The following is a 144,179-nucleotide window of genomic DNA, read 5'->3' as shown; positions in this document are numbered from 1 at the left end:
GGAACAACTCACCAAGGGGAAGGTTGGATGATTGAAAAGCTTCAAGTATGGTTCCATTTTTATTTCATTTTCCTTGGAGTGAATTCCATTACTCCAAGCACAACATATCTCACTTGACATTCTAGATTCGAGAATCCCACGGATGAGGCGATGGGTGGATCTCATGTCCATACATGCACGTTCATCTTCTATGAGTTTCACACCAGTCTTATTTTGATGGTTGCACATGCAACTCATTATGATGGAAGATTATCCAGAGCTCATGCTTCCTGATGGCGAGTGATGGGGTGCCATAGGAAAAAAAATCATTTTGATCATTTTTTGATTTTTTAGTTTTACTTTTTTTTTTTATATATGTGAGACTAACTATCGATTTTTACATGCAGACGTTGGACCCATTCGACCATTGGGTTCATCTTATCTTCAACATGATAGAGACCCACAACAGGCACCGATTGGAGTACATGTTACTGTAGGGGGACGAGATGTATTGCAGGATCTTAACGTGGCTGAGTATCTTGTAGAGGTCGAGTGATATATTGAGGGATAAACCTAGGGTATAGTTGAGACTAGGGTCAGGCAGATCCCTATCAGACTGCAACGTCATACTATTGGTGTACCTGTCCATATTAGTTGGCTATTGTTCAATATGGCTTGTGCAGTTGCTTGATATCATGAGCATCATTGGGATTAGACTACGAGGAGGCTATATAGCCATATTTTGACTGCATGTATATTTTTGATATGACAAGCCATGTGGCCATATGTGCCATTGGTGTTTCTTATGCGTTCTATTATCTCGTTCAATCTATGTGATATGAATTTAATTTAATTTACATATGTCGAAAATGTCTATCTAAAACATGATTTGTGAATGCATATATAAATGTATTTAGACTTCTAAGAATGTGTTGATATTGTATATAATCAAAAAGTGTTTTCTATAGGTGAACCCTTAAGAGAATATGAAGCATAGTTTGACTTCTAACTAAATAAACATTAGTCAACTGTAGTACTGCAAGTTGTGAGTCAAGTCTGATAACTATATGGAAGATACCATGAGAAATAACATCATACAATAGTTCGATCACTACACTATACTCAATGATATTATTGGTAAAGTGACCAATACAAGTCCCTTATAAACTCACTAACTCGCCACTTGATGCATATATAGCCCATGTTGCGAAGGAAATGTTCCAAGTACTATGACTAATTCCATCAGCGTAACCAACATATGGTTGAAGGGATTCCAACATTTCCAAAGCAAATGTAATTAGGATTAACAAAAGTTGTAGGAAACTCCGAAGGAAACACACTACAAACACACTGAACACAGTTATATACAACATGCACATAGTGAACTACGCAAACATAACTTAAGCACAGTATTTTTTAAGGTACAACCCATTTCTAGGTTGCACTAATGGAACTCCATCGAAGTCAATCAACTCATAGTCCCCTTTAGCAACAACACATTTAAAAATGTATGGGCCTAGCCACACTGGCTCGAACTTCCCAGATCCTAACTTATCATAATCTTGGTCATACAACAGGACAAATTCACCTTCCTAGAAGGAAAGAGGCTTGATATTCTTGTTGTATTGTGTCTTAAAGTGTTCCTTATGGGCCTCATTAGCCATCACATTAGGTTTCATCTAAGTGTCTCAGATGCAAGATACACTCTTCTTCTACGGAACTGGAAGGGAGGAGTTTGATAGAAAGTTTCAAGGATGAAATTTCACACTCAATAGGAAGGATTACTTCTAGACCATACACCAATTGAAAATGTGTGAATTTGTTAGTAGTTTGAACAGAGGTTTGATATGCCGACAAGGTTGCATAAAGGATAAGATGCCAATCTGATTTTTGGATCCCTATGATGGCCTAAAGCATTGTTTTCAAAACTTTGTTTATTGCCTCACCTTCCACATTTACATAAGTGTAGTAGGGAGTTAAGCTCTCATGGTGGAGGCCCAACTTGGAAATGAGTTCAGACATCATGTGATTATAGAAATGTTTCCCATGGTTTGTAACTATATCCTATGGTACACCAAACCTTGCGATGCCATGATTGAAGAGAACGCGAGTAGTTATTTCACCATTGTTATTGTATGAAGGAATCATCTTGTCCCACTTGGTAAAGTAGTCTATAGCCATAATGATGTAGCCATGCACCCCACTCTAGTGAGGTTTACATGTCATAAATTCAATGCCCCATTTCACGAAAGGTTCAAGGATGATAATAGCGGGTAAAGGAGCTGGTAGAGCACATGTTTTACGATTGTATATCTGGCAAATATGACACTTTTGGACCATGAGGATGCAGTTGCAAAATATAGTAGGCCAAAAGTAGCCAACGCACAAAATATTTTGTGTGGTGGCGTAACCAAACATATGTCCACCACATTCCCCAACATGGCATTCATTTACAAATTTCTCAGCCTCCACATGGGTGAGGCACCTTCGAAAATTTGTATCGATACCACAACATTAAAGACTGTCGCTAATGATAATATTGTTTTTAACTTGATATCGGATAAGTTGCTAGTCAGAGCGAGAGGTATCGGGAGGGAAAGTATGGGCCTGTAAATATATGATTATGTCTCCATAGCATGGGTTAGATGGATCTATCAGGAACAATGAATCATCTAGAATATCATTGTCAGACATCGTTTCAGTTTCGGTAGTGGGAAGGTCACATATTAGTTTGGAAAAGACTAAGGATTTATTGGACTTGGATTTGATGAACTACAATTCAAACTACTGGAAAATGACTATCTATTTGGATTACTTCCCCCCCCAAGCAATTGTTGTGAGAAAATGTATTTCATGGGGTTTCAATCGAAAAAAACCACAATGTGGCGAGTTCATCTAGGAGGGACTATGTCTCCGGGCCTTGGGGTCAAGATGTTGTAGGCCACTGCATTAAGTGCTGTCAATAATGGTGATGTACACAAGAGATGATGTTGCGATCATACAAGGAAAAATTTGCAGATCCTAACTTATCATAATCTCGGTCATACAACAGGACAAATTCAGCTTATTAGAAGGAAAGAGGATTGATATTATTGTTGTATTGGGTCTTAAAGTGTTCCTTATGGGCCTCATTAGCCATCACATTAGGTTTCATCTAAGCGTGTCAGATGCAAGATACACTGTTCTTCTACGAAAGTGGAAGGGAGGATTTTGATAGAAAGTTTCAAGGATGAAATTTCACACTCAATAGGAAGGATTACTTCTAGGCCATACACCAATTGAAAATGTGTGAATTTGTTAGTAGTATGAACAGAGGTTTGATATGCCCACAAGTTTGCATAAAGGATAAGATGCCAATCTGATTTTTGGATCCCTATGATGGCCTAAAGCATTGTTTTCAAAACTTTGTTTATTGCCTCAATTTTCACATTTACATAAGGGTAGTAGGGAGTTAAGCTCTCATGGTGGAGGCCCAACATTAGAGATATAAAATTTTGGTACTATTTTTCTAGTATTAGAGATATAACATTTTGGTACTATTTTGGTTCTTTATTTACTATTATGCTTTAATTTTTTTTTTAATAATAAATATCAGTTAAATAATACAAAAATCATACTATATTAGATTTAACTTTTTGACAAATAACATATTTGATTATTTCTTAATGAACTCAAGAAATATTAATTTTTTCACATATCACGAGATAATCACTAAAATTAAAGTTTTCATATTTCTCCTAGCTAATATTACATTATGTTTACAATGCTGAAGACATGTCTATTTTAAATAATTTACTTATAAATACATAAAAATAGATATTTATTTTACATGATTTAAATAGGAAAGAAAAATGCATCACCAAGTTTATTAGAAAGTCCAACAAATACCTCTTAATCACCACCACATTATTTATCATTTAATTCTTACACATAATATATTTATTAATTCAAATTTTATTTTTAATTGCCATGGAAAAGATAAGTAAAAAAAATTCCATTATCCATGATGAAAAAATTAAAACCTCTCATGCATCCTTGTAATCCCATTTGTTTCTCTTATGGTCAATAAAAATATGTAATCAACATTATAATGCATAAGACCTCCTTTTAGTTTACATAATGTTGCAAGAACTGGAACTTAAATATAGTAAACATGACTTTACATCTCATGTCAAGAATTTAATCATACATATTAATACACAGTTTTTTCATTGTTAAAGTCCTCATAGGTTATCACTACATGATTTATATTGATTTTGAAATAAACTTGAAGGAAAAACATGTGAATTAATTAATAACCCAATAAGTATCTAAATCTAGAATAAATCTTCAATGTTGTTTCCAAATCCCCTATTTTCTCATTTTGGTTATATTCTTCTCATTTTCCTATTTGAGAAGGATTGTCACCTTGAATCCTTATTATCATAGATATTATACACCATGCTTTAAACTACATTTATATTTATGGAGCTATGTTGCATAGTCAAAATAAGGGAGTTTATTTTACTATATTGAAAACTTTGGCGATGGTTGTAGTAGGCCTTTTAGTACACATATATAACACAAATATGATTTTCCTTCTCCATTTTCTATCACTTTGTGAGTTATTTTAGATTGATACTCACAATGTCATTTGAGAAAGGAGATAATATGAGTATATTTAGATTAATATCTTAATAAAATATAGTTATAAATTGATAACTTATGCTTACAATTACAATATTTTGATCCATCCTGATGTCCCTCCAAAGCCTATAGAGTAAATCTAATGTAAATTATATTTGAACACATCAAACAAATATGTCAAAAGTTTAATTTTTAAATTATAAATTATACAGTTGGAATACTTTGTTTTAAGTGTAAAAATGTTTCCACTACAAAAAAAACATGTAAAAATGGTTGTGAGTCTTTCCAATTATATAAAATGAAAACAAGACGAATAAAAAATAATATAATTAGCAAAATAAAAAGAATAAAAACACACAACAATAGTATAAATGATGAAATAACACAAGTACATATCACTCTCTATTGTCATCACCTTTATTATCTTCCTCAATTGGCATGATACCACTGTTGTCCTCAAAAATATGTTTTGATCTAGGGTCATGTCTTAATACGAACCACCAATCCCTATCCAACACATTAAAAAACCACTTGGTTGCGGTGTTTTGGGAAAACACAAGGCTCCCTAGCTTCATGCCAAATCTTTCTAGAGTTGATAGATATCATCCCACTATCACGATCCTCATTTACATTATTACGATCAAAGGTGTCCCACCACTTGCACCTAAAAATAACACATTGGAATGAAGAGAAGTCCACTTGAATGATCTCTTATATCTTTCCGATGTAACCTAAGGTCCTTTGTATTAAGTTTTTATTGTGGTGGCTAGCACGACTAGATTGGTCAAACTTGATTTTCACTTCACAATCTTGTGTCATGCATCCATCATCAACATACTCCATTTGAAAATCATGTCCATATGCCCACATATATGGGAACAAATGCACTTATAAAAAAGTGAAAAAATTACACTATCACGTGTCTAATAACCCGAACATAATTAAAATATAAGATATAGATGTTACAATTCAAAGGTGCATTATGAAGTTAAACATGATTAAAAAGAGATTATCACCGAGTTCTTGCACCAAATCCCCAAGTTTATCGTATCCTATTCAGCACGTGGGTAATGACTAGATGCAACGTATTTCTCTCTGACTTGATCAACAACCCAACTCCTAGGGCATGTAAATGACATATTTTCTTTTAAATGATTAGGATAAGGCACACTTCTACCATTCAACCATTTGAATTATTTCTTGTCACTTTCCCTTTTCCTCCTCTTCTGATCATATAATGCGACCCATGATTGTATCGCTTCCATATTATAAAGAATGAATTTGTTGATGGATTCAATTTCTGAATTCGTTGATGAAATCAAACCAACATATATAGCACGTATGAGATCAAAATATGAATTAATATGAAGTTCAGTGTGAATAGTTAATGTGTAGAAAATTGACAAATGATAAATCACTTACTCTTTATCATGTGTTAGGTTCCTATAATACTATTGTATCCCCCTTATTGTTATTGTTGTGCCCGTGTAGCCCCCATATTGTTATTGTTATGCCCTTACATTATTATTGTTATGTAGGCTCTGATTATATTGTGACCTATTAGACTCCTATATATACACATGAGGTCTTTTCATTTGTATCATTCAAGAATTGTTCATTTATGTAATGTAAAGGAGGTTTCCCCTAAAAGATGATAATTTTAAGTCACTGATCTACCTTTTTGTGAGATGGTTGCATAACATTTGGTGTCAGAGCTTTGAATTCTAAGGTTTCACTTCTTCAAATAGGTCATCTTGGAATTTTCACTATAACGTTTTTCTATGAGGCTTCAAAAATGAAATTTTTTATCACGTGGAGACAAAATCTTGTTGAACCTCATGTAAACATTTCAGCGCTAGGTTTGCTATATGTTTGGAGATATGATCTGAGGAAGCTAGCATTTTTGCGAGCTACAAAATTATGTCTCAGACAAGTGGCCTAGGGAAAATCGTCATAACTTTTGTTTCATGAATTAGATTTGAATTCTATAAAAAGTGGATGAAATTGTACAGACTGTAGTTTTTCGTGTATCCATCTCAGGGCTGAAGTTTGAAACAGTGTCACGTGGCATTCCATACAACTTCTCTTTACTGAACTTGTCCATAATCAAGTCATCGTGGGATATTTGGCATAACGCTTTATTGGAGAATTCAATTAATCAAACTTGTGGGGTTGGAAAGAAGAATCAGAGAGATCCCACAAGATGAAAGTTCAAAACTTGGAGATAAAAAACTACAGAGTTACATTCGTTTCAAGATTGAGCTCCTAAAAAATAAGGAAAATGTGTGTACTTAAAAAAAAAAAAAAATGCACAACTTTTGTTTGAGGAATGAGTTTGAAGTGATTCCAAGGGCATATTGAAGCATATATATTAGTATTTGGTTCTAAAATTCCTCCTAGGAAAAATAATTCTACACCAATTAAGCCCTTAGAAAGCTCTACTATAACACATGAAGGGTAAGAATTGCAGCATGATATATCAAAATTACGAGACCAAGTGTAACAAATTTTTCTCTCACAAAGAGAAACCAAAGATGAACTGAAAGGTGAAATGGATTGTTTAAAAGGAGACATGGATGGTTTAAAAGTAGACATGGAATGTTGGAAGGAAGGTTTAAAAGAAGACACAGAAGGTTTGAAGGAAGGTTTGACAAAGTTTTTGCAAGAAATGCTTCCCAGTGGTGACAACGTAATCCATGAAAATTATGAGAAGGACAAAAGGAATATGAATTATGATTTTAGAGACTCCAATATGGGGTTTAATAACCAACACATTCCAAGGATAGATATGAGGAAGTTTGGTGGCAAGGATCCAATAACATGGAAACTACAGATGGAGCAATATTTTGATCTACAGGATGTGTAACCCTCACAGAAGGTGCATATCGCATATTTATATTTAGAACACAATCAATTTGAATCGTATAGATGGATTTTTTCTCGTAAAACACTTGTCACCTGATCAATTTTTATAGAGGAAATGATAGCACATTATGAATATGGAAAGAGCAATGCCTTCTTTAGAGAATTGATAAATCTCAAACAAAAGGGTTCAATGGTGGAGCACATTAAAGACTTTCAAAAATTGAATATTAGGGTAACTGGTATTTCATAGGAAAATAGGATTAATGTCTCCATAGGGACTTTAAAATATAACATCCAACATGAGGTTCCCCTATGGGAACCTGATTCATTGGAGAAGGAATTTAGGGTGGCAAGAAAAGTTGACATCAAAATTATAGAAATAAGGAAGTCTACCACCCACAATTATAAAGATGGAAGTGCTAGTATTCCACAACCTACAAGGTGGACACCACGAAAATTGGAGGAAAAAAGAGAAAAAGGGTTTTATTATAGTTGTGATAGAAAATACACTAAAGGTCATATGTGTGCTGAGAAGAAATTATTCTACATAGATTGTGAAGAGAGGAAGAAAAGGAACAATAAACATCAAAAGAGGAGGATATACACCAAGAGCCAACCCTAGAGAAAGAAGAAATGAATCCGACCATATCTTGTAATGTATTGGTAGGAATTACCACTCCCCAAACTCTCAAGACATAATGATATATCAACAAGAAAAAGGTAATAATGGTGATTGGTTTGGGTGGTGCACATAATTGTATTCATTGTAAGATAGCCAAGGAATTGAATTGACTTCTATATCCAACACCAGACTGTCAAGTGATGGTTGAAAATGGAGGAACTATAAATTGTTCTGAAACATTCCATAATATCAGGTTAACCATGGGGGAATATTTATTGAATAGTCCAATGATTCCATTCCAATGGGTGGTGTTGATGTTGTACTAGGAGTTCAATGGTTACAATCTTTGGGGACAATAACTTTCAATTTTCAAGAACTTCTCTTGAATTTTTTTTGGGAAGGAAAGGAAGTTGAATTAAGGGGTATTGCAGGGAAACCAGGAAATATAATAAACTCTAATGGCATGAAAAATATTATGAAGAAATAGAAATATGGCGTAATGGCACAATTATGCTCATTAAGGGTTCATACATCGAAATTGCCTATTTCTCCAGATCTCTAAAAAGCCTTAGGAAATCATTCCAAGGTGTCTGAGACTCTCGAAGGCCTCCCACCTTTTTTTGATCATGATCATTTGATTCACTTGATTCCAAGAAGTGTTCCTCTAAACATTAGGCCTTACAGATATCCTTATGCCCTAAAGAGTAAAATTGAATGTGTAGTTGCAGAAATTATAGAGGCTGGTATAATTGAACCTAGTCAAAGTTCTTTCTCTTCTCTAGTAGTATTGGTGCACAAGAAGGATGGATCATGGCGTATGTGTCCAGATTATAGGGAGCTCAATAAGCTCACTATCAGAGATAAATTTCCCATTCCTATCATTGATGAATTTTTGGATGAATTACATGGAGTAATTTACTTCACCAAGCTGGGTCTTCATTGAGGATATCATCAAATTAGAAGGAAGACTGAAGACATTCTGAAAACAACATTCAGAATTCACGAGCTTCATTATGAATTTTTGGTCATGTCTTTTTGCCTTACTAATGCACCTTCCAAATTTCAAGGTTTTATTAATTCCATTTTCAAACCCTTCCTTAGAAAATTGTGCTAGTATTTTTTGATGATATACTAATCTACGACAAGTATTAAAAGGATCATGTTCAACATGTTGATAGGGTGCTCAAACTATTGGAGGAGAAACAATTATATGAAAAAACCTCCAAATGTTTCTTTGGAGTACAAGAGGTGGAATATTTGGGTGATATTGTATCTCATGAGGGTGTTAAGGTAGACCCTAAAAACATTAAATCCATTAAGGATGGAAAATCCCCACAACCATAAAGCATCTTCGAGGATTTCTTGGGTTGATAGGGTATTATCTCAATTTTGTTAAGAATTATGGGATAATAGCAACACCTCTAACATCGTTACTTAAGAAAGATACATTTTGTTGGACTCGAGAAGCAATGAAGACCTTTGAATATCCTAAGGAAGGAATGTGCCAAGCACCAACCTTAGCTATGCTGGACTTCAAAAAACTTTTATTATGGAATGTGAGGCTTCCGGAAATGGAATTGGTGTTGTTTTAATGCAAGAAGGAAGACCCATTGATTTTTAAAGTCGTCCAATCAAAGGAAAGTATTTAAAGAAACCTATTTATGAGAAGGAAATGTTGGCAATGCTACATGCACTAAAGCAATGGAAATTTTACCTAATGGGAACACACTTCAAGGTAAAAACTTATCATGATAGTCCTAAATACTTTTTGGAACAAATATTATCTTTAGAATGTATACTTTCTTGTAGATTCACAAGCTCATGTAATTTACTAAAGCACACAACAAGAATCTACTCCTACTTTCAACCAGCGGAAGGCAATATATCGATGAAAAAAATATGAACAAGAAGAAGATAAATCAAGGGCACATCAAACAAGATGCATATGGGGAAATCCACTACCCAAAACCCCACTATCTATATTACATATATATCAGATAAATAAGTGAAGATACAAAGCTTGTTCTCACTATAACAATTCTACACAAGTATTCTGAACTCTCTTAGCTCACAAGAAAGCTCTTAGACAACACTTAGCCAATTCTGTAGATCTCCAAGCCCCTTATCTCTTCCATTATTCCTAGGATGAATAGCCCATTTTTAAAGGGAATTCATGTTTCAAAAGTTGTGCAATCCAAGCATAGGTCCTTCTCTAATTCCATGCATGATATTTACAACTTAGTAAATCACACAACTAATAGTACACAGTCCCTGCACTCGAGTCTCAACTAGGACTTTATCAGAATCGACATGCATGAGTTTCTAATGATGGAATATTTAGTTAACTAGAGTGACACTTGTGGATGCACTAGTGCACCAAATGACTATTAACTCTCTATTAGTTCCACAAACAATTTGGAACTAATTTAATTGAACATAACTCAGTAATCTGAGTTATCTAATTACAACTCACAATTAAACTCATACTGGACGCCTAAAACTTAGGGAGAACATATACATGACTTTGGAAAGACTTCCAACTTGAAATTCCTAAGCTAATTAAGTTAATTAAACTTAGTTAACTATTTACAAGTTGCTATGAGAATAGAATTCAATTTTAATTCACATTTTAAATTCGAGGACAAATTTAAGCTGTAATTTCTTGTTTCCATTTCTCAACACTCCCTCTCAACAAGAAAGGTATTATCAACTAGCCTAATCCTGTCTTTGTGAAACTCGAATTTACATATTGACAATGCCTTTGTAAAAATTCCAGCATCTTGCTCCTCCATGGGAATGTACTCTAACAACATCATCCACCTTAATACGCAATCTTCGATATGATATCAGATATCAACATGCTTGGACCGATCATGAAAAACTAGATTTTTACAGAGTTTGATACAACTTTGATTATTTAAGTAAATCACAGTTGGATCCATCTGCTGACCAAAAAAACCAACTGTAATCTTCCTCATTTAGATGACCTCACATGTTTCTTGACTCACAACCATGTATTCTGCCTCTACCGAACTAAGTGCAATTGATTTCTATTTCCTGTTGTACCAAGAAACTACCGTTGATCTAATACTAAAGATCCCTCTTGATGTGCTCTTATGGTTTGGTGGACTCCATTTTTCCTTCTATACCATAAAACATATTGAGAAGTTCCCCTAAGGTATCTCAACACATGCTTTGTTGCCTTGCAATACAGCTTGGTAGGCCAAGCCATCACTTGACTAAGCTAGTTAACTACATAGCACATATCTAGTTGTGTGTTCACCAAGTACATGAGTGAACCCACAAGCGTCTTGTAAACAGTAGCTTCAACTACTTCCCCCTAACATAGCATCCTCCTTCCTCCAAGTACCTGCTAGAGTAGTCTCCATGAGTTTTCTTCTCTCCATGCAGAATCTCCTGAGTATTTCATTGGCATATGTGCCCTAAGACACAAACAACTCCCATCTCCCTACCATACCTCCATGCCATGAAAGTAATGCATGAGCCACATGTCCTTCATCTCAAACTCTCTTGCAAGGTCCTCCTTGCAATACTTGATCAGCTGATCGCTACCTGTGATTATGAGATCATCAACATAAAGTACAATGATCAACAATTTAGCTTCCACCACTATGTGGTACAAGTTTGCATCTACTTTACTCTTTGTGAAGCCCAACCTGGTGAAGTAGCTATCTATCCTGGTGTACCAAGCATAGGGTCCTTGCTTTTTCCCATACAACACTCTCTTGAGCCAACACACATTTGACTGATGGTCAAAGGTCTCAAAACCTTCAGGATACTCTATGTACACCTCTTCCTCAATCATACCATTAAGTAAGGCTATCTTCACATCCATCTGATGTATCTTCCAACGCATCTATGTTGTGCCAATATAGATCTGATTGACGAGTACCTTGCAACAGGAGCAAAGGTCTCATCATAGTCAATACCCTTTACCCGTGAAATACCATGGGCCACAAATCTAGCCTTATGCTTCCCTGAACTACCATCTAAAGCTTTATTTACCTTGTAAAGCCAATGGGAGCTCACCACTAACTTGTTCTATGCTCTTGGGACCACATCCCAAAAATTGTTAAGAACTATGAAGTGATACTCCTCCACCATGGCATCAACCCAAACTGGTTGCTGCATTGCTTCCTTAAAGGAAGATGGCTCTGTCACAACACATTCGCCCATAAGAGCCATGTATCTAGTGTACCTATTAGGTGACCTCCTCTACCTATGCTGAGAAGTGTGTGCTCCCACATTCTCCCATCCATCATGCAACAATCTGTCAGCTTCTCTCGTGCGCTTTCTTCCCTCTCTGGAAGACTCTGCTTGAGTGGATGTCTTCAATCTCGAACCCTCTGCATGTGGCTGATCCACATCAATATGAGGCTCCTCAACCTTATGAGAAAAAATCTCCTCATCCACATGTAGCTCAATCTCCTTCTCAAGGGAAACTCACATGGCCTTCTCCTCATAGAATCTAAAATCCCTGTGAACCACTGTCATCCTACTAGTCAGCAAGTACACCTGAGAGTTATGAGGTGTATCATTGTACCCCACAAATATCCCCAATTCTGTTGTTGGCTCAAGCTTCTTCCATGCATCTTTGGTCACATGGAAATATACTGATGGCCCAAAAATCCTAAAGTGACCAACATCTGGCCTCTTACTAAAATAAGCCTCCTCTAGTGTCTTCATCTCAAGTATCCAATGTGGGCTACAGTTCTGAACATAAACCATTGTGTTGCATGCCTCAACCCACAAGTGTAGTGGTAGGCCCTGATCATGCAACATTTCCCTCGCTGCCCCTACTATGCTTTTGTTCTTCCTCTCGGCCACCCCATTTTGCTGAGAGTTATGGGGTTTTGTCAACTCTCGTTTAATCCCTTTCGCTGCACAAAAGTTCTTAAACTCATTTGAGACATACTCACCACCATTATCCTTCTATAGAGATTTAACATTTTTACCAAAATCTTCCTCAACCAATGATTTAAATTCACAAAACTTTGTGAAATTTTGATCCTTCTTTCTGGATGAAAAATATCCTGCATTTACGATAAAAGTCATCAACAAATATAACATAATACCCGTGTTTGGTCGTGGATGTTGTCGAGAATGGTCCACACAAATCTGAATGGACTCGCTCTAGAATAGCCTCTCCTCGACAAATTTTTTCCTAAAAGGAAGCCTTGGTGTATTTTCCCAAAGTATACCCCTTGCATGTATCATCTTTCTCTAGTGTACCTTTGGGAAAACCGGTGGAGATCTGCAGCATGATCTTCAAAGCCCCATGATGCAAGTGACCCAATTACCTGTGCCATAACTCGCCAACATCTCAGCTCTACACCATCTTTTTTTTCATGCTCAAAGAAGAAAAATCCTCTACTTCCATCTTATAGAGATTCTTCACTCGAATCCCTTTCTTCTTTACTTGACCCATGGCTATGTGTCGAAGGAATGCCTTTCCTTTTGAGAAGATCACATCATAGCCTCTATTCTAAAGCATGGAAACAAATACGAAGTTCTTCTTCAGCCTGGGCACATACATAACATTCTTCAAGGTGAGTGGAGCCCCATGCTACCTCTAAAAATTAACGATGCCCAATCGAGTAGCACTGTACCTCCCGTCGCCACCCGTCTCGATATGCATCTGGAGATCTTTCTCCTCCAAGTCACTGAATAATTCCTTCTTGCCAGTCATGTGGAATGAAGCTCCACTGTCTAAGTACCATACACTTCCCATCATTGATGAAACCATGCATGCAATGAGGGAAAATTCAAATTCAAATTGAGATGCCCAAGCCTCACCCATTGCTCCTCCTGAAGATTTCTTCTTAGACTTCTTGAGTGGATAATTTGTAGCAAAATGGCCTAGCTCATGACAATGAAAGCACTTAACTTTAACCATTTATATCTTCTTACCTCAATGGAAAGAATCTTATTTGGATGGGAAGCCTTCCCTTTCCCCTTCTTTGCCTTAATTGCTAATTCATAGTTCTCTTCATCATCAATATTTGATGAAGAGCTATCCTTGGTGTTTCTCCTGATCTCCTCCTGCATCAAATCTGACCATAGTCATTCCCAATCTGGTAGCTTCTCCCGACCACTGATAGAGTCCTCATAACTATGCCAACTCTTTGGGAGTCCCAGAAGAGAAAGATTCACCATATCATCCTCAACAACTGTGATTCCAAAACTTCCAAGTTCATCATGACATTGAGTGAACTTGGTTAAGTATTTTGGAATAGTCTCACTTTTCTCCATTTTTATTTTTCAAAGTTTGTCCTTCAGTGCCAATTTCCTTTGGTAATTATTGTTTTGATACAAGTCCATCAATTCTTTCCACATATCATATGGATTTTCCTCACCATGGAGACTCGAGACAATGTGGTTTGTAACTTCCTAAAGGATTATCCGCCTCGCCTTTGCCACATACTTCTTCCATCCAGCCAGATTCTGTGCATTTGATGTTGTTGGCTTAGGAATGTCTTGACCATTGAATTCCTTCAAGCCATTATCCTCTAGCACAACCTCCATTATGTCCCTCCAAGATATATAATTCAAGCTGCCTTCCAAGGCATACTCAAGCCACAAACCATAGAACACCATCTGAAGTATGTATTGCAAATTCGAATTTCACCTGTAACCCAAACTTGAAACTTTGAAATATCCTCTAGTATATTTAATTCGTCTTTGATACCATGTAGAATTTCCTGTAGATTCACATGCTCATGCAATTTACTAAAGCACAAGACAAGAATCTACTTCTACTTTCAACCAGCGGAAGCCAATAAATCAATGAAAACAGTATGAACAAGAAGAAAATAAACCAATGGCGTATAACACAAGATGTATCTAGGGAAAGACATTGCTCAAAACCCTACTATCTGTATTGCATATATAAAAAATACGAGTGAAGATACAAAGCTTGTTCTCACCAGAACAATTCCACACAAGTATTCTCAACTCTCTCAGCTCACAAGCAAGATCTTGGCCAACACTTAGCCAATTATGTTGGTCTCCAAACCCCTAATATCTTGCATAATTCCTATAATGAATAACCAATATTTAAATGGAATTCATGCTTCCAAATATGCACAATCTAAACATAGGTCCTTCTTTGATTGTATGCATGATATTTAGAACTCACTAAATCACACAACTCATAATGCAATGTCCCTGCACTCTAGTCTCAACTGGGTCTTTCTTAGAATCGACATAAATGAGTTTCTAATGAGGGAATCTTCAGTTAACTAGACTGACACTTGTGGATTCCCTAGTGCCCCAACTCACTGTTAACTCTTTATTAGTTCCACAAACAGTTTGGAACTAATTTAATTGAACATAACTCAGTAAACTAAGTTATCTAATTACAACTCACAACTAAACTCATACTAGGCCCCTAAAACTTAGGGAGAACAATACGTGACTTCAAAAATACTTCCAACTCGAAATTCCTAAGCTAATTAAGTTAATTAAAATTAATTCACTATTTACAAATTGCTACGAGAATAGAATTAAATTTTAATTCACAGTTTAAATTCAAGGACAAATTTAAACTGGAATTTCTTGTTTCCATTTCTCAACACAAAAGAGTAGCAAAAATGGGCGATAAAGATGTTGGATTATGACTTTCATATCGTTACAGTTGTTGCAGATGCACTGTCAAGAAAGGATGAGGATGTGGAAGCATTTCTTTGTGCCATTTCTATTATCCAACCTGAGTGGAAAACTAAAGCAAGGGATAAATGAAAGAATGATGAAGAGGTGTGGTCACTCATTCAAAATTTGTAGAAAGATCCTAATACATCTAATACATTTAGCCAGAAAAATGCTTCATTATGGTACAAACGTTGCTTATATATTTGTAATAATTCCCAACTCAAGCAAAAGATTCTTTTGGAATTACATACCTGATCAGGTGCTCAAAATTATGCTCAAAATCAAATTCATCAGAGTGGTGTGGAACCTAAACGACAACATAGTTCTCATCATCCTGAATCCAGTGCAACTCATTTCACACGAACCAAACACAGTATGGTCCCAGAAACACGTTTTGTTCACTTTGTAAAATAGGAAAATTTTCAAAAAAAAAGGACAGCCCAGTCAACAATCCATATTGATGATGTAGCATTGACTGGGTAGGTTATGTGGTAGTTGATTGGTCAAGGTTCTCTCAACAAATCAAATCATGACAAGTGGCACCTTTTTGTTGGTTAGAAATGGTGTGTTTTTATTGGTTGGGAAAATGTCAAATCATGGGCTGACACGTGGCCCATCCACATGCTGCCACATGGTAGCCCAGGAGGCTACTAAAAGTTGGTTCAATGACTGAGCCACAGGCCACAGGATTCGAAACTGGCACCTCCCAACACACAATGTAGACCCTTCCCACACTGCCTACTCATTGTTTCTTAACCATAGTGGGAGGCACATTTATTTAAAGCTTCTATGGTATTCGTTTGGGGGATGGGGACCGTGGTTAACCCCTGACCCCCGTCCATGGACCATCATTAGGGGCTAACCGCAACCCCAAAAAAACCATCGCTGATTAACCAAAACCGTGACCACCCGATGTGAACAAGTATGATGGAGGTGGAGTGGGGGGGGCGACTGGTAGGGACAGGCTGTTAGCCTTAGTCCCTGGGCACATGGCCTTCCCACGTGGCCATAATTTTTTGAAGTTAAACTTTGAATGGATTTTTAATGATCTGACAATTTCTTCCAATATTTGGCAAAATTGTCGCTCCATTAAAGCACTTGGTGGGCGAAATTGTAGGATGATGCCAGATTTTGGGGAAAATGTAGAGCGAATAGTGGGAAAACTAGGAGAGGTCATAACTTCTCCAATTTTCGACCAAACTTGATGCAAAAAGAGGCTAGGTAGTCATTTTTTGGTATTATGGACTCATTAGAGTAGGTTTGAGAAGAATTTGAACATTGTAAACACATCTTTTTACACATTTGAGCATAATAGAGAGGCCCAAGCCATTGGAAGCTGGACCAAGGAGACATAGCCCAGGAGGGGTGAACTCCTTCATCACGTTCCTATTGTAATGTTTTTTTGGTGATGTTCTATACATTTTTATGCTTTTATTCAGTCTCTTATTTATGTTAAAATTTCTCATAAAATTAACATAAAAACTCATTTTTCACTTTCAAAACTCATGAATCCTTAAGCATTTCAATATCATTTTGTTTCTAATCTGAGGAGGATCTTAGCACAACAAACTAGTATTCTTAATCAGATCATTCTTGCTATTAGAGCAGTAGGTTTTCTTTGTGTGAGAAAGATATAACTTTTTGCAAGTTTATGTCATGCTTACAAGGTTAAAACTTAAAAGACGAGAAGGGAAGCTGGTTGAAAGCCCTAAAGTTTGGTCAAGGGGAAGAAGGGCAAGGTTGCCACAATCTCCAACACCAGTTCATCCTCAAGTTGAAGTTGAGACTCCAGAGAGCATGTCTCATGAAGGATAACCTACAAACATGACAGAAGATGAGAAGGTCTTCACAAAGGATTTCTTTGATATGATAGAGATGGTGAAGGTCCTTTATGAGGAGAGGAATACTAGGCTGCAAGGTGAAAGTTCCAAACCTCCCAAAGGAGAAGGTTCTTAAAGAGGAGGTAATGGAATTGGAGACAAACCTCCACCCTCTCCACCATATTCATTATCTTCTTCTTCACAAGCATCTTCACCCTCTTCCACTAACACAACCCTTGCTCATACTCATCAACATACCTCAAAAGGAACTGGTAAATCACCCTTTTTAAAACTTGACATTAAGTTTGAGCTGCCCATGTATAATGGTGAAGTCAATGTAGATAAGCTTGATAATTGGATTCGTCAGTTGGAGGTCTATTGCAGAATTCAAAACCTTCAAGAGGATGACAAAAAGATTTAGTTAGCTTCCTTGAGAATGGAGTGTGCAACACTAGTATGGTGGGAATCAAAGACACAAGAGGAGATAAAAAAAACATAGTAAGATCTCAACTTATTGCTGCAATCAAAAGAGAATTCTACCCTCTAGCTTATATGCAGAAATCCATCATGAATTGACATAACCTTAGAAAGCTTAAAGGTCAAAATGTGCAAGATTACACCAAAGAATTTAGAAAAAGGTCTTTAATGTTAGGTGTACATTTGCAATCACAAGACATGTTGCTGAAGTACATAGTGGGTTTACAAATTTACCTTATGTATACTATCTTAATGTTTAAACCCAATAATCTAGATGATGTGTGTGTCCAAGCCACTCATCTTGAGGAAAGAGGGAAAAACACTCAAGAAGAAGGTAGTAAAAATCCATTTAAGAGTAAAGGAAAAGGAAAGGGTTTCAAAGGGAAGGGAAAGAAAATGAATCTATCAATAACGAAGGAGAGAAATTAGCATGAAAAAATTGTTCCAAAGATGGTCATAATGAAGCTCATTGTTGGAAGCTTCATCCTGAAATGAAACCAAAAAAATTCAACAAGGGAAAACAAAAGACAATAGCAACCACTCAACAGAATTTGGGATACGATTCGAGTGATGAAACTAAAATTACAGCCATGGGAATAAAAGGAAAAGAACCCATTGCTAGCACTAGTTCTTCAAATTCAAAAAATGAAACACTAAAAGAAAAGAGGAGGATAGAACTTTTTCACATAAGGGTGATCTCAAAACATAGCAAGATTGATACACTTTTCGATAGTGGCTCTGAAGCCAATCTTATCTCTGAAAACATTGTCAAAAGTTTAAAATTGGAAACCATTCCACATCATAAAACATATCCACTTGGATGGGTGTGTGGCAATGCACAATTGTAGGTTACTAGAAAGTGTAAACTAAAATTAGCCATTACTGCAAATTTCATAGATGAAGTGGAGCTTGATGTTGTGTAGTCAGACATATGTGGCATAGTTTTGGGCATCCCATACCTCTATGACAGAAAATCTATCTTCCATAGAAATGAAAACAAATACCATTTGTTCAAACATGGAGTAGAATATACTACGAGAGCTCATAGCAATAAACTAAATCTTTCACTTGTTAATGCAGGGCAGATGAGAAGACTAGTGAATTCAAGCGAGAAGTTTGTGCTTCTAATGATCAAGCCCAAGAATGATGTTGATAATGAAGCTTTTAAAGGATGTGATTCAAAATTGAAATCTGAATTGGTTGATGTAGTTAACCAATATGATGAGATGTTTCAGAAACTAAAGGGATTACCTCCTAAGAGAGAAATCTACATGAGATACAGTTGCTACAAGATTTTCCTCTTCCACACATCGGCATGTACATGGTGTCAGTGATGAAAAGTGCAGAAATTAAGAATCAAATTCAAGAGTTGTTGGATAAAGGGATCATCAGGCCATCTTCCTTTCCATGTGTTTCACATATTTTCTTAGTGCCAAAGAAAGATGGAGCATGGCACATGTGTGTGGACTTCCATGCATTGAACAAAATTATGGTAAAGAATCGTTACCCATTGCCTAGAATAGATGATATACTTGATCAATTGAAAGATGCAAAGTATTTTAGTAAGTTGAACTTAAGGAGTGGCTACCATCAAATTAGAATAGCTGAAAGAGACATTTGGAAGACAACATTCAAAACAAAACAAATTTTGTTTGAATGGCTAGTTATTCCTTTTGGTTTATGTAATGCTCCTGCTAAATTCGTTCATGTGGTGAATGATGTATTGAGGACATTTATTGATGTGTTTGTTATAGTCTTCTTAGATGACATCTTAATTTTCAGTAAATCTCATGATGAACATGTCATGCATGTAAGGAAAGTACTTGATATCTTGAAGAAAGAATAGTTGTATGTTAAGATGTCAAAGTGTGACTTTGGAAAAATTTCTTTAGTTTACTCGGGTCATACTGTTGGAGGAGGTGAGTTGAAAATACATCCGTCCATGGTTGATGTCATTTTGTATTGGCCAAGGCCCAAGAAAATTTTTTGAGGTAAGAAGTTTTTTGGGAGTAACCCAATATTGGAGGAAATTGATTGCTAACTTTTCTTCTATAATAACTCCTTTCCATGCATTGACAAGTGTGAAAAAGGTTTTTTCAGTGGGGAGGCAAACAACAAAAGGCCTTTGATACATTGAAGGAAAACATTAGTTTAGCTACAGTGCTTGCACTTCCAGACTTGAGACAATCATTTGAGATTCAAATTAATGCTTGTGACTATGCCATGGGTGAAGTCCTCATGCAATATAGTAAGCCTATTTGTTTTCATTCGGAAACTTTTAATGGTGCAATGATTAACTTTCCTACGTATGACAAGGAATTGTATGCATTAGTGAAAAGTGTGAAAAATTGGAAACACTACTAGATGGCTACGGAAACAATAATTCAAAATGGTCATCAACCATTGCAATACTTGCAATCTCAATCAAAGTTGCAGCAATCAAGGCACTTCCGATGGATGGGTTTTATTCAACAATTCCACTTGCTAATCAGGTATAAGAAAGGTATCTACAATAAATTTGTTGATATGCTTTCTAGGCCTATTGTTAGTGCAGATACTTTACTTAGGCATAATTATATTTTTCATTAAATTTATATTGAGAAATATGCATTAGACAATGACTTTCAAGATGTATATGCAAGATTGAGTCACGGTAAGAAAGTAGAGGAATTGGATTATCATTTGCATGATAACTTGTTGCAGCATCTTGGCAAGATTTGTATTCCATAGGGAGAAAGAGTTAACATCATAAGAGAGGCACATACTTTTCTTACTGCTAGTCATTTCAGTGTAAGTAAGATAGTGGCACATCTACAGAGGTATTGTTATTGGCCTCGTATGCTTGAAAGTGTGTCATGTTTTATTAAAGGATGTTCATTATGTGCAATTTGTAAGCCTAGCAATAGGAGGTTAGGATTGTACACACCACTTCCCGTTCCTTCATGACCATGGGAGAGTGCTTCTATGGATTTTGTAGGAGGTCTTCCATTGTCAAAAAGAGGTCATGATTATTTGTATGTAGTTGTGGATAGTTTCAGAAAAAATGTGTATTTTGATGCCATCTAAAAAGCAAGTTACATTTGAAAAAATTGCTCAGTCATTCTTTCAAAATGTAAGGGTGCATTTTGGATTTCCCACATCCATTGTTAGTGATCGAGATTCTCTCTTTGTTGGGAATTTTTGGTCAAGATTGCGGGGATTCCTGGACACGAAAGTGAAAAAGAGTACAACTTTTTATCCACAAATAGATGATCAAACAGAGGTGGTGAACAAAACAATGATACATCTTCTTCGTGGGTATTGCGGCATGCATCCTAAGTTGTGGGGTGAACATTTGCACTATATTTAATATGCTTACAATAGAGCCAAGCATTCTTCAACTCAAACATCGCCATTTGAGGCATGTTTGGGATACTTGCGTAAATTTCCTTTGGATTTCACTTTTGGAAAATATGTTGCTATTGATCATCATAGCGACATAGACAAAGCAAGAAAGTTCATTGAAAAAATCCAATTGGTACACCAAAAAGTTCAAGAACACCTTGAAAAGAGCCAAGGCAAGTACAAAGCAAGGCATGACAAGCATCATGTAGATCACAAGTTCCAAGTCGGTGATGAAGTTTGTCTTCACATTAGCAAATAAAGGCTACAAGGAGAAGGTAAAAAGCTAAACCAATTAGATATGGTCCATTTAGAATTTTGGGAAAGATTGGTAACAATGCCTTCAGGTTGGATTTGCTTTCATATATGAAAATTTATGTTGTTGTTAATGTTGAGAATTTAAGGTTGTATGAGCCTCCTTTGATTGAATATCAAGGACAGAATATTCAAATTCCATCTATTAAATACTTTTCTCCAGAATTCCTTGATGAGCTTCAACAAGACACTATAATTGACAGAAGAACAAGGACATCAAAAAGGGGAAGTGTCAATTATCTTTGAGTGGGAATCAAGGAAACATATAATTAAAAATACAAATGGATAGAGATTGGAAAGGTGAGGGAACTGTACCCTCACTTGCTAAACAACTAAACATGAACTTTTGGGGTCCAAAAGGCTTCTAGTGGGGAGGAATGATCAAGTGCTCAAAATTATTCTCTAAAATCAAAGTCTTCATAATGGTGTGGAACCCAAATGAATGGGGAGAACTTGTCATCCTGAATCCGGTGCAACTCGTTTCATGCGAAACGAACACCGTATGCTCCCAGAAATGCGTTCTGTTCACTTTGTCAAACCAACGAATTTTCAAAAAAATGGATAGCCCAGTCAGCAGTCCATACTGTTGAGGTGGCGCTGATTGGGTAGGTTATGTGGTAGTTGATTGGTCAAGGTTCTCTTAGCTAATGAAATCATGCCAAGTGGCACCATTTTATTGGTTATAATTGGTTTCTTTTTATTGCTTGGGACAACAGACAACCACGAGCTGACACATGGCCCAAGCTGGAGGCCGCCACATGGCAGCTCATGAGGGCACTAAAAGGATGTTCAACAACCAAGCCGGAGGCCACATGATTCGAAACTGGAACCTCCCAACACACAACACAGAGCCTTACCACACCTCCTACCCATTGGTTCTTAACCATAGTGGGAGGCACATTTATTTAGATATTATATGGTATTTTTTTGGCGGATAGGGACCATGGTTAACCCCTGATCCTGGTCCATGGACCATGGTTAGGGGATAACCACAACCCCAAAAAAATTGCCGCCAATTGTAGAAATTTCGAATAATTTAACACATATTCAACAGAGATTATCTTGATCATGTACTATTACGGAATACATACACAATGCATAAGCTCTTCTACGTTGATCATCAATATAGTAGCATCAATAACAATAAAACATCAAGAGCATTCACACATTAACACAGTATGTAACCCGGGGAAAGCATCTCGCTAAAAACCCCAACTATCTATATATTAATGATTGATAACATGTAACATTACAAAGTACAATGCTTATCACAAGCAATCCAGTACCAGCTCCACCTGTTACACACAATACAGCTCAGATCTGATCTCCAAATCTATTCCACTGCTTGGCTGCCTCCACTGCTCAATACCTACTCAAGAACTGATGAGAATGGCTTGCCAAACTCATATTTCACCTCAAAATAATCACTCACACTTTTTTGGACGTGAGAAAAGGCTACAATACTGGGAAAATACGTGAGAAAACTCATTGGCATACTCAATCCCTTGATTGTGCAAGATCTGGTGCACAACTATAGTCACAGCTTATAACAATCAGATTCTCTACCACCTGTCCCTGTTGAACTGAACATGCACTGACATGCAACTGAGTTAACTGATGTATTCATTAGTTGCATCATGAGTTAATAATAAGTTTAACAACTCATCATTAGTCTATTTGCAGTTAGACTAATTACAACTAGTTTAACCAAGTCAAACTGAACACAACTCCATCAACTCCACAATCAACTCCACCAAACTCAACTGATTGAGTTCTAACTGAAGTCATGCATGCAACAACTCAACTGACTCATAAGAAAAGCGTATTTCCTTCTGACAGCTGCATGTGCCACCTCTGTAGCTCAAACTGAAGTGCTCCAAGAGAATAAGATCAAGTTTATAGTCCAAATATTATTATGAGACAATAATATTTGACTTTTTTGTTTTTGACAGCAGTCTAAAAATAGACTTTGATCACTCACACTGTGATCACTCACACTTTGATCAAAAATAGAAGTCCATCTATTTTTCCAAACTTTACCAATAATCCATAAACAACAACCTGCAATCCATAGACATGATCCATATGTCTAAAAATAGACATAGTCTAAAAATAGACTTGCGCCAAAAATAGCCTGCGGGCCCACTTAGTGAAGGCGACTCTTTTCAATAAGCTCCATCATCTTGTTGCAATCTCAACACTCCCTCTCGAAAAGATATGGATTATCAGCAACCCCTATCCTGCCTCGGTGGTACTCGAATTTGCTCCTGGTGAGAGCCTTCGTCAGAATATCAGCATCCTGATCCTCCGTTGGAATGTACGAAAGTAACATGATCCTTCGTTGCACACAATCTCTGATATGATGGTACCTGATGTCAATATGTTTAGATCTATCATGAAATACAGGATTAGCCGAGAGTTTAATGCAACTCTGGTTATCACAGTAAATCACAGTAGGATCCAAATGAGAACCGAACAAACCAACCAGGATCTTCCTCATCCATATAGCCTCGCATGCAGCTAAACTTGCTGCCATATACTCGGCCTCCACTGAACTGAGTGCCACGGATCTCTGCTTCCTGCTGTACCAAGAAACTGCTGTCGATCCAATACTGAAGACCCCTCCTGATGTGCTCTTTCTGTCCGTTGGGCTCCCTGCCCAATCTGCATCCGTGAAGCCACATAGCTTCACCTCATCCTCCTGTCTGTACCACAAACCATATCCTAATGTGCCTCTCAAGTAGCGCAATACATGCTTGCCCGCCTTCTAGAAGATCTTGGTAGGCTTAACCATAGCTTGTGACAGCTGGTTAACTACATAGCATATATCAGGTCGTGTATTGACCAAATACATCAGCGACCCCACCAATTGTCGATAAATAGTGGCATCCACTTCTTTTCCTGGAAGTGGCATCCTCCTTCCTCCAACCTCCAGGAAGAGGAGTATCAACAGGCTTGCAGCCATGCATGTTGAACTTCTCCAGTATCTCCTGAGCATACTTGCCCTGAGAAACAAATAGTCCACCACTGCACTGCCATATTTCCAATCCTAGGAAATAGTGAAGGAGGCCCAAGTCCTTCATCTCAAACTCTGTAGCAAGGTCCTTCTTGCATGACAGTATCAAAAGCTCATCACCCATTAGAATCAAATCATCAACATATAGTACAATGATAAGCAACTTACCCTCCACCACAATCTGGTATAGGTTAGGATCTGCCTCGCTCTTGGAGAATCCAAGTCCTGTGAAATACCTGTCTATCCGTGTGTACCAAGCACGTGGTGCTTGCTTCAACCCATACAACGCTCTCTTGAGCCTCCACACATGCGACTCGCTGCTAAAGACCTCAAAGCCTTCGGGTTGCTCAATGTACACCTCCTCCTCAATGACTCCGTTAAGGAACGCAGTCTTCACATCCATCTGATGAATGTGCCATCCTATCTGCGCTGAGAGAGAAAGAATCGTCCGTATGGAAGAATACCTTGCGACAGGTGCAAAGGTATCCTCATAATCGATCCCCTCAATCTGTGAAAAGCCTCGGGCAACAAATCTTACCTTGTACTTATCCACACTGCCGTCAGCTTCCTGCTTAACTTTGTAGATCCATCTCGAACCCACCACTGATTTCCCTTCCGGTCTAGGAACAATCTCCCATGCACTGTTTCTGACAATAGAATCATACTCTTCCACCATGGCATCTACCCATGCGGGATCCTCCACAGCTTCCTCGAAAGAGGATGGCTCAGTCACAACACACTTGCTCATAAGAGCCATGTATCCAGTGTACCGATCAGGTGACTGTCTCTGTCTTCGTTGGGCTGTAGGTGGTCCTACAACTTTCTCTGCATCTTGAGCCAGTCGCTCAGCTTCTGTCAAGCCCTTTCACCCTCTGATGGTTGGCGTTGCATGAGTGGACTCGTCCACTCCATGAACCTCGTCCTGTGGCTGATCCATGTCCTGAAGCTCATCCTTAGGAACTAATAGCTCCTCATCTGCATACAAGTGTAGCTCCCTCTCAAGCGAACACTTCATGGCTTTCTCCTCCTGAAATTTTATATCCCGTCGCACAACAGTTTTACCACTGTCTGGCAAATACACACGATAGTTGTGGGGCGTATCAGTGTACCCCACAAATATCCCAACCTCTGCGGTTGGCTCCAACTTCTTCCTGGCATCCTTCGTCACATGCATGTAAACGTTAGCACCAAAAATCCTCAAATGAGAAAGATCAGGCTTCTTACTAGAATAAGCCTCCTCGGGTGTACTCATGCCAAGTATCCCATGAGGACAACGGTTCTGCACATAAACTGCTGTATTGCATGCTTCTGCCCACAAGTGAAGGGGTAGGCCCTGATCATGCAACATTGCCCATGCAGCACCCATGATCATTCTGTTCTTCTGCTCAGCTACCCCGTTCTGCTGTGGGTTATGGGGAGCTATGAGCTCTCTACGAATCGCTTCTGCCTTGCAGAAATCCTTGAACTTGTCCGATATGTATTCACCACCATTATCGCTCCTAAGAGCCTTCACCTTCTTCCCCGACTCCTTCTCGACCAGTGCTTTGAATTCACAGAACTTTGAATATGTCTCACTCTTCTTCTGCATGAAGAAGATCCAGCACTTACGAGAGAAATCATCAACAAAAATCACATAATACCTGTGTTTTGCTGTCGAAGAAACTGAGAAAGGTCCACACACGTCTGTGTGAATTCTCTCAAGGATCGTCGTGGCGCGACTATCCTTCTCGTGAAAGGTGGCTTTCACAAACTTCCCCAAAGTACACCCCTTGCACTGATCTAACTGTGCAAGTGTGCCTTTAGGAAGCCCTATAGTGATCTGTTGCAGTATCTTTAAGGTTCCATGGTGAAGGTGACCCAATCTCCTGTGCCACAACTCGACATCATCCCAGCTCACCAATCCTTCTGCCTTGCCCGCCATTGCTGCACATCCATCTACATGCAACTGATAAAGGTTCCTCACTCGAACCCCTATCTTCCGAGTCTCACCAGTTGTCTTGCTGCACAGGAAAGCCTTTCCCTCGCTGAAAACAACATCATACCCCTTGTCTTCTAACATCGCCACTGAGATAAGATTCTTCTTCAATCCTGGAACATGCATGACTTCCTTCAATACGAAGGGTTTACCAGACTCCCTCTCAAAGGAAATGGTACTGATACCGGTCGCACTATATCTACCATCATCACCCATCTCGATGTGCACTCCAAGATCTTTGTCCTCCAGATCAAAGAAAAAATCTCTATCTCCCGTCATGTGAAAAGACGCACCACTGTCCAAGAACCACACTGATCCCATCACACTTGAAACCAAGCATGCGATCAATGAAAAATCAAGCTCAAATTATGAGGCTAGAGCCTCTCCTGCTGAAGACCCAGCAGCCTGCTTGTTCTTCTTCTTCTGCGGACAATTAGTGGCATAGTGTCCATGCTGGTGACAGTGAAAAAACTTCACCTTGGACATATCCTGCTTCTTGCCTTTCGCACTGGAATGAGAAGCTTTCTTGTTCTTCCCCTTCTTTGCTTTGGCAGCCAAAGCGCAATTCTCTTCATCAGATACCTTTGATGAAGATCCATTCTCACCTTTATTGTTTCTGAGTTTATCCTTGAGTGCCAGGTCGCTCTTGCTTTGGAATAACATTTGCAATCCATTGAAATACATTTCAACAACATTGCTGCAAAATCGAATTCCACCAGCAACCAACTCAACCGCCTCGGATCTAAGATTCGTGAGAACACAATATTTCTCGTACAGAGATTGACTGTATGGGCATTCATCGAATATCTCACCTTCCAAAGGAAGGATGAATCCAGAGGCTACCTGGCCCGATTACAGACTCTGCCTGAAGAAATAGAATGTAGAAACTTCCTGAATAGTAGATCTGATGATCAACAACTCCGATACCATGTAGAAATTTTTTCTACAATTATCTAGCTCGCTCTGATACCATGTAGAAATTTTGAATAATTTAACACATATTCAACAGAGATTATCCTGATCATGTACTATTGCGGAATACATACACAATACATAAGCTCCTCTACGTTGATCATCAATATAGCAGCATCAATAACAATAAAACATCAAGAGCATTCACACATTAACATAGTATGTAACCCGGGGAAAGCATCTCGCTAGAAACCCAAACTATCTATATATTAATGATTGAGAACATGTAACATTACAAAGCACAATGCTTATCACAAGAAATCTAGTACCAGCTCCACCTATTACTCATAATACAGCGCAGATCTGATCTCCAAATCTATTCCACTGCTTGCCTGCCTCCACTGCTCAATACCTGCTCAAGAACTGATGAGAATTGCTTGCCAAACTCGTATTTCACCTCAAAATAATCACTCACACTTTTTTGGACGTGAGCAAAGGCTACAATACTAGGAAAATACATGAAAAAACTCATTGGCATACTCAATCCCTTGATTGTGCAAGATCTGGTGCACAACTATAGTCACAACTGATTGCAATCTGATTCTCTACCACCTGTCCCTGTTGAACTGAACATGCACTGACATGCAACTGAGTTAACTGATGTATTCATTAGTTGCATAATGAGTTAATAATTAGTTTAACAACTCATCATTAGTCTATTTGCAGTTAGACTAATTACAACTAGTTTAACCAAGTCAAACTGAACACAACTCCATCAACTCCACAATCAACTCCACCAAACTCAACTGATTGAGTTCTAACTGAAGTCATGCATGCAACAACTCAACTGACTCATAAGAAAAGCATATTTCCTTCTGACAGCTGCATGTTCCACCTCTGTAGCTCAAACTGAAGTGCTCCAAGAGAATAAGATCAAGTTTATAGTCCAAATATTATTATGAGACAATAATATTTGACTTTTCTATTTTTGACAGCCAGTCTAAAAATAGACTTTGATCACTCACACTGTGATCACTCACACTTTGATCAAAAATAGAAGTCCATCTATTTTTCCCAACTTGACCAATCATCCATAAACAACAACCTGGAATCCATACACATGATCCATATGTCTAAAAATAGACATAGTCTAAAAATAGACTTGCGCCAAAAATAGCCCGCGGGCCCACTTAGTGAAGGTGACTCTTTTCACTAAGCTCCTTCATCTTGTTGCAATCTCAACACCAATTAACCAAAATCATGACTACCCCATGTGAACAAGTATGACAGAGGTGGAGTGGTGGGCCCGACTAGTGGGCGCAGGTCGTTTGCCTTAGCCCTTGGGCACGGGGCCCCCCCACGTGGCCAGAATTTTTAGAAGTTAAGAATTAGAGGAATTTTTAATGATCTAATAATTTCACCTAGTTTTCAGCGAAATTTTCACTTGGTTAGAGTACTTGGTGGGAGAAATTGAAGGATGATGCCAGATTTTGGTGAAAATGTAGAGTAAATGGTGGGAATACTAAGAGAGGTCATAACTTCTTCAGTTTTCAACCAAATTGGATGTAGAAAGAGGATAGGTAGCCATTTTTGGACATTCTGGACTCATTGGAGTAGGTTTTGAGAAGCATTTGAGCATTGTAAACACATATTTTCACACATTTGAGCATAATAGAGAGGCCCAAGCCATTGGAAGCTAGACTAAGGAGACACAACACAGGAGGGGTGAACTCCTTCATCATGTTCCTATTGTGATGTTTGTTTTGGTGATGTTCTGTACATTTTTATGCTTCTATTCAATCTCTTATTTATGTTAAAATTGTTGATAAAATTAACATAAAAACTCATTTTTTACTTGCAAAACTCATGAATCCTTAAGCACATGAATAGCATTTTGTTTCTAATCTGAGGAGGATATTAGCACAACAAACTAATATTCTTAATCAAATCAACACCTCTCCCTTAGGAGGGCACTCATTATTTCTAAAAACTTATCATAGGGTCAAGAAGGATTTTTTTTGGATGACATTAAAGTTGATATTCAAAAGTTTGTGGCAGAATGTTTGGTTTGCCAACAAAATAAATTTGAGACAATTTAGACCCTGCCCGGGTCTATTACAACATTTATCCCTTCCAATTCAGTGTTGGGAGGAGGTCTCAATGGATTTTATCGCAAATTTATCCAAGTGTGAAGGAAAAAGTGTCATCATGGTGGTAGTTGATAGAGTTACCAAGTGTGCACACTTTTGTGCATTATCTCATTCTTTTAAAATGAGTGCACTTGCTACTTAATTTATGGAAACAATTCAAAATATTCATGGAAATCCAAATATTATAGTAAGTGACGGAGATCCCATTCACACTAGAAACTTTTTTATGGAATTATTTTCTTGTCTTAGTCCTAAATTAGCTCATATCTCATCTTATCATCCTTAATCTGATGGGAAAAATGAGATAGTGAACAAATGTTTGGAAGGACATCTTTGTTTCTTTGTAGCTAATAAACAAAAATAATAGGTCAAATGGTTACCTCTATTTCAATGGTGGTATAACACTTCCTTCCATACTACAGCAAAAATGACCCCATTTATGGCACTTTATGTATATCATCCACCATCCATCACATCATCTTTAAGAGAATATTCTAAGGTTCAAGCCATGGAATATCACATCGAGCATCAACAACAAGTTCTCCAACTCTTAAAGGATAACCTCAATTTGGTGGAGAATCAAATGAAACAACAGGAAGATCAACATCTCAGTGAAATAAGTTTTAATGAAGGTGACTGGGTATTTTTACAGATACAACCATACAAACAAATGTCTTTCAAGTAAGCTAAGAAGGATAGTAAATTATCACCCAATTACTATGGTCCTTACAAGGTATTGCAAAAGATTAGTACTATGGCATACAAATTGGAGCTGCCTCCGTCTTCGCGAGTACACCCAATTTTCCATTTTTCATACTTAAATAAGGTTATCGGTGACAAGATTCCAGCTCAAGCAGTATTTCTAGAAATTGACGAAGAAGGAAAAATCATATTTGAACTTGAAGAAGTCACGGAAACAAGAATCCAACGGCTACGTAATCGATCAATTTCAGACTATCATATTAAGTGGAAGAACTTACCTGCTGAAGATTCCACATGGGAGGATGAGAATTTTATATAAAGGCATCCAAAACTACTCAAGCATTGAGGACAACACTTTTTTGAAGTGATCTCCTTCCTGATTTTTGAATGCATGGTATATGCATGTGATTCCTTGGTTATGTTGTTTTATTGGCATGGATATTTTCCTAGATTGACAGTGGTTTTAGCCTTGCCTTGCTATTTCCTAGGTAACCATGGTGTTTTGGGTTTTTCTGCTTGTTTTTCTAATTGGTGCTCAAGTTCTAGATGGCTATGGATTGGAACAAACACTCTAGAAGCCTTGAAATAATTTAGGTTTAGTTACTAGTTCTTAGAGTCGTAGGTTGGGACAAATTCTCTAGAGCCCTTGTTGGGTTGAATTACTAGTCCCTAGTGCCACTGTGGTTGGAACAAACACTCTAGAGCCATGGAATATTATGGGTTTAGTTACTAGTTATTGGAGCCTTGGATAACTTGGGTAGAGACCAATCTGGTTGATATTAGTGATTTCTAGATAGTAGAGGTATAATCATTATGGTTGAGAGTTGAGGTGGTTTGGCCTCTAAGCCCAAGTTGTCTTGGTCTCGATTTATTCCATGAGATCCCACATTCAGGCTTCGAATATGGTATGGGGGTGATTGGTTGAAAAAGAGATTTGGTTCAACCCAATCTATTATGGGGTGGTACGTGGAATTCCTTGACTTGGTTGGCATTTTCATATGTTAATAAGAGTTGTTTCCCTTCTATTATTTATGAATACCTACACTAGTTATGATGTTGATGTTATGGTTGAATTACCATGGTTTCTATGCTGGTTATTTGTTGGTTATATGCTCGCTATATGATGTAATATATCTATGGTTCTTGACATGTTTTGAGAAGTTATTGATTGGTTGATGAATGCATGGACTAACAAGTGCTATTGTAGCTAGTTAGAGAGGGCATAGAGCCTTCTTGGTGATTCTTAGATGAATATTATCAATTTATGATCAGATATGCATTCATGACCTGTATCTTACATGTTTTCCATATGTTTAACAAAATGTATCTTATGAATTAGGTAGTCTAGGTCAAGTCCATGCATCAAGTTTGAATGTTTGGAACTGTCATCATTTTAATTATAATCATGGAAAGTTACAAGAAATTCTAGGCAGTGGTCTAGTGGTTATCCAAGAAAAGTGGATCAGATCTCAGACTCATTGGCACTAAACTGGGGATTTTAGGTTATAACCACATGGAAGTAGGCTTATGCATGTAGTTGAGGCCCAAGAACCGCACTCTTTCCTTAGTGTGCATGCAATTTGGGTGTTAGGTGAGATAAAAAGGTTCCAGCTCAGGGATTGATCACCTGGGGTGGTTTTTCAACTCTTGAATGATCTGTAGTCCCTGTAGGAAATCGGTAAGTATTCAATTGTAGGCCCCACTTCCTTAACTACAACTTGGATGTAGGGTTATGTCATAGTGACACTCATTTCATGTTTACCCTAGTGAGATTGTGAATTTGGGTAAATGTGGGAGGAGGCATTAAAGGGTTGTATCAAAGATTCTAGGTTCAAACACTTGGCTTAGATGTGGTAGATGTGATTGTTATGCATGCATATTAGTTGTTGATATGGTTGCTATGCATGCATTGTGATGGCCATTGTTGTAGTCTTGTGTCATCATGTTGATGTTGAGATGATTGACATTCTGATTTCACTATGTGTATACATATTGAGCTAATTTGGATTGATTGTGCAGATGAGATATGCTCCCTTGAACTTGACACTCAGGTATGATTTTGATTATGTCTATATTTGGTTTATCTAACAGGTATGTTTGTACGAAGTAGAATATTAGAGATGATGAGAAAAATGGTGGATTACAATTCATGTTACTCTCCTTATAGGTCAGTTGAGTAATAAGGAGATAAGTACTCTCCTAGTATATCAGATACACTTGGTAGCTTGCAGGAAAGGATCATAAGTTGCAAGGTAGATAATGACAGGATAACTGAGTGACAAGAAATACTTGCTACTCAGGAAAAGAAATTAGAGGTCAATGTGGTGATCCTTTAGAGCTCATTGGATTTATAGAGATAGGGACAACGAAGAATAAGTTATGGAAAGGAGGAAAGGACTAATGGGGCATATGGTAGTAGGTCTCTATAATTATACATGTTGGATAGGGATGACACAATTATAGGTGGAAAATGGTTGGACACACTTTATAGGAGAGGTAGTGCTTATGGGTTCTATTTTGGTCATGATTCAAAGAGACATCATTGTCATCACCACCATCATCCTTATAGGAGGAGTGAGAAGTAGTACTTTCCAGATGAGTTCAAGAAAGCCAAGCCACCTATATTTGTTGGAGACATGAAGAAAATGAAACATGTAAAAGCATGGATATTTGGGATGAAGAAGTTCTTCGAATTACATCATTAGATGGAGAATATGAAAGTCAGGATAACTATTTTCAGAATCAAAGGAAAATAATATATTTGGTGGGAAGACATGAAGCATATCAAAGGCATCAAGATAGAGAAGTTGAGTTGGCATGAGTTTAAAAGGATCTTAAGAAAGAAGTACTTGTCAAAGAGATATTACGATGGAAAGGCTAAGGAGTTCTGTGAGCTTAATATGGGTTCTATGATAGATGAAGAGTATACAACGAAGTTTCTGGAGTTGTTGAGGTATGTGCCATATCTAAAGGATGAGAAGACAAAGGCCTAAAGGTTAATTAGTGGACTACCATTAGCATTTAAATATTATATTGAGTGTGGTGAGCCTTGATCATTGGAGGAAGTCATTGGGAAGTTAAAGCATTGTTATGGGAAGTTTAAGCATAATTATGAGCCTTTGTGTGATTGGAAATGTATTGGAAAGACTAAAGGAAAGTTGTTTAAAAAGTGAGAAATACCAGATGATGTAGGTGATAAGGAGAATGTAGCACCTTATAAGAATTTCAATGAAGTTGACAAAGGACATGGGTTTCATTCTGAGGAGTAAAACAAAGGAGATGAAAAGAAGCTTTTTCAGTGCTAGACTTGTGTTGGAGAGCATCGCAAGAGAGATTTTTTACAATATCAGGGTGGAGAACATCTGATTTAAAGTGCTCAGGAGGCATAGATAGTTAGAGATGTTGGATAGATTATTCCTCATATTTATGCAGTAGTGGATAATAGGCAGATTGATCATCAAGCATCCATTATTGATATGGAAGGTAAGATTTGTGATCAATTGTTTTCTATTTTGATTGACTCTAGATCTAACTATAGTTATATAAGACCTAACCTAGTGGATAACTGTTGTCTGAATAAAGAAGTGCATGCAAAATATTTGTTGGTGTAGTTGGCTACAAGGACCAAGAGAAGAGTTCATCATTGGTTGAGAGCTTGTGCATTTGAACTTAATGGTATTCTGACATCAATGAGAATGGTTAGATCTATGTAGAAATTGTAGTTGTAGAAAGGGATGTGTATTGTTTGTAGTTCATATTTCTAGTGATAAAGGGAAGGATGCTCAAGATGATGAAGTTTTGAAAAGGTATCCAAATTATTAGCAGTTTTAGGATGTGTTTCCTGCAAATATTTTGGAGTTACCTCCTCATAGAGAGGTGGAATTTCTATTGATTTGGTACTAGGAGTAGCACCAACATCAAAGGCACCTTACAAAATGAGTACTCTAGAGTTGGTGGAATTGAAGTTGCGACTTAAGGAAATTCTTGATAAGCGATACATAAGGCCAAGTGTGTCATCTTGAGGTGCACCCATGTTTTTTTTGAATAAGAAGGATGGTACTTTTAGGTTGTGCGTTGATTACATACAATTGGAAAAGGTAACTATCAAGAACATGTATCCTTTGCCATGGATTAATTACTTATTTGATTAGTTGAAGGGAGCACTAATGTTATCAAAGATTGATTTGAGATCAGGATATCATTAGGTGTGCATCAAAGAAAAAGACATTTACAAGACTGCATTCCATACCAGGTATGGGAATTATGAGTTCATAGTGGTTCCTTTTGGTCTTACTAATGCTCCAACTACTTTCATGTGTTTAATGAAAAATGCGTTGCATCCTTATCTGGACAAGTTTGTGATATTGTTTATTGATGATATATTGATATATTCTAAGAATGAGGAAGAGCATGCAGAGAACCTGGCAGGAGTATTAATATTTTTGAGAGCGCATGAGTTATGTCACAAGCTTAGCGAGTGCATTTTATTTTAGACTGAAATTCATTACTTGGGACATGTTGTTTCCAAGGAAGGTATAGTAGTGGACCCAAAAAATATTAAATATATCATGGAGTAGCCAAATCCTAAGAATCTGGATGAGGTTATATCATTTATGGGAATAGCAAGTTACTACAAGAGGTTCATTAGGAACTTATAATGAACTATATCCTATTACATCTTTGTAGCAAAATGGAAATAAGTTTGACTAGACTGAGGAATATGTAGCTAGTTTTGAGAAGTTGAAGCATTTGATTACAAATGCTTTCATCTTGAAGATCGTAAATCCTCATAAGGAGTTTGTGGTATGTACAAATTCTTGCAGGAGAGGACTTGGTGGAGTCTTGATGCAGGAAGGACAAGTGTTATGCTATGAGCCAAGGAAGTTGAAAGATCATGAGAAAAACTATGTGACTCATGATATTGAGTTGAAAGCTATAATTCATGCCTTAAAGATGTGGAAGAATTATCTTCTTGGTATGAAGCTTATTATGATGAGTGATCATAGTGGGAAAAGGTACCTGTTTGACCAGCCCAATCTAAATGGAAAGCAAGCTAGAGGGTTGGCTACTCAGTATGTTTGAATTTGAGATCAGATACATCAAGTGCAAGGAGAACAAGGTTGCAAATGGTCTTTGTAGGAGAGTGCACATGAATCATATTGCAGCAGTAAGTTCTTTTGGGACATTTTTGCAGGAGCGGATCTAGTAGGTAGGGCAAAATGATGACAGGTATCAGTAACTAAAGCAGAGAGTACAAAAACATGGTGAAGGTGATAGGGATGAGGAGTATCACCTCACAACAAATGGCTTGGTTAGATTCAGGAACATTATTGATGTGTCAAATAACAGTGAGCTTGAGAAAACTATCTTGAGGGAGTTTCATTTTAAGCCATATTCAGGTCACCCGGGATATTAAAAGACTTTTACAATAGTTAAGAAGTTCTATCATTGGAAAAATCTAAAGAGAGAAGTGGTTGAGTTTTTTTCTAGATGTTTGGATTGTTAGCAGGTACAAGAAGAGAGTAAGCACACAACCAGTTTGTAACAACCGATTCTAATTATAGAGTGGAAATGGGAGGTCATTTCCATGGAATTCATTACAGGTTTGACCAGGACATCTAGACAAAATTATTCCATCATGGTTTTGGTTGATAGGTTAAGTAAGATGGCTCACTTCATTGCAGTTAATTATACTAATTCATCTAGTGAGGTAACTTAGATCTTCATAAGGGAGATAATGAGATTTCATGGTGTCATTAAGAAGATTATATCAGATAGAGATGCCAAGTTAACTTCTAGTTTCTGGAAGGTGTTGTTTGCAGGTTTCGGGACAGAGTTAGCGTTTAGAAAAAATTATCATCCACAGATAGATGGACAGACAGAGAGGGTTAATAGTATTCTTGAGGACATGTTGAGGATGTATGTCATGCATCAAAAAAATAAGTGGGAGGAGTATCTTCTACTAGTAGAATTTTCATATAATAATGGGTATCAAGAGTCGTTGAGGGTGAGTCCATTTGAGTCACTTTATGGGAAGACTTATAACACTCCCACAACTAGAGTGATCCAGTGAAGAGGGTACTGTTTGGACCAAATATTTTTGGAGAGATGGAACAGGAAATGCAGGTTATCAAAAGGAATCTAAAGGAAGCACAAGATAAGTATAAGAGTTATGTGGATAAACATAGGTAATTTAAGGAGTTTGAGGTTGGGGAGAATGTGTACTTATGCATCAAGCCCAAGAGGAGCTCTTTGAGGATTGGATCATGTGCCAAGATGGCACCTCGATATTGTGGTGCTTTTGAGATCCTTGATAGGATTGGACCAGTGGAATACCAACCTCCACTATCACCAACAGTAAAAGTCCATGATGTTTTCCACGTTTCATTGCTTTAGAGGTATCTCCGGGATGTTGATCATGTGATTGATTGGTCTATATTGCAAGTGGAACTAGAGGTAGAATTCTAGCCAGAACCTTAGTGCAGTTTGCAACATAAACAACTCATGCTCTCGAACTGAGCAATCGAGCAAGTTAAAGTGCAATGGAAGCACTTGAGGTCAGATGAAGCTACATGGGAGATGGATGATCAGATGTGGGCTTTGCATCCTTCTTTATTTTCTAGTTGTGTAGATGTATTTTCTTTATGTGTTATGGTTTATGTTTATTCATATGTGTATTGTATATATTGCAATGAGTTGTGTTATAAAGCTCCAATAAGTAGTTTTTTTAAATACTACATCAAGTTGTGTTATAAAGTTCCAATAAGGAATATGGTGTTCATGTTTTTAGCAATTTGGAATGAAGTAAATGTTTCATCGAGCTATGTTATACATCTCCATGGGAAACACATTTTATTGGTTATAAGCATCATTGAACACCGAGGATGGTATTCCCCCAAGGGGGATGGGTTTGTAACAATCCCTGGTTGATTTTATATGTAAATAAAATAATATCAAGGTCATGGTACACGTATTCCATGTAGAATGTTGGGTGAAAGATTATAGTGGGAATCATTGGTGGATTAATAATGGCTATGGAAATTGGAAAAGGAAAAGAGGCAATAATTGGAATTTATTTATGAAAGAAGGAGAAGAGACATTAATTTTGATGCAAGGGAAATTAGTGTTAAAATGAAGGAAAATGAAGAAAAGAGAGGCGTCAATGATAAAAAGGCTTTAGAGAATCATTTCATAGCTTTTGGCTAGTTTTAGCTTTTTTAAAGTTTTGTGGTAGAGGTCTAGCTCATTCTCTCACACTCTCACACTCATTTTCCTGCAAACTTAGAGAATTCTTGCACCACATTGGCATTCACTTGGATTTGGAGAAAGAAGACAAAGGAAAGTAGGGAGTGCAAGGAAACAATTGGATCAATAGTTACAACTAGATTGCTTTGTAGGTAGCATGTTGCATGTCTGATTTCCTTGCTAATTTTTGGATGCATGGTATATGCATGTGATTCATTGGTTATGTGTTGTCATTGGAATGGATATTTTCTTGGATTCAAAGAGGTTTCAACCTTTCCTTGTCATTTCGTAGATAGCCATGGTGTTGTGGGCCTTTCGAATATTTTTTAGATTGGTGCTCAGGTTCTGGTGTGGGTTGGAACAAATGCTCTAGAAACCCTACAAAAATTTGGGTTGAGTTACTATTTCCTGGAGCCATAGGTTGGGACAAGCACTATGGATCCCCTGGTGGGTTAACTTACTAGTTCCTCGAGCCATGGTTGGAACCAACACTCTAGAGACCTGGAATGATTTGGGTTGAGTTAATAGTTCCTAAAGCCATGGACAACTTGGGTAGAGACCAATCTGGCCGATGTTAGTGATCTCCGAACCACAGAGGTGGAATCACCATGGTTTAAGGATGAGGTGGTTTGGCCTCTGAAAGCCTTGGTTTGTTTTTCCTTGGTTTATTCCATGATATATCACAATCATGATTAGAATATGGCACATGGGTGATTGTCTTAAAGAGAGATTTGGTTCAACCCAATATATGCCGGGTGGTATGTGGAAGTCCCTAACTTGGTTATCATTTTCATATGTGAATAAGAGCTAATTTTATACTGTGATTTATGAAAAATTACACTGATTATGATGTTGTTATTATGGTTGAATTACCATGGTTTCTATGTTGGTTATTTGTTGGTTATATGATGTAATCTATCTATGGCTCTTGACATTTTTGATAAGTTATTGATTGGTTTATGAATGCATGGATTAACAAGTGCTATTGAGACTAGCTAGAGAGGGCATAGAGGCTTCTTGGTGATTTGTAGATGGAGACTATAAGTTTATGATCATAGATGCATTCATGACGTGTAGCTTGCATTTTTTCCATATACTTAAAGAAACATATAGTATCGATTATACAGTCTAGGTAAAGTTTGTGCTTCAAGTTTGAATATTTTGCATTGTCATCATGTTAATTATGATTCCAAAAGGTTACAGATAGTTCTAGGCAGTGTTCTGGAGGCTAGCCTAAAAACATTGTTCATATCTTGGAACTTTTGGCACTGAATTGGGGATTTTAGGTCATAACCACATGGAGGTAGGCTTGTGCATGTGTTTGGGGAATCATAATCGAACTCCTGCCTTTTTGTGCATGCATTTGAGGTGCTAGGGTATGGAGAAAATGTTCCATCTTAGGGATTGATCACCTGGAGTGGTTGTTCATCTCCTGACCGATCTAAAACCCCTGTGGGATGTCAATAAGTGTTTAGTTGTAGGCCTCACTTCCTTAACTAGAACATGGAGGTTGGGTCATGCCACAGTGACAATCATCTCATGTTTACCCTAACAAGCTTTTGAATTTTGGTAAATGTTAGAGGAGGCATTACATACGGTACCTGTCATGCCCACATTTCGGACATATCTCTGTCTACATATTCTCCTCTATATAGAATACAATCATTTAGACATGGATGATACAATATGTACTCAACACCCAACATTTTCAACAACTAATTTTCCTCTTTGTAACCACCGAGTAAGACATTATCACTCGAAAGAACCTTATCTCTGAATAAACTACATTTGGTGGAAAACATAATTGTACAATGTCAATATTTAACGTTCATAAAATTGACCATTTGCAATATTTAAAGTGTTATGTGGTCTGTATTCAAATCTGATGGCTATGGTTGGATAGTCAATTCCCAATTTAAAAAATTTAAAGTGATATTGGGGATTACTATAAACATTTAATTGTTTGGTTAATTAATAATAAAAAATTACAATAATAAAAGTAATAAAAATCAATTTTAGATCTTAGGGTTTTGTGATCCATATTGTAAACAAGAATGTCAAAAAATTATAAAAATCAATTTTAGATCTTAGGCTTTTGTGATCCATATTGTAAACAAGAACTTCTTTCAGATTTACCACATCATTATTATTTTTTCAACGTTTCAAACGAGCTAATGTGGTTCATCCTCAGGACGAAGCTTATATTTTGATTTTGTTATTAACTTGTGAATATGATTTTTTACAATACCATGAGCCAATACCATGGCTTATCAATACCACATGCCACAAAACAATAACATATTTCACAACTAAAATATTTTATAATAATATCACAATATTCTTAACCATGGATATTCACCCCCAAATTACCATGGATATCATTAACATGTAAAAACTAGGCTCTATTTCAATACCATCGCTTATCAATACCACATACCAAAAAAAACATGACTTATTTCACAATCAAAATATTTTAAAACATTATGAAAATATTATTAACCATTGATATTCACCCCCACTTTACCATGGATATTATTAACCTATAAATAGGCTTTGTTACAATACCATGGGCCAATGCCATGGCTTATCAATACCACATGCCCAAAAAACATAACTTATTTCACAATCAAAATATTTTATAACAATATGACAAGATTCTTAATCATGGATATTCACCCTCACTTTTCCATTGATATTATGAACTTGTGAATAAGCTTTTGTTATAATAGCATGAGGCTAATACCAAGACTTATCAATACCACATGCTAAAAATATCAATTTATTTCACAATCAGAATATATTTTAACAATATGACAACATTTTCACCCCTACTTTACCATGGATATTATTAACTTGTAAATAGGCTTTGTTACAATACCATGGGCCAATACCATGGCTTCTCAATACCACATGCCCAAAAGTCATAACATATATCACAATAAAAAAAATTATTTTAATTTAATTCTATAGCATTTTTTAAATTGAGGCTAAAAGGAAGAAGGTTATCATTACTTTTGAGATATATCTAAACTCTTTATCCTCACCACTACTAAAAATATTCCCATAGAAATTAAATTAAGGTTTTAATAAAATTAAAAATGAGAATACTTTTATATTTAAATATGTGAAATTTATATAATATAAATAGTGTTAGTAAGAACCAACATAGATTCATCTTAACTAAGCATCCAAGGGATGACAAAAAGAAAAGTGAAGGGGAGAGAGCGTGGAGGGGGGCAGGCAAAGGGAGGGAGATAGTGACCAATTTTGTAAAGAGAGAGAGAGAGAGAATGGAGAGATGGAGAGAGGTTGAGGGAGAGAGGAGAGGAGGGAAAAAAGAGATAGGGAGAGAAGGGGAAGAGAGAAAGAGGGAGACACATAGATGGAGGGGGGAGAGAGAAGGGAAGAGAAAGGGAGATAGTGATAGAGTTGGAGAGAGAGAGAGAGAGATGGGGGGGAGATAGAGGGAGATGGGAGATAAATGGGGACAGAGGGTGGGGGAGGGGCAGACAGAGGGAGGGAGATAGTGACCAATTTTGGAAAGAGAGAGAGAGAGAGAGAGAGAGAATGGAGAGATGGAGAGAGGTTGAGGGAGAGAGGAGAGGAGGGGAAAAAGAGATAGGGAGAGAAGGGGAAGAGAGAAAGAGGGAGACACATAGATTGAGGGTGGAGAGAGAAGGGAAGAGAAAGGGAGATAGTGATAGAGTTGGAGAGAGAGAGAGAGAGAGATGGGGGGAGATAGAGGGAGATGGGAGATAAATGGGGAGAGAGGGATCAAGAGAGAGAGAGAGAGAGAGAGAGAGAGAGAGAGAGAGAGAGATATGGAGAGAGTGTGTGCATGTTTGGGGGTGAAATAGAGAGAGTGAATAAGGAAGAGACACATAAATACAAAAATAGATATTATATTGTATTATATAACCAGCCTAGATCCATCTTAACCCCAGATCTATCAAGTGCTTAGAGGGATAAAATGTCTCAAGGCGCACACCTTTCCTCAAGTTTTACACTAAAAAAAGAGGTTTTTACCTCGAGATATTGGATCCCTCTCAGTGCTTGATAGATCCGGGGTTAAGATGGATCTAGGTTAGTTATATTTATTTGAGGTGTTTATTAGGAAAATAATACTTGGATATTTTGTATAATTTTAGAAAAATTACATGTATTTGATGTATGGTTTTGTATAAATTATAAATATATATTTTTCATGAAATTTATTTTTTCACATCAATACCAAAGCATGGAGTGTTTAACATAGGGTTTAAGGGGTGGCACAATGTTCTTGTAGGATTCAAGGTAATGTCTTGAAACCTCAACAATCTTTCATACAAAACACACAACAGTGTGCCTACCGAGTTTCAAACCCCATATTTGTTGGCATTATGATTCAAGTGTTGTCCTTGATGGCAACTCACTCAGAGGTTGGTACAGGTGCTCAGAGACTGGTACAGGTGATGACAACTTAACTAGTGGACAGATCTCAGTACAGCAGGACAAGAAAGAGATATACGCAGGTTCAGCAAGGAGAATCAGCGTGTACACGCAGGTTGGCTTCAGTAAAAGTGCGTACATGTGAAAACGTACCTTTGGTCAGTGGCAGTTAGTCCTTGGAAGTTGTGCCTATGGTTTTGGACCATGGCGTCTCGACGGACGTGTTGATCCCTAGTTTTGAGGTTGATGGTATTGTGTTACTATGGTTTTGGCTTTTGGTATTGAGCAAGGCCTAAGGCTATATAATGAGAAGATCACTAGGCCAAAGAATGTAAGTGTGAGTGATGAAGATTTGAGAAAGTGTGTGATCCAAGTGCTGGTTATGGGTTGGTGATCTAAACCAAGGTTTCACCCATGTGGAGGATGATGAATGATGGAACGAGATCTCAAGGGTTGGAATGATTATCTTCATATGGTTTGACTCTGGATAGACTAGATCTACTGACGCATGTTTGTTATTATGATCTGGGTATGTTTTGATGTCTGATATAGCTACAGAGTTTTAAGGTTGAATTTATAGATCTGTACGCGAGTTGGTTTTGGTAAAAGAGCGTATACACGCAGGTTGGGGTCATCCAAGTAGCGTATACAATGTGAAGTATGATATTTGAATATGGAGCTGGATCTGGTTGTTGCTATGATTGTCTGGTTATTGTTGACAGGGTTACAGTGATTCAGAATTGAGTGTTTCAGTGATTGATGATGCAGGTTGTACTACAATGATGATTGTCTTATGGATCTAGTATGAAAATGTATGAAACATGGTCCCGAGTAGATCGTAGGCCGGCACCTACGTACTGGTAAACATATCAGCCAGTACAAGAGCCAGGGGGTTGTAGCTCCCTTCCACTAGCAGCTGGAAAACGAGTAAAGAAGCATTCTGTAGGTAGGCACCTACGTACTAGTAAATGGATCGGCTAGTACAAGAGCTAAGAGGGTTGTAGCCCTCTGCAGGTTGTAGCCTGCGTGCTGGTAAAGGACTGCACCAGTACATTGTAAAAGAAGTTCTCATTAAAGAAGAAAGAGACAAATTGCAGCAGGTGGTTTTCACCCACATTGGGTTTCCACCTTATATCATGGTGTTCATGTGTGTGGCATTTGTGTGATGATCTGTTCTGTTATACTGCACCTGTTTACTGTTAATATGCTTAATAATGTTCTGATGCATTTACTGAAGATAAGATTAACTAAATCATAAGATCTCTGGATATACGCTAGTTGCATTAGACACAGTCGCGTATACACGCGGGTTCACTTAACTGAAGTCGCGTATATGTTTCTGAGTATGAAATTGAAAAGTTTTATCTGATCTGATAATACTGATTCACCCCCCCTCTCAGTATTATTTCCAACAATTGGGATCAGAGCAGGTCCTTCAGAGAAGCTTGATCGCTTGAAGGAGATTCGTAGAACAATGGGGAAGAAAGCACGTCAGAAGAAGAAGACAGCTCAAAAGAACAATGACAACCTGTCGTTGTGTGGAAGCAAGTATTCAGATCCAGAAGCACCTCAGATTGAAGATAGACAAGCAAATGAAGCGTCAGATCAAATCATAGATCAACAAGATCTACCTAGCAAAAGGGAGAATACCCTCAAAGAAGAAATCATCAGATTAGAAGAACATTTGGAATGTGCCTCCAGAGTTCGAGAAATGCTGCTAGCACTGAATAAAGAGCAAGAAAACGAGATCCTCAAACTAAGGCATCAGTTGGATGAAGGAAGGAAAGCTGAAGAGACCTTGAAGAAGCAATGTCTTGAAAAAGAAGAACAACATCAAGTTGAGGTAAATATCTTGAAAAGCAAATTAGAAGAAAAGGATAAGCTTTTACGATTTCAAGATAGCTCTAAAGTCTTGGATGATATTCTTAGTAGTCAAAGATCTCCTGCTATCAAGACTGGTCTTGGTTTTCATGAATATGTTGAAGGTGAATCTAGTTCACAAGGTGAGGCAAGAAACTCTAATGAGAAATCTGAAATGCCCAAAAAGGAACAACCAAGGAAAGAAATTCCTCAAGGAAGATTCTCTACTCCTAACTATGGACGTGATAGACGATTATTTCCTCCACTGAATAATGTTGAATGTTATGTATGTCATAATCTTGGACATGTTGCAGCCATATGTAGAAGAAGACGGTTTCAAGACCATCATGCAGAAAGATCATCACATTCAAGATACTTTAATGGATATTGCTTTTCTTGCAATATGTTTGGCCACAAAGCTGCTGATTGCTACAAGAGGAATATGAAACATGTAAGATGCTATGCATGTAACAAGTTTGGACATAAAGCAAGAGATTGCAGGAACAAAGCTCATGATAAGAAGAAATCATCAACATGCGTGAAGATATGGAAGAAGAAGGAAGTTCAGTCAGAAAGATGTGGCACAGCACAGGGTACTCAGCACAGCACAGACATAACAGACTCAGGGGGAGCTGAAGGTATAGAACTTCAGTGTTCTGATTCTCATACGCAAGTTTCATGAAGACAAGTCGCGTATATACGCGAGTTACAGGCTGCAAAGTCGCGTATATGGAGAAAGGGCAACAGAACAGACCCAGGTTCAGTCATGGTTGGCTCAGGCTCAGGGGGAGCAGAACAGACTCAGGAAATGGTTCAGACATGGTTGGCTTACACTCAGGGGGAGAATATTCTTCGAATAATGCATTGTTGGCATTATGGTTAGAAGGTGTTGATAAAGTCTATGAAGCTAAATGATACATCTTACTGTTTAGGAATGGTATTGCAGGCTGATGGTACAGATCATGATGCTGTTGGTGGCTTTCATAAGTCTTGGTCTAGATATTTCATCACTATGTCATGTATCTCTTTTATGATGTCAAGGTCATGTAACGGCCTATGTTGGTTTCCCCACTATACCTGGGATGAATGATGAAATGTTCATGTATTATCATGTATCTTCACATGGTTAGGTGGATGAGTCAATATTGGTATATCCCCACTAGGTTGGGTGATGAATGTATGTTGAGTCTTTTGGTGATAGGAAGGTCTTCTATGATGTATAAGTCTTTGTTCTTCTTGAAGAACATCTTTTGCAGATCTTGCCTACAGTCAAGGGGAGCATGAACAGCACAATTCAGCAAGAGCAGGATGGATAGATTGGTACACTTTGGCATACACAAAGGGGGAGCACATTTGGAGATTTCAGCATGTACTCAGGGGGAGTATGGACAGCAGTATGGACAGCAGAAGGTATACCAAGGAAGAGAATATCTTGGTCCACCCTTTGCCCTTGATGTCAAAGGGGGAGAGTGACTTGGTGTGGTGGTTGCCATCAAGTCCAAAGGGGGAGATTGTTGGCATTATGATTCAAGTGTTGTCCTTGATGGCAACTCACTCAGAGGTTGGTACAGGTGCTCAGAGACTGGTACAGGTGATGACAACTTAACTAGTGGACAGATCTCAGTACAGCAGGACAAGAAAGAGATATACGCAGGTTCAGCAAGGAGAATCAGCGTGTACACGCAGGTTGGCTTCAGTAAAAGCCCGTACATGTGAAAACGTACCTTTGGTCAGTGGCAGTTAGTCCTTGGAAGTTGTGCCTATGGTTTTGGACCATGGCGTCTCGACGGACGTGTTGATCCCTAGTTTTGAGGTTGATGGTATTGTGTTACTATGGTTTTGGCTCTTGGTATTGAGCAAGGCCTAAGGCTATATAATGAGAAGATCACTAGGCCAAAGAATGTAAGTGTGAGTGATGAAGATCTGAGAAAGTGTGTGATCCAAGTGCTGGTTATGGGTTGGTGATCTAAACCAAGGTTTCACCCATGTGGAGGATGATGAATGATGGAACGAGATCTCAAGGGTTGGAATGATTATCTTCATATGGTTTGACTCTGGATAGACTAGATCTACTGACGCATGTTTCTTATTATGATCTGGGTATGTTTTGATGTCTGATATAGCTACAGAGTTTTAAGGTTGAATTTATAGATCTGTACGCGAGTTGGTTTTGGTAAAAGAGCGTATACACGCAGGTTGGGGTCATCCAAGTAGCGTATACAATGTGAAGTATGATATTTGAATATGGAGCTGGATCTGGTTGTTGCTATGATTGTCTGGTTATTGTTGACAGGGTTACAATGATTCAGAATTGAGTGTTTCAGTGATTGATGATGCAGGTTGTACTACAATGATGATTGTCTTATGGATCTAGTATGAAAATGTATGAAACATGGTCCCGAGTAGATCGTAGGCCGGCACCTACGTACTGGTAAACATATCAGCCAGTACAAGAGCCAGGGGGTTGTAGCTCCCTTCCACTAGCAGCTGGAAAACGAGTAAAGAAGCATTCTGTAGGTAGGCACCTACGTACTAGTAAATGGATCGGCTAGTACAAGAGCTAAGAGGGTTGTAGCCTGCGTGCTGGTAAAGGACTGCACCAGTACATTGTAAAAGAAGTTCTCATTAAAGAAGAAAGAGACAAATTGCAGCAGGTGGTTTTCACCCACATTGGGTTTCCACCTTATATCATGGTGTTCATGTGTGTGGCATTTGTGTGATGATCTGTTCTGTTATACTGCACCTGTTTACTGTTAATATGCTTAATAATGTTCTGATGCATTTACTGAAGATAAGATTAACTAAATCATAAGATCTCTGGATATACGCTAGTTGCATTAGACACAGTCGCGTATACACGCGGGTTCACTTAACTGAAGTCGCGTATATGTTTCTGAGTATGAAATTGAAAAGTTTTATCTGATCTGATAATACTGATTCACCCCCCCTCTCAGTATTATTTCCAACAATATTCACATCCAACAAGTTGTGTGCACACCTAGGGGTTCACATGCCTATTATGAGGAATCCCAACCATCACATAGCCATCATGGAAGCCCAATGTTGACATATGGTACCAAGAAGACAAATAATTATCATAATTTTTATGACATAAAACCATCTTTAGAAACTAAGAAAATATTCTTTTAGTTGCATGTATTCCTACGTAGATTATGTCTAATAACTTAGGTGGTGGAAAATGTCATAATTTTTTGTTCCAATAAGAAAAAGACATCATTTTTGTATTAATATTAATGCAAAGATGTAATTTACATAATCTAACATATACTAAATTTTCTTTACATGAATGACATGATATTGTAATATGTTCAACATTTAATGTTCGGGAAATATCAAAATCCCCATAGGATTCAAAATAATTTCATAAGAGTCTAGTACTGCTATGTTCATAATGTATGTTCAAACTAGATAAACAACATGGTATCGAAGTTAAAAACTAGTATCCTAATATCAATGGATATGACCCCAATAATAAAAAATGTAGATATGCATGAAAAGTTAAGTCTTCAACTAAAGGAAATGTGTCCTCTAGTAATTACTCAACATTTCTCCTTGTAGGTATTCTTCATAATGTATTTGACCCAGCTATAAGGCCTCCCATTTTGGATAATCTCTCAATATTTTAATGTAATTCCCTATGAATGTGATCAAAGGGTATAAGGTTCTAACCAACTCCATAACTCTAATATTCAATTGATATAGTAAGGAACTGTTCAAGTATAACTTTTTAGACAATCTATAACAACTTTTGAATCCCCTATCACTTTTAAGTTTAGATTGTTGAAGTGACATAATTAAAATGACTAACATAAACGACTAATTTGTACTATTGTATTACTTGTTAAGTAGTCATATTTGTGTTACTATACTAAATTAGTCATTCAAGTTAGTCATTTTTAGTTGTATTACTTATTAGTTAGTCGTATATTTTAACCCGAGACTAAATTAGTCATTTTTGCTAATCATTTTTAGTTAATCACTTAATATTGCTCATTTTTTGTAGTATTTCAGTTGGAAAAGCTATGGTGACTAACTTTTTTAGTCACCTAGTCACTAATTTCATCATTTTCTACTAGTGAAAGGTAATGAAAATATAGTAAAAAGGATGTGAAAATATCGTCATTTTCATGACTCAACATACCTAATTATAAAGGAGCTAGACTACATCTATATAATTGTGCAGATAATTATCTTACATAATTGTCCCATTGTTTTATGCTTAGGATAGAACATCCTAAGGGAATGAATGAGGCTACAATTGACCACCTTTTTCAAGATATCCATTTGAAGATGAAAGGAAATTAATATTGGAGTTTGTAGTCTAGAAAATTCCATAATGTTTTCCAAGAATGACTAAGGAACCTAGAGTATGGATTAGATATAATAGAGACAGTGAGGCCAAAATGTACCTAGTTGAGGTTAAAAATAGATAGGTGGTTTACTACCTAGTGAATTCCTTAGCTCAGATAATGAAAACAAATATTTTAGAGGAAAAAAACACAACGATAAAGATAATTTTATGACATTGGGTGGTCATAGGAGGGTCACTGACAAAATCAATAGAGATGGATTCCCATGGGAATGTATGAATGAGAAATGGCTAGGAGAGTCTAATCTTTCCATTAGGGTGTCTAGAAGTACCACAACTAGTGTATCTACATAAAATAATTAAATTTCTTATTCATGGTAAATCAAAAGAAATAGAGTTGTAAATAATATAGAATTTTATTTATTGCAAAGTGCCCCCCATAAGAAGATGCATGGCCCTCCTTGATGGGAGGAAGTATGCCATTATTAGTCAACACACAAAGCTACTAAAATTTATATAACCATCCATCTTTTATGTGGGAATCTAAAAAAGATGTTTGGTATACCTCTATGACGTACTAGAAGGTATGTCCTATGGGACAAAAACATAGATCCAAAGAATATTGTTGCTTCCAATGACCATCTGTAGGAACATTAATATTGACTATTGAAGAGCCACAAATTGGAGAATGATTAGTTAGATTAACTATTTGGTTGGGGCAACCCTTCTTATGTTTGATTAAAAGAAGAAATTGTTTATTTTAAGATACCATTTAGATTCATTATTTGTTTGTGTGTTCAAGAAACTCAAAGAATGATGATCAATGCGAAAGATCTTTTCCTAGCCTAATATATAATGATGTGATTCTTTGAGAGTATGGATGAGAGTGTATAAATCCTTATTGCAATAAGTATATCAATATTGGGTATCACATAAATTTTTGAAATGAGAAGAAAAAAATGACCATAATGCTTGAGGATGTGTTGAGAATGCATGAAGATGATGGAGCTTAGTGGAAAGGAGTCTCCTTCACTAAGTGGGCCTGTAGGCAAATTATGGCGCAAAGTCTATTTTTAGACTATGTCTATTTTTAGACATATGGATCATGGTCTATGAATTGCAGAATGTTGTTTATGGATGATTGGTTATGTTGGGAAAAATAGACGGACTTCTATTTTCTGGTTCACAACAGAAGTGATCAAATTCTATTTTTAGACTGCCAGGTTAAAAATAGAAAAGTAAAATATTATTGTCTCATAATAATATTTAGACTATAAACTTTATCTTATTCTCTTGGAGCACTTTAGTTTGAGTTACAGATGTGGCACATGCAGCTGTCAGAAGGAAATATGCTTTTCTCATGAGTCAGTTGAGCTATTGAATGCAGGACATCAGTTAGAACTCATGCATGTGAGTTTTGTGGAGTTGGATGTGGAGTTGATGGAGTTGTGTTCAGTTTGACTTTGTTAAACTTGTTGTAATTAGTCTAACTGCAAATAGACTAGTGTTGAGTGATGTGAATTAATTGATTAAATTAATTCACTAATTATTAACTCATAATGAAACTGAAGAATACATCAGTTAACTCAGTGCATGTACAGTTCAGTGGAGACAAGTGTTAGAGGTTGAGATTGCTATCAATTGTGACTATAGTTGTGCATGAGGTCTTGCACAAGCAATGTATTGAGTATGGCAATGAGTATTGCATAGTATATGCCCAGTAGAATAGCATGTGCTCACGTGATTTCCAGTGTGAGTGATTCTCAGCAGGTATTGTGTGGTGGAGGCAAGCAAAGCAGCGGAGGAGATTTGAACCAGTGACTTGTTCGGAGCTGAGCTAGTTTTGTGTGTAACAGGTGGAGATGGTATTGAGTACTTGTGAGGAGTATTGTACTATGTAATGTTACATGTTCTCAATCATTAATATATAGATAGTGTGGGGTTTTCAACTGCAAGCTTTCCTCGGGATACATATTGTGTTAATGTGTGCATGTTATTGATGTTTCATTGTTTTTGATGCTGCTAAATTGTTGATCAACGTAGAGGAGCTTATGTATTGTGCATGTATTCCGCAATAGTGCATGATCAGGATAATCTCTATTGAATATGTGTTTATTATTCAAAATTTCTACATGGTATCAGAGTTGTTGATCATCAGATCTACTATTTAGGAAGTGTTTACATCTTATTTCCTCAGGCAGAGTCTGTAATCGGGCCAGGTAGCCTCTGGATTCATCCTTCCATTGGAAGGTAAGATATTCAGTAAAAGCCCATACAGTCAATCTCTGTACAAGAAATAATTTGTTCTCACGAATATTAGATCGGAGGCGGTTGAGTTTGGAGCTGGTGGAATTCGAATTTACAGCAGTGTTTTCTTGGTGTCAACGTTGCAATGTCTTTCAACGGATTGCGATTGGAGTATGCTCTTGAGGGCAGCTCGAAATATATTGCATGGAAGGATAGGATGGAGGCAGTGTTGGATGATAATGGGCTGAAGGATTTCATAGAGGCTGATGTCCCAAAGCCTACTGATGCTGCGCAGGTTGATGCTTGGCAAAAGAATACAACAAAGTGTCGATGGATTCTATTGGAGGGCGTGAAGGATCACATTGTGTCTGGCCTGCATGGAAAGGCTTCTCCATACTTGATGTGGAAAGTGTTAACAGATCTATTCCAAAGCAAGAGCGATCAGAGGAAGCTGGCGCTCAAGGATAAACTTAGAAACATCAAATGTGAGAAGGGAGACAGTATGCCCAAGTATCTCATGAAGTTCACTCAGTGCAGGGATGAGCTGGGAAGTGTGGGGGTGACTGTCGATGATGAGGACTTGGTGAGCTTTGCTCTCCTTGGTCTTTCAAAGAGTTTGCATTCCTATCAAGACTCTGTCAATGGTCAGGAGAAATTGCCAAGATGGGAGAGACTTTGGTCAGATCTTATGCAGGAGGAGATCAGGCAGAATACCAGGGACGAATCTTAATCAAAGGGACCTGATGAAGAAAATTGTGCTTTGGCTACCAAAGCAAAGAAGGGGAAGAGCAAGAAAGCTTCTCAATTTGGTGCAAAAGGCAAGAAGCAGGACATGTCGAAGGTGAAGTGTTTTCACTGTCACCAGCACGGACATTATGCCATTAATTGTCTGCAGAAGAAGAAGAACAAGCAAGTTGTTGGATCTACAACAGGAGAGGCTCTAGCCGCATAGTTTGAGTTTGATTTTTCATTGATCGCATGCTTGGTTTAAAGTGTGATGGGATCGGTCTGGTTCTTGGACAATGGTGCGTCTTTTCACATGACAGGAGATCGAGATTTGTTTTCTGATTTGGAGGACAAAGATCTTGGAGTGGACATCGAGATGGGCGATGAAGGTAGATACAGTGCGACCGGTATCAGTACCATTTCCTTTGAGAGGGAGTCTGGTAAACCCTTCGTATTGAAGGAAGTGATGCATGTTCCAGGATTGAAGAAGAATCTTATCTTTGTGGCGATGTTAGAAGACAAGGGATATGATGTTGTTTTCAACGAGGGAAAGGATTTCCTATGCAGCAAGACAACTGGAGAAACCTGGAAGATAGAGGTGTGAGTGAGGAACCTTTATCAGTTGCATGTAGATGGATGCGCAACAATGGCATGCAAGGCAGCAGGATTGGTGAGCTGGGATGATGGCGAGTTATGGCAGAGGAGATTGGGTCACCTTCACCATGGAGCCTTGAAGATACTGTAGCAGATCACTAGGGGGCTTCCTAAAGGCACTCTTGCACAGTCAGATCAGTGCAAGGGGTGTACTTTGGGAAAGTTTGTGAGAGCCACCTTTCACGAGAAGGATAGTTGCGCGATGACGATCCTTGAGAGAATTCACACAGACGTGTGTGGACCTTTCTCAGTAGCTTCGATAGCAAAGAACAGGTATTATGTGATCTTTGTTGATGATTTCTCTCGTAAGTGTTGGATCTTCTTCATGCAGAAGAAGAGTGAGACATACTCAAAGTTCTGTGAGTTCAAGGCACTGGTTGAGAAGGAGTCGGGGAAGAAGGTGAAGGATCTTAGGAGTGATAATGGTGGTGAATACATCTCTGGCGAGTTCAAAGACTTTTGCAAAGCAGAAGGGATTCAAAGAGAGCTCATAGCTCCCCATAACCCACAGCAGGACGGGGTTGCTTAGTGGAAGAACAGAATGATTGTGGGTGTTGCATGGGTGATGTTGCATGATCAAGGCCTACCCCTTCACTTGTGGGCTGAAGCATGCAATACAACAATTTATGTGCGGAACCGTTGTCCGCACAGGATACTTGGCATGAGTACACCTGAGGAGGCTTATTCTGGTAAGAAGCCTGATCTTTCTCATTTGAGGATTTTTGGTGCTAATGTTTACATGCATGTGATGAAAGATACCAGGAAGACGTCGGAGCCGACCGCAGAGGTTGGGATATTTGTGGGGTACACTGATACACCCCACAACTATCATGTGTATTTTCGAGACAGTGGCAAGACTGTTGTGTGATGGGATATAAAATTTCAGGAGGAGAAAGCCATTAAGTGTTCGCTTGAGAGGGAGCTACACTTGCATGTTGATGAGGAGCTATTAGTTCCTAAAGATGAGCTTCAAGACGTGGATCAACCATAGGATGAGGTTCATGGAGTGGAAGAGACCACTCATGCAGTGCCAACCATCAGAGGGTGAAAGCGCTTGACAGATGCTGAGCGACTGGCTCAAGATGCAGAGAAAGTTGTAGGACCACCTACAGCCCAACACAGACAGAGATAGTCACCTGATCAATACACTAGATACATGGCTCTTGTGAGCAAATGTGTTGTAACTAAGCCATCCTCTTTCGAGGAAGTTGTGGAGGATCTCGCATGGGTAGACGCCATGGTGGAAGAGTATGATTAGATTGTCAGAAACATTGCATGGGAGATTGTTCCTAGACTGAAAGGGAAATCAGTGGTGGGTTCGAGATGGATCTACAAAGTTAAGAAGGCAGCTGATGGGAGTGTGGAGAATTATAAGGCAAGAATTTTTGCCCGAGGCTTCTCACAAATAGAGGGGATCGATTATGAGGAGACCTTTGCACCTGTCACAAGGTATTCTTCCATATGGATGATTCTTTCTCTCTCAGTGTAGATGGGGTGGCACATTCATCAAATGGATGTGAAGACTGCGTTCCTCAATGGAGTCATTGAGGAGGAGGTGTACATTGAGCAGCTCGAAGGTTTTGAGATCTTCAGCAGCGAGTCGCATGTGTGCAGGTTCAAGAGAGCTTTCTATGGGTTGAAGCAATCACCATGTGCTTGGTACACATGGATAGACAGTTATTTCACCGGACTTAGATTCTCCAAGAGTGAGGTGGATCCTAACCTATACCAGATTGTGGTGGAGGGTAAGTTGCTTATCATTGTACTTTATGTAGATGATTTGATTCTAACGGGTGATGAGCTGTTGATACTTTCATGCAAGGACGATCTTGCTAAGGAGTTTGAGATGAAGGACTTGGGCCTCCTTCATTATTTCCTGGGATTGGAAATTTGGCAGCACAGTGATGGATTATTTGTTTCTTAGGGTAAGTATGCTTGGGAGATAGTGGAGAAGTTCAACATGCATGGCTGCAAGCCTGTTGATACTCCTCTTCCTGAAGGTTGGAGGAAGGAGGATGCCACTTCGGCAAAAGAAGTGGATGCCACTGTTTATCAATAGTTTGTGGGGTCACTTATGTATCTAGTCAATACACGACCTGATATATGCTATGTTGTTAACCAGCTTTCACAAGCTATGGTTAAGCCTACCAAGCTCTTTTGGAAGGCGGGCAATAATGTATTGCGTTATTTAAGAGGCACATCGGGTTATGGATTGTGGTACAGATAGGAGGATGAGGTGAAGCTATGTGGATTCATGGATGCAGATTGGGCAGGGAGCCCAACGGACAGAAAGAGAACATCAGGAGCGGTATTCAGTATCGGTTCGACAGGAGTTTCTTGGTACAACAGGAAGCAGAGATCCGTGGCACTCAGTTCAGCAGAGGCTGAGTATATGGCAGCAAGTTTGGCTGCATGTGAGGCTATATGGATGGGGAAGATCCTGGTCGGTTTGGGTTCTTACTTGGATCCTACTGTGATTTACTGTGATAACAAGAGTTGCATTAAACTGTGGGCTAATCCTGTATTTCATGATAGATCTAAGCACATTGACATCAGGTACCATCATATCAGAGATTGTGTGTATTGGAGGATCATGTTACTTTCACACATTCGAACGGAGGATCAGGATGCTGATATCTTGACGAAGGCGCTCACCAGGAGCAAATTCGAATACCACCGAGGTAGGATAGGGGTTTCTAATGATCCATATCTTGTTGAGAGGGAGTGTTGAGAATGCAACAAGATGATGGAGCTTAGTGGCAAGGAGTCACCTTCACTAAGTGGGCCCGTAGGAAAATTATGGTGCAAAGTCTATTTTTAGACTATGTCTATTTTTAGACATATGGATCATGGTCTATGAATTGCAGAATGATATTTATGGATGATTGGTCATGTTGGGAAAAATAGATGGACTTCTATTTTTTGGTTCACAGCAGGAGTGATCAAAGTCTATTTTTAGACTGCCAGGTTAAAAATAGAAAAGTCAAATATTATTGTCTCATAATAATATTTAGACTATAAACTTTATCTTATTCTCTTGGAGCACCTCAGTTTGAGCTACAGATGTGGCACATGCAGCTGTCAGAAGGAAATACGATTTTCTTGTGAGTCAGTTGAACTATTGCATGTAGGACATCAGTTAGAACTCATGCATGTGAGTTCCCTGGAGTTGGATGTGGAGTTGATGGAGTTGTGTTCATTTTGACTTTGTTAAACTAGTTGTAATTAGTCTAACTGCATATAGAATAGTGTTGAGTGATGTGAATTAATTGATTAAATTAATTCACTAATTATTAACTCATAATGCAACTGAAGAATACATCAGTTAAATCAGCACATGTACAGTTCAGTGGAGACATGTGTTAGAGGTTGATATTGCTATCACTAGTGACTATTGTTGTGCATGAGGTCTTGCACAAGTAATGTATTATGTATGCCAATGAGTATTGCCCAGTATATGCACAGTAGAATAGCCTGTGCTCACGTGATTTCCAGTGTGAGTGATTCTCAGCAGGTATTGTGCAGTGGAGGCAGGTAAAGCAGCGGAGGAGATTTGAACCTATGACTTGTTCGGATCTGAGCTAGTTTTGTGTGTAACAGGTGGAGATAGTACTGAGTACTTGTGAGGAGTAATGTACTATGTAATGTTACATGTTCTCAATCATTAATATATAGATAGTGTGGGGTTTTCAGCTGTAAGCTTTCCCCGGGATACATACTGTGTTAATGTGTGCATGTTATTGATGTTTCATTGTTTTTGATGCTGCTAAATTGTTGATCAATGTAGAGGAGCTTATGTATTGTGCATGCATTCCGCAATAGTGGATAATCTCTGTTGAATATGTGTTTATTATTCAAAATTTCTACAGGATGGGCTAAAATGTTGGTAAATGAATAATGGGAGTAAAATAGAATATTTATTTAGAAGTTTAAAAGTTACACCAACTAATATAGTTTAGGTGAACTGTGGTAGGTTCTAAAGGTTATGTAGAGGAAAGTTTTAAGGTTTCCACATTTTTGGAAAATGAAGAATGGGAGCATAATAGAATATTTATTTTAGATGCTTAAAATTTGCATTGTGTAATCTAGGTTAACTTCTAGTGGTTGGAAATACCATGCAAAGGGAATGTTTTTTTCCAATATTTGAGTTTTAAACTAGTGGTTGAAATCAATTCCTCTCATAAAATTTTTGAGTATTATGGATGGAGTGGGGCATGGGTCATCCCAGAAGTGTTTTTGTTTTTGTTTTTGTTTTTTTGTTTTTTTCTTTTCTAAGTATATGGATCCACTTAAATACTAAAATGGCATATAAAAAAAGGTTAAAACATAAATAATAATTTTGCCAATAAAATATTTTTACCTATATCGTTGAGAATGTAACAAGAGCACGACACCATCTAAGAAAATAGATCACAACATCCCAAATGTGGCTTGCTCATATCATTGGTGAACTTCATTGAGGGAGTATTAGTGAGATTGGGTGGTATAACAACCTATTTGAAAGACCAAATTTAGTTTAATTTTTTTTTCATAAGGATATCATGCTTAGAGGTTATAGGCTTTGTGAAATAGTGGGTTTTTGCTAAATGATCAAATGATCGAATGAATCTTCAATCCTTGAAAGATGATGCCTTTTATTTACATATCATATTGTTGAGATATATTTAACTCATAACCACATGCCATTATATCTATTCCTTCTTGGGAATAAAGAAGACATGAGATCCTCATTGGGAGGGGCTCAATAGAGTTGTCTCACAATATAGAAGTTGGTTCACTTATCTCTCCAATTATCCAATTTTAACATGGTTATAACCTATAAGTAGGTGCATGGGGAAACAACCCCCTAGGGATTGGATCAATAATATGTTCAAACTTGCATTATGGAGACAAACCTTGATGCTCTTTAAACACATCCAATGGTCATCTAATAGAGTCTAAAGGAATGTGGTGACCTATTTTTCATTAGTATATGGTTTTATTAGAATCATCACACATAAATACAAGCGTTACGTATGTTGTACTTGTTTGACCACTAAATAGTAAGGATTCCTATGACTCTGTCAGTGGCAACTCAAAACTTGAAGCCTCGACCCTTTTTGTTTTGATTAGTATGGTCAACCCAACATGTGAGTAAATGTTGTTGAATCTACAAATTATGGATAAACAATGCTTCATTATCAATTGTAGTGTAATGGTGGTCCATAAGGACTAGTTTTGCATTTAGGGTGGTAATATTTAACACTTAAATGATCTTTTGTGTAATGCCCCATTTTCATTCCCTTAATTGATTTGTAATTAATTATACAAACTATTATTTTTATTTGAACATGGATATTCTACTATCATGTCATAGTGATCTACATATATTAAAACATCTTATATATTTTATTTCTAGTTAATGAAGAAAGCATTAGTTCATATAAGGCCCATGATACCACTAGCGGGGCAAAGTGGAGAGGGCTAGAAGGGATTATACATGTCTTAACATCCATAACCACATTTTCTAAATTATTTTGTCATAAATTACTTTTGAAAGTTACTATTTATTTTCCTTTTTACTTGTCCCAAGCCAGTCATTAGATATCTGTAAAGAGGTTGGTTGGATGGTCATTTCCCCTAATTATGAGAGCATGGAGAAAGTACCATATTATGTGATTTTGCCAATAACTACTTAGGAAAGGTAGTTAAGAGATTCATTTTGTAACTAATGAAGTTATCAACTAAATAAAATCAACATAGGGAAACATGTGAGAGCCAATGTTGCATGGAATAATAGAGAGAGGAATTCAAGAACAAGGAGGGAGCACCTAGGTGTGTGGGAGAGCTAAGGTTAGGGATCGTAGGAGATAGGAATGCAAAGAAAAATCCTCAAATAGAAAATTAGCCATAGTTTTTGATGGAATTTAGCCATGAGAAAACTAGTTTGACCCAAGATCATGAGAAAATTGGGTGAAATCACTAGATTATCGAGATTATGACTAGAACCTCATTATAGCCCCATTAGACACACACTAAGAAGAATTAGATGGAGGATATTTCCAAAGAACTATGTACCAAAGAGGGTAGTTCACTCTCATTTTGTGCGAGCTAATAGAGGGAGTGCTTGAGAGTCTTTTGTGTTCCTACAATCTCAATGATTTTTTTTCTATATGCTAGATATTTGCTTCACTTTAAAAAATTAATAATTTTTTTTTGAAGTGCTTGAGAGTGTCCATTTGTCACAGTGATAACATGGCCTAGCTAAAAAGTGACCAGTTGTAGAAAACAAAATGCAACAATGCCTTTTGGTGGGGAAAACATGTTATGAAACCAGCTTAAGAAAAGATAGAAAAGATAGAGCAACGCCTTAGAATTCAGCCTCTTCGAGGGGGCTACCTCCTTTAAATTACATAAATGAACAATTCTTGGATGATTGAAATGAAAAAACCTCCTTTCTATATATAGGAGTCTAAGGAGTCACAATATAATCCAGCCGACCTAACAATAATAATATAAAGCCACAAAAATAACAATAGAGGGATTCTATGGGGCACAGAAATAACAATATGGGGGTAATAGGGGCACAACAATATAAATAAGGGGTATAACTACAATAGTAATGGGGTAATCACTAGTATTATAGGGACCCAACATGCCCCTCTCCTTCAAAAAAGTGTTGTCCTCAACGCTTGAGTAGTTTTGGATACTTCTGCATAAAATTCTCATCCTCCCATGTGGAATCTTCAGCGGATAAGTTCTTCCACTTGATAAGATACTCTGAAATTGATCGATTTCGTAGCTGTCGAGTTCTTGTTTCTGTGACTGCTTCCGGTTCCAATATAATTTTTCCTTCCTCGTCAAGTTCTGGCAATATTGTTTGAATTGGGAGCTTGTCGCCTATAACCTTCTTTAAACATGAAACATGGAAAACTGGGTGCAATCGAGAAGCTGCAGGAAGCTCCAATTTGTATGCCATAGTACCAATCTTTTGCAACACCTTGTACGGACCATAATACTTTGGTGATAATTTATTATCCTTCTTAGCTTGCTTTAGGGACATTTGCTTATATGGTTGTAGCCGTAGGAATACCCAATCACCTACATCAAAACTTCTTTCACTGCGATGTTGATCTGCCTGTTGTTTCATTCTATTTTGTGCCAACACGAGGTTATCCTTTAAGAGTTGGAGGACTTGTTGTTGATGTTCGATGTGATGTTCCACTGCCTGAACCTTAGAATTTTCTCTTAAATATGATGTGATGGATGGTGGTTGATACCCATAAAGTGCCATAAATGGGGTCATTTTTGTTGCTGTATGGAAGGAAGTGTTATACCACCATTCAGCCAGAGGCAACCATTTGACCCATTGTGTCTGTTTATCAGATACAAAGCAACGAAGATATCCTTCCAAACATTTGTTTACTATCTCAGTTTGCCCATCAGATTGAGGATGATAAGATGAGCTATGAGCTAACTGAGTACCAAGACAAGAAAATAATTCTGTCCAAAAATTTCCAGTGAAAATGGGATCTCTGTCACTTACAATAATCTTTGGGTTTCCATGTAGCTTTTGAACTGTTTCCATAAATGCAGTAGAAACTGTACTGGCTTTAAATGGATGTGATAATGCACAAAAGTGTGCATACTTGGTAAGTCTGTCAACTACCACCATGATGACACTCTTTCCCTCAGACTTGGGTAAACCTGTGATAAAATCCATTGAAACCTCCTCCCAACGTTGGCTTGGAATGGATAAAGGTTGTAATAGACCCGGTGTCTTAATTGTTTCAACTTTATTTTGTTGGCAAACCAAACATTCCGCCACAAACTTTTGAATATCTGATTTAAGGCCATCCCAAAAAAATTCCTTCTTAACCCTGTGGTAAGTTTTTAAAAATCCTGAGTGCCCTCCTAAGGGAGAAGTGTGCAATTCCATAAGAATCTTTTGTTTTAGCTGGGAATTCTTACAGAGGTATAAGCGATCTTTGTACCATAACGAATCATTTTGCCAGCTAAATGTATCAGAAGTACTGGAATCTTGTTGTAGCTTTCGAATAAGTGCCCACACTTCTTCGTCATTCTTCCATTCCTCCCTTGCTTCGTTTATCCAATCTGGTTGGATAATAGAAATGGCACACAACAATGCTTCCACATCCTCATCCTTTCTTGAGAGTGCATCTGCCACCACATTTTGCTTCCCTTTTTTGTAGATGATTTCAAAGTCATAACCCAACATCTTTGTGACCCACTTTTGTTGCTCTTCAGAGGATAATCTTTGTTCTAAAAAGTATTTAAGGCTATCATGATCCGTTTTTACCTTGAAGTGTCTTCCCATTAGGTAGGGTCGCCATTTCTTAAGTGCATGGAGTATTGCCAACATTTCCTTCTCATAAATAGCTTTGCTTAAAAACTTTCCCTTGATTGGACGACTTTCAAAAGCAATGGGTCTTTCATCTTGCATTAGAACAACACCAATTCCATTTCCTGAAGCATCACATTCCACAATAAAGGTTTTTGTGAAGTCCGGTGTAGCTAAGACCGGTGCTTGGCACATTGCCTCTTTAAGATGTTCAAAGGCCTTTGTTGCTTCCGAAGTCCATGAAAATGAATCTTTCTTCAATAATGTTGTTAGAGGTGCTGCTATTCTCCCATAATTCTTAACAAACTTGCGATAATACCCTGTCAACCCAAGAAATCCTCGCAGATGCTTTATGGATGTGGGGATTTTCCATTCCTTAATGGCTTTAATTTTGCTAGGGTCTACCTTAACTCCTTCATGAGATACAATATGACCCAAATATTCCACCTCCTGGACTCCAAAGAAACATTTGGATCTTTTTGCATATAATTGTTTCTCCTCCAATAGTTGTAGCACCCTGTCAACATGTTCAACATGATCCTTCCAAGACTTGTTGTAGATTAGTATATCATCAAAAAATACTAACACAAATTTTCTAAGGAATGGTTTGAAAATTGAATTCATCAAACCTTGAAATGTTGAAGGTGCATTGGTAAGGCCAAAAGGCATGACCAAAAATTCATAATGACCCTCATGAGTTCTAAATGCCGTTTTCGGAATGTCTTCAATCTTCATTCTGATTTGATGATATCCCGAACGAAGATCCAACTTGGTGAAGTAAATTGATCCATGCAATTCATCCAGTAATTCATCAATGACAGGAATGGGGAACTTATCTTTAATAGTGAGCTTGTTGAGCTCCCTATAATCGGACACATGCGCCATGATCCATCCTTCTTGTGCACCAATACTACTGGAGCTGAGAAAGAACTTTGACTCGGTTGAATTATACCAGCCTCTAGCATTTCTGCAACCATACGTTCAATTTCACTTTTTTGGACATAGGGATATCTGTACGGCCTGATGTTTGGAGGAACACTTCCTGGAATCAGATGAATAGCATGATCATGATCACGCATAGGTGGGAGACCTTTGGGAGTCTCAAATACCTTGGAATGATTGTCCAGGACTTTTTGGAGATCTGGAGAAATAGATGATTCCAATGTGGAAACATCTAGCGAACATAATTGTGCAATTACACCTCTTTGCTCCTTTTTTAGAAGCTTTGTCATGCCATTAGAGCTGATTATCTTTCCTGGTTTCCCTGCAATACCCCTTAATTCAACTTCCTTTCCTTCCATAGAAAATTTGATGAAAAGTTCTTGAAAATTAAAAGCTATTGTACCCAAGGATTGTAGCCATTGGACTCCTAGTACAACATCAGCACCTCCCATTGGAATGGAAAGCATTGGGCTAGTCAATACATATTCTCCCATGGATAGCTTGATATTATGGCACTTTCCAGAGCAATTTATTGTTCCTCCATTTGCAATCATCACTTGACACTCTGGTGCTGGATATAGGAAGCAATTCAATTCTTTTGCTACCCTACAATGAATAAAATTGTGGGTGCTTCCTGAATCAATCAACACTATTACCTTTTTCTTCTTGATTTGTCCTTCTATCTTGATGGTTTGAGGAGTGGTAATTCCCGCCAATGCATTACAAGATATGGTCGGATTTATTTGTTCTTCATCTAGGCTTTGTTCCTGGAGTATATCCTCTTCTTTTGACCTTTCTTGCTCCTTTTCTTCTTCCTCTTCACAATCTATGTAGAATAATTTCTTCTCAGCACACTTATGACCTTTTGTGTATTTGCTATCACAACTGTAACAAAGCCCTTTTGCTCTTTTTTCTTCCAATTGTTGTGGTGTCAACCTTGTAGGTTGTGGAAGACTAGGGGCAACAACACTTCCGTCTTTATAGTTGTGAGTGGTATGCTTCCTAGTTGCCATAATTTTGCTTTCCATTTTTCTTGCTAACCTGAATGCCTTCTCTAATGAATCAGGTTCCCAAAGGCGAACATCATGTTGGATATTATCCTTTAAAGACCCTATGAACACATCAATCCTATGCTCCTCTGGAATATCTTTTACCCTTATGTTCAATTTTTGGAACTCCTCAATGTGCTCCATTATTGAACCCTTTTGTTTGAGACTTATCAATTGGCTAAAAAAAGTGTTGCTTTTTGTATCCTCATAATGTGCTATCAATTCTTCCGTAAAAATTGCCCAAGTGATAAATTTTTTACGAGAACAAAGCCATTGATACCATACAAACTGATTTGGTTCCAAATATACAGTTGCCATACGTACCTTTTGTGTGTTTTGCACATTATTGAGATCGAAGAATTGCTCCATCTGTAATATCCATGTGGCGGGATCCTTGCCATCAAACTTCCTCATATCGATTTTTGGAATATGGTGATTCTTCGATCCAACATTAGCGTCTATGGAATCATGATTAACATTTCTTTTGTTCTCATCATGAGTTTCCTTTACTACCTTTTCACCATTAGTAAGTATTTCTTGTAGAAAATTTGTCAAATCTGTCTTCAAATCTGCCATGCCTGTCTTCAAATTTGTGTTCAAATCTATCTTCAAATTGTCCATATTAGCTTCCATTTCATTCATCTTAGCTTCCATGCCATTTATCTTAGCTTCTGTTAACTTTTGTGAGCGTGACATTTGTTGCACTTGTTCTTGTAATTTTGATATATCATGTAGCATTTCTTCCTCTTCTTCATGAGTCATGCTAGAGCTTTCAGGTTCCTTACTAGGTGTTTGCATTTTCTTTCCTCGGGGCATCAGTTACCGATAATAATGCTCTACTATGCCCTTTGAATTCCTTCAAAATAAATTTTCAAACCAAGCTTAAGCAAAAATTTAAAAAAATCTACACACCTTTTTTCACTTTGTAGGAGCTCGATATTGCGTCTGATGTATCTCTGTATTTTCCAATCATCTAGTTCTGAATTTGTGACCTGTAGTAGCTCTCTGTGTCCTCTTTCCAATGCCACCAGTCTGATCCAAATTGGATTCTCCAAGAAAGAGTTATGCACAATCTCCCAAGTGACCTGATTATAGACTTTCAGTAGAGCGAACTTGTATGAAGTGCCACGTGTCACTTTTTGATATTTGGTTCTAAAAAAGATATACACAAAACTACAGTCTATCCTCTTTCCTTACCTTCTTACGAAATTTCAATCTGATTCCCAGAGAGAAAGTTATGACGATTTTCCCCAGGTCACCTGTTTTGAATGTAATTCAGGAGTCTGCAAAAAGACCAACTTCCTCAGATCATATCTCCGCAAATATCACACGAAAAGCTCTGAAATTTGGACCCAAGGTTCAATGCGATTTCTTCTCAAATGGGTTTTTTTTGCGACTTCTGAAACGTCACAGAAAAAAGTTATAGCGAAAATTCCACGATGACCTGTTTGGAGCAGCGAAACCCTAGAATCCAAAGCTCTGATACCAAATGTTATGAAACCAGCTCAAGAAAAGATAGAAAAGATAGATCAACGCCTTAGAATTCAGCCTCTTCGAGGGGGCAACCTCCTTTACATTACATAAATGAACAATTCTTGGATGATTCAAATGACAAAACCTCCTTTCTATATATAGGAGTCTAAGGAGTCACAATATAATCCAGCCGACCTAACAATAATAATATAAAGCCACAAAAATAACAATAGAGGGATTCTATGGGGCACAGAAATAACAATATGGGGTAATAGGGGCACAACAATATAAATAAGGGGTATAACTACAATAGTAATGGGGTAATCACTAGTAGCATAGGGACCCAACAAAACATCACTCTTAGCCATTGGAATGGATATATATTTTAATTATTAAATTACAACTAGTAAACAAATTAGGCTTATTAAAAAAAATCAAGCATAATTTTGAAATAAAAATGTCATATATGGGAAAATTTGAAAAAAAAAAAACTTGAGAAATTTGATGTTTTGTTCACGTCATTTAGAAAATTGAGTTTTTTACCCTAACTTTACATTATATAGGAATCATGCTTCAAATTAATATTGTATTATGATTACCAAATAATTACACGATCACAATTTTCTTATAATTAATTTGGGAAATGTTATGGTATGTTTCTTTTTGTGATAAGACAAATTGTTATTATGTTTCAAATATGAATGACTTATGGTTCAACAATCTTTATCTTTAATTTTCAATATTTAGTTGTTTTTTTTACTAGCACAATCACATTAGTAAATGTGTTTGATATACACCAAAGGAATATCATTATTTTTTTTGTAAGCTTGGTAGGACTCTCTGATTTTTGAGTTTACATGTCCATTATTCACCCCGCTAGGAGGGAGGGTAGCACAAGATTCGAACCCAAGATCTCCGGTTCGGTGAAGCTTCATTCCATGGCCATCGCCACTTGAGCTACCCAAAACATAAAATATTATTATTATTATTATTGTTCATCATTAATATTACTACTATTATTAATAATTATTATTACTTAAATAATTAATTCATTAAATAATAAATAAATAATACATTCATTCAATAAATAAATTAATTAAATAATCAATTAATACTATTAGTTCATATTGAATACATAATTAATAATAATATAACTATAGTTGACCGTGGTTGACCATGGTTGACCATGATCGATATTATAAAACCAAGGGAACAATAAACTCTAGGGATTAATATTAAAAACTCAAGGTATTATAAACCTAAGGGAATAATATTAAACCCTAGGAATATGAACCCTTATATTAATAAACCCAAGGGATTGATATTAAAAACCAAAGGGATAAAAAATAAAAACCCAAGGTATATAAACCCTTAAATAAATATTATAAAGCCTAAAATAAACATGGTTGAAAATGGTCGATTTCCATATTGAGACAATCCTTGTCACAATGTAGTGTTCAACCATGGTTGACCATGATTGATTTTCATATTGAGACACTATTTGTCACAATGCGACATTGGACCATGGTTGATTTTCATATTGAGACAATCATTGTCACAATTTGAAATTCGACCACGGTTGACCATGATTGATATTATAAACCCAAGGGAATAATAAACTTAAGGGATTAATACTAGAACCCCAAGGGATTATGAACCTAAGGGAATAATATTAAACTAAAGGCACTAATATTTTAAACCCAAGATATATAATAAATATTATAAACACTAAAATAAACATGGTTGATTTTCATATTGTGGCAATCTTTGTCACAATGTGATGTTGGTCCATGGTTGACTTTCATATCAAGGCAGTCTTGTCACAATGCGATGTTCGACCATGGTTGACCATGATTGACTATGGATGACCATGTTTGATTTTATAGAACATGGTTGACCAAGGTTGACCATGATTATTAGATTGAGACAATCTTTTTCATAATACACCATTGGACCATGGTTGATACAATGATCGATTTTCATTTTGAGACAATCTTTGTCACAATGTGACATTTGATTATGGCTGACCATGATTAATCATAGTTGACAACGATTGATTTTATAAAATATGGTTGACGACGGTAGACCATGATTGATATTATAAACTCAAGAGAATAATAAATCCTAGGGATTACTACTAAAATCCCTCCACTCAATATTCTTGAATATTCTTACTGGTAATTCACAAATCAAAGATTGAGATTTATTTCCAAAGTAGTTATGTTCTTTTTACCATTGCAATTAAATTGATTAATTTAAAAAACTATCATTACCAATAATTAGTTATAATGTATTATGAAATAAGTGTTTTGACGCATATTATGGATTGATGTCAATAGGAATTTACCAACCATTTAATTTATGTAGTTGCCCTAGTACATAAACAATTAAATTATTTTATGCGAATAATTTATTAATAAAAAAATAGTTTAAAAATTTATATTTTTTAGTTAAATAAATTAAAAGCATCGTCTATTTATGAGGTGTAGATTAATTAATTTGTATAAGATTTAGATTTTATTAGATAATGGATTCAAATCTTGTAAAAAAGAATTAAATATGATAACTAATTAAAACTTATGAACTTGACCCATTCTCCATTTAATTCAAACTCCAAACATATTCACAAACTACTTCACATTCAATAATTCTATTACGAAAGGAAAGAATCCTAAATCCCCATTAACATAACTAAGGGAAAAAATAAAAAATAAAAAATAAAATACATAACAGTAAATTCAACCAAAATGACATCCCTCGGACCAAAGATTCTAATTTGTAGATTATACCAACTAATTAATAGTCAATGTAAATCCCATTATACCAATTACATACACGCTCTTCTCAATGTAAAAAAGAGAAGGTGTGAAGGTATTTTCTTTAAACTCTTTGTGCATACTCCCTTATGGGAATTAACACTTGGAAATAATGCTTACATTAGTAAATTGATAGATTAGGTTGGTTGGTTGTTGGAATTTGTTGAGAGATTTTCTCAAAAATATTCTCCTTGTCTTAAATTTGTCATGAAAACTATTTATGTGTCTTATAATTTGGCTTTAAAAATAATATACAAATTATTTTTGTGTGTGATTAATATACCATAACTATTCCCCCAATTTCTTTATTAAACTTCATGCGTCTTATGAATTAATATATGAAAAAAACATTAAAGATTATAAATACCATATTATATTTTTAAGAAATTTGTTTAATATTTTTTAATTAAAAAAAATAACGGTTATTCAAACTGATATATTACATTTGCTAATAAATTTGCATTTACATAATTTCATTGTGAAAATTTAAAATATATTTTTCTTTTTAAACTTCATAAATTAATCCAAATAAATTCTAATCCGAAAAAAAACATAATTTTTATTATTATATTTAATTTTTAATAATTAAAATGTTTTTATTAATTTTAAAATATAAATATTTTTGTTATGAAATAAAAATTCAAAATATTAAAAGAATTTGCAATGAGGCCATCCATCATATTTAGCCCACAATACGAATTTTGGATCCTATCATTTTTGTTAAATCAAAAAATGATCTGGTTAAGCAATTATAAGATTTATTAGAAAGGGTCTTTTACGTGGGGAGGTAGATATAACTTTGATATATCGTTACTTTTCGGAGTAGTCTAATAAGGTGAAGGAATTGTTTGGATGACTAAAAGTGACCGAAATTTGGGCAAAAAGGTTTCAAAAAATCTTGTAGAGGCAGTGTTTGAATCTTGTTTTTGATGGTGGAAATGGATTCAACACCATTAAAAACATCTAAGACACCTAAAATTTTAAAGTTTAACAACTATAACTTGGATTTACAAAAATCCTTGCCGGATTTTCTTTAAATATAACCAAAATTTCTATAACTTTCTGGACAATTCCTCCAAAGAACTTAGAGAATGCAAAAAAACTTGACATGACCTCAGAATTCTCAGAATATGGAGATGTCAAAATTGCGCCACGATTCCCCTGATCTGATTGCTATAATAACCCTGGTAAGCGGCCGACTCACCGAGCCTTCCAAGGCGGCCTGGGAATAATCGACACTGTATCACGTCAAATCCTTCTCACTACTCAAATGGAAACCTCTGATTGATGTTCAGACGAAGCATATTCTCTCGAGAATAAATTGCGGCTATCCATTCAAAAGTCAACATGGGTGACCATATAGAAACGTCTTAAATGAATTATTCAAGTTTATTATTACTTTTTAGTGTTGGAAAGATTTATAAATATTTTAGTAATATAAATGGGTTAATAATTTTATGGTTAGATTTTTCTTATAAATATAATGATAAGATATTGTTTATATATTTTTTGTTTGTTAAGTTGTTTTTGATTTTCTAGGCTTGATTTGTAGTTTGAGGTGTCGCCACTAAAAGATATATAAGTCAGTATATAAGTTGTTAAAGTTATTTGGGGACCGACCATACCAATTCTTAGCTAACTGGATTTTTTAGCATGTCTCCTCCTTTAACCTTGAAAAGACCCATCCTTACTAAGGAAGCCCATCCTCAACCAATGGTGCTCGTAAAACTTAATGACATTGTTTATATTTTTATATTAATTATAATTTCATAATTTTTTAATATATAAATTTTTAATTAGTTATTATAATTTTTTATCAAAATAACTTAAAAAATTAAAATTTTAAGAAATTTTATTAACAACTATATATATAACAAATCTATATATATATATATATATATATAACAAATCTATATATATATATATATATATATATATATATATATATAGATATATAGATATCAAATTTTACATCTATAAAACATATCTCACTTGGGAGAATGAGTAAATCCCATTTTCATATAAATATTGGAGTGGTCACTTATTTTTTAGATAATGAAAAGTAATATATAATTTTAATTTATTTCAAAATAATAATTATAAATTTTTTTGATATAAGATTGGATAAAGTTGAAAGTAATTAATATTTATTTAAATATATAATTAAAAAAACATTATAGTTATTATAGGATCTATTTGAACAATTCACACGTTGATATTTAACATTTTACTTTAATATCTTCATTTATTAAGTAGGGCTTGCTCGCTTCCAAGCATTTACTTTAACCATGCATGAATTTTCCTAGCTTCATCTAAGAAGATTTGTAGATAACTATTCTCTTTGAATTGTTATTTTGTATACATTCAATATTTTCATTCTCAATAGTAATGGATCTCTCTTATGTTGAAACCACTTAAGGATATATTTTCCATTTAAGGGATGTTATGTTGTAATGATATATACACTATCAATGCTATGTTGTAATGATATAGGCACTCCCAAGGATTTTCCATTGGAATAATTCATCATAATAAATGTTGTAATATTATGGATCCTAGAATAAGTATTAATAACTTAGTGCTTAAATTTATGAAATAATTGAAATTGAAATGAAAGACAAGCAAATGAGCGACCATCTAGAAAAATAAACACAAGGTGTAGTTTAAGAACCTTGGTATAAGAGAATACCCATTTGGAAGTGGAACCCTAAGCTTTACTCTCTTTTCTTTAATTATGATATTCTAATGCAAAGAAATGAGCACTTATTATGGAGCTTCTTATGACATTATGCCCTTAACAGCTACAACAAATCTCTTTGCTTCTTTGTTATGATCTCAAATTATAATCCTAGATGCTCTACTCAATAATGTAACAAGTTCAATACTAAAGAATGGAACCTCCTCTCTACTTAGCAACCTAACATTTAACATGACATCATAGTCATATAAGATTAGGATTTTTGTATCCTCAGTCATCAATTAGTGATAGGGATTTGGACCTTCTATAATATTCTCTAAATTCAATATCTAGATATACCCACATGTGCAAGTAATGGGGTCTAATGTGGCATCTACTCATACCATGGTGGTCAAAATAATAGGTCAACTTGTATGGGGCATAAATTATGCATACAATATTTGATTGATGCAATTTTCACAATATTGGAAAGGTATTAGTAAGTAGAAGGTACTTTGATTTATGATCATAAAATTTCGACCTCAAGACACATCATTTTCTTTGTCTCAATGACTTTAGAAGCATTCAAACCCCAATTCTCTAAGTTGGGATCCACCACAAAAATGGGCCCTACAAGTCAAGTCCTCAAATTTTTCCACACAAAAAGTACCAAGATAGATGAAAAAATATATATTGATCCATTCCAAACCACATCTCCCATTTTTGTGATTCTTTTAGTCCCTAAAAGTTTTACTAAATGAGGTGTGGAAATTTTTCCTCTATCTTTTCCGAGGAGTGTAATTTTTACTTACGTGGAAGTTTATATCCTTTTAATCTAATTTACCAAAGATCATGCTACCCCTATCAAATGCTTATAGACTTGTTTTCAAATCTATATCTTCATCAACTCTACTAGAGTTTTTGGTACCAAATCCTATATGATTGATAGGACCTACTACTTAGTGTATTGATCTAACATGGAAGGTTCATGGAGTTTTGGACTCCACATGCACTACTAGGTAAATGTGCAAGTATGGGGATAGAATAATTTTAGCACATTATCTCCCACCTTTTCTAATACCTCAAAGGGACCATACTACACATTTTTTTCTTCATACCAATACCCTATAGTCTATCTTTCTTCAACTATAATTCATACCAAGACCCCATAGCCTTTCTTTCTTCAACTATAACCAAACTTTATCTTCCATTTTGAATGGTTTCCCATTTTTGTGTGATTATTTCAAGAATTTTACTTTTTCTATGATTTCTTCATTGTCTCTTATACCTTCAATTATATTTCCCTAATTTTAAAAAAAAAAATTACTTCCAATGTTTTTTTGATAATTTCTTCCCCTATTATTCGTTGCAATCCATATTAAACATCTAGGGATAAAGGTGGAAAATACCTAAAAAATGTTTCAAATGGGTACTTATCAGTGGAAGTAAGGATTTATCTATTATAAGAGGATATTGATTAGATCTTTATCCTAGGTATTTAGATGCTTACGTTTATAACCCCTAAAAAGATTAACAAAAGGCATATTGAATACTAGCATCTACCAATTGTTTGTGGATGGAATGTTGTCGATATCTTCAACTTAGTGTTCGTCATCTCCTAAAGTGTAGTCCAAAAGGTACTAAGAAATCTAGTATCATTTTCTAAGATGATAGTCCTTGGTAGTCTAAAGTGCACCTAAACCTACTCAAAGAACATGTTTGTTGCTTCTTGTCCTTTGGTGGTCTTCTTACAAGGCATAAGAATGCACATATTATTGAAACTTACAACTATCATAAATAGATAATCATATGCTTTCTAGGTTATTGGAAAACCATCCAAAAAGTCCATAGAAATGATTTTCCAAGGTTGAAAGGGTATAGGTAATGGTTTGTAAATTATCATGGATATTCTACTGTTATTGTTCATCACAACAAATTTTATCATATTCTAAAAAATTAAACTATGCATACTAATTTTCCTTGGATCCTATATTAGTTAATCACTAGCTTTGCTTGAATTTATGAAATATCTAAAATAATAAATGGAAATAACATGCACATAAACACACCATATACACACCAAAAATGGAATATTTATCATGAGAAACACAATGAGGGAGGAAACCTTGTTACGAAGTGAGGCCTACCATTTCATCTCTTTTCTTTAGTCATAAAAATGCACATACAATGGAATGAGAGCTCATTGTGGAGTTAACTTTTGATGCACCTGCTTCAAATATCCTACAAAATACTCCTCCATTATGCTCTTAAAATACCACTCCTCCATGATTTTCCTCATCTATAGAATAAGTACAATGTTAAATAATGTAAGTCCTTCTCCTCCTAGTGGCCCAACAACTATCTATGATTAGGGTTTTGACTTTCCTAGCCCTCAATTGGTGACAAGGTTTTGGACCATCTAGAAAATTCTTTAAATTTCACACATGGGTAATCCCACAAGCTCCAACTAATGTGATATTTTCATATGGTTCGAAAGGTTTCAATGTGTAGATCAATGTGGAAGTTGTGGGCATAGGCCACAAATGTTTCATTTCTAAGAAAAGTTTGTTTCATGCCTCAATATGTCTCAGGAAAGTTTCAAATCCCATATTTCCAAACAAGGACATACCACTAAAATGGACCTCCAATTTTTCCTCCTGTAAAGTATCAAGATAGATAAAAAATTGAATTGTGTTCCAATCTAAATTAGTTAAGTTATGTTATAAAGCTTTCTTTCTATTGCTAGGCTTGCTAGTAGAGAAAATTGTTCATCCTTTGATATACCATGCTACAACATTTTGCATTCTAGGCTAATACACATACCTTTATATGTTCTATCTTTCTTCCCAACACCAAAATGTACAACCATGGAGGTGTGAGCCTCTTTGTTAAGCTATGATCTTTCACCTTTAGGTACATAGAGCTTCTCTAGCTTATAGACTAAACAATTCTGGAGATGATAGTCAACTTTATTGTCACCCTCTTCAACAAGAAATTGTCCCTATAGCTGCAATATCATCTCTCTAAAGTCCTCCCCTTCTATGAATGCCTCTTTGTATGCATCATAGGTAAGAGGTTCCATGTGTAGAAGAGTTCGTAAAGCTATAATCATGGATATGGGTGGCCGTGAAAACATGTGTGCAAACTTACTAATCCTTTCTTTCTTATATTTGATGACCTAAATGGAACTACTATAAAATCCTTCCTTCACTTGTAAATTATATTTTTTTAAAGCTTGCTATGGGCCTACAAATGTTATAACCATTGTTGATTAGTATGTATAATGGTTTCCTTCTCTATGAGATAGTGCTTCCACTTATAAACAACTCTATATAGGGCATAAAACTCCCTCTCATAGCTACAATAGTTCAAGGTTTCTCCATTAAATATTTTAGAATAATAGCATTTCAACTTACCTAACTACATCAAGAACACTCCAATAGCATACGTGATACACACTCACATCTATCTTCGCTTTGAAAGGATTTTACAAGTTAGGCAATCCAAGGACTGGTGTTTGGCTAGTATTATATTTCATCTAATTGAAAGTTTTATGTTGACACTTTTCCCACTTGAAACTCTTACGAAAGGATTTATGTTAATTATTTCCCCACATGCATCTCTTACCACTAGATCTTATGATATGCAATGACATAATTACCGATAAAAAACATGTTATAAACTTTAGTAGATGCTATGCTACGCCAACAAAACTTCTATCTACAATAATATTTGTAAAAATTGGACACTTCCTAATAGTATTCATCTTTATGAGATCTAACTTAAGTCCCTATACATTAATCATGTTTTTAAGATATGCCAATATAATTACCAAATACACCAATGACTAAGTTAGAAATTCAAAAATTCCTTAAATTATTGATACATTTTGAAATTGTGAGATGTGTTTCCCTAAGTAGAAATATAAAACATTGACTTTGTCTAACAAGGCCACAATTTTGCTTGGCTGATGAATTTCTCATTTGAATCTAGTGAGAAATTCTTCAAGAAATCAGAAAAATGACGGAAATAGATTCAGCACCATCAACAACTACTAAAACACCTAAAATCTTGAAGCTTAAATGATGTAACTCAAATTTTTGAAAATATCCAAAATTATGCTAAATTTTTTATTATTTCCGTGACGAAATTGTAACATGGTAGCATGTTTGGAATAAACATTATACGATTCAAATACACTAATCCAAATGAATTTAAATAAAAATACTATTCAACAATGTCATAATACAAATGAATTTAAATAAAAATACTATCATTCATAAACATACTTAATGTACTACATAAGCCAGAAAATATGACTAATCATTCATATATGCCTCGGCTTCTCTTCCACTTGTCTTCTTCCACCACATTATGTAGTGGTAACATCCACTAAAATAACATAACATTAAGGGTTTCATTCGGGGGTTGGTGGAACGAAACTTCAGGGAAACACATAACAAGAAGTCAACAACTAAGGAATTTTCGGACAGTTAAACATTATGGTGCCGCGTGCGATTTGCCCTTCCAATAACTTGAAATTTTACTGAAACGAACTTCGAAGGTTAAACCATCAATATAATGGGCGCTGTGATTTTGAAATTCGCAACAAACACAATATTAACACGCGTCGCTGCGGTTGCAGCAGTATTTAGTCAAAATATGTTTCCCGTGCACCATACTATGGATGCACTACAGCGCAGGTCACACGTAAAATTATGCAGATGGAGATCCTATGTGAACCTCGTACAATTCCCACAATATTGGAGGTTAGTGCCAGAGAGTCAATCTTCCTGTCGCTACTGCGAATGCACGTGAACGGACTATTGTTACTTTATTAGGTCTAGTAAAGTTTGCCAGATACTATTCCGCTGCCTCTTTGCATTTGAGATTTCTATCTGGCTGGTATAGTAAACAAATACGTACCGTCCTGAGAATGCACTTTTCTTTACATTTATGTGAAAAACCTTTAACAAAAATTAATTAAGTCAAACATATTAAAATAAATAATTTTCTAACTGCTTCTGCATGCTCTAAACCCTTCAAATAATAATAAGGCACCTAAGTTAATATCAAATGAAGCACTGAATAAGAAATCTTAAAGCCATATAGTATGAATGAAGGTGCATTTTTGGCATTATTTTCTTAAAGAAACTTACTAATAATGAACAATTAACAAATTCCAGTGAATAAGAAGCCATATAAGCCATATAGCATGAATGAACGTGCACTTTTGGTATTATCTTTTTTCAATGATGGAAAAAATCATGAATATTGTGATTGAGATGGTGTGAAGTTTTATATAATTTTACATGGTTTATTTTAACGATGGGAAGGATGCTTACTTCAATTGGGAAGTCAAATTTAAACGCATTATGTTACAATATTGAAAAATGGTATAAGGACTTCACTCAAGAGGTTGGAGCTTATAATGTTGTTGGTCATTAAAGTGTTGTTCTTGCAGATGAAGCTACACTATATATTGATTTTGCTAAGTTTATATTTGTGACACGTGTCTTTTCTATATACAAAAAGGCTCCCAAACATTACAACACTCATATACTCAATTTCATTAACAAAGTCTACACTTACAACAAACTTGATTTTAAATTATTTGTTAACTTTAATTTCTGCATCCTTATATATCTAGCCCAATGGATACAAGCTTAGATTGTCACAAACCTTTATTCTAATCTTTCTAATTATATCATCAACTATGAGGTTGCCTTATGAACCTCAAGCGATAGAGCATCTACCTTGATATTTCTGACCTAGATCCTAATATGGAAGAGTTTTTCCATCTCCTTTTGTTTCTTGTAATGAAAGCTAGTCATATTTACCTACTTTTCTACTAAAGCACAAAAACAGAAAATATACTCATCCCCATTTGAGTTTCTCTCTATCTAGTTGGCCAATTCCATTCATATTACATTTTTCTCTTTGGCATCCTTTTTATGGTTCTTAATTTTTGGCTTCGGACTCAACTTCCAAAAATTCAACATGATCATTAATATTGCAATGGTTGAAGTGGTTGTTTGGATCATTGTATTGATGTGTAGTAGCTACCATGTTCTTCTACTTTCCTTTTCACTTGAACTTTCCCTCCAGAGAAGAATATTGGTGATATTTATGTTTAGAACAAATTGACTAACTTTTCTCATGACCTATGTTCTCCACATATTGTGTTTCCATATAGTCCTCATCAACACTCGTAGGTTTGAAGAGCATCATTTACATTTGAAAATGACTATGGATAGCCCCTAGATAATTTAGGTGTATGTATAGGTTCTTGAGAGAGATACCCAACATGATCACATCACCATCATTCTAAATTTGATGGTATATGCCTACATTTTATGGAATTTCCTCTACCTTAAATTACGCCAATAGACCCAGTAGTCCCCTTCATCCCCAATAGGGTAGAATTGGTACTTGATTGTTGCTTTGAGTTCCTATTTCTTAGTTACTAGTGGATCAACCTCTAGCTTAGTTGCCTTTGTGTAGCATTCCCAGTAGATTAGTGCATGACTGTCTAGTTTTAGTTAGGAAAACAAATTTATTATCTCTTCATCTATATCATGGCTGCTAAAATACACTTCTAACCCTTGCAACCAACAATTAAAATTAATAACATCAATCTCACTTTTATGGCTTGATATCCACTTTTGTTTCCATTCTAAAGTATGGTTTTGAAGAGTGATGACACTAGAATTTGGCTTCTCTTTTTGGGGCCTTTTCCTTGACTCCTATTTTCGGTCTTCATTTTTTTCCAATTCTTATTTGATCTAGCATCTATATTAGAACCACCAACCTCTAAAAATTTTCAAACTTGTTTTTTAGAGTTAGCATGAGGATGGCCATGCAATCCTCATGAACGTCTCTTATGTTTCATATTGAGGGTTATTTTAAGCAAACTCATTCACCATGGCTAGGGTTCTACAACTTCCAAGATTTAGAGATTTGTATTTTGAATGTATCACATAAATATTTTAATTGTTGACGTGTTCTGAACCAACCAATTTTCTTTATCATCAACACGATCATGAACCATATTAGCTAGTTCAAAAAAAGTCATCAATTAAATTGTTTATGTGATGGATCTGAAAGACAAATCTCTAAATAAATCTACTCATAGAAGCACACATTTAGACAACTTCCTAGATTCTTTAACTTTCCCTATATACCCCAAAAAAATCTTTGCTATTATCAATATGATTTGTAAACTACCATTGATATTCAAATAGAAAATACTGTCATAATAGATATTATGATTTTATGAAATCTTAGCCGATGTGAGCTATTTTCTTATATAGTCAATTATTTATTACTATTTTTGTGCTTTAATAAATGAAATAACTAAAGTAGAAATGAAGCAACAACTAAATGAGCACACCATCTACACAAATGAGCATGAGATTTATCCTAGAAAACCTAACATCTTAGAATACTAAGCTAGAAGGTGTGGCATATATTCTACTCTTTTGTATTCAATTATGATTTACAAATGCAAAATAATGTACACTCACTTTAAAGTTTCCTATAGCAATGTGGCATAAATGGAAATTATAAGATTTTCTTATTTATTTTTCTCTCAAATCTAACCTAAATGGTCTATCCCACTGAGCAATAAGTAAAATACTAAATAATTGAGCTCCCTCTCTTCCAAGCAACCCACTATTTAATATATCTTGGTAGTTGTCAAGGGTTAGGATTTTTACATTCTCAACCCTCAATTAGTGAGAAGGTTTTGGACCTTCTAGAATCTTCTTGAAAGTACATTTGTGGCTAGCCACACATGAATGACTAATTGGAACTAACATGGAATCCAATTGTACCATGATGGTTGACTAGGCAGGCCATCTTATGCAAAGGAATAACGTTTTTCATATGAGCTCCAATTCAAATGATTTTCACATTGTTTAAAAGACTTTAATGTCAAAATTGATGTTGAGGACCTAGGAGATTTTCTCACAAATTTATGACCCCAAAAAGTTCCATTTGATGCCTGAAACAACTATGGGAGGTTATGGACCCCAATTCTACAAGTTTTGGCCTGCTACTAAAATGAGCTTTGCAAACCAATTTCTCCAAATTTTCCACCTAGAATGCACTAAAAATTATGAGAACTTATATACTGATGTTATCATATAATGATCCATTTTGGACATGCAATTACTATCTTTTAGCAATCATCTTTTTACAAAATCTTCATTAATTATGTTCTGGCACTAACATGAAGATTCCATCACCCCTAGAGGTGGTTTATCTTACCCTCTTCTTTTATCTATTTGATGTAAAACAACGTGAAATTTTTTTCTTATTTAGCACTAGATGATCATGAAAATCCTTTATACATATATAATTTTGGACAGAGGAAATAATTGCAACCAACTACTCTACCACAACTAATAACAAAACTAAAACTACTTATTGAAACAAGTTAATTTTTTATTTTATTTTTTTATAAAATTATAAAACAAAATACTGCTTATTCTAAATTTATATAAAATTTCTCATTTTGATTTTCAACTTGAAATTTACTATAAAATTTCCTATTTCATTTCATAGAGTAGATGATATGGTAGCAACACATATTTAGTCTAGAATTCCAATTGATTGCGATTTCATTTTCATTGTTTGTTTCATAGCTTCATTCCTTAAATTAAAGCTACATGAATTTGGTGTAAAGTATAATATTATTATAATAACAGAATGTAGAAAACTCTTTGTTTTACCTCTGAATTCCTATTAACAAACTATTATGCTATTAAAAGTATATATGTTAGGATTCTTTAGAGATTAAAAAAATTACAAATAGTTATTTAAAAAAAATAAAAATGTGAAACCAGTATGGTCGCTCATGGTCATTGTATTGTGCATATAAACCATCAAAGATACAACACTATACAACAATTATATGATTTAAGGTTGTTATAAGGTAATGGTAAGCCACTTCTAATGGGTACTTATTGATTTAAAAAGAAAACATCGAGTGAAAACGAAAATTAAGTAAATTATATAAGCATAAAAAACAAATGAACAATATTTTGAGAAAACATTGATTATATGTCGAGCAAAGCGGAACTAAAGATTGATTAAATTTGTTATACAGGGAGAACGTAAGATTTACAGGGTTTCGGGTGAAACTCAACTTAGCAGGCATATAAAATCATGTATTTGATAAGCTTTTGCAATTTTAAATTGCCAGTGAAGTTATAGGTAGTAGGAAAGAGGCACAACTAAAGAGAGGTTAATAATATATTTGAAATTTTTATTATATAATCTTTATTTATATTTATAAAATGTTATGGGTAGGCTTAAGTGTCATGGTTTTAGAGATATTTTTACCAGTAAAATATATAATTTTTTCCGAAATAAAATATTATAAAACATAAAAGCATAAGATTACATAATTATAATTATAATTATAAATGATAAATATATTTATATTATTATAATAATACAATTATCAATATAAATAAATATTAATATTAAAATTATATATAATTCATCAAAATATAAATATTAACAATTATGTAATTAAACACAAAATAACAAAAATAATTAATAATTTACATATTTTTATTAAAAAATACAAAATTTAAAAGCATTGCATAATATCATTCTAAATGTAATAAAGGACATTATACTTAAAAAAATCCACTTACTCATGGAGTTGGCAAGATGGTAGGGTCAAGGTAGTAAAATGGCAGGGTTTAGTCTCATGATAAGAAATTAGTAAAAAAGTATGTTTTTTATCATTAATTTGGATGTATCATATTGAAATCACATTTTTATTTTCCAACTCAAAATTAATTTAATAAAAAAAATAAAATATATATATATATATATATTACAATACTTTGTAATAATTTGAACTTGTGAGTTCTCGAAGTGTGACAAGGGATCTTGGACTAACCTCCTTTTTTCAACTCAATAAACTTTTTATTAACTTAATATATTAAGCTTTGATTTAATCTTAAAAAGTCAACAATAAAATATTTCCTTATTCAAAATATTATCATATCCCAAAAAGAACAACGATATATTTTCTCATTCAAAATATGATAAAAAAAACCTAGAAAGAACAATAATAGAATATTTCTTTATTCAACATATTATCATATCCTCAATTTTGATTCGTTGATAAAAAGCAATAATAAAATATTTCTGAATTCAAAATATTATCTTATCTTAAACTTTGATTTTATATAGAAATAAAAATAGCAACATGGAATGTAAACTTTGATTTTATCTATAAAAAATAATGGCAACATGGAATGTAAGCTTTGATTTGATCACGAAAAAAAACCAAAAGGAAATGTTTTTTTCATTCAATAATAAAGCCATATCTTAAGCCTTGATTGGATCATGTAAGAAAAGAGGAAGGAAATACTTTTTCGTTCAGAATGAAGAGGTGAAATGTAAAAGTGGAATGAGAGAAATATGAGAGGTAAATAAGAATTAAATGATAAAAAATAAAATGAACAGGAGAGAAAGCTATGGAATAAGAAATGAAAAGTGTGTCCATTGGTCTTCTTATTTCTCTTGATTTTTTTTTAAGAGTTTTCAACTTTAAAGGGTGTGTTTTTTGTCCAATAGAGAGAGGGCGTGTGGGCGTGTAGAAAGTAAGGAACACATTGCTAATGTGAAGAGTTTGAGCCTTAGTTGGTTTTCCCATTTTACTTTCCAGTGTAAATATAGTATTTATTCTTTTTTGAGTTGTTTTGAGTTTTTTTTTGTGTGTTTATGCTTTGTGGTTTCATGATCCAGTCATGGTATTAATGATTTTTAACTAATATTATAAGTGCAAATGAGTGTAACAATTTTGGGCTAAAAATCCATGTAATAAAGTTAATAAAGTCAAAATATGACCAAGGTCATGACACACGTATTCGAAGCTAAATGTCGAGAAAAACATCCTAGTGAATTTTTAAATAATGAATCCATACAAGTGAGAAGAATTTTAGATAGTGGAGGAGTTCTATAACAGGTTATTCGTCCACTATCTAAAATTCTCGTCACCTGTATGGATTCATTATTCTTCCACTATCTAAAATTCTCCTCACGTGTATGGGTTCATTATTTAAAAATATCATGTCCTACCATGGAAAGGACATGATGGACAATGCATCAGAATTTGAGAAATTAAGATTATCCATAGCTAAACTGATATCCAATCTATATTTACTTAGAAATTGCTGAGATAATAATCTCACTCCCAAATTCGCTACCTGCAAACATCCTCTATGTCTGGGCAGAAATTCCCCAATGTTTTAAATTTCTAATTTATCGATATATTACTAAACTATTTAGATTATGGCCGACTAAATCTCTTACATTAATCCTCTTCATAGTCCATATATATAATCTCAAGATTAGCTCTTGGATATGTCATTAATATCTTCTTAATCTAGTGACATATCCTCTGAGGATGGACTCACTTGGCAGTCCAAAATGTTGGGTTCATAAAACTTTATAACAAATTATTCCTCCATTATATGAAATCCTAGTGGGTGTCCATTTCATTTATTATGTCCAAGTAAAATTGGCAAAGGAAATGGAAAAGGAAAAGAGACATTAATTGGCATTTTATTTACGAAAATAAAGGAAAATAGGAGAAAAGGAAGATGAAAGGTCACAAGTTTGCATGAGAGGGAAAATGAAGGAAAAATAATGGAAATTGAAGAAAATAGAGACCTCATTGATAAAAAGGCATCTAAGGATCATTTCACAGACTTTTGTCAATTTTATCTTGGAGCTCCCTCTCTCTCTATTCTCTCTCTCATACCCTCACAGACATAGAGTATTCTTCTAGCACTCTAGCATTGGAGGAAGGAAGGAAAAGGAAGAACAAGAGAGAAAAAGGGAAGCAAAGATGAAGTAGGGAAGACAAGGATCAAGCATTTATAATGGGATTACTTACAATTTTCGAGTTGCATGTATGATTCCCTTGCTAGTTTTAGCATGCATAGTACATGCATGTGTGTTTTTGGTTATATTGTTGTCATTGGCATGGGTTTTGCCAAGTGTGAAAGTGGCTTTCAACCTTGCCTTGCCATTTCTGGGTAGCCCTGGTGTGATCAGGTTTCTCTTATTTGGTTGAGTTGGATTGTTGGATGGTTGTGAAACTGAGTGGCATGGTCTTAGGAGGAAACGCAAGGCGTAGGAATCCCTAGACCAGTGAAGGTGGGATTGCGGTAAAGCATGATTGTGTATACCCTCATTGGTCATAGGAATCCTCGACCAATAAATGGTGGGATATATGATAAAACATAGAGGGTGGAGACGAAAAACTTCCTCATGATTTAGGTGGATAGATCTGAAAGAATCCATGCTTGTATAGGCCTAGTGATCCTTGGACCAGAATATGGTGGGATTGCGGTAAAACCTCATAGTGTATGTTTCTTATTTGTGCCTAGGAATCCCTTGGTGGGATTGCGGTAAATCATGAGTAAGGCCTGGTTGTTCTATTGTGAGTGCCACATTCATGCTTGGAATATGGCATATGGGTGATTGCCTGAACAAAATATTTGGTTCAACCCAATCTATGGTTAGGTGGTATGTGGAAGTCCCTAACATGGTTGCAATTTTCGTATGTTAACAAGAGCTCTTTTCCTCTTGTGTTTTATGTGTAAATGCACTTGTTATTATTTAGCTTTAATGGTTGTTCTATCATTGTTATCCTATTGCTTATATGATGGTTATAAGAACTATTTATAACAAACTTTGGTTATGGCTCTCATCATGTTTTTATTAGAAAATGAACTATTACGGAATGTATGACCTAATAGATGGTAATGCAACTATTTTGAGAGGACATCAGACATTATTGACAAAACTCAAATAAGTATGAGGTCCCTATGTTCAAATGTGTTTATATGACCTGTACCTTACATGCTTATGATATATTTGATGGAATGCATGTCATGGATGGTAGGGGCTAGGTCAAGTCCTTATTCAAGTGTTTGCATCAGTAGCCTTATGTCATTATTATTTATAATATCTGAAAGTTTCATGAAGTTTTGGGCAAAGGCCTAAGTCCTAGCCCTAAAAAAATGGCTTATAATTTGGGGTCGTTGGCACAAAAATGCTTTAAAAAGGCCACAGTTGCATGGATGCCTTGTTATGGGAGTGACTTGAGGGTCCCAGTCGCATGGGAGTGACTTAGGGTCTAGTTCAACAAAACATTAAGTTGGCTTAGGGGTTTGACACTTCGAGGGGTTGCTTTTATCTTGGGGGTCCTGGACCTCCTGAGGAAGGTCAATTTGGTTTTCATTTGTTGATTTCACTTCCTTAATTGTACTTGGGGAGGTGAATCATATCATAGTAACTCTTCGTCACATGTTTACCCCGATGGACCAGTTAGCTTGGGTAAATGTGGGAGGAGGGTGTTAGAAGACACTTTGCAGTGCATATTTCTAGTGAAAAAGGTAATGATGTTGAGGATGCAGAGGTATTGAACAGTTACCCAGTTTTATATAAGTTTCAGGATGTATTTCTCGTAGAGATTTTGAGAGTTGCTGCCTCATAGAGAAGTGGAGTTTTCTATTGAGTTGGTACCAAGGGAAGCACCAATATCAAAGGCACCATACAGGATGAGCACACCAGAGTTAGTAGAGTTGAAGTTACAACTGAAGGAAATGATTGATAAGGGATACATTAGGCCAAGTATATCGCCTTGGGTTGCATCGATATTGTTTGTGGAGAAGAAGGATGGTACTCTTAGGTTATGAATTGACTATTGGAAATTGAATAAGGTAACCATCAAGAACAAGTATCCGTTGTCGAGGATCAACGACTTTTTTGATAAGTTGAAGGGAGAAACAATGTTCTCAAAAATTGATCTAAGATCATGGTACCATCAGATACACATCAAAGAAGAGGATATCTACCAAACTGCTTTCTGGACTAGGTATGGGAATTATGATTTTCTTGTAGTTCCTTTTGGTCTAAATAATACTCCAACTACTTTTATGTGCTTGATGAATAGTGTTGTGCCCTTATCTGGACAAGTTTGTTATTGTGTTCATTGATGATATATTGATATATTCTAAGAATGAGGAAGAGCATGCCGGAAATTTCACAGTATATTGAGGTTGCTAAGATAGAAATAGTTATATGCCATGCTTAGTAAATGTAGTTTCTTTCAGATAGAGGTACATTACTTAGGGCATGTTTTATCCAAGGAAGGCATAACAGTGGATCTAAAAACGATAAAGGCTATCATGGAGTGGGGATCTCCTAGGAATGTGGATGAGGTACTGTCATTTATGGGGTTAGCATGTCATTATAGGAGGTTGATTAGGCACTTATTTCAAATTTCCTATCCCATCACGTCATTGCAAGGGAAAGATAAGAAATTTGAATGGAAAGAGGAATGTGCAGCAAGTTTTGAACAGTTGAAGCAGATGTTGACAAATTGTCCAATTCTCAAGATTGAAAATTCAAATAAAGAGTTTTTGGTGTGCACCAATGCTCGCAAGAGAGGGCTTAATGGATTTCTTATGTAGGAGGGATAGGTGGTATGTTACAAATCAAGGAAACTGAATGAGCGATGATCCATACATTGAAGATGTGAAGGCACTAAGTTCTTGGAAGGATATTTGTACTGATGAGTGATCATAGTGAATTGTGATACTTGTTTGACTAATCAAATTTGAATTCCAGGAAAGCTAGATGGTTGGCCACGATTAGTGAGTTTGATTTTGAGATCAAGTAGATTAAGGGAAAGGAAAACAAGGTTGTAGATGTTGTTAGTAGAAGAGTACAGGTAAATCACATTGCAACTATGAGTTCTTATGGGATAGATCTACAAGATTAGATATTACATGCAAGACAACAAAATGACATGTATAGGGAGCTTATACATAGGTTACAGCAGGGTACAGGTGATCAAGATGTGGCTTATCGTCTCACAACGGATGGTTTGGTCATATTTAGGGATAGGATTTATGTATGAGACAATATTGAGCTCAAGAAGCTTAACTTAAGGGAATTTAATGCTAAATCGTATTCAGGTCACCTAGGATATCAGAAGACATTGACAATGGTGAATATGTTTTATTATTGGCCAAATATGAAGAAGGAAGTGGCAGAGTTTGTGGCTAGATGTTTGGATTGTCAATAGGTAAAAGAAGAGTGTCATTATCCAAGTGGATTACTACAACCAATTTTGATTCTAGAGTGGAAATGCGATGTCATTTCCATTGATTTCATTATAGGTTTTCCGAGGACATCTAGGCAACATGATTCTATTATGGTTTTGGTTGAGAAGTTGACAAAGGTAGCACACTTCATTCCAGTGAAGTATACATATTCAGGTAGTGATGTAGCATAGGTATTCACCATAGAGATAGTGAGGCTACATTGTGTTATGAAGAATATTATATCAGGCATAGATTATAAGTTCACTTCCAGGTTCTAGAAAGAGTTATTTACATGTTTGGGTATAGAGTTAGCCTTCAACACAACTTATTATCTGCAAGAATATGTATAGACAGAGAGGGCCAAAAAGATTCCAGAGGACATGTTGAGGATGCATGTGATGCATTAACAATGAAAGTGGGAAGAGTACCTTCCATTGGTTGAGTTTGCTTACAACAATGGGTATTAGGAGTTGCTGAGGATGAGTTTGTTTGAGGCACTGGATGGGCGAAGTTGCAATACTCCTATTAGTTGGAGTGATCCAGTGAAAAGGGTGTTGATAGGACCGAACATGTTGGCAGGTATGGAATAGGAAATACAGGTTATCAGGACGAGTCTAAAGGGAACACAAGACATGCATAAAAGTTATGCAGATCATCATAGGTTGTTTAAGGAGTTTCCGGTTAGGGAACATGTATACTTACGCATCAAGACTAGGAAGGGATCCTTGAGGATTGGGTCATGTGAAAAGATGACACTTCGATATTGTGGGCCTATTGAGATCCTTAAGAGGATTGGACCAGTGGCCTACAGACTTGCACTTCCTCTGACAATGAAATTTTGTGATGCTTTCCATGTTTCATTACTAAAAAGATATGTAAAGGATGTTCATTATGTTATTGATTGGTTTGTATTGCAGGTCAAGCCATAAGGATAATTCTAGCTAGAACCTTAGTGTATTTTGCATAGAAAGATGCTCATGCTCTAGAACCGAGAAATTGATTAGGTTAAAGTGCAATGGAAGCACTTTGGGCCTAATGAAGCTACAAGGGAGATGGTGATCAGATGCAGGTTATGTATACTTCCTTGTTTGTTAATTGAGGCAAGGCAATTTTGGTATATGTATATATGTATATGGATGTAAATACTGCCATGAGCTGTGTTATAAGGTTCCAATAAGCGGTATGGTTGTCATGTTGTTTTTCTTGTTGGTTTGTTTTTCAACAGGTTGATCATTGTAAATATTGGATCAAGCTAAGCTATACAGCTCCATGGACAATATGCTCTTCTTTTCTGTGGCCTTGTTGGTTGTAGGTATCATTTAACACCGAGGACGATGTTCCCCTAAGGGGGAGGGGTCTTTAACAACCCCGAGTTAAAAATCCATGTAATAATGTTAATAAAGGAAAAATAAGACCAAGGTCACAGGAAACGTATTCAAAGATAAATGTTTGGAAAAACATCCTAGTGGGTGTTCATTTGGTTTATTATGACTAAGGGAAAGTAGCAAAGGCAATGGCAAAGGAAAAGAGGCATTAATTGGAATTTTATTTATGAAAATAAAGGAAAGTAGGAGAAAATGGAGATGAAAGGCCATAGGTTTGCATGAGAGGGAAAATGAAGGAAAAATAATGGAAATTGAAGAAAAAAAAGGCACCAATGATAAAAAGGCTTCTAAGGATCAGTTCACAGACTTTTGTTAGTTTTAGATTGGAGCTCTCTCTCTCTCTCTCTCTCATACTCTCAGACACCTAAAGTATTCTTAGAGCACTCTAGAATTGGAGGAATGCAGGCAAAGGAAGGACAAGAACACAAAAGGGAAGCAAATATAAAGCGAGGAGGAGTGGGATCAAACAACTACAACAGAATTACTTCCTGGTATTGAGTTGCATGTATGATTTTCTTTGCTTTTTTCGACATGCATGGTACATTCATATGTGTTTTTGGTTATCTTGTTATCATTGGCATGGGGTTTTCCAGGTGTGACAATGGTTTTCAACCTCTCCTTGCCATATCTAGATAGCCATGGTGTGATAGGGTTTCTCTTACTTGGTTGATATGAATTGTTGTACTACGAAACTGAGTGGTGTGGTCTGAGGAGGAAACAAAAGGCCTAGGAATCCCTAGATCGGTGAAGGTGGGATTGTGGCAAAACCTGATTGTGTATACCCTCGTTCGGCCTAGGAATGATTGATCGATAAATGGCGGGATATAATGTAAGTTCTAGAGGGTGGAGATAGACACATTCCTCATAATTTAGGTCGAGAGATCTGGATGAATCCATGCTTGTATAGGCCTAGTGATCCCTAGACTGGTATATGGTGGGATTGCAGTAAATCTTGCTAGTGTATGCTTCATTTTTGGGTCTAGGAATCCCTTGGTAGGATTGCGGTAAAGCTTGGTTGTATAGATGAGGGCTTGGGCTTAGAAATCCCTTGGTTGATTATGGTAAAACTTGAGGAAGCCCTAGGTGTTTTTTTCTAAGTGCCACATTCATGCTTGGAATATGTCACGTAGGTGATTGGCTGAAATAAATATTTGGTTTAGACTAATTTATGATTGGATGGTACATGGAAATCCCTAACCTGGTTGCATTTTTCATATGTTAATAAGAGTTTTTTTCCTGTTGTGTTTTATGTGTAAACATACTTGTTATTATGTGTCTTCAATGATTGTTGTATCTTTGCTATTATGTAGGTTAAATGATGGTTATAAGCATGGTTTATGACAGAATTTGGTTATGTATCTCTTCATGCTTTGATTAGTAAATGAATTTTTAAGGTATGTATGACCTAATATATGGTAATGCAACTATTGTGAGAGGGCATCAGACCTTCTTGACGAGTCTCAGATAAGTACGAGGCCCCTATGATCAGATGTGTTTATATGACCTATACATTACATGTTTATGATATGTTTGACGAAATTCCTGCCATGGATGGTAGGGGTCAAGTCAAGTCCTTTTTCAATTATTTGAATCAGGAGCCTTATTTCATTATTATTTATCTTATCTCAAAGGTTCATAAAGTTATGGGTAGAGGCCCAAGTCCTAGCCTTGAAAAAGTGGCTCAGTATCTAGGGTCGTTGGTGTTATCACCTGGATAGAACCTCAGGCTGAAGGAAGGCAAGCCAAGGTAACCACAAACCACGCTTAGCCAAGTAGTTAGCCCTACTAGGCCGGGAGAGGGCTCTCTCCGTAAGGATCTTAGCCAAGATGACTAGATTAGGTAAAGGATATTAGGCTAGGTATAGTAGAATGAAGTTTTAATTGGATTTTAAAGGGGTTTTGCCAGATGAAGAGGAGTTGGACAGTTTAGGTCTAGGGAATTAGGTCAGAATTGCAGGGTGTTCAATGGGGCAAGGTAGGCATAGGCTTTAGCACTCAAGGGCTTGATGGTATGAGATGTTTATACCGGTGAGAAGCTAAGAAGGGCATGTGAAAACCATGGATCCTTCCTAGACTGCGGAAAACATGAAATGGTGTATGGTTTCCCAAGTCAGAGCACTGATGTAATGAATTCCACCTATCAACTTGAAAACATTCAACTAGAAGTAATGAAATGGTTAAAGAAGCATACAAAACACATTAGCATATGATTATAGAAGGAAAAATTGTACTAAAACTCATACCACATGGATCCCATAAAAATAGCTACAATTCTTATTAATCTCCTGCCAAACTACTTACAAAAGGTGTAAAATTAAGGTCTGAGCATCCAGCTGAGTCCAACCCTTTTGCAATGAAAAAGAAGAAGAATATATAGAAATGAATTCAACCTCCTCCCATCCTTAGGGTTCGAATCCCTAAGATGAAGAGCTAATATAACTAATACTGAACAATAAACAGGAATATAGGCATCATCAACAACTTGCCTCTAAAAGTGAAAAATTGATTCATTTGAGCTCAAACTAACTCCTAAGGTAATGAATCTACCCTCTATCACTATTTATCTATCATAGTTAAATGCCAAGTCATCATTTACAAAGGTGAATGATCATCCATGCGAGAGAATCCATGGTCATAGTTAAAAACTGGAAAAATAACAACCCTGAGCAAAAACTACCCTACGCGTAGCACCACTGGCCCAATGCACAGCGCCACTGGCCCAATGCACAGCGCCACTTTCAAGTCCATTTTGTAGGCCTTCCTAGCATCCACATTGAACCCATGATAGCTCATTGCAAAAGTATTCCAGCCTACTTTCCAAAACATCTCGAATTTCTGAATTTGAAGCTCATTTGACCCCTCAAAACTGGATTCTCCCAAGACTGCTTTTGTGTGTCCAATATGTGGTAGAAAGGTCATTTTTAGGGTGTTTTTTGACCTTTTGGTGGACCAGTTCTGCCCTAGAAACTTTGAAAATTGCTAGGTCCAAAAATTCAAACCATTTCTTCATTGAGTGCCCCTAGGAAAAGCACAGCGCCGGTGGCACTGCACGTCTGGGTAGTTTTCCTGTGTAAAGAATTCCAAAATTTGCAAGTGACAAAATTTCTTCTAAACTTGCCCAAAATTTGTGAGAATAATCCTCATCAAGTTTCTTGATGAGCCAAGGAAGCTTCAGCAAGCATCCTAAGCCTATCCTCTTCCCTTTTTCCTTTCAAGGCCCGCCTTAGCGTAGTTTTCATTTTCTTGACCCTCATATTACAAATCTTGTTTTGGGTCTTGTAATGATAGGCCATGTGTCTGATCATCTAATTATCTCTATTGGAATTTTGTAGCAGCTTCTCCAGGTGCAATTTGACTCTATTAAGCCAAGTTTCTCTATCCTCTTCAATCTCCTTCTCAATAGGAGTCAAAGGGACTTGTGCCTCTTTGCTACTTTGTCGTTTCATCTTGAGAATTTCTAGCTCCATGAGGACTTGATTGTCACTCAATTGCTTGTCGTCTTGATCCAAATATGTGATGACATATTTGGTCATCTCCAAATTGTCTGCCAAATCTTGTACTTGAACTTCCCTTTCTTGTATGATGATGTCTTTGATGGTTTCTTCGTCCTGAGCCTCTAAGTCAATGATTTCCACTCCATGATGGGTATACCGCTGCTCCGGCTCATCATGCTTAGTGAAGTCAAAGTCCCTTTCCTCCTCATCATCAAGACTCTGCTTTGGAATCCTTTCCTTCCCTTTGTGCAGCTGCTACACCTAAACCTGCTGTGCTGAAGAAGAAGCCAAAGCCCCTTCCACATCTTGTGGAGCTAGCATTTGCCTATGGACTGATGAAGAAGGCAAGGTCCCTTCCACATCCCGTGGAGAAAACACTTGCCTATTGGCTGCAAATAATCTCCTTGTGCCCCTCTGATATGTCATGTAAACAAGAACCTCAACAATTCTAGTCTCCTTGGCTTCCTCATTTACTTGAACACTGCTAGAAGGTCCTCTTGCTTCTTGAGACATTGGTGGAGGAATTTGACGACACCTGAAGATATTGTGAGAAATAAAAGTCTCCCAAGAGATGTTGAGGAGACTGAGATGATGAAGCACAATGATCTTGATCAAGGAGTAGTGATAGAGACTACTCATCTGCTAAGGGTATGGCTCCTTCTAGACAAGATGAGCCATCTTCTCAATATTTCTGAATGAAAAGTAAGGGAGGTTTAACATCTTCACCGTGGTAAAATGCATGAGGAGCCTAATGTGATAGGTGTATAGCCTGGAGAATCTACCCTCACAAGTGAAATACTTCATGATGATTTTCATCATGGGAACATATTTGTCCTTGAGAAATCTGAAAGGAAAAAGTCTCTTCACCTCATTTATGTACTAGGGTTTGATATAAGGCTCATAGTAGTGTTCATCTAGGTCCTGGGCCTTATACCACCTCTCCCCTACATTCGGAATCCTGGTGGCATCTAAGATGATAGAAGGTGAAACTATGAATGTTACCCCAGCAAGAGTCACCCTGTTGTCCCGAAGATGAGCCACAAAAAGTCTAGTGAGCTCAGGGTGATGCTGAACTCTCTCTACCTGCTCATATAACTCATAGCAGCCAAGGTATCTGAAACATGTGATAGCCAACTGAGAGGCCTCCAATTCCCTAAGGTTTGATGGCTCTTCTCTAATAATCCTGCCTCCCTTGTGTGGTTTTCTCTGTTGCCTAGCTCTATCTGTTGAGGTGTCACTACCTATGTTTGCCTCCTCCTCATAGTCTCGGTCCTCTTGGTCCATATTTGCAAGGTTGAGGTTGTATGAAGGGAACGATTGAAAGTGTTTTTAGGAATGAGGGGATGGGAGATGAGCTTTTGGCTAGGAAATAAATGAAGGAGTAGGAAATGAGAGGAAAGGCTTGTTTTGAGAAATTTCACTTAGGGAAGAGGGATAAAAGGGATGGGAAATATGAAATAGGAATAAAGGGACACAGGGATAGGGGATAGGGAAACAAAGATAGGGTTTAGGACTGTAGTGAGTGATAGGAGGAACAATGATAGTTTAGGGTTTTTAGGCATACAAAGGAGTTTTTTAGGGTTTCATGTTTATCAAAGAAAATGATGATTATGATGTGGATATGTAAACAAAAACCAAAGTGAGAGATGTCAACTTACTTGTAGGTAGGTGAGAGAGAGAAAATTTGGAGTTTGTTAGAAGTTTTGAGGCTTTTCTAGCCTTCCTGCTCAACGTGCAGTGCCGTTCCCAGATGCGCAACACCGGTCTCAGCGCGCAGTGCCAGTGTAAAATTACACTGTGGAAATTTTCCACATGCACAGTGCCAGCCTCAATGCGCAACACCTAGCCTTCAACGCACAGTGCCAACCTGATTGACTTAGAAGTGCAGCGCCGCTTTTCCAACACGCAACGCCACTACTCCACTTCTCTAGAAGTGTAGCGCCCCCCTCAAGAAGCGCAGAACCAAACTTCTTTTGCCTAAAACTCGCTCAAACTTGCCTCTTCTTCTCACATTTTTGACTCCTTGCTTCCCACTTTCTAATGTTTCTTGTCCTTCTTGAAAACTCTGTTTTAATGCCCTTTTTTCTTTGTCTCTTTGCAGATGGATAAATCCTAAACTTGAACTGATTTTTGCAGTGTTTCTTTGTCATGCAGCAAGGAGAGATGCTATGGTGCAGCTGGGATCAGTTATTACATATAGTGACTTAAAATTACATATGAAATACAAATAAACTCAAAATACTCTATTTTCACCTCAAAAACATGTTTTTGAGGTGAAATTTACACTAGGTTAAAAGATAATTATTAAGTGGCTATGACCTACAAGCCATCATGCTTGACTTTTTCATCATCCTCATACCCTTTCTGACCTTTATTTACATAGAAAATCAGGCATCTTGACCTTGGTGATGAAACCCTAAGACCTAATGAAAACATTCCTTATGACCTAATGGACCATGATTACAAATTGACCTGAAACCATAACTGAAGACAACCTGAATAAGGGTCAGCAAGCATACTCTATGAGGCAAAAATTTAGATTTCTGAAGAGAAGACAACCATCAGTGGATCATTATGACATGACCTAATGGAATGATGTAAAATTATGGGACCCCTAAAATGACAATGCAAAGAGCGAATTTGATCCCTGATGGGAGTATGCAGATACTGACACTAACAGTTGGCACATAATTTCCTGAAAAATGCCACAGTCATATGGATTCCTTACTATGGGTGCGACTGAATGTTCCCAGTCACATGGAAGGATTTTCATGGGAGTGACTGGGCATCTAGTTCATCTAAAAATCAAGTTGTCATAGGGGTTGGACACCTGGATAGGTTTGTTAGATCCTAGGGGTCCTGTAGCTCTTAAGGAAGGTCAATTTTTTTTGGTTTATCAATTCCACTTCCTTAACTGTACTTGGGAAATTGAATCACATCATAGCAACTCTTCGTCACATGTTTACCCCAGTGGACCGGTTAGCTTGGGTAAATGTGGAACAAGGGTGTTAGAATGAGAAGGATAACTAACCATGCTTCAAAATTTGTTGCATTATTAAATTTCCCTATCTAACAAAGAAGATAACAAATCTATTACTACCACCATAGAATCTAATTTTAAGCCCAAATATCAAAGGTTGTCTTCTCAAGTATATTTCACCTATATAAGAGTTGTTAAATTGGATTAATCTAAATGTTGGGTGAATTTTTCACTCCTCCAAACCATAATTCTCTCCATCATTATATTTTCAATATTCTAGATCAAATTAGCACTTCAGTGGGTGATATATTATTTGTTACAATGTTTTGCAATTATATAGGAAGTATTCCCACCTATTTTAGATGTTTTCCCACCTTTATAGAATTTTGTCCACCTACATGGGCCATTTCCCAATTATTTGAGGTGAATTTCTTCCAGTTGGGCTATTATTCTATCACCTAAGTAATTCAATCAGTCATTGGGATTTTTATTTGATTGTTAGGGCATATTGTTTCTTCCATAAATTATTAATCAATTGTCTACATGTTTTAATTCATTATTGGGTGTATTTTTATTAGCTGGGTATGTTGGAAACAAAGATAATGTTGAGGGCATAGGGTGAATCAATATTATAGAAAATTGTAAAACGTATTACTAATTTATATCACTATAATTTACTAAGCAATTAATCATGTAAGAAACAACATAAATCAACACATGAACCACACAACAACACCATGAACAATGTGCACACATGTAACACATAGAGACACCAGATGTACATGGAAACCAATAAAGGGAGAAAACCACCAATCTTATTTTAGTTCCTTTTGCTAATGCAAGCTCCAACCTACCTTTACATTATGTTTACTAGGACCAACTAGAATGAAGGAACAAGTACCTAATTTGCAATAATCCACTTACAGGAGGCACCAACCCCAATTGTTTTTCAGGCACCAACCTTAAGGAAGCACTAACTCCATAATATGTAGGCGCCAAATTGTAGAACCTTGCAAATCCATTTTTCATCAATATTAAAAATCATATCTATGACAATCCTTGGTTGATTTTCCATGTAAGTAAAATAAGACCAAGGTAATGGGGACATGTATTCCAAGTTGAATGTTGGGAAAAAAATATAGTGGGCATCACTTGTAGATTAATTAATGGCTATGGAAATTGGAAAAGGAATTGGAAAAGGAAAAGAGGAAATAAATGACATTTAATTTTGAAAATAAAGGAAAATAGGAGAAAATGAAGGTGAGGAGTCACAAGTTTTCATGTAAGGGAAATTAGACGAAAAATAAAGAAAAATGATACATCTATAATAAAATGGTGTCAGAGAAATGATTCACAACTTTTGTTAGTTTAGTTTTGGTTCTCTCCTTTCACACTCTCATTCGTTCATACTCTTGCACACTTAGAGCATTATTGGAGCACTCTAGCAATAACTTTCATTGGAGAAAGAAAGCAAAGGAAGGTAAGGGAGCACAATGGGGTCAATTGGATCAATAACTGCAACATGCTTACTTACAGGTAACAAATTGCATGTGTGATCTCCTCACTAATTTTTGGATGCATGGTATACACATGTGGTTCTTTGGTTATGTGTTATCATTAGCATGGATATTTGCCTGATTTGAAAATGGTTTCAGCCTTGCCTTGCATTTCCTCAACAAACATGGTGTTATGGGTTTCCCACATGTTTTTATGATTATTTTTCAGGTTCACTATGGTTGTGGGTTGGAACAAACACTCTGGAGCCCTTAAACAACTTGGGTTGAGTTACTAGTTCCTAGAGCCTACAGGTTGGGAGAAATGTTTTGGAGCCTTGTGGGTTGAGTTAATAGTCCCTGAAGCCATAGGTTGGAAAAAGTTATTTGGCACTCTAATTTAGTTGTGGGTTAAGTTACTAGTTCTTGGAGCCCTGGACAACTTGGGTAGAGACTCATCTGGTTGGTGTTAGTGAATTTTGGACTGTACACGTGATATCACTTTGGTTGAGGGTTGAGGTGGTTTGGCCTCTCAAATCCCTGTTTGGTTTTTTTTGGTTAAAACTTTTGATCCCACATTCATGCCTGGAATATGGCAAGGGGATGATTGGTTGAAACAGAGATTTGGTTCAACCCAATCCATGGTTGGGTGGTACGTGGAAGTCACAAACTTGGTTCACATTTTCATATGTTAATAAAAGCTATTTTCCTATTGTGAGCTATGAGCACTTGTCCTGGTTATCATTTTGATATTATGGATGATTTTTTATATGATATGCTTTAGTTATGCCTCTTGTTCATGATTTGTTAAGTTACTAGATGGTTGATGAATGCATGGACTACTAATTGTTGGTGCAGCTAGTTAGAGAGGGATCATATCCGTCTTGCTGTTTCTCAGATGAAATTCAAATGTTTATTGTCAGATATTCATTCATGACCTATATATTTCATGTTTACCATATTTTTGATGAAATGTCTATTGTGTTCTAGGCATGTCCTGGTCAAGATCTTGTTCAAGTTTGAATGTTTGGCATTGTCGTCATCTTAATCATGATTCTAGAAAGTTACAGGCAATTTTGAGTAGTGGTCAGGGAAAGTTTTAAGGGCTAATATTCACCCATGGGATAATTTTCTATACTTTTTTTCAAAAAAAAGATTTGCTAATTTCCATTTTTTTGTAAAAATGATTCGCCCAAATTTTATAGAATGAAATTATTTTACCCTAAAAATCACCAAAAAACTATATATAGACTATATAAAAATATTATAAATTTGAATATTTTTACAAAAATATCTCCAAACATTTTATAGATTTCATATTATCGACTAGTGGGATTCGCCAAGGTTTCTAAACTTTAAGACAAATTTCCATCCTTAAAATTTTCCCTGGTAGTGGTCTAGAGGCTTTCTTGAAAAAGTGGCATAGATGTTGCGACCACATGCACTGAACTGGAGAAATTTTTTCATAATCGCACATAGACAAGCTTCTATGTCCATTTATAGCCTTCCAATCACATGCATGTGGACTTGTGGGTGTTGTTGGATGGTAAATTGTTTGAAAAATATTTCCAACTCAGGGATTGATCACCTGGGGTGGTTTGCAGGCTCTTGAGTGATTTGTAGTCCATATGGGATGTGAGTTTGTTATCAGTTTGTCAACCCATATTCTATAATTGGATCTTGCAGATAAGGTCATATCATAGTAACAATCATCTCATGTTTACCCTAGAGAGCTTGTGAAAGTGGGTAAATGTGGTAGGAGGAAGTTAAAAATTGGTATAAGAGCTTCCATGTTCAAACACTTGTACTTGATGGGCTAGATGTGATTGTTATGCATGCATGTCAGTCGTATTTCTATCCACTATGAGTTCATTGTAGTGGATATGGTTGTCATCTATATAGTCGATGTTACAATTTGTTATCATGCATGATGTTGATATGATTGATGTCATCGTGCTAACATGGAATGATTTGTGCAGACAAGATAGCCTCCCCTAAACCTCACTAAGGTATGATTTCTATTTGGTCTATATAACATGGCATGTTTGCAGGAAATAAAATATTAGAGATGAAGAGCATAATGGTGGACTATAGTTCACAAGACTCCCCTTACAAGCCTGATGTGAATTCAACAGAATGGGAAAGGTCGGTTGAGAAACAAGGAGAAGAGTAGTCTTTTGATATAGTAGATACACTGATAAGTTTGAAGACAAAAATAAGAAGTTGCAAGGAAAATGATAGCAAGTTTATTGACGCACAATAAAGGTTTGTCAGAGATCAAGAAAAGAAAGTAGAGGTTAATGCAGTCATCCTTCAAAGTCATTCATATTTTTAGAAGTAGGGACAGCTGCAAATCAATAATGGATAGGAGGAAAATACTAATGGGACATATGGTAGTAGGTCTTGATCAGGTTACAAGTTGGTCAACGATGACATAGTCAGAGGTGGTAGATCTTTGGATACACCTGACAAATGCGCTAACACTCATGGATTCTATTCTAGGTCTAGTTCAAAGAAATATCATCATCATTACTACCAACATCCTTATAGGAGGAGTGAGAAGTAGTATTTTCTAGAAGAGTTCAAGAAATCCAAGCCTCCTACTTTTGATGGGGATGTGAAAAAACCATAAGATGTAGAATCAAGGCTACTTGGGATGAAGAAGTTCTTTGGATTGCACGATTAGAGAATATGAAAGCCAAGATCGCCAATTTTAGGCTCAAGGGAAGAGTAGACATCCATTGGGAAGATGTGAGGCATGTCAAAGGCATCAGGGTAGAGGAGGTTAGTTGGTACAAGTTTAAAATACTTTTCAAAAATAAGTACCTATCTCATATATATTATGACAGGAAAGTTAAGGAGTTCTATGAGTTGAAAATGGGTTCCATGACAAATGATGAGTATATGACCAAGTTTCTTGAGTTGTTGACATATGTTCCCTACCTCAAGGATGAGAAGGAAAAGGTGCAAAGGTTCATCGTTGGATTGCCTTTAGAATTTAAAGATTGGATTAAGTATGATGAGCCTCGGTCATTGGAGGAACTCATTGGAAAGTTGAAGCGTTGTTATGAGAAGTCTAAGAAAACGTATGAGCCTAAGTGTGATAGGAAATATAATGAGAATGCTAAACAAAAGTGGGGTAAGAAGTGAGAAATACCTTCAGATGCATGTGACAAGGAGAATGTGGCACATTATAAGAGTTTCAATGTAGTTGACAGAGGACATGGAATCTAGATTTTGGAACAGAATAAGGGTGTTGGCAGGAAGCCTTTGCACTATTAGACTTGTGGTGGAGATCATCATAGGAGAGATTTTCCATCAAACCAAGGTGGTAGACCTCATATTTATATTTCTAAGGAGGCACATATAGTTGGGGATGTTGGTCAGAGTATTCCTCGGATTTATGCATCACTGGATAGCAGACAAGCTGATAATCATGTATCCATTATTGAAGTGGAAGGTAAGTTTCATGATCAAGTTGTTTCTATTTTTATTGATCCTATATGTAATTATAGTTATCACTTGGTGGATAAGTCTTGCTTGAATAAAGAAGTCCATGCAAAATTTTGGCTGGTGCAATTGCCTAGAGGGGCTAAGAGAAGAGTACATCATTGGGTGAGTTCTTGTGCATTTGAGATAAATGGTATGCCTACATCGATACATCTAATTGTGCTTCCTTTAGGTTCATATAGTATTCTTTTGGGCATGGATTTGTTGTTCATTGATAGGAATAAAGTGGACTACTATGCTAGACTATTGAGTGCCTAGATGATGATGGGTAAAGGAGAATTTTGCATGGAAAGGAGAATCATACATTGGTAACAATGGTTACATCCATGAAAGAAAAGTGTAGTTGCAAAAAGGGATGTGTATTGTTTTCAGCTCATATTTCTAGTGACAAAGGGAATATTGTTGAGGATGATGAAGTCTTGAAGAGGTATCCTATTTTGCAGCAGTTTCAAGATGTGTTTCAACAAGATATTTCAAAGTTTCCTCGTTAGAGGGAAGTGGAATTTTCTATTGAGTTGATGTTGGGAGTAGCACCAACATATAAGGTACCATATAGGATGAGTACTCCAGAGTTGGTGGAATTGAAGTTGTAGGTTAAGGAAATACTTGACAAGGGATACATAAGCCCAAGTGTGTCACCTTGACGTTCACCAATATTGTTTGTAAATAAGAAGGATGGTACTCTCATATTATGCATTGATTATAGGCAGTTGAACAAGGTGACTATCAAGAATAGGTATCCATTGTCGGAGGTTGATGATTTATTTGATCAGTTGAAGGGAGATACAATGTTTTCAAAGATTTATTTGAGATCAGGGTATCATCAAGTGCACATCAAAGAAGAAGATATTTACAAGACTGCATTTCATGTGAGTTATAGACATTATGAGTTTGTGGTGGTTCCATTTTGCATTACTATTGCTCCAACCACTTTTGTGTGTTTGATGAACAATGTGTTGCATTCTTACCTGGAAAATTTTGTGATAGTGTTTATTGATGATATATTGATATATTCCAAGAATGAGCAATAACATGCAAATCTTGTGGCAGCAGTATTGAGATTGTTGAGAGAGCATTAGTTGTATGCCAAGCTCAACAAGTGCAGTTTCTTTTAGTCTCAGATTCACTACTTGGGACATGTCATTTCCAAAGAGGGGATATTAGTGGACTCAGAAAATATTAAATCTATCATAGAGTGGGCAACTCCTAGGAATGTGGATGAGTTTAGATCATTCATGGGACTAGTACATTATTACAGGAGGTTCATCAGAAAATTCTCAAGGATTGGTTATCCTATTACATCTTTGCAGAGGAAAGGGAAGACATTTGAATGGACTGAGGAGTGTGAAACTAGTTTTGAGTAGTTGAAGCATTTGCTTGCAAATGGTCTAGTCTGGAATATTTGCATATCTCGATAGGGAGTTTATGGTATGCACAAATGTTTGTAGTGAAGGACTTGGTGGGGTCTTGATGTAGGATGGACATGTGGTTTTCTTTGAGTTAAGGAAATTGAATGAGCATGAGAATAAATATGTGACTCATAACCTTGAGTTGGAAGCTATCATTCATGCATTGAAGATGTGGAGACATTACATTCTTGGTAGGATGTTCATCTTGATAAGTGATCATAGTGGAATAAGGTACTTGTTTGACCAACCAAAATCTGAATGCCAGGAAAGTTAGATGGTTGGATACCCTCAATGAGTTTGACTTAGAGATTAGGTACATCAAGGGAAAGTAGAATAGGGTTTCAGATAATCTTAGTAAAAGAGGGCAGGAAAATCATATTTCACATGTGAGTTGATATGGGACAAATTTACAGGAGTGAATGTTGCATGCAGGGCAGTACAATGGAAAGTACTAGCAGATGAAGTAGAGATTGCAGCAACAAGGTGAAGGTGATAGGGATGAGGAGTATCACCTCACGATAGATGGCTTTTTTAGATTCATGAACAAGATTTATGTCTGAGATAGCAGTTAGCTCAAGAAGATTGCTTTGAAAGAGTTTCATGTTAATCCATATTCACTCCACTTCGGATATCATAAGACTTTGATAGCCGTTAAGAAGTTCTATCATTAGCCAAATTTGAAGAAAGAGGTGGCTGAGTTTGTTGCGAGATGTTTCTATTGTCAGCAAGTGAAAGCAAAGTGTAAGAATCAAGATAGTTCTTTGTAGTCTATTCCAATTCCAAAATGGAAATGGGAGGTCATTTCCAAGGACTTCATTACAGGGTTGTCGAGGACATCCAGGCAACATGATTTCATCATGGTTTTGGTTGACAGGTTAAGTAAGGTAGCTCACTTCATTGCGTTGAAGTCTATGAATATATATAGTGAGGTAGGTCAAATCTTCATTAGGGAGACAGTGAGATTGCATGGTGTTCCTGAGAATATTATATCATATAGAGATGCCAAGTTCACTTTCAATTTTTGAAAGGAGTTATTTGTAAGCTTGGGGAAAGAGTTAGCTTTCAACATAGCTTATCATCCACAGACAGATGGACATACAAAGGGGGTTAACAAGACTCTTGAGGACATGTTGAGGACAATGCCATGCAACAATAGAGGGATTGGGAGGAATATCTTTCACTGATAGAGTTTGCATATAATAAAGAATATCAAGAATCCTTGAGGCTGAGTTCATTTGAGGCTCTTTAGGAGTTGAACTGTAATACACCTATCAGCTAGAGTGATCCAATGAACATGGTGTTGATTGGACCAGATATGTTGGATGAGATAGAGCAAGAGATGCAGGTATTAAGAAGAATTTGAAGGTAGCTTAGGACAAGCATAAGAGTTATATCGATCAACATAGAGAATTCAAGGAGTTTCAAGCTGGGAAGCATTTGTACTTGAACATCAAGCCCAAGAGGACCTCCTTCAAGATTGGGTCATGTGCCAAGTTAGCACCTCAATATTATGGGCCTTTTGAGATCCTTGTGAGGATTGGACCAGTGGCCTACCAACTTACACTGCCACCAATAGTGAAAGTACCTGATGTCTTCCATGTTTCATTACTTAAGAGATATGTGCAGAATGTTGATCATGTGATTAATTAGTTTGTATTGTAGGTGGAACCAAAGGGAGAATTCCAGCCAGAACATTAGTGCATTTTGCAGCAAAAATAACTCATGCTCCAAAACTGAGAAATTAAGAAAGTTAAAGTGCATTGGAAGCACTTTGGTCCTGATGAAGCTACATGGGAGATGGATGATCAAATGTAGTCTTTGCATCCTTCATTATTTTTCTAGTTCAGCAGATGTGTTTGGTTTATTTTTTCTAGTTTATATTTATATAGGCATATGTGTATTGTAGTTACTGCAATGAGCTTTGTTATAAAGTTCCAATAAGTAGTATGTTGTAAATGCTATATCGAGCTATGCTATAAATATACAATAAGTAATATGGTGTTCATGGCTTTAGTGTTTTAGTATGATGTAAATGTTGCATCAAGATGTGTTATAAAGCTCCATAGGCAATGTATTTTGCTGGTTATAAGTGTCATTGAACACTGAGGATAGTATTCCCATAAGGGGGAGGGGTTTGTAATAACCCCTAGTTGATTTTCCATGTAAATAAAATAAGACCAAGGTCATGGGACATGTATTCCAAGTTGAATGTTGGGAAAACATTACAATGGGCATCACTTGTGGATTAATTAATGGCTATGGAAATTGGCAAAGACATTTGCAAAGGAAAAGAGGAAATAAATGGCATTTAATTATGAAAATAAAGGAAACTAGGAGAAAAGGAAGGTGAAGAGACACATATTTGCATGTAAGGGAAAATAGAGGAAGAATGAAGGAAAATGAATAAAAAGGAGACATCAATAATAAAAAAGTGTAAGAGAAACAATTCACACATTGTTTCATTTTTGTTTTGGTTCTTTCCCTTCACACTCTTTCTCTCATAATCTTGCATACTTAGAGTATTATTGGACTATGTTTGGAGAAATCTAACATTCACTTGGATTAGAGAAATAAAGGAAAGGAATAATGGGAACACAAGGTGGAAAGTTGGATCAACAACTACAACAGACTTAAGTGAAAGTAACAAGTTGCATGTGTGATCTCTTTTCTAGTTTATGGATGCATGGAATATGCATTTGTTTCTTTGGTTATGTGTTTTCACTGGCATGGAGATTTGCCTTGATTAAAAATGATTTCATCCTTTCCTTGCCATTTCTTGGATATACATTGTGTTATGGGTATCCCACTTGTTTTTTTGATTGGTTTTCAGGTTCCCTATAGCCATGGGTTGCAACAAACACTCTAGATTCCTAAAACAACTTGGGTTGAGTTACTAGTTCCTAGATCCTATAGGTTGGGACAAATTCTTTGGAGCCTTTTGGGTTAAGTTAATAGTCCTTGGATCTGCGGGTTGAAAAAGAATATTTGTAGCCCTGATTTAGCTATGGGTTGAGTTATTAGTTCCTAGAGCACTAGATAGCTTAGGTAGAGAGCGATTTGGTTGGTGTTAGTGATTTTTGGACCATATAGGTGACATCACTATGGTTGAAGGTTGAGGGTTGAGGTGGTTTGGCCTTTGGAAGCCCTGGTTTATTTTGTTTTGGTTTAACCCTTATGATTCCACATTCATGCTTGGAACATGGTGTGGGGTTGATTGGATGAAAGAGAGATTTGGTTTAGCCTAATATATGGTCAGCTGGTACGTGGAAGTCCCTAACCTGGTTGGCATTTCCATACGTTAATAAGAGCTATTTTCCTATTGTGATCTATGAGCACTTGTACTAGTTATCATATTGACGTTATGGATGATTTGTTATGGTCTCTATTCTAGTTATATGTTGGTTATATACATGGTTATATGATATGCTATAGTTATGGCTCTTGTTCATGATTTGTTCAGTTACTGGATGTTTGATGAATGCATGGACTAAAAAGTGTTGTTACAGCTAGTTAGAGAGGGCTTGGAGCCTTCTTGGTGATTCTTAAATGAAATTTAGAAGTTTATGATTAGATATGCATTCATGGCTTGTAGCTTTCATGTTTACCATATGTTTGACAAATTTTTTATTGTGTACTGGACATGTCATGGTCAAGCTATTGTTTGTGTTTGAATGTTTGGCATTGTTTTCATATTAATCACAATTCCAAAAAGTTACACGCAGTTTTGGGTAGTGGTCTAGAGGCTTGCATGAAAAAGTGACATAGATCTTGTGATCGCATGCACTGAATTGGGGAAATTGGGTCATAATCACATGCAAACAAGCTTGCGAGTGAGGTTATATCATTCCAACCATATGAATGTAGTCTTGTGGGCGTGGTTGGAGGATAAGCTATGTGAAAAAGAGTTCCAACTCAATGAGTGATCACTTGGGGTGGTTTGCAAGCTCTTGAGTGGTTTGTAGTCCCTATGGGATGTTAGTTTGTTGTCGATTTTTCAACCTCACTTCCTTAATTGGAACTTGGAGGTGGGTCATATCATAGTAACAAACATCTCATATTTACACTAGAAATCTTGTGAAAGTGAGTAAATGTGGGAGGAAGAGGTTACATGATCCTTAGGTACTTAGTGAATTTAAACTTCATATCTATATTTTCTACTCTCTCTACTTTATTTCTCACTCAACATGATATCACACGATGCAACTAGCATAATGAAACTATGTCTATGCTTTGCATATCTCCTCACACTTAGAACTAATCATAGCTTTTCAAATTTTCTCCAACATCTCTTCCTATAACTCCAAATCGAATCACAGTACTCAGATTTGGTTTTTTAACTCACCAACATCATTTCAAATCTCATATATGCATACAACTCTGATCTATACTCTTTTGCTCAATTCATCCTTCTTCAATGCTCTTCAAACAATCTCTTTATCCTCGTCATTTTTTTGTGTCTTACAACAATAAAAAATCATTCCACTTACATAGCCTTTCACACTCTCGACCTTCATGAACCTCTCACAATGACTTTTGTTTTGCAACACATACTTAACCTCTAGTTCTTATATTCCCAATATTTCATAGTCTCAACTCTTTCACTATTACGTCTCCTCAGCTCTCAATCTTCTTAATACATTCTTTAGACACACTCAACCTCTTAGATTCTCAACCTTCCTCAACTCTTCATTAGGAACAACACTTATCATTTTATTTTGGCACTCCCTTGGCCTATAATCTTCAATAAGATAGTCAACTATTTCCACAATATGCACCACCTTTAATATCTTTTGAACTCCTAATATCATGGGCATACAAAATGGATTTTCACCTTAGGTAGTCTTATTGTTAGACTATATAAATAAAATAATTCAATTCAAATGTTCACGTGCATTTTGTTGTTAACATTATTTCAACATAATTTTCATGCCCAAAATGGCAAATTTTGTTAAACGCTAAATTTCATTAGGGGAGAATCTCAACATTCAATACCCTTAACATGAGATAGTGACCTCAAAACTACACCTTAAGCTCTCAGAGTATAGTGGAATGCCTCATCTATTAGTGCTCTACCCATGTGACCAAACTCAATAACCATAACCTTAAATATGAAAGCACTTAGCATCATAATCTGGTATCTGGGTGTTTTGTGCTCTTGCATTTGTGTAAAATTCTTAGAGGCCTAGATGTCTAGATATATGGATGGTCATGACATAACATGCTAATATCAAACCCTACCAATTCAACATTCAACTCATATCTATCAACTAATGGATACCTCCCACCCACCTTTTACTACTCCATGTCATCACTAATCCTAAGGAATTTGGTATCTAACTGATTTCGAGTTATGGCACTTGCGTATAATGCCCAAAGGCCTATATTATTAGATACACCTCATGGCTAAAATGTTTACGATGTCATGTTGCTATGACAAGTCACCAAATCTCCATTCAACTCATTTTTGTCAAGCAATGAAGCTTTGTCACCTTTCATTACTTCATATGATCACTAATTTGAAGGGAATTTGGTATTCAAGAACATTTGTGTTCTGGAATTGGTGCAAAATGCCTAGAGGCTCGAGTGCCGAGATACACCGAGGAAACTTTTTAAACATTAGCCCTTGGTGCGAATCCCAAGATTTATCCATGTCATTTACTGAAGTCACTATTTCAACTTGGAAGTCTCCGAGTGTTGGCATGTTTCACTTAGATTCAACCCTCTCCACCACCAAAAATTTCCATTTCCACTTGACATTTGTCACTTCACTACTGTGCCACATCATTTTTGAGATTGCATGAATCTCTTTTTCACTTGGGAAAATTGTCTCTTGGCCACAGTAAAGGCTCATATCCTCTGCACTAGGATGTCAACCCATCCTTCAAGTAATAGAATAATTCTCATTTTGTGGCTTTTTTGAACTACCACACTATCATAAAATAGAAGAAAAGATATATCAATGACTTGAAAATTAGCCTCTTCGAGGGGGGAACCTCCTTCACATCACATAAATGAACAATTTTTGGATGATACAAATGACAAGTCCTCCTTTCTATATATAGGAGTATAAGGGGTCACAATATAATCATATCCTACATAGAAATAATAATGTAAGGGCACAACAATCACAAAAGTGGGATTTTATGGGGCACAACAATAACAATATTTTGGTTACATTAAAAATAAAAATAAGGGGATACACTTACAATAACAATAAACGGGATACACTAGTAATATACGGAAGTAACATGCCCCTCTCCTTTATAAAAAGTGTTTTCCTCAACGATTGAGTAGTGATGGATGCTTCTGTATAAAATTCTCATCCCATGTGGAATCTTCAGCGGGTAAGTTCTTCCACTTAATGAGATACTTTGAAAATGATCGATTATGTAGCTATCAGGTTCTTGTTTCTGTGACCACTTTAGGCTCCTATATTATTTTTCCTTCTTTTTTAAGTTTCGGCAATATTGTTTTCACTAGGAACTTGTCACCGATAACCTTATGTAAGCATGAAACATGGAAAACTGGGTATACTCAAGAATATGCAGGTAGTTCCAATGTGTATGACTTAGTACCAATCTTTTGAAACACCTTTTAAGGGCCATAGTACTTCGGTGATAATTTATTATCCTTCTTATCTTGCTTGAGGGACATTTGTTTATATTGTTGTAGTCGTAAAAGTACTCAATCGCCCACATCAAAACTTCTTTCACTGTGATGCTGATCTACTTGTTGTTTCATTCAATTATGTGCTAGAGTGAGGTTATCCTTTAAGACTTGAATAACTTTTTGTTGATGCTCAATGTGATATTCCACTGCTTGAACCTTATAATTTTCTATTAAATATGATGTGATGGATGATGGATGATATCCACAAAGTGCCATAAATGGGGTGTTTTTTATTGCAGTATGGAAGGAAGTGTTATACCACCATTCATCCAGAGGTAACCACTTGACCCATTGTGTTTATTTATCACATAAAAAGCAATGAACATATCCTTCCAAAAAAAAATTCACTATCTCAGTTTTCCCGTTAGATTTAGGGTGATAATATGATCTATGCTCTAATTGGGTACCAAGAAAAGAAAATAATGTCGTCGAAAAATTCGAGTGAAAATGGGATCTCTGTTACTTATGATAATCTTTGGGTTTCCATTTAGCTTTTGGTTTGTTTCCATAAATGTAGTAGCAACAGTATTGGATTTAAAAGAATGAGGAAATACACAGAAGTGTTCATACTTGATAAGTCTATCAACTACCACCATGATGACACTCGTTCCTTTAGAATTGGGTAAACTGGTGATAAAATCCATTGATACCACCTCCTAATGTTGACTCGGAATGACTATAGGTTTTAACAGACCCGGGGTCTTAATTTTCTCAACTCTATTTTGTTGGAAAACCAAACATTTTGCCACAAAATTCTAAATATCAAATTCAAGGCCATCCAAAAAAAACTTTTTCTTGACCCTATGGTAAGTTTTTGAAAATCGTAATTACCCTCCTAGTGGGAAGGTGTGAAATTCCAAAAGTATATTTTGTTTGAGTTGAGAATTCTTACATAGATATAAGCGATATGTGTACCGTAATGAATCATTTTTCTAGAAAAATGTATCAGATGTACTGGGATCATGCTGCAACTTTTGAATGAGTATCCACACCTCTTTGTCATTCTTCCATTCATTCCCTACATCAGTTATCCAATCAAATTGGATAATAGAAATGGCACAGAGAAATTCTTCCACATCCTCATCCTTTCTCGAGAGTGCATCTGCAACAACTTTTTTCTTCCCTTTTTTTTAGATGATTTCAAAGTCACAACCCAACATCTTCGTGACCCATTTTTTTGTCCTTTAGAAGATAATCTTTGCTCCAAAAAGTATTTAAGACTATCATGATCTGTTTTTACCTTAAATTGTCTTCCCATTAGGTAAGGTGACCATTTCTTTAGTGCATGTAGTATTGCCAACATTTCCTTCTCATAAATAGGTTTGTGTAAATTCTTTCCCTTTATTGGATGACTTTCAAAAGCATCGAGCCTTCCTTCTTGCATTAAAACAACACCAATTCCATTTCTTGAGGCATCAGATTCCACAATAAAGGTTTTTGTGAAGTTTGGTGTAGCTAATACTGGTGCTTGACACATTGCCTCTTTATTCAAAGGCCTTAGTTGCTTCTGGAGTCAAAGAAAATGTATCTTTCTTCAGTAATGTTGTTAGAGACGCTACTATTTTCCCATAATTCTTAACAAACTTGTGATAATATCCTGTCTACACAAGAAATCCCTGAATATTCTTTAGGGTTGTGGGAATTTTCCATTCCTTAATGGCTTTAATTTTTTTTGGGTCTACCATAACACCCTCATGAGATACAATACATCCCAAATACTACACCTCTTGAACTCCAAAGAAACATTTGGAGGTTTTTGCATATAATTGTTTCTCCTCTAGTAGTTTGAGCACCCTATCAACATGTTGAACATGATCCTTCCAAGACTTGCTATAGATTAGTATATCATTAAGAAATACTAACAAAAATTTTCTAAGGGTTTAAAAATGGAATTCATCAAATCTTGAAATGTGGAAGGTTCATTAGTAAGATGAAAATGCATGACAAAAATTTCATAATGACCTTCATGAGTTTTGAACGCTATTTTTGGAATGTCTTCAGTGTTCATTCTAATTTGATGATATCCTGAACAAAGATCTAGCTTGGTGAAGTAAATTTCTCCATGTAATTCATCCAACAATTCCCTGATGATAGGAATTGGAAATTTATCTTTAATAGTGAGCTTTTGGAGCTCCCTATAATTTCAACACATATCCCATGATCCATCTTTCTTGTGCACCAATACTACAAGCGCAGAGAAATAACTTTGGCTAGGTTCAACTATACTGACCTCTAGCATTTTTGCAATGGTATGTTTAATTTCACTCTTTTGGGCATAGGGATATATGTAAGGCATGATGTTTGGAGGAACACTTCCTAGAATGAAGTGAATAGCATGGTCATGATCATGAATATGTGGGAGGCCTTGGGGAGTCTCAAATACCTTGGAATGATTGTCCAAGATTCTTTGGATATCTAGAGAAATGGATTATTTCTATGCTTGAACATCTAGTGAGCATAATTGTGCAATTATGCACCTCATTGTTCTTTCTTAAAAACATTTGTCATGCCATTAGATTAGATTACCTTCCCTGGTTTCCTTGTGATGCCCCTTAATTAAATTTCCTTTCCTTCCCATGAAAATTTTAAGAAACGTTCTTGAAAATTACAAGCTATCATTCCCAAAGATTGTAACCATTGGACTCCTAAAACAACATCAGCACTAACAATTGGAATGGAAATAATTTTACTATTAAGTTCATATTCCCCCATGGTTATATTTATATTATGAAGCTTCCCTGAGTAATTTATAGTTCCCCCATTTGTAACCATCACTTCAAACTATGGTGTTGGATATAGAAAGCAATTGAATTCCTTGGCTGGGCCCCAAGGGTTAGCTGAATTGGTCGAGTTCCTGTTGTTAAGTGCCTCGTTGATGAGGAGGTCATAGGTTCAATTCTTCTTGACACCCTTGGTTTTAGGCCATGATAGTCTGGCCGGTGAGATTTGATGCATTTCGGGGTTGATCTGGCCAGATTTTCCTATGTGAAAAAAAATTGAATTCCTTGGCTATCTTACAATGAATAAAATAATGGGTACTACCAGAATCGATCAACACTATTACATTTTTTTTAATATCCTTGTATCATGAGATTTTGAGGAGTGTTAATCAGTGCCAATGCATTAAAATATATGGTTAGATTCATTTCTTCTTTATTTGAGGTTGGTTCCTGGTGTATATCCTCTTCTTTTGATGTTTCTTGTTCCTTCTCTTCCTCCTCTTCACAATATATGTAAAATAATTTCTTCTCAGCACAATTATTACCCTTAGTGTGTTTGCTATCACAACTGTAACAAATCCCTTTTTCTCTTTTTGCTACAGTTGTTGTGGTGTCAACCTTGTACGTTGTGGGAGGCTAGGAGTAGCAACACTTCCATCTTTATAGTTGTGAGTGGTAGACTTCCTTGTTTCCATAATTTTGCTTTCAAATTTTTTTCCCACCTTGAATGTCTTCTCCAATGAATCATGTTCCCAAAGGTGAACCTCATGTTGGATGTTATCCTTTAAATTCCCTTTGAATACATCAATCCTATGCTCCTCTGGAATATCATTTACCTTGATATTCAATCTTTGGAAGTCCTCAATGTGATTTTCCAATGAAACCTTTTGTTTGAGATTTATCAATTGGCTAAAAGAAGGTATTTCTCTTTGTATCCTCATAATGAGCTACCAACTCTTTCTTAAAAATTGTCCAAGTGACAATTTGTTTATGAGAACAAAGCCATCAATACCCCACAAATTGATTTTGTTCTAAATAAAAAGATGCTATGTGTACCTTTTGTGTGTGTGACACATCATGTAGATTAGATAATTGCTCCATCTGTAGTATCCATGTAGCCAGATCCTTGCCATCAAACTTCCTCATGTTGATATTTAGAATTTGGTAGGTCTTAAACCCAACAATGGAGTCTCTAAAATCATGATTCATATTCCTTTTGTTCTCATCATGATTTTGATGGATTACCTTGTCACCAGTGGGATGCCTTTCTTGCAACAACTTTGTCAACGCTTCCAATTTGGCATTCATCACATCCATGTCTACTTTCAAATATCCTATATATTCTTTTAAACCACTCTTCAAGCCTTTCATGTTGCCTTTTATTTTTTCTTCTAAACTAGGCTTCTATTTCATTTTTGGTTACTCTTTGCAAGAGAGAAATTTGTTGCACTTGGTCTCATAATTTTTATCTATCATGTTGCATTTCTTCCTCTTATTCATGCATCGTAGTAGAGATTTCTAGTTTCTTACAAAGTGTGTCCATTTTTTTGTTTCGAGGAATTTTGGAATCAAACATTGATATATATGCTTCACTATGCCCTTTGAATAACTTCAAGCTGATTTTTCAAACAAAAGCTATGCAAAAATTTTAAAAATACACACCTTTTTATTTTTTTTTAAACGCTCGATATTGAAACTCTTGTATATCTATAATTTCAGATCTCCAAGCTATGAAATTTCGTCTTGTGATAACCTTATGAGTCTTATTTCCAATTCCACAAGTGATACTGAGATTGGATTCTTCAAGAAAATGTTAGGCCCAATCTCCCACAATTACCTAATTATAGATTGGTTCAGTAAAGTGAACTTGTACATAATTCCACGTGTTACCGTTTCGACCTTTGGCCATGAAAATGATACATAAGCAATTTCAATCCATGACATTTTAGTCACCTTTTACAAAATTCTAATCCTATGCTCGTAGAGAAAGTTATGATGATTATCCCTAGTTCACATGTTTGATATTGAATTCTAGAGCCTGCAAAACTTCTAACATCTTCGAACCATATCTCAGAAAATATAGTGAAACAATATATGAAATTCCTACACCAAGTTCACCAATATTTTAGCTCCATGTGGTAGAAATTTTAGCTTCTGAAGCATCCTATAAAAATATCTATAGTGAAACCCTAAAATCCAAAGATCTGATACCAAATGTTATACAACGAGATCACAAAATAGAATAAAATATAGATCAATGACTTACAACTTAACCTATTTTAGGGTGAACCTCATTTAAATCACATAAATGAGAAATTCTTGGATTATTCAAATGACAATACCTCCTTTATATGTATAGGATTCTAAGGGGTCACAATATAATAAGAGCCCACATAACAATAATAATTTAAGGGCACAACAATATCAATAGTGAGATTATATAGGGCACAATAATAACAATATGGGGGCTAGATTAACATTAAAAATAAGGGGCTACACTAACAATAACAATAAGGGGTTTACACTATTATTATAGGGACCTAACACACTAGAAGACTCTACAAACACTGAAATACATGTTCAATGACTACTTGAAATTAATGACAACCACCTGTCAATCTCCAATGTTATCCCCCCGAGCTTGACATTAATTGACATCAATGACAACAATTTGCTTAATAATACTCCCCTTTGGCATTGATGACAATGCATCCAAAAAACGTTGGTCATTGGTGGAAATACTGCTTGCCAATTTTTATTCATTCTTCCCCTTTGACATCAATGGAAAAAGGGTCTGGATACTCTATAGTTGACCATTCTACCCTGAGAGCATATAATAGGTTTTTTATGATTATGGTTTGGACTAAAAACCATTTTCATCTTCAATATTCTCTCATTGCTCCAATGTTGTTGTATGCACATGCTCCCCCTTAACTTTTGGGAAACCAATGGTTGGTCACTCTCCATCTTCCAATAATAGTAATTATACTACATCTGTCCATTGTTATTTGAATATTCTCTAACTTGTCCTTTTGGTGCTTCACTAGTGTATGGATTCACAAAGCCAATGAATGATTAATCTCCCCTCTTAACCACTCTGCCCTTCAAAATATTGTTTAACATACAAGAGGTTGATACAGTAGAAACAAAGAATATCAATTGGAACTAAGTTAAAAAAATCATAGTTGTAAATTTTCTCTCACCCCGAAACTTTACCTTACTAAGACATACATATCCTTTTGTGAACACTTTCCATTTGCGACATAAATGAAATATGATACTTTTATTTCTTGTTTTTCTTGAGCACTCAACTCTTTCTTAAACCAATATATGATGCATGCTATTGTGTCACATGTGTAGCATCACTAGTCTTGCAACATGGGATAAAATGATCAATCTTCATAAACTAGTCCACAACTACAAGTATAGAGTGAACCTGGTGTTCCTGTTAGAGATTATGCTCCTTGGAAAGCCATGCAACCAGAAAATCTCATTGTAAAACAAATGAGCCACATGTGTAGCACAACTAGCCTTACAACATGGGATAAAATGATCCATCTTCATAAATCAGTCCACAACTACAAGTATAGAGTCTTTACCTCATTGTATCCTAGGTAAACCAAAAATAAAGTGCATACTCACTATGTCTCATGGTTTGCTAGGAATGGAAAAAGGAGTATACAATCCAAAGTTTTGACTCCTCCCTTTCACATGTTGGCATACCCTACACTTTATCACATATTTTTGCACATCATCTCTCATATTTGGCCAGAAATAGAAGTGTTCTAATGGCCAAAGTGTCTTGTCCATGCAAAAATTCCCTTCAAATCCTATATTGTACTTTTACTGCATTAAATTCTCTCTCATTGAGAAACAAGGGATAAATAATTGAATGTTCCTGAATGACAAACTATCCTGCAACATAAAATCCCTCCATGGGTTGTTATCTCTACTCATAGGGTTCTTGCATGCTTCAAAGGCCTCTAAAAAATCAACATCATCCTCATACAAGTCCTTTATTTAACCAAAGCCCATAATATGTACATGGCACTCCTACATGACAAAAGTCCTCCTACTCAAAGCATCAACTACCTTGTTCTCATGTCCACTCACATGTTTCCGAACAAAGGTGAAATTTTTTAGGTATTCCACCCACTTGGAATGAATATGGTTCAACTTATGTTACTGCATTATATACTATAATGAAAAATTATCAGAGAACAAAACAAAATCCACGGGCATCAAAAAGTGTCTCTAATGGTTCAAGGATTGAACCACCACATATAATTCCTTGTCATAAGAGGAGTATTTATGTTTTGAATCATTCAAATTCTTGTTGATATGTGCAACATGTCTTCCTTCATGACTCAATACTGCTCCAATGGTTGTTCCATTAGCATCACATCTGACTTGGAAAATTCAATTGAGGTTAGGGGGCTTCAACATAGGTTTCTTAGTGATATTCCTTTTCAAGAGTTAGAAATGTTTCTTTGTTGTTGTTGTCAAACAAAATGGTTGTCTATACATCTTGATTGTTTCAAAAATGAATGTACAAATATCACTGATATTGTTGATGAACTTTTGATGAAAGCTAGCTAAACCACAAAAAATCCTAACCTCAAAAATGTTATTGGGTGAAGAACAACTTAAAATCACCTCTATTTTCTTCAAATTCATTTTCAGCCCATCCTTTGAAATGAAAAAGCCTAAATATACCAAATTAAACCTCATGAACGTACACTTCTTCAGGTTAATTAACAATTTCTCTTGTTTCAACCTTTCTAGAACATACCTTACATGCTGAAGGTGTTCTTCTTTTGATCAGCTGAAAATTAAAATATCATCCAAATAAACAATAACAAACTTATCAATGAAATCCTTCAAGACCTCGTTCATTAATAACATGAAGGTACTCGGTGCATTTATTAATCCAAATGGCATCACCAATGATTCATTTAGCCCATTATTGGTCTTGAAAGTCCTCTTCCACTCATACCCTTCTCTGATTTGGATATGATGGTAACCACTATTCAAGTCAACCTTTGAAAAGTAGGTTTCCCCACTCAAATAGTCCATCATGTGATCCATCTGTGGCAATGGAAATTTGTAACTAATTGTAATCTAGTTGATTTCTCTGGAATCTGTGCACATCATCCATTCTCCATATTTCTTTGGACTAAGTACAGCAGGGACATCACATGGACTCAACCTCTCCATTATCAACCCTTTGTCCAATAGTCCTTGAACCTATTTCCTTATTTACTCATTCTCCTTGGGTGTTATCTGGTAAGAATATTTATTGAGAAGGTTGGATCCTAGTATCAAGTCTGTGTGATGGTTGATACTTCTCTTAAGTGGAAGCTCACTTGGAAAATCATCTACCACAATACTAGTAAAATATTGCAACATATCTTGAATCTCAACAGGTAAATATGCAATTTTAGTGTGCACAAGTATTACCTTTGGTTTGTAGACCACCGCATAGTTGACCTCTTCTTTCTCCATTTGTTGCAAAAAATTCTTTCTTCCTAACAATAGTTCTTTGGAGCTACTTGTTCTAGTTGTACTTTCTTCATTCAATGGCACAATATTATTCTTGATACCATCCTTTTCAAACTTATAGGATTTTTTCTCTCCATCATGCACTAGTTTCCTATCAAATTGCCAAGGTTCTCCCAAAAGATGGTGGTAGATATCCATTGCCATGATGTCATAGACGAACTTATCTTTATATTGGCCTATCTGGAAGTCCACTTTTCTCTACTCAATCACCAACAATTGGTGACCTTTCTACAACCATGACACTTGATATGGTGTCGGGTGCTCATCATTTTCAATCCAAGTTTTTCCACCATTTATGTAGAAACTAGATTGTCAATGCTTCCACTGTCAATCACTACTTTGCAATATTTTCCTCTTCCCTTGCAAAAAATCCTAAAAACCACTTTTCTTTGTGTTAGTTCAACAGTCTCCTTGGATGGTTTCAACAAGATTATAGTCATCATTAAATCTTCCCCCGTCTCTAATGCGTTTTCTACCATAGGTGCCTACGCTTTTGCTGCCTCCGACTGAGCTACATATGCATCTCTTTGTCCTCCTTTATTATTCTCAGGACACTCAAAAGACTTATGACCCAACTTCCATTAAGGGAGTTTTGACTTTTAAAATGGGCCTCCTAAGGATATTATAAATTACTAGTGGAATTAATAAAATAAGATTAGATTACATCATCAGATTTTAGAGGGAAAAAAGAAAAAACTATTTTTTCAACTTGCATTTTTAATTTATCTCCCTATGGGTTTACTCAAATTTCAAGTGGAAAAGCTCATTCAATGCATAATTTGATTCCTCATCCTATAAGTACCCATATTGCATACTTTCAATGGACCCTGCTACATGAAAAATGAGAAGTACATAAAAAATGTGATTGCAATAACGCTTTTTCATGTATTTCTCATTTTCCATGTAGCAGGGTCCATTGAAACTATGAAACATGGCTACTCTTTGGATGAGGAATTAATTTTTTCATCCAGTGAGTACTCCTGCTCAAAATTTGAGTAAAACCTTAGGGAGATAAGTTGAAAATACGAGTTGAAAAAATAGTTTTATTATTTTTTAATGTTTTGACTTTTTTTACACCAAAAATGGTGAATCATCCCCCATGGTTGACATCATCATCTTGAATCTTATTGGCTCTTATAAATTTTATTTTGGTTGTACAATTTTCTAAGGAGGCCCATTTTAGACCTCAAAATTTCCCTATTGCCACATTTATAGCACCAATGTATAGTCTCTCTACCTCTTCCTCTACCTCCACCTCTCTAGTAAGGTCTTCCTTCTCTGGAGTCACCTTCCCTCTCTTATTTTTCTTGCTGCCTTAGGTTACATGCATCATTATTTTAAGCTGAAGTTTTCCCTCTTCCAATTTTCTGTCCACTTCCTCTAGAAAAACCACAACCTATACCTAAATTATGCTTCCTTATGATCCTGTCTTCTGCCTTCATGAAAAATTGATATGCTTATTCCATCATCTTAGGAGAAAGCATGTTGATTTCATCTTGAATCTCCAACTTCAAACCATTAATGTACCTTTTTGTTTTCTCTCAAGTGTCTTCTACATAACCTTCCCTCAAATTCACCTTATAAAACTATTTGTATACTCTCTGAATGTAAGAAACCTTTTATTGAGGTTACGTACCTATCTGTATAGAGATAACATATAATATTTCGGTAAAAAGATCCCCTTCATATTCGCTATCATCCTATCCCAGCGTTTTGTCAATCACTTCCATTGTTTTCTCATTTTAGTCTCCACATTGTCCCACCACAATGCATCATGGCCTTTCAAGTTAGTTACCACAAATTTTACCCGCTTATCTTCTTCAATCTCCTCATACTCGAAATACTTATCCAATTCACTAATCTAATCCATCAAATTCTTCACTACGAGGATGCCATCAAAGGTAGGAAATTCAAGTTTTGGTCTTGAACTTGAGCATAATATTGACTGTTAGAAAATTACATATTACAAAGAAATGGAACACATAACATATTGCAGAAATATAAACACAGAAAATGCATAAAACAAGAGAGACACAGATATACGTGGTTCACCCAATTTGGGCTACGTCCATGGAGAAATAGCTAGTCCTTCCTTTTATATTATCTAGCAAACTGAAGAGATACAACCTATAGTAGATCTGTTGTAATTCCCTCTTCTCTCTTGCTCAATCTCCTCTCTTTTCTTGCTCAGAATACAGATCTACATAGACGCAATACAATTCCCTCATATATAGTGAGGGGTTGCCTTCTAGGGCAAAAAACAATAAATTAAACATAACTTCTACCGCCAGATTTCCGCCTAATGAATGACCCAGATTGACTCCAAAATTAAAACATTTTACAAGGCAAATTTACATCTACTTTTAGCTTTGGGGGCGCTAGCCTTGATCCCCCTGCCAAGGGGGGCGCTCCCAAAGGCCGCAACCACCCCCAACTAGACCCCCCCTGCAGCGAATATTTTACGGGTGGCATTACTGCCCCATTACGAACTGGGGTCCAATGTGGCGATACCTTTGAATACAAAAGATAATCAGGCTCCACACCCAACATTGACCTTAACGGTTTAACATTTGGAGCTTCATCCGCAAGTGTTTCTCTTTGAGATTTAGCTTCCTCCTCCGATCCAATGTCATCCCCAACATCAAGGTCTCACTGTATATTGGTCTCCATGCCCTCTAAATGAGCATGTATCCTCTATATCTCTTCTTGGAGTTATGCATTAGCTACGGGTCTCCCTCCTCGACTTTGTGCTCTCCTTGCTTGTGTAGCCATCTCCTTTTTCCATAGACAACGCCACCAATGTCAAATGTAGCTCTACCAAAAAGGTGGGTCTACCTCAAACTTTCTTTGATAACACAAATTGATGGCACAAGGTAGGTTAAAGGTGAACTTAGCTCCAAAATGTAGCATAGTAAATTTGGCTGTAAGCGGTGCGAAATATTTTCATAGTGCTTCTAGAAACTCTGTTTTTTGGATTTTGGGGAGGTGAAGCAAGTTTCCCTCTGCAAGTCAAATCTCCACAGTCTTAACATGTCTCCCTTATTAGGGAATGATTTCCTCCTACATCTCCTTATAACATTTTCTCCCTTATCGATTGAATGGGTCATGCTCCAATAAAAAAGGCATGTCTCTGCCTACAATGTAGAGGCACTATAAAATATTCGAAGGTCACAATAAAATTTTGTGAATAAACAACAACTGTTCTCATAAACTAAGTGTTTACAAGCATATAACACTACAGTTTTGGTCACACAAATTCTGAAAAGCACATACAGTTTGAACAAGAGATAAGAGGACACAAATTTATAAAAAAATATGTTGTGTGCAACTTCTTTTCTATCTAATTTAACTATACATACTTGAAGGTAGGAGAAGATCTATCTTCCTCCCCATTTTATTCCTCTTTTCATGCATAATTTCTGCAAATGGTTCTCTTTCCTTTCTCTCTAATTGAGGGAAGTTGAAAAGACAACCACGTGGCCTATTCATTACAACATAAATGACTCTGACATTCCTAGACTCTTGAACTTATTTGAAATTTTTTATTTACATTAAGCATTTAAAATTCCAACAAAGGTAACAAAATTGATTTTCTAGCTCAACATGTGGCCATTCCACCACATTGTTCAGCCCCCTCCTTTTCTTCATCACGAGCTTTGTCTAATGCTCTTCCATCAATCCTAACCATATCATTGAATCTACTTTGATTTAATTGGAGCCCAAAAAAAAATTCCAAATACATCCAATGGATACACTTGATAGACAGGTCATGGTGCTCTATATTAGAGTTGTAAGGTAGGTAAAAGTCTAGTTGATATATTACAACCATGAAAAAGTGACATGGAGTAGGAAGAAGTGATGCAATAGGAATACCTTCATTTGTTTCGAAATTTTATGTAAAAGAAAATTTTGGTACAAAAACTATTAAATATGTGCATGCTAATATGCACCAAGGATGTTGCAAAACTTAGGGTAATAGGAATGTAACACCATGGTTTTGATCCATGTATTAGCACTGTATATTTTTGTATATGATGAATGGCCAAGTGCCAAGCAATGGAATATGTATACTATACATTAATAATAATAATAATAATAATAATAATAATAATATATCATATGCTACAGATAGAGAAGGTCATACCCTATATGCTTAACCCAATAAAGGCCTCCTTTGGGTCATAATGAAGGTACACAACATGGGGGGTTATGATTTCATGAGAGTGGAATGGAAGGGGGCTTAGGGGTCTATGTGTATTGTTGGCCATGAAAATACCAAAATTTTGCAGCAGTAGAGTTAAAAGGAATACCTTGAGGTTGGGACTACCATGGATTTTTATTTTATGATGAATAAAGTTGTCCTTTTGATTGATCATCTCAATGGTACAATACTTTAAGACCTACAAAGAGGGAGAACTATAAGTTGAATGTTCTTCTACAATAATGGCACAAATAACAATGTTGTCAAGATGAAAATATTTCTTTTGGTGCTTGTTTTGGTATCTCCTCCTGTTTCTTTTTAAAACTTAAAGTATATATTTGTAGACTAACGGTACTCAATATATCAGTTTTAAAATTTTCCATTAAGTTTTCTAATTCTATTCTAGTTACACCATTAGAGGATCCTTTGAGGTTTTTAGGGAAATCATCCTAGGAACCCTTTCCAATTTTTTCTTTCCCTTGGGAATACCTCCTATATATTTCAACAATATCATCAAAATTAAATCTATAGATATCCCCAATCCCCATTAAATTGAGCATGTTCACCAATTCTTCAAAAATTCCCTTCAGAAAGAGGATTTTTTTAGTCTCCGAATCTAGATTATGTTTCCTTGCACATTGAATATTGTATAGAAATATTTCTAAGTATTCCTATAATATTTCATCTTCTATCTATACCATCCTAAATATTTTTTCTTTCATTTCTATATCCTTACAATAATCCTAATATTTCTTGAGAAATGATTTTCTCATTCCTCTTAGGCTGTAATATTATTTTTTTGTAATCCCATAAGCCATCAAAAGACTAATTCTTTAAGAGTAGTAGGAAATGACTTTAATTCTTTAAGAGTAGTATGATCAACAATTAGAAAACCAAAAGTTACCTCATCCTCATTCTTTACCTAATTTCTTCCCATGTTCATTTCACCTTTTCCCTCAGCCATATTCCTACTATGAAACAAGTTGAATTCAGTTTCTAGTGGTGCAAACCTTAATAGTTGTATTGTTTTGAAATGTTGACTGTGCCTCCATTTCAAATGATGTTTCAACTCTAGTACTAGTTGAAGTGATGCCAACGTTTATTATGATCCCAACTATATATGTCTCCCCCAAATTTTCTTGATCCTCCAATATCCTTCCTTCTTTCCTCATATCTGAATTGTTTCCTATAAAAAAGTTAATACTAGGGGTTTTCTTTGTTTTTGCTTCAACAGTTGGAGTAGTAAAATTTCATTTACCTCTAACCTTTTTACCTGTTCCTTGACCCATATAGTACCAACATCATCTAAATCTAGTGAGGTAGAAAACCCACTAAAGTGGACGTGTAGGTTCTTACCTCTCACATTACCATTCCTACCACTTTATGTTTTAGGATGATAAGATGCTATAGGAAAGAAATCTAATTGAACATCAAACCAGTCAAGACCTAGTTCCTTGGAACCTGCCTAGAAATGGTACCAAAAATGTTGAGAAATTTAGTTGTTTAAATTTCTACACATAAATTATCAATTGGGGCTAGTAAGCCAATGAGGTGTTGGAAACACATATGTAGAAGAAGACTTGACTATTTTTTTTCAACTAACAATTACTACAACACTCACCTGCAAATGTATTTTTACTAAACATGAACTATCCAATTCCATGCCACATAAACAAAAAAATAAATTACAATTTTAAAATTTTCTTTTATTCATCAACATTGTAGAGGTGTACAACACATTTAGTAGTTCCTACAACTAAACAAGAAAATGCATAAATTCACAATATATAGGAAATAACAAAGCAAAATAAAATTCTCTAAGAGTTATTGGTTCGAGTCCTTGGGTTTCTTGCAACTCTCGATGGATCCTTGGGTTGTTAACTCCCTACACATGGCCCTCACACCACACAAACAAGTTTACTCAACTCACAGAAAAGTAAAAGTGAAACATGGAAAATTAATGAAGTCTATTTGCATAGCATGCTACTACCATAAATCTACAGAACTGTAAGTGTGTCCCAGGTCAAGGGGCCTTTCTTGTCTAGGACTACTATAGAAGAAGAAAATATTTAACTCATAATAGAACTAGAAGCAATGCGTTTGTATTAAGCCATCAAAATTACAAAGTAAAGATCTGATTTAATATAATGACCACAACAACAATTCAACCTATTATGGAGGCTAACCTACTAAACTATTTACAATGACATATATAAGATTCATAGTGTCCCTATCTTAGATTGCAGAGACCCAAAATAGATATTTCAGTCTCATCCTAATTGTTATAGCCATACAGCCAAAATTATACAAAAGTAGCATAAGGGATTGTTTTGGAGAATTTAGCATCTATGGATAAACACTAATTCACTAGACAAGTAGCTGTGCCTAGAACAATAGTTTAAAGTGTTTTAAACTTTTCCTATAAACAATAGATAGGAAGAGGGGATAGAAGACCTATCTGTAGTTTCACTTTCCTCTCATCTCCCTTGTATCGATTCCGTCGCTCCTTCCCATACTTAATCCACTTGAGAAGTACCTTGTGAACACAACAAAAGACAAAAACTGATCAAAACATACGATCCATTGAATATAAATGAAAGGAATCAGAAACAATTCATACATATAAGCATTATGAAAGAACACAACATATGTAAAAAGGTTCAAACACTTTATTAGATAGAAGAAGGAATTACAACCATTAATGTCTAATTCAAAGTCATTCCTTCAGCTTGGATCCCATCCACCACATCAAAATCAAGACAAGCTTGTGGCATCACATCGTTTGCTCCAAAGTCGAGTCTCATAGCAGCATTATCTCCTTAGAATTCAATATAATCTAGCCCTTGATCACTTAGATGAGTCGTCAATTTACAAGAAGATGAAGGAGGTTTTGTCATTAATGGTGACATTGAATGGCCTTCCATACTTAGAATTAGTTCCATGGAGGAATGGATGAGAGGATAGGATGCTCCTTAACTCATTCCTCATCCATTTTCCAGCTCATAAGAGTTGCTAAGATAGGGAAACTTCTAGATGAATCCAAAATATAAGAATATTCCCCAAACCCTATGTGAATTTCACTCATTCTTGCCCAGCACAGGTGAAAGGAAGACTAAGTGCTCTACAGAGCACCCTGGTAGTGGACTTAACTGCTCTACAACACACCTTCATAAGGGCTTACGTGCGCTATTCCCTCTAGAGGCAATTTCTAGATGTCTTCAAGTCATGAAATTGTCTGGGAAGGAGGCATTCAAAGGGGTGACTTGTTTAGGGCATGAAACAAATAAATTTAAGGTTTGATGAGCCCTGAAACACTGATCTAAATGTTGGAATTTGATGTGCCCAAATGTATCTGTAACAGCTACCCCCTAAAGCATGAAGTCAGAAAAATGCCAATGTCGAATGAAATTCTTTACGATGTGATGAGGAGGTATCGAAGTGGAAGGTGACCTGCATCAATTACAATACATATATCATGATATTTGATTTTAAATGAATTTTTGAGGGAAGGCATACCCATGCTCATCTTATAAAATTTCATTACATGTACATAAACAGTCATCCGCAGATATATACCCATGATCGGAATGACTATCAATGTAAAGCCATTGTACATATGATTTAGTACTCTTGATATCACAGCCTGGATGGATGAAACTAGATCCAGGGTCTTCAATCTCGTTCAACCGTTCACTCAAGTACGAGTCTAACCATGTGAATATGTGATCTGAAGTCGAACATGGTAAGACACCATCTGATTACCAGCCAATAATGTAAGCTGTTAACAGATGCGAGAGAAATTACTGGTAATGATAATGATCCTCAAGGTACTGCAGTACATTTTGCATGGTTTGAATGGATGATTTGATTTCAAACACTATACAAAGTCTTTTTGGTTGAAGGCCGTTGATGTATGCCTATCACCAAAAGAGAGAAACCTGCCATTGGTGCATGTAAGACTCAATGTACTGAATGGGTGTTTCTAAGTCAACTTCTTGGATAATGAGTTGATGTCGACAAGAAGCAACTCGTCGCAGGAGGGCCTTGATGTATCCCACATCAACGACATGAAATGAGTGTAGTGATTTTAGAGATGGAATTTGACTGATGACACAAGGTTCATGAATGACGGTCATGAAAATGAAGCTTTATGGTATTGCAAAAGATGGATTTTGATTGGATGACTTCTCTTGAACATGTCTGTGACACTAAAGTGAATTGGTAGCATTGACCCAAAAAAAAGTGATGGATTGTATGATAGACCAATAGTGTGATAACCATCAAGCTAATAACCCAACCCAAATAGTCACGGTGGTTGAGTGAAAGTGTCATGTTCAAGAGCAACCTACTACCATAAAGTGGTTTTCACCTTTTTCCATTTTCCCCAATCACTGCTGACCAGTACCTCTTTATTTTTATCAAGATTGAGGAGGATAACATATGCTTGTTGTATAATTTCACCCTTTGGGCGAATCCATCACTATTTGATGTTTTAATGAGTCTAGTGAAGGTGAAACTCTGTCTTGTCTAGATGGACAAGTTTGTCGCTATTTGATGTTTTAACGAGTTTAATGACAAAGGTAACTTGGTCCTTTTCATGTTTAGAGATTTTGGAAAGGTACAAAAAGAAAACTCCACAAGTTCTTTTTCGTAAATTAATCTCTCAAGTCTGAAAAAGCATAAAATAATATAAGAGAGATATCTTTTCCAATTCGTTAACGGGCTGGAAAGGATAAGTGCTCGACAATCTTTTCATATTTAGAGAGTCTGCAAAGAGATTAAAGAGGACTCCAAGGGGGTTCCTTTTTCATTTTTAACAAAGCTTGAAAAAGAGATAAAAGTGTGCTTTGTGGTCAAAATTTCAACTTACAATTGAGCACATTGAATTCTTCACATCAATTGTAAAGCCTGCTCAAAACATCACCAAATGGATTAAAAATATATGTTTCATCGACAAAAATAGGCAAATACTAATGTTTAGTCGATTAATTAACATGAAATAAACATAAAACAACTTTTTACCATAACATTTTTACCATTTGGAACTTACCATCCATTTTTGTGCTCTAAGCTTAGTTTTTACCTCAAACATCATCAACTGATTGCGAAAGATTCTGTGGACCATTTCTTGAGCTGTTTAGACCAGGTAGGAACTAAACCTCTCTACTTTCTTTTCAATTCATTCTTTTGTCATTTCATTCAAATTTTAGGAATTTTTGGGGCCCCTGGTGTTACATTTTTTTCCTTGGGATCAACGCAGGCATTCACATCAAAAACTGTGCTGAAGAGCACCCAAATAGAAGGCTAGATGCTCTATAGCGCACTGTCTCTATGCCTGGTCTACGCTGGGTGAGTTTCCCAAGTCTGCTTTAGCTGTTAGCTCCAGAATTTGTCCTATTTTTTGCATGGAAAGGATCCTAATTTAGCTTATGATTGCATTTCAGGCTTTCATTGGATCAGAAGTTCGATTACATGGCAAGAAAGAGAGCAGGAAGAACAAGACATAGTTGCCCTAAACAACCCGGGTACATTTGAGGCCCTCAAGAATTGCAGGTTACTCAAATACTTTAAGTTGTTTGGAATGAGGCAACAAATAGAACTATTGCAGATCCTTGTTCATGCATGGGATCCAAAAGATCAGACATTTCACATTAGGGATAATATGGTCCCTATTACTATTGAGGATATTTACTTTCTTACCAGACTGTTGAGGTGAGGTGCCCCCATCTCACTTTCTGGATTTGCCCGTGGAGGTGAATTGGTGAGAGATTACACCAGATGGTTTTGTCGGCCAGGTAGACAGCCTAGCAAGGATGGGAAAATAAATATTAGGGATGTAAGTGATTTTCCTTTAAGAACGATCCTCTTCATGATCGCAAAATTGGATGGCAGTGTTACACTACATCTGGCGAACAGATCTTATATGCAGTATGCACTGGATTGTCTAGAGCCAAAAGTTTTCAACTGGTGCGAGGTTGTACTTTCACTGCTGAAAGAACAACTGAATAAGGTAAAAAGCAGTAAGATGAAGAATTTCTACTATGTTTCGATCTTAATTGCTTTTTCCTTAGAGAAAATCCCATTGATGCAACTACAACATGTATTGCTAGGTTTGGCTGGTCCTAGAGATCCACGTATGCAGAGGTGGGTTGAATTGATGGCTCGACATGTGGGTCAGTCAACAATCATTTTCTCCCTTGCATTTTTTAGTTGGCTTGAATGACAACATGTTGTTATCAAGAAGCATCCATAATCAAGGATGGATTATCATGGAGATCCAAATTTGATTCTACCAGTTGGAGCACCATGGGGAGCTATGGCTAAGTTGTTTGACCAAAGTGTTTTTTGATTTTTCAAGTTTCTACATATTTTTTGTGTTTTTTAATGTTTCCAAGGCTAAACTAAAATTACTCTTATGCATACAGATGTCGGTACTATTTGACCTACAGTACACCAATAGGTTGCAGGTGGGCCAGCGCAAAGAAACATCAGGAGAGCAGTTCTCTAGGACTTGGATTTGGCGGAAACCTTAGTAGAGTTGCAGGATCATATAGAGGGACTAATCGTTGGTATTCCGGATATCCGATTCGAGAAGTTACCTATGAGGCTGCAGCGCCACACTATTGGTGTTCCTAACCGTTGGGCGAGGCTTTTGCGCATGATAGAACAGGTTGTGACATATTACCATGAGAACCACTATATCTACTTAGGATATTTTGCATGCATTTTTGAATTTTTGGGTTAGATGACCAAATGTGTCTTGGGAAAATTTTTGTAAAAACTTTTAAAACACCTATCTATTTTACTTTCAGAGTTTTTAATTGTTATATGCAATCCTATTCAACTGATGATGTGAATTGAAAATATTACTTTTACATGTGTTGCAAATGTCTATTTAACACATAATTTGCTAGAGAATCGGTTAATGTGTTAAGATTTCTGGAAATATGTTGATATTGAATGTGTTCAAAATGTCTTTCCAAAATATGAACTCTAAGCAACATATGAAAAATTGTTGGATTTCAGACAGTATAAATGTTTTTTAGTTGTAGTACAATGAGTTGCGAGTCCAGCCTAACGATGATTCGGTGAATTCCAAGTGAAATGGAATCAGAGAGTAGTTCAATCAACACGTTATACTCAACGATATTATTTGTCAATTGACCGATACAAATCCCTTGAAAACTCACTAACTCGCCACTTGGAGCGAAAATTCTGTGTACTACGACTAGCACCATCGGCGTAACCGAAAAAAGGTTCCAAAGACTCCGACATCTGAAACAAATTCAAAGTAGATTACTAACCAGATAAAAATCTCTAAAAGACACACACACACACATGCAATGAAAGCATATATACAATGAATTTTACTACACTTAATCAAGCATAGTAACATTTGAGGTACAACCTGTTTCGAGGCTGCGGCAATGGAATCCCATCATAATCTACTAACTTGTAGGCTCATTTTTATAGAACACGCTTGACAAAATAAGGACCCATCCACATTAGTTCAAATTTCCCTGCTCCAGGTTTATCAGCTTCCTGATTGTAAAGCAAGACCAGGTCTCCTTCTGAGAAGATATGAGGCTTGAGATTCCTATCATACTGTGCCTTAATACATTTCTTATGCACTTCGTTAGCCAATGTGGCATCACAACGGGTTTCATCCAGATGGATTAATTCCAAGAAACACGCTTCTTCTTCAGAAGTGTCGAGTAACAGGTCAAATGTTTGTTTGAGCGAAGAAATTTCACATTGTATCGGTAAGATTGCTTCCAAACCATACACCAACTGAAAGGGTGTAAATCCAGTTGCATTTCTCACGAGGTTCGATATGCCCACAAGGAAAAGTATAGTATTAAGTTCTAGTTTCTTTTATGAACCCTTATCATTCTTTGCAACATCCGCCTCAAGACTTTGTTGATGGCCTCAACCTGTCCATTCGCTTGTGGGTAATACGGGCTAGAACTATCATGTGACAGTCCTAACTTAGCAGTCAACTCAGCCATCAAGTGATTGCAAAAATGCGACCCATGATATGTAACTCTGGCTTGTGGTACACCAAACCGGTCAACCACATGGTTAACAAAGAAAAGAGCAGTTGTTTCACCATTGTTGTTCAATGTTGGCATCACCTCAGCCCATTTGGTAAAATAGTCAACGAAAACTATAATATACCCATGCCCCCCGGCCGAGGTGGGGTTACATGTCATAAAGTCAATGCCCCATTTGGCGAATGGGCCAACAACAATGATTGGATGTAGTGGTGCAGGTAGTAATCTGGTTTTTCGGTCATATATCTAGCATGTATGACAACTTCTGATAGTAATAATACAATCTTCAAATATAGTTGGCCAGAAGTAACCAGCACGAAGAATTCTTTGTGTGGTTGCATATCCAGATAAGTGTCAACCACAGGCACCTGAATGGCAATCATTCAATACTTTCTACGCCTTCCCATGCATGAGTCACCCCCGTAAAACCATATCGATACCACAATGGTAAAGTGTGTCATCAATGATAAGATAATCTTTGGCTTCATAACGAATATGTCGTTGTTGCGAGCGAGAGGTATCTTGCCAGAAAGTTTGGGTTTGGAGATAAATCAATCTATCTCCATACCAAGCATCCGATGATGAAATTAGAAATAGAGACTCATCCAAAATTGATGGTTTGGATGTTGAATCGATGGAGTTCGAGGGAAGGTCACATAGTAACTCAGTGAAAACTAGAGATTTCTTTAATTTAGACTTGATGAATTCTAAACCAAATTCCTATAGAATAACTATCCATTTTGAATATTCCCCCCCAACAATTGACGTGGCAAAATTTATGTCATAGGGTTGTAATCTGAAATGACAGTTGTTTTCCATAACATGATATAATGGCGAAATATTTGGACAGCTTGCACAGCTGCCAAAGCTAGTTTTTCGACATAAGAGTACTTACTTTCTGTATCATTGAGATTATGGCTCAAGTAATAAATAGGATGTTCAATCCCTTTTTCTTCCTGGACTAAAACCATGCCAATGGTTGTATTTGCAGTGGCGAGATACAGGTAATAGTCATTTTGGTAATTTGGACAATACATTAATGAAGCTCTAATCAGGGTATCTTTAAGAGCATCAAAGGAAGCTTGCACAATCTGATCCCAATGAAAGGGTATCTCCTTTTTCAAAAGAGGTGTAAAACCTTTAGCCATTTCAGCGTAATTAGGAATGAACCTCCTCAGAAAGTTGGATTTGCCTTGGAGTCTCTGTAACTGTAAAATATTTGAAGGTGGAGGCAAATCTAGAATTGCCTGAACCTTTAATGGATCTAGTCAAATCCCTTCTTGAGACACTACAAATCCAAGAAAGCAACTAGAACCAATGCAATACACACATTCATGTGGATTGAGTCAAATCTTGTAGTGTCAGCACTGTAAAAATATTTCTCTCAAGTGTTGTGGGTCATCAGTCCGCTTTTGTGAATGAGGAGGTAAATCGTTAAGGTAAGGTTTAACAATGTGCTTGATGTCATGGAAGGCATAATTCATTGCCCTCTGAAATGTGGCCCCAACATTCTTCAAACTGAATGGGAGTTTCCTATAGGTGAATGTGCCCCATGGACAAATAAAAGTTGTTTTCGATTGATCCTGTGGTCATATATTGATTTGATTGTAGCTGGAAAATCCATCCATAAATGAGAATATTTTGCATCTAGCGCATTCATCAATAATCTGGTCGATAAAAGGAGTAGGATAATTTTCCTTTGGACATGCCTGATTTACATCCCTATAATCGATGCACACTCGAATTGCTCCTTCTTTCTTCATGACAGGAACAATGTTGGAAACCTAGTTAGTAAGAGAAACAGGGTAACTGCGAAAGTTTTTCAACTTCTGCTTTAATTGCAGCAGCTTTCTTTGGATGAACAGGTCGAAGCCACTGTCAAATTGGCTTGACATTAGGGTACATTTTGATTTCATGTTCAACAATACTAGAGTTTATGCCTGGCATCTCCTTGTAAGACCATCCAAAAATATCTCTAAATTCACAAAAGAGAGTATGGTAAGAGTTCCAATGGAGAACAAGATTTGCCAACATGAATGTTCTCTACAATATTAGGCTTGGTTGAAATATTAATAGAAATCGTTTCTTCAATATTTGACAGGTTTTGTTAATATTTGATTGTGTTATGAAAACTGAATTCGATAAGAAATCAATCACTGATGGGTGGTTTAGTTCATTTGAATAATCTTCGATGTCATCTGGAAGATGGGAATGATGATGATAATCTTCCCATGGTCCCTCTCCTATCATCATTGATTGGATGATGCCTTCATCTATAGAATGTATACGTGAAAAAGAATCCGAAGAAGTACCATATTCTAATGACCGATCTACCCATACAATTGTTGAGTGTAGATTTGGGTTTGCCACATAAGCCCTAAAAATTGATTGCTATGATGATTCAATGGGGCTTAACAGCATCACCTCAATATTACTATCAAATTCAACTTTGTTGGTAATCCTCCTTAAATCAGATGACATGGCGGAAATCATGTTGCAAGTCTCTACTCTTGCCACTTCTGCCAAATTAGATGGTGACGGTAGGGTAAAAGTACCCATTAGGGAAGGATCTTTAAAGAGACCTACTCCAACACTTTGAAGTGATAGTGGGGTTCTGTGCACCAACAGAATGCTTCCCGTAGCCTGTGAACTATTGGCAAAGAAGGATATCTTATCAATGATTATGATTCCACCCTTAAAAGGGAATGCAATAGTAGGAAAGTACGTGGAAACCACAACAACCATAGCATATACCCAAGGCCTTCCCAACTTCAACAGTAACTGTTCAAGGGGTCCATCAACTACCTCAACTTCAACAGTAACTGTTTTGCCCCCTAGTTCAATTTGCAGGTTACTCAAAATCCCACATGGAGTATATGTTCTTCCATCAAAAGCTTTCAATGTGGTCGGTGATCGTGAGAATGGCAGTGAACCAAGTGTTTTCCAACAGCTCATGGACATAATGCAAGTAGATTCCCCCTCATCAATAATAGTTCGGTGAACATTCTTATTGAGAGCTTTTACTTGAATTAGCAAAGCTAATTGTGCCAGTAACTATGGTGTATATCCCGCATGGTTAAAAACCAAAAGATTTGAATCTGTAGGATCTATTATGCCTATTGCTGATAGTAAAACCTGCTTCTGGGAGGGACAATTTTGCAACACCTCAAGTGTCGACATAGCATAAGGTGATTGAGCAAGATCTTCCACTATGTTATAATTTTGAGTTGCTCGAGCCCGAGGGTTAAATGTTGATTTGTGCACAACTCCCTTTGGTGCTTTTATTGTCAATTTAGGTACAAGGGGTGGAACATTTTCAGATCAAGTCGAAGTCGAAGGATTATGTTGATCAGTGGCCTGATTATTTGATAATGATGATGGATTTCCATAATCTTTGTTTCTCGTTGAAACCAAAAATTTGTTTTTTGGCCTTGTGATGGATAACATGAGTTATTGGGATGTGGAAGCATGGTCTGTTGCAACCAAATGTGTCTCCGGGTTTGGAAACAGATCCGTCAACACTACCGATGTGTTTGAAGTCTTCAAAATTTTAGAGACCTCAGAGTGGTGTTGACAATCTCTTGTAAAATACTCGTCATTATGGATTAGACATGGATAACGATGTTTCCTTGCCGAAGTAGAGGAATCAGATGATTTCTCTAGAGGGGAATTATCTCGTTTCTTTTTGTTTTTCCCATTTTTCTTGCTCCCTAGTTTCTTTGGATTTTTGCCTTTGTCAGATGACACGACATTCATTTCAGAGGCAAGAGTATTTTCTGATGCATTGGTAGTTTGATTAGAAAGAGCAAGAGTTTGACCATATGGTCTTCCTACTATTTGTGTGCTCCAAGAACCGATCACACCATCGCCAACATGAGAGTCCTTACTTGATTGTGGAGGAGGGGGAACAGTGAAATCTGGTCGAGGTGCATTGGTAATTTTATCATAAAGCATGCCGGATTGTGTTGTTGCTGAATCCCAGAAACAAGTGGTTGTTGTACAACAACCTAAGGAACTTGAACTTCTTGACCTGAAACTTGTGGTTGCAAGGTAGAAGGATCAGTTTCTACTGGTTGAGATATAATAGTTTGAACTTGTGGCTATGGTACAGTAGTAACAATAGGTGTAGTAGGAATAGCTAACACAGTTTGCATTGGTTGTGTTGGATACATAAGCCTTGGTTGAACTGGCATTGTTGGTTTCCATTGACAAACTCTAACTCCCTATTGACCTGAACACTGCGGGATATTACCATATGGTGGTCCTTCGGAATAAGGAGGATACAGTGAATAAGCATATTTCTCTCCATATGTTGGCAATCCAATATTTAATGGATACATAGTTCTTTGTTGACCAGATTGCCTAGCTTGATACTGATATGTGCGATCAAACTGTTGAGGTCCCGTTAGAGAAGAACCGGGTAAAATTCCTATTGAGGACATGGGTGATGACCATGGTGTAGAAGCAACCCCTGAGTGGGTTCTAGACAATGATTGGTAACCAACTAGGACGAATGATTCACCATACAGGTGCGACTTAGGTGTGGTAGAAAGAATGGAAGAGGTTGCAACAGAAGATTCTATTGTAGCTGCATCAGATGATACAGTCTGAGATGTTGATGGTTGTTCAACCATAGTTAACTGACCCAAAAGTTGTCCTAAAGAATCGACGGGTACTTGGAAAGAAGCAGGATCAAATGGAATGGAAAAAACAGGAGTATGAGGGTAAAGATAAAGCCCAGTTCCAAAGTGAAACGAGGTTCTAGGTGTGGAATATTCTTCCAATTCCTCCTCTATAACAATTAAACCTAGTGGAAGAAATTCACCATCAGGTCCGTAAAATATTTCTGGTGTTGATAAAGTTGAAGTTTCAATAGGTATTGATATCTAAGGGGTAACCGATTGATCATATTCCAGTAAAGTAACAACTTATGAATGTTCACATTCGAAGTCCGGATGTTTGGGTAAATGAACAAAAGTTTCAGAAAGAGGTTCCTGAACAATTTCAGGTTTAGATGTAACTTCTGTTTGAATTGGGATAGATTCTAGATTAACTTTTGGTTGAACTGATTCAAGTTCAAAAATACTTTCTTGTTGAGCAACTTCAAGTTGAGGATCAGCTTGTTGTTGAACAACGTTGGTTGCTATTTCACTAGGATCATTGCTAATGTCCTCAGGTAATTGTGAAACTTCTTCTTCAGAAACAGATGGGCCATTAATAGTTGGAGTAACCGGAGTCTCAGTACTTATTGAAATATATGATTCAGGTAATTCAGATGAATAACTAGGAGTTCTTGATGTACTAGACTTAGTTAAGTGAGACCGCTTTGTTCGAATAGGTGTCGCTTTGGGTGGAAAAGGCGGTTTGCTCATTGTTCTCCACGAATGACGGGGTAAGGGTTGATGTTCCTCCATGATTATTGATTAATTTTATTATCAGAAAATAAATAAACAAAAAGGGGTATACTAGGCGAAAGGTTTACCAAGCAACTGTGAACTGCAGAATACCTCATGGAGAACCAAGAAGTATAGGCAGGCAATCTCCCTGAATGTTGTGTTTGGTGTATCATAGTTTACAAGGCGACCGAATCGGTCACTTAAGGATGGATAGAAACCTAGAGTTTTCCTCCCATATATACCCAAAGGTACGTGGAGGCCCAGTCTGTATAAGCATTGTCTAATGCAAAACCGCACAGTGAGAGCATTCCCATATACTTTACGTACTGTAACACCTCCCTATATACCCTAAGGTACGTGTACGAACTATGATATACTCATGTACGTGGAATGAGGTATAACACTCAGGATGTATTATAGACAAGTTAGCGACAACTGCTTTTTCTTACGATGCCGGAACACATCTCTAGCCTAGAACCACTAAATGTTATCGTTAATGACAATGCTCCATTAGGTAAATTGATGTTAATTTTAAGTTGATCTTGCTCAGGAATTTACCTTTCAAGTTCACCACGTGATGTATTATGAAATTCCTAGGAATGCAACTATCATGATAAGCATTCTTTCCATTCAATTTAGTGATGAAAATCCTAGCTACTTAGGGATAGAGCAATCAAATTTCTTTTGATCAAAGAGGAAAGAGCACAATCTAAATGCAATTTCCCTACATTATTCCTATCAGCACACCAAAACTTTTTCAATGCAACATGCATGTATTTCTTTTCGATTCCCTCAACGTGGATATGAAAAAAAAGGAAATATTCACATACAACCAATCAATCTTTCATATGAATGAAGACTTTTACGACAGTTCAAATTCGAAGGAAGAGAAGACTTTACAACACTTTCTTTCAAATGAAGATTACTCAATTATATCCTAACTTTGACTATTGATCGATAATGACAAAGAAAATGTGAAGAAACATTAATCAATCCTATCAAAGTTGGGCTAGACCAGGAGATGAAACCTCATTTTCTGAGACATAACATTCATTGATCAGTCAACAAATAGTCAAACAGAAAAAATTTGGCAAAAACTCTTTCCAAAGGTGGGAAATTGATCCCAGGAGGATCAATGCAGACCACAGTGGGAGACAATGCGCTTCAGAGCATTGTCCCTAAGCCAGGGATGCTTTGTAGCACAGTATGTCCCTCACAAGCCTGTGCTGGTGACAGTAAGCCATTTCAAGAGGTAATTTGACATAGTTTTGACTATTTTTCAATGTAAATAGTTGAATTACAATCGATGAACACAAATAAAGTCTACAAGGATGTCTTAGCAGGTGGATAAGCTACTAGGAAAGAGGATTCTTCCCCAGCGGAGTCGCCAATTTGTTTTGGAGAATTTAGCATCTATGGATAAACACTAATTCACTAGACAAGTAGTTGTGCCTAGAACAACAATTTAAAGTGTTTTAAACTTTTCCTATAAACAATAGATAAGAAGAGGGGATAGAAGGCCTACCTGTAGTTTCTCTTTCCTCTCGTCTCCCTTGTATCGATTTTGTCGCTCCTTCCCATACTTAATCCACTTGAGAAGTACCCTGTAAACACAACAGAAGACAAAAACCGATCAAAGCATACGATCCATTGAATATAAATGAAAGGAATCAGAAGCAATTCATACATATAAGCATTATGAAAGAACACAACATATGGAAAAAGGTTCAAACACTTTATTAGATAGAAGAAGGAACTACAACCATTAGTGTCTGATTCAAAGTCATTCCTTCAACTTGGATCCCATCTACATCACGTCAAAAGCAAGAAAAGCTTGTGGCATCACATCATTTGCTCCAAAGTCAAGTCTGATAGTAACATTACCTCCTTACAATTCAATATAATCCAACCCCTGATCACTTAGATGAGTGGTCAATTTATAGAAAGATGAAAGAGGTTTTGTCATTAATGGTGACATTGAATGGCCTTCCATACTTAGAATTAGTTCCATGGAGGAAGGGATGAGAGGATAGGATGCTCCTTAACTCGTTCCTCATCCATTTTCAAACTCATAAGAGTTGATAAGACAGGGAAACTTCCAGATGGCTCCAAAAGATAAGAATATTGCCCAAACCCTATGTGAATTTTGCTCATTTTCGCCCAACGCAGGTGAAAGGAAGCCTAAGTGCTCTGCAGAGCATGATGGCAGTGGACTTAACTACTCTGCAACACACCTTCATAAGGGCTTACCTGCGCTGTTCCCTCTAGAGGCAATTTCTTGATGTCTTCAAGTCACGAAACTGTTTAGGAAGGAGGCATTCAAAGGGGTGACTTGTTTAGGGCACGAAACAACTGAATTTAGGGTTTGATGAGCCCTAAAGCACTGATTTGAATTTTTGGATTTAATGTGCCCAAATGGATCTGTAACAGGGATGTAACAGTCCAACCAAAAAAATACATTTAGAAAATGCATTCCCCAGATGGGAAGATCCTCAGTTGAACCGGAACAAAATAACATCCTCAGTGGCATTGATATTCTTGGATGAATTGGTCATTGGGCTGAATATCAAGGTTGAGCTTTGGTTATTTGTTTACTATGGTTTCTGGTGGCCATTTCTGGTAGCTCAACTTGATGTATATTGCCAATGTGTTTCTAATAACCAAGAATTGTTTCTCTTGTAACTTATACAAAAAGTTGCAATGCCCAAAGTTAATTAAGTATAGAAAATACACCAAAATATAGACTCAATTAATGAGAAAATGCATGAAATTATGAATAATCACCTTAGTAACTTGTAGTTTCTAAGGGCATCATATTGATAGGAATAATAACCATATAATAAAATGGAAGGTGAAGCAAAAGGTAATGGGCCAGAAAGGGTGTTTAAAAGGTGCAATAGACAAGTCAAAGTTGAGACTCATCACTTATATAAGTTTAAGTGTTAGTGATATCACAACAAATCATTCTTCCATATAATTTTTTCTACTAAATTGGCGTCCTCTTGTAGTTGTGGAATAATATTGCAAACTTTCTCATCTTTCTTCCACTATATCCTTGCTTATTCCACCTAGCCAAATTGTAGAATGGAAATTGTGCATAGTACACCATTTTCATCTTCATCATTCCCTTAGAGTGCATTGGCCACAATATTTTGTATTTCCTCTTTGTAGATAATTATAGAATCATAAGGCAATATATTTATATCCCTTTTTTGTTGTTCTTCTGAAGTAATCTCTATTCCTATAAATTATTTAAATTATCATGATTTTTTTTTACTTTGACATGCCTTCCTATTAGGTATAGATGTCATTTCTTAACTGCAAGCAGTGTCAATAACATTTCATTTTCATAGGTGGGTTTGAGTAAGTGCTTTCCTTTAAGTTCACTACTTTTAAAGGAAAGAGACATTTTTTCTTACATCAAAATTGCATGAATGTCATGGATTTGGGCATCAAACACGATGAAGAAGGTTTTTGTGAAGTTAGATGTCACCACAAAGGGAGTTGTACACATAGCGTCTTTAAGTTTTCCAAAATATTTGGATGCTTCCTTAGTCTAGGAAAATACTTCCTTCATTAATTTTGTTATAGGTGTTGCTATTAGACCATAATTCTAGACAAATTTTAACTGTGGAATGTAAATCAAAAGATGAGGAACGTTCGAAATCTCTTTATATTTAGGTGGACCTTAATAATAGGAAACAACAAAAGGGAAAGAAGAGATTAAAAAAATAAAGGCAATAATATACCAACCACAACCTAGATTATTGGAAGCTTCACCTAAAATTGTTCCTAAAATGATATAAGTTTTCAGGTTGAAGAATAATAAGTTTGAATAAAATAGTGGTTGAGAACAACTTTCATGCGGATTAAAGCATACCACGCACCAGACTGCAACTGCCACGAACAAGTCAAGATAGAAGCACACGATTCCTAAAAAATGTTCAAGTAATGATTCAAAAGGTAAATTCTTTGTTGATGGTTGTTCTATTTTATTAGTTTGATTTCTAAAACGTTAGTTGAAGACTGTAGTTTAATGACATAATCTAGTACAACCATGCTCACTGTGATTACTACGCGGGAAAATTTCCATGCAAATAATTTTTTTCTTTAAAACGGGTTTTCCATTATTGTTTATTACCCTAATGATGTAGAATGGAATGTAACACCTCTTAATGCATGTGAAGCTATGTTTGATAGTACTCCCTACTTATTGTAAAAGGATATAACCTTCTATAGGAAAGAAACAAAATCACTTAATCTAAAGGTGGTAAGACCCACCTCATCAAACAACATGAACGTGGAGGGAGCAACAAAATATCCCTTATCATAGTGAAATAAGCATACATGGAGAGATTGATTAAGACATTCCAATCGAAAATAATCTTCATAAATAAAAGATTATTAAACCTTAAAAAAAGTGTAGAGCTTATATGCCTCCATCTTCTCTACTAATAAATTTTTGGGATCAAAAGCTTCACATCAAAGAGTGTGATCCAAAATTTATCCTTAACAATTTGTTTATTTTTAATGTAGGTTATGTTTCCAGTTTAATTCTAAAATTATATTTATAAATTTCATGACCAAAACGTGTTGGTTAAAATATTTTCTACGTTTAGTTGAAGCCATTTTATCACTGTCTTATAAAGGAGCGGAAGTTCTTGCTCCCTCCAACACACAAAACAGAAAAGCCTAAGGTGAATAGCATACTATGCATACAGTGTATAGAAAGGAAGTGTACTTTTTTTTTTATATATATGGAGGGTGTTGTGAAGACAAATGAATGTGTTACATTCATAGTACATGCCCCAAAAGAATTTCAAAGTGAAGGTGTGGGAAAGGTGAAGTAAAGCCGTATCGCTATGTAATGCACGGGTATTGACTATGTAGATATTTAGTAATGTTGCAATTGATACTTAAAAAAAGGTAAAATTTACCTCATTACCAAGTATTCCATAGTAAAATAAAACAAACAAGCAAGGGAAGACATAATCCTACATATTAAGAATAAAAATAATTTTCGGTGATTGTGAAATAAGTAATAAGAACGGCTTGCCTTAATAGGCGATGTGGGTATATAAGGTTGTGACATTTATAACCGAGGAAGATGCCACATGGTGTTCAAACTGGTAAATGCAATCTTAATATAATACACTTTATGCAAATGTGTATTCTAAAAGGCGGTTAAGTTGGATTGTTTTCGTTGGCCACATACAAAGATCTACGAGATGCATGGAGTAGGAAATTGAATAGGCTTGGGAAGTATTTTGGCTTCCTAGCTAAAAAGAAACTAATGGAGGGAGATAATAAAAGGCTCAAATTTAAAAATAAATAAATAAAAAAATAGTATTTTTTTGAAAATATAGAAATTGGAAATTTGGATTTCTAAGATAAAAAATTTTTAATAAATAATGGAAGAGTGCAAACAAAAGCCTAAAAAAATTAGAAGAGTAAAAACGAAAGCCTAAGGACAGGGAGGAAAATATGATCATGTTTACAAGAAATGATCATCATTTTTAGAAGCCTAATCAAAATCTACAAAGTATATTTAAAAAATAACAATCAACAAAATCTTAATTAAAAGGTTTAACCTCTATTTATAATAATTTAAGAGCATATAAAAATTTAGACAAAAATGATATTTTTGGTTGGATTTCTCAAATAAATTTAAAAAATATATATTTGTGTAATTATTAAGTTTATAATTTATTTATTCAACATTATTTTGTACATTTAATTATAATTTACAAGTATTATACAATCAAAACTAATGGCCATTGAAAAACTAAGGAGACATAAAAGTAAAGTAATTCCATGAAATTAATTTTGTGATGCTAATTTGATTCAACCATATAACTTGCTTAAGTTAAAAAAAGGTATGTTTTTATGTTCTTTTGAATAACATGAAAAATAGTTATTTTAAATTGAAAAGAGATTTAGTTAAGGATTTCAATGCTTTGTTAAACTATTGGATCATAACAGAAAATTTTCAAATTGTTTATATTAATATTAAATATTACATTGCCCAAAGGAGTTGGCTCCAATCATGGAATGAAAGAAGTTTTTCACCATTGTAAGGTTCAATTCCCATGATGGCTTAACCTCGAACCATAGCAGCACATTGAGGTAGTAGTCAAACATGTGGCTGCACCAAGAGTGACCATATTAAATAGTTTTGTGACTTGTGAATACATAAGTGGATCAAATCCTACCCCCATGTCCTTGTTTTCCAAAATTCCTAGGGTGATAGGAAAGGGGCAAGTTGGGGGGTGCATGGTCTCTACAAACCATCGACAACCATTGCAGACATGGCGCAACACCCCCCATGTCTTTAACAGTCATTATACATTCATTTCAAACATCATGACGGCGCACCAGTCAAAGAGTTCGGGAAATCATTAGCACAAGTAGGGTTTTAACGTCTTAGGGGTGGATTATCATTTGAATGGTCAATGTGGAGAGTTGAGGTCTATAGCCATGCTATGTGAAGTTATTGCAAACATCATGTTTCATGTTAATTACTCATTTATGATTTGGGGAATGCTAAGTTTGAGTATCATATTGATTAGGCATGAGAAGGATAGTAGTCAATGGTACAAAACTAAAAAATATGGAGAGTTATGGGCACTCATGTCCTCAAGATCCTATATGCAATGTCTATGGGATTGGTGGTAGTATTTCTCTCCTGTATTTCCTTCTAATTCTTGTGACAACTCTTCTCTATTGTTTCCCTTTAAAACATGTGAAAATATCACTTTTCTACTACTATTTGTGTTTGCTACTCAACACCCCCCATGGACAAGTCCCTGAAATCTTTTGCAACTTATATCCCTCCTCTTTACTGCTCCTATTCAAATCTCTTGTGATCTTTTACATAGCTCAAAGAGTACTTAGCCCCACTGCATAAGGTCTTAGAAATAAATTTCTTAACTACATCTCTCCACATTATTTGTTTCCACCTCTCTTTATGCCACCCTTTCTCTTGAAATCCCTTCAATAGCATGGGATATAGGGGAGCATAATTGTGCGTTAGTCAAGATTCCCAAGAAATGAGCACATGCCCATCATGAAGTAGGATAGTATAGACAAATGTAGAGTTCTCGCACGTTAAAAAGGGACAAAACCTTAGCTAACTGCTACAAAGCCAAAATTCCATATACGTGGAAGAGGAAATTGATAATGTTGAAAGGGAAATAGCAAGAGAGAGAGATAGAGGGATTGCCTCTCAAATATAAAGATAGCTAGGGAACTTGTTTACTATGTTCTAGATGTTGGCCACACCAAAGGGAGGTATAACCAATATATCTACACCATGGACATATATTGGAACCTCAAGATGTTGTTGGGACAAGGATTAGTGGACCAAAATGTAGTTGGGGATGAAATATTGATGGTTGATAGCCTTCATTTCACAATGAAAGGAAAGGATAATCAACTACAACACATAGGGGGACATCTTGGCCTTCCACTTTACCTAGGTTGCTCACCAGAAAGAAACAAAAAGGCAATAGTTGTGGAAGAATCAAACTTCCCCAAAATAAGATGATTTACATCAATAGACTCTTCAAATACCTGTTTTCATTTCTTGTTTTTTAACTTTTTATTTATAGATGTATATGGTGTTTTAGAAGGCCAATCGCTTGACTTCATATGCGTTTTAGTTTTAATATTTCAAAACATGCTTAATTTTGGACACTAAAACAACTCTAGTTCTGCCAATGATCTAATTTCCATAATAATAGAATAGGTTTAAATAAGAATTTTTTTTAAAACATGAAATTTTACATTTCCACAAACAATAAATACAATAACTAAAACAATAATAAAATTATGAATAACTGTAAATGAAAAAGATTATATAATCTTTAATTTTAGTTATAAGGAAAAATCATAAACACCTTGATAAGCTCATTTCTTCTATATCTAAATATACAAATGATATTTTGAAAAGAAAAATCTAATTATTCATATAGGAGTCTTTCCTCAATTAAGATTATTTTATCAATTGAGATTATTATAGTGGAAGGAATGGGATCTCCAACTAAGTTCAACTCCAACCAATAGCATAATAAACATTTTTTTAAAAATTACAATAAATATAAACTGAACATATTTTTTAAAATTACAATAAATATAAAGTGAACTTTGAGCATTATTTCCTAACATCATTCTAGAATTCTTTTTGCACATCAACTTATTTTATTCTAAATAAAAATTAAGGACAACATTCTCTATTACACATCTGTTTTTTTTAATGAATTTCCTTTCCCCCCAGATCTCGGATTACCAAAATAATCGGAGTCATTTTTCCTTTTCCAGTATAAGAAAGAAATTCTCAGTAAATTTAATAAAAACACTCAAATTACTGGTAATCAACCATGTGTATCAGCCTAATATTTTACCTCGAAACAAATGATTCCTTCCATGAAGATCCTTATTTCTTGGATAGGCTGGCATTATTTTACCTCGAAACATATTATTCCTTCCAAGGCGATCCCTATTTCTTGGATAGGCTGGCATTGAGTCCTCTGCCCGAACCCTTCCAGCGAGGAGCTGAATAGGTGAATATTACTGAAACCTACGCGATTTTCAAAGTTCCGGAAAAGATAATCGCAGACAGAAGAACAGAGCATTTAGGGTCCAATAAAAAAGGTTCGCCATTCCCCCGAAATTTATTCTATTCTACTTGGTATCTTTCCTGCGTGCGTTTGTCTCGATGTTGCCCATTACTATTTAAGAACCAAATCAATCAAGCAAAGAAACTTCTAGCGCACGGTCGTTTAATAGTGGACTGGAAGTGATATATTCAAACTATTTCCCTTTGCAGAATCCTGTGAAATTCCAACCCTGGCAACTTTGAAGGGGACATTAATATTATTGGTTTAAATATCGATCATATCTGATATTTTAAATAGTACAGTGAATATTTATGTTTCAATTATAGAAGATTTTCAATGTCGAAGAGGCCAATGTTACTTACAGAGAATTGTGATAACTGATCTTGGAAAAAATTAACTCTAACATTTTTTCGGCAATTTACATATGCATTACTATTTCTTGCGGCAATTTACATATGCATTCCTATTTCTTGCAATCACAATAGCTAAAGATTTCACAAATGACACATTGAAAAAACATGTGACTTGAGGCATAATTAATACATACTGCCTAAGAATATTCACAATTTCACAGCACACTGCAATGACCAAATAAGGTCTGGATCTGAACATATATCTTTATATCGTTCGATCAAGAGTAAAATGTTAAATTTTCAGCAAAAATGTCATCTCCCATTTCTCATTCTGGGTGTATTACAATCGAAAATAATAGGTCTAAACTATTCTGCAGTGCATATTCATTTCTGTTAATACTCTCTTTCCTCAAATATCCATTTGGCTATTTATTTCTTCCCCACGAACTGCACTTCACCTCCACTGCTTGAAACGACCTGGCTGGATGAGCCTGGACCTCTTCAAACTTCTTTGACATATTTATATGTTTATGCACTTGGTTTTTTCGCTCTATTCTGCAAGTTCTGAATTGCAGATAAACAAAAGTTGTCATGATGAACCTGCTCTAGTAATAAGAAAACAATTCAAGGAAAGTGCGGACTGCAACATATTCACCACAATACATAATCTTTCTCTAATGCCAAAATAATTTTGTATGGAGAAAAGAACAGAAAAACGAAAGTAATAGACTGTATCTGTTTTAGACAATCCTAAAACAATAGAAAAACAAAAGTAATAGACTGTATCTGTTTTACACTATCCTAAAACAATAAAATTTTCTTTTCTATGCGTTCATGAACCCTGATCCACAAGAAAATTGAATCTTTAACCAAGCCAACGCTCCCACCTTGCTGTTTTTTTATTTAATTCATCTTATATTAGCAACCTCATCTAAATTCATACAATAAAAATATTCTTTTAAGACCAATGCTCATTGTTACTCTAACTCATTAGACCTCGTGTAAATTCATAGAATAAAAATATTCTTTAAGACCAATACTCATTGTTACTATGACTCATTAGACAAATAACTGGTCTCAACATTGTATATTTCATGAGATCTAATTTTACCTTCTATTTCGGAGATTTTGAGATGACTTTTCTGTTTGCAAGATCTGGCCCGAAGAGAGATTGTAGATCGGAATCAGACAGAATGTAAAACCCTTCGATAGCGTTTGCAGGCAACTTTCTTTTTACCGGAATCGATCTACGTTTGATTGGCGCAGGAGGACAGCAAAGCGCGGGAGATATCTTGCGCTCCCGCAACTTGGGAGTCTGGCATTTTTCTCCATCTTCTTCATTACCCATTAACAGATCCGGGCATTTTTCTGAATCAGCGCCAGTTTTCAATTTCGATGTACTCTGAAAAGCTGCCAGTGGTGGCAAAACAGGATTACTTCCCGTTACATTGAATGAATCTTCCTCTGGACTGACACAGTCTTGCGTCTTTAATTTCGCCAGTGCAGATGGTCTATTAACTGGAGCCATAATCAGAGCAACTTCCTTCTGGTCCCCCTAACTGCAACAAAAATCGGAAGATTCATAGAACAGCAATCCAGTTTTCATGATGACAGAACCCATCGAAATCTCTTATTGTCAATTCCTAATCAAATACAACCTGACAAGCGAAGAAGACCAGAGCAAACAGTCTCCTTTGAAAATATTAGCAGCTGCAACTGGTGCTTCCCTGGAATCTATTTGCAGCTTCAACCAGGGCAGGAGACGGTTTTGACACGGTTTCGACATTAATGGGGCTGGAAGTCAAGTTTTACCAGCACAATCTGTTGAGGATGGGCCTTGTCAAAAAACCACTTAGAATCAAATCGGACTCAAATCTCACTAGGGTGGTGGTGCCCTGTGCTAGGGAGGAGATATGCTAAAAATATGCTAAAAAAATCCAGTTAACTAAGGGTTGGTTACCTAAAGGCTGGGATGGCCTAAGCAGGAAAGATCACAGACAACTTGACAAAAAAAAATGGTGTAGAACTAGAGATAAGAAAGCGTGTCAAAGTAGAAAAATAAGAAAGTTTTGGAACTTGGGGTTGGACTTCATGAATCTAAAGACAATTAAAATTGTAATATTTCTACAACTTCACAAACAAAAAAAATGGTGTAAAGCTAGAGATAAGAAAACGTGTCAAAGTTAAAAAAGAAGAAAGTTCTGGTTGGAACTTGGGGGTCCACGCCACATGTGACTAGTTTTAACGGCACATGTGACTAGTTTGTGTTTAGAAAGTTTTTAGTAAATAAAGGTATTTAAGTTGTTAAAATTATTGAATTAACAGTATTTAAGTTGTTAAAATTATTAAAAGATTATATTTAATGTAGATTACACCAATTTATAATAAAATTTGTGTTTATCACATTTTAAACCTAAAATCTTAAAATAATTAGGTGTTTTATTATTACCTGGTCTATCATTAGTGAGTATTTCACATTCTTTCTTAACCATTCAATTAGGCATCCTTATTTCCATGGCAGATTTCTAGAATATTAAAAAATTCGACTAACAGAAATGAGATCAATAAATTAAGCGAAATTTCACTAATAAAAATGCGATGAATAAATTGAACTAGGTTTAATCGATATATGTACATCATTAATGTCTGTTGGCACTTCAAGATGTTAAAACGAATATTGGTGGATTGAAATGTGGCCCACAATGAGATATTGTTGATGACCTTTATCTCATAGTGAAAAGCATAAATAATCAACTACAACACATTAACTACTTGACCTAAATTGCTCACTAGAAAACAGCCCAGCCCTTTATCTCATAGTGAAAAGCATAGATAATCAACTACAACACATCAACTACTTGACCTAGATTGCTCACTAGAAAACAGCAAAAAGCTAAAATTAGACTCCCACAAGACAAATGAATACATCAATACACCCTTCAAATACTTATTTTCATTTATGGTTTTCTAAGTTTCATTTTATAGATTTATATGATGTTTTAGGAGGTCACACGCCTTATCTTAGATGCTGGTTAATTTTTATAAGTCACACCATGTTAATTTTTTAGGGACTAAAACAACTTGGTTTTGCCAATAATCTGACTGTAATAAATTAGATTATAAATTTTTCTTTAAATTTAATTAATGAAAATCTATTATAAAAAATTATTAAATTTAAAAAGGCAAAGTATTGTATGCATTTTGGACACCGTTTTAAAAAATTACAGTGAATGTAAGCTAAACGGCAGACATTCATGTCATTTGAAAATCGCAGATTTACATTAAAAATTAAAATTAAAGAATATCTTGTATGTAATATCAAAATTACTGATATAATTTTTTAAATTTATTATATGTGTCTTTGAAAAAAATAAATAAAAAATTAACCGATAACACTAAAATCGGTATCAATTGATCTTAACCACTTATATCTCTTCCGTTCAAACATATCCCTTACATCTTTTTGGAAAGAAATTTCAACCTAATCTCTTTCACTCAATAAAAAAATAACTTGGCTTTGAGCAACATTCTCTCTCACATTTCAGATTTTTCCAGAAAAGAAAAAATGAATTAAAATTACACTAGTAGTTAAAAAAATATGCTTTCTACCATCAATGACATTATTTGTTTTTTTCCCAAAAATGCTGGAATTACCACACGAATCGGAAACATTTATCCTTTTCAGGATAAGGAAGATATTCAGAATAAATTTTATAAAAGCTCAAACTCTAGGCAATCAGGTTTAAAATCTGCAAAAGATTTAACCATAGGTAGCAGCCTAATATTTTATCTTGAAACAAGTTATTTCTTCCATAAAGGATGACCCTGAATCCTCTGCCCGAACCCTTCCAGTGAGGAGCTCAATAGGTGACTCTTAGTGAAACCTC

General features: G+C 36.1%; 1 protein-coding gene across 2 annotated transcripts in view; it reads right to left on the bottom strand.

The window, feature by feature from the left end:
- Nucleotides 1-140,538: 140,538 nt before the first annotated feature.
- Nucleotides 140,539-144,179, bottom strand: part of LOC149186702 (uncharacterized) — a 5,861-nt gene continuing 2,220 nt past the window's right edge. For both annotated transcript variants that reach the window (XM_089411093.1, XM_089411092.1), the window contains exons 2-3: nucleotides 141,404-141,851; nucleotides 140,539-140,856 (exon numbers count right to left, since the gene is read on the bottom strand). In XM_089411093.1, coding sequence (XP_089267219.1) covers nucleotides 141,407-141,820 — 414 coding nt within the window. In that variant the 5' untranslated portion in view covers nucleotides 141,821-141,851 and the 3' untranslated portion in view covers nucleotides 140,539-140,856; nucleotides 141,404-141,406. The remainder of the gene's footprint in view (nucleotides 140,857-141,403; nucleotides 141,852-144,179) is intronic.

Source organism: Pinus tabuliformis, chromosome 3_1 (assembly GCF_031772625.1).
Source record: "Pinus tabuliformis cultivar Carrire ecotype Pingquan chromosome 3_1, CPIR1, whole genome shotgun sequence".
NCBI classification, from domain to species: domain Eukaryota; kingdom Viridiplantae; phylum Streptophyta; class Pinopsida; order Pinales; family Pinaceae; genus Pinus; species Pinus tabuliformis.
The sequence above is the reverse complement of the archived record's forward strand: the minus strand, read 5'-3'. Positions and strand labels throughout refer to the sequence as shown.